Genomic DNA, 144179 nt, shown 5'->3' with positions numbered 1-144179 from the left:
CGATCCCTCGACAGCCTCCGGATGCTTTCTCATCCCTACCAGAGGCCGGAGCTCCTGTGCGCCCTCAGACACCCGTCCCTGTATCCTCCCGGTCCTCCTCATGGGCTCGGTCCAGGGGGGTCCCCGTGCTCCTGCCTGGCCTGTCACTCCAGCCCGTCCAGAACCACCATGTCAGATTTCTCTTGTTCGCCGAGCAGCAGGACTGATGCTTTTGTCACGTTCACACCTTCCGTGCTCAGCAAACCCTCACCTGTGACTCTGGACCAGAGGGAGGAGGTCCCCCTCACCAGATAGACCCCCAGAACTACTAATGCTGCATGAAGCCTGGCAGTGACAGTCGCCCTAAAAAAACTGGGGATGTGACACTTTATAATAAGAGTCGTTCCTCCAGGACTCTGCGAGCCTTTTATTATTATATTTGCGGGACTTTCCCTTCAAAGATTGCGTTTATTCTTGAAATGGCATTAAAAAAGAAAAACAGAACGAGGAAGAAATGTCGTATTTTCTGATTTTGATTTCTCAACAATGATAAGAAATTAAATTATTTATGATCCGAAAGACGTTCATTTTTACGCGTTCTTGTTCATTTGGTTTTATTCGAGTTATTTGGCAACAACATGGTTCTCTTTGTGACAAAAACGACCTTTATTCCTACTTAAAATGATATGTATATATATTTCCTAAATTAGGTATGAAATTACTCTTTTATCCATGAGAACACTTTATTTAAACAATCTAATATTTACCAGCTTGAAATATATTTAACAACCAACTTTAATCAATTATTATTTGAGTAAAACGTTCAAAGTACACATATTTTCCCTGTATTCATGCAATTTATCCATACTTGTTTTGCTTTTTTACAAAATACATTGAATTCTACCCAAGATAAAAAAAGATGTGGCTTTAAATAATGATAATAATTCATCAAAAAAGGATTTAAAAAGAAATTAGAAATATTACAGGGCACTAGCCGGAGCAGCTCTCTAGCTGCTCATTCTAATTATTATTATTTATTGTAATTATAATGAATATAATATTAAAAAAAACAAAAACAAATTAAATCGTTTACAAATGTGCAACATATTCTGCCCCAAAAACACAGTTTTATGAATAATGTAAGATAAATGTCAGAAAGGGTTTTACATTGTTCCTAGGGAAATAAATAGTATCTAACTTTACAAATCTACTATATCGTAATTCAATCTATTTTCTATATCCTAATAATTAATTTTTTTAAACTGTCAATCAACATAGCGTTTTTTTTCCTTGTTTAAATTTTCTGCCGTCCCAAAAGTGATTTTAAATATATTTTTTGTTTTCTTTACATCTTTATTATAAACCAAGTTAATCTTAGCAGCTAAACGTTCTGTCTATACTTGTACGATTAAGAGAATGTTTGTGGGACTCGTAACAGAAATAATCCTGAAATTAAATTATTTTCAAGGATAACAATCTGGCAAAAAAGACGACGAGTGATCATGTTTTTTTTCCTCCTCTAGCTACAGATCCCTGTAAACAGGAAGTGGGTGGTGAGCGGCGCATGACAGCTGTGCTTTATAGAAAGAGTGAAAACTGCTCCCTGTATCAATATCAAATACAATCTAGACCAAGCTGGGAGAACCAGACTTGGTTTCTCTGTGACCTCGGAACAGAAACTCAGATTGATCACCAACACGACGTTGCATCTGCTGCTCCAGGATTGGAACTATTAAAACATAATTAATATAAATGAAGAATATTTTCTTGTCAGCCGTAATAACGCTGTGATCTCCACAAACACCTACTGTATCATGATTATGAGTCTCAGCCCAAAACAAGAGGTTTTGTCAGATGATTCCGAAGCGTCATCCTGCTTATTATAATTTATAGTCTCCACGCCAAAAACGACCTTCATGTACTGCTACGTGGACTGATGCCGCCCATCTCTCTTTTTAACAAGGCGCTTTGTTAACGTCTCATTATAAGCAGCCCACCACTCTGGGACCCTCACACCGCCTCCAAAATGTGCAGATGCCGGTGAAATTAGTATGTGATGTATATGTACGACCCTGGATCTTCCTTTTTTTTTCCCTGAGTGTTGAATTAATGATAATACCATACAGAGATCGGTGCTGCCAAAAGGTAACAAGGCGCCCGGGGAGCGGATTACATCCCACACCATTTGTGGAGAAGGAGGAGGAGGAGAGAGAGGGGGGGGACTCTTGAGATGAAGGCAGGACAATCAGAATAAGAAAGAAACATTTTTCACATCCAACAAACACAAAGAGACGAGGACTTCTTTGAGGATATATATTTGAAATATTTCAATTTTCTGCTATTTATTTTCCATTTGCTTGTATTGAAGAACAATACATATGTGAATTAGATATAGTTGCTAAACATCTCAAAGGATTAAATATTATAAAATGTAATATAACTGAGAATGTTTTTTATTATTGTGTTATCTAAGTAAGCCACTTGAATTTTTTGAAGTCAATAAATTGGGATTAAAATGAGGAAATAGCATTAAATGAAGAAATGTTTTAGATAATTTTGATATTACAACTACTTTCTAGTTTTTGTAGCATATATACAACCTTGGACTTCACTTCTATTTATACACCAGTTATAGAATCATTTTAATCTGTTAATGACCTTATCAACAACAATCTCTTCAACAGTTTGTTTCATTAAGTGACGTTCTTTGCTAGCAACCAAAATATTACGTTCATTAACTTATATTTCCTCTCACCGACTGTTTAGCAGTGCAGACTTTCTCGAAGAAAGGAAATAATGAATAAAAAACATGAGAAAATATAAACTGGACACAGATTTAGTCCAAGTACTCGTGCGTACATTGGAACTCGCATGATGTTTTCAAGTGAACAGCAAGATGGTTGGATGTAGGATGAATGCTGGCAAATGGAAAACACACTTCATATGGACCTCACAGTCACCATCTTCACTATCGATCAGCCTGTTCCACACCTCAGTCCTCCTCGGATAAATGGGCTAATCGTGATCTAAAGTGGTTGACGTCCAAACAAATGTCCCCCCCCCCGCCTCCTGATGTGACCGCTAGATTGACCGTGACTCCTAAGTGGTCCCAGGGCTCCGTTAACGCCACTCATATTTTCCCTCGGACCGCTTAATAGACACGAGAGCGTCCGTCGTCGTGGGAAGATATTGGGGATGCAAAGAGATCGACAGCCGGCGCCACCAATCAGCCGGAAACCTAATTGGCTGCGTTTGACTGGCTGGGAGCGAAAATAGTTTTTGGCGTGTGATGGGGTCACGGGAGGAGGTTGATGTTTAGAGAATAGACCTGAATGACTGGAAATGCTACACTTCGTTATGGCGAGCATCGTCTGGAGGAAAACAAAATGGCGGCTTTTGGTCTACGACAACAATTGGTGGAGGGAGAAACCTGAATTCTTAATAGTATATATATATATATAAACATTAAAAATGAAGAATAAGATTACTTACAGGAGTTGAATCACATATCTAAATCATAAGAAGAAAAAACGATTACTTAAATAAAGAAGATAAATAGAATTAAAAATAGAAAAGTAACAAAAAGCGTTAAAGATTGACAACAAATTGAATACATATTGTATAAATAAATATACTTAACAATGTTTATTTGTACATTTACTCAAACCAGTTTAAGCTATTAGATTTTCGATTTTAAAATGGTTTCAAATAACCTTTGACGCATCGTCTCATGGAGGAAAATGACAAGTGTAACAATCACATCAGATGCTTTTTCAGGGGTAAAAAGGTTCATCGTCAGACATGACTGCACCAGCACACCTCCTCCTCCTCCTCCTCCTCCTCCTCCTCCTCCTGCGCCTGCATCTTGATTGATGGCCTTATTAACTGCAGTTCTTGTAAGTGTGACCGAGCTGATTAAAATGCATATGTTTGGAATAATACACCGTTTAAGTCGCCGGGCTCGCCGTAGATTTATGTGGACTGTCTTTGGCTGTGATAGCCACTCAGGTCCGGCAGCAAAATGGATCTCGTGCATATAGTAAGATGGGAAATATATGAACAGTTCAACTGAATGATTGTTTTCATACGACATGCTTTAGACGGAGGTTTAACCGTTTATTCAGGTTCAAGCAGTGACGTTTTTTTACAACACACGTTGAGATATAGTCGTTAAATATTATAGAATTCAAGTGCATCACAAAAAGGAGTGAAGGAAGCAACAACATGGTCTAATGAAGACGCCGACAGGTAAAGGATTAAGGATGGAGAGAAGAAAATATTAGTGAATAAATATATATTTTTAAAAATAAAATGAATTTAATAGAGTTATGGATAAATCAAAACGTTTATATATGAAATAGCTGAAGAGAAAAAATGGGAATGAATACATATCTTTCAACTATTTTTTTTTTAAATAAAATAAAATGTGCTTCTACTAGTATTTTTCAGGTTGACATTCAACATATACAGTGAAGTTTTGCATCAGGTTTTATTTAGCAAGAACATTTTAAACAGTTTAATTTGTATTTTTCTCAGACCCCCATCTGATAAAATTCTATTAAAGAATAAATATAAATTCTAATAACCCATACATGTAAATAAATGTAACACTTCAACTCCAAAATAAGCAATGTATCCACTTGGTCACAATTTAACATGTAAATGTAATTTATTTGTAATGTAATAATGTTTTCATCAACGTATCGCCCTTTGTGTTGTGGCTGTATGAAAAATGGTAGATAACTGGTTTGAAGATAGATCAAGGATGTCAAACTCACATGGCACAAGGGGCCGAAATCTTGTATTATTAACCAATATTAACCAATCTGTCCGTACCAGTAGGTTTGAGTCTGATTGCAATATTATTTGTTGATTCTTGGAGGTTAAATAAAGCCTAAAAATCTAATTTTATCAAACACCCACCAAGAAAAATGTATTTTACTTAAACATTATCTCATACTGTTATTGGAAGTATCTGTGTAATTGTAGTAATTGGGCAGTTATGTTACTTAGTTTCTATTAATCCCTAGCATCTTTATGGGTCACATATGAAAATGAATCTACCACCCCATGACATGACTTGGTGGGATGGATTTTGACACATGTGATACATCTGGATTCTAGATGGATGGACAAATAGATGATAAATAAATAGAAGTATATTTAAGTTTCTCTCATGAAGAAAGCGCAAGGAAAAAACTCAAAAGACATTAACACTCGATGATGGCTCGCATTCCAGCATTAACAAAAGTCTATGACGCATTGAGGGAGACTTGCCTCTCACCACTTAAACAGCACAAAGCTCTTCCATTCGGGGAGGAGCTGCATCTGTCCACCAGAACCAGCACATGGATCTTCTCCTGCTGCCTCTATATTTAAATACGATTACGTCCTAATTTACAGGCGCTTGTCGAGGGGGCGTGGCCTGAGCGATCACCGCTAACGATGATGAATGTGAGTTTAATGCAACATATTGAGACACAATTGAGACCCGCGTCTGTTTAAAGGCTCGTCCGATATCGCTGGAGCAGCGAGGGTCACGTTAAATCAATTGGCTGCAAAGTGGTTTTCTCTTTATCAACATTATTTACGGTAGAGCGGAGAGTGAGGATGGGCCTGTCGGGAGCAGGGAGACCAGGGGGAAGATTTAATGTGGATTGGAAAACGAAATACACATCGTTGCGAGGAGAAGAGGATTAAATATAAAAATATATATTTTTAAATAACGCGAGCTATCTGCGACTTTTAGGCCACGAAATATAAACGTCTGTTACAAGTCAGAACGAGAAAACGTGCCAAAGATTCCACTGAAGAAAACCTGACGTAAATATCAGTTATTTTCTGTTATTTAGATAATACAAAACCATTAATATGAAAGCATTAATACCAGAAACTCTCTATAAATAATGTTTCGTGTTTTTGTTTTCATATATGATTGATTGATTGTTTTCATTATAATAAATATATTTGGTTTTATCAAATTAAAAAAAATAAAGCAATACCTAACATGTGTTCTCCTATCGAGTTATCTACACCTATGCCATGACCGATAACATGGCATTTTTACCATCTTTCAATCACCAGATGTTTAGAAAAAGGCCATATCAAGGATTGAAAATAATTGACCACCTTTATGAGGGAAATGTACTAACAGAAAATAGTCATGCACTACGCGTTACTAGCACATTAAAACACACTCTTTGCAAGCTCTCTGATGGATCTACTGACTCCTTCAAGAAACATCTTAAGACATTTTTATTCGTGCAGGCATTTCCTTGATTTTCTGGAACTCCTGTGTTGTTCTCATTGTTATCTTGACCTTTTAAGTATATATTTTATTGAGTATTGTTTTGATTGTTTAAGTGCTTTGTGACCCTGGTCCTGAAAAGCGCTCTATAAATATAAATTACTTACTTACTTACAAAGAACTGGATAGTATCAGGAGGATAAAACGACCAAAATTGTACATTACTTCTCTTTGGTATTATAACAAACAATGATGGATACAACAGAAAACACTTCATATCAAAGAGCATGAAACATGATATTTGGTAAAAAAAAAAAAAAAAAAGGTTTACAGCCGTTATAAAGGTACCAGGAGTAAACTGTGGAAAGAGTAGTGAAAGATGAAACTAAGATTATTTTGGACTGTTAACAGCTAGGAGTAAAGATGGCGCATATACCGTAGTTAACTGCAAAAGAATATACATCAAAATTCACTGCACACAGAAACTTACAAGGTAGAGAAAATGACTGCCCAACTGGAACTAAAAGTTCATTTGTTAAAGAGAAGATGGTTCTGTGTCATTAAATATTGTGGAACTGGTTGGTTTATGAGCAATTGACATCAAAAAGTTAAAATCATCACCTTTTTGGATTTCTGTCCCTTCTCTTCTTTTTCCCTCTCAGGTCTGAATGTGTGACATTATTCACATATCCAACATTTAAAAGCAACCATTGTCAAAGTGTGTGTCTTCATCTTACATGTTTTCTATGTGTATCTTGTTTTATAATCTAAGGATGAGGTTTAATGGTAATTAACAGTAGTAAAAAAAAGAAACGCGAGTTAATTCATTTCATTTATGCTGTATGTCTTTATACATGCATATTTGACAATAAAATAACTTGACTTGACTTAATTGTGCCACACTCGGCTAAGGGTATCACATGCATACTAAATGTAAAATGCTTAAGCATAAGAAAATATATTTAGGTCTTCAGAGTAAAGATTTTATTGTAAGGAGTGAGTGAATTATGAACTTTAAAACAAGATTAATTTCCATCTGGATCAGTTTGCATCCTTCACAATATTGATCGAATAGAAGCTCTGGCAGAAGAGAAAATAAAGTTGTTTTTTTAATTAAATTGATTCTTACTCTGATGAGTGATGATGAAATGAAGATATAAGTGAGTGAGGGAGGAGGCTGGAGTTTACATTCAAGATATTGTCAGTGCTAACTATACTATCAAGTTAAGGGTTGTTTGAGTGAGGTGTCATGATAGTGAGACCGATTTCATTAAAGATTTGACTGTCTTACCTGGTACGTTACAACAAATAAGTCCAGCAAATAAAATCTCTAAGCAATGCTTGGCCAGGACAAAATATAAATCTCTTTAAAAAGTGAGAAAATGAACACTAAAAAAATGTTTTATCCAGAGTTTTGTTTTAGTTCACTAGTTTTTCATAGACGGTGGTAGCGTGTATACGTTGTCCATCATTTAAAAATATTTATAAGCCTTTTCGTTTGGCAGCAATGTTCTCTGCAGATGAGTCCACTTTTTGACATATCCAATTTAGTTTCACTGCACGCTGGCTGCTTAACTGCTCTGCAACAGTGGTGGCCTCAGAAAGTCATCCAGCATTTTTTTTTTAAAGTACATTTTCTTGCTGCCAGGATGAACCCTTATGTAAAGTAAGACCAGGGGTCTCAAACTCAACTGGTCAGGGAGGCCACTACAGGTCAATTCTTGTCGAGTCTGGGTCATAGACTTTGGGGTCTTTTCAACTGTCTTTTCTGCACGTCATTGTATCCAAATAAAAATCTTTAAACTTATGTTCTTAACTATAAAACCAAAGTTAATATACATAATATTTGATGCAACATTTATTTCTTAACCATCCAAACATTGTTCAAAGATGGAGTCTCCTGGTCATCAAAAATCTATACCATATATCAAATATATTCAAAGCAGGATGCCAGTAATGAAAAAAAACAACCTTCAGAAACAAAATGACTGCCAACTAAAAGCATCTAAACAAAATAAGATTAATATTTCATGAATTCAATAAAGATTTTTCATTACATTTCACTACATTTAATTTATGGGGTTTGTTTTATAATCAACTGATATTTTGTGTGTATAAAGCATATAAATCACTTACAACCCGGTCGATACACAAAACTGTTGTGTGTGTGTGTGTGACAGAAAACCTCTGTGCTTCAGTGATGTATCCTCATTATGTCCGTGTCTTGAGACTGTCAAACTTAACCCACTGGTCCTTTTCTCTGGTAATAGGGATGTCTGGGCTTCACACTACGCAACATCTCACCTCTTGTCCTTTTGACTTCACCCCTCCCCCACAACTCTGCACTTGCCGAGTGGTTCTTTGACCTCTGACTGTCGCTGACCAACGCTCATATATCTGCTTTGACCTCTTCATATTGAGCATGAATAGAAACGTGATAATTGAACACGTGTATTGACCTGATGATAAATTATAGGTATCAAAAACAGTGTTGGGTGTCATAGAGTGTTTTCGCTTGTATCAAATAAAAGTGAAATCTTCTGTTCAATAGGGGCTTGACTGTTGCACCATGGGAAAGAGGGTGGTGGAGATATCTGTACCAGATAGCGAGAGCATCAGAAACTGAGCTAAGAGCGTGTGCTTAGTGGCTTAATGGATGTTTTGAAAGTACACTCACTGTTGGGCTGAGAGCAGACCTCCCTAAAACTATAAAAGTGCCGTGATTGACAGCTCAGACGTGGGGTCAGATGGGGAGTACAGGTATTACTCATGTTTTCTTCACACAGAAACTTCAGATAGAGAAGGGCTAATGTGGACCTCGTTTCAAGTCATTTATCTTGATGGCCCAAACACATTTGAAAGCGATTGTAATCGGTCGTCAGTTAATTCCAAACATATTGTGCTACACAAGCCAAATAATGACGATATAGTTGTTTTTTTAAAACGAGAAAAAAAGACCAATTGCTCTGGCTTATAATAACAGGACATTAAGTATAATACTCAAACAAGAACCTCTGTCAAAGAAAAAACATGGAAAACCATCAACAAAAAGATAGAAATCTACTTTTAGATTTTGGATATTGAGTATTTTATGAAACATTATTTATATAGAGCTCTACTGGGATCCAAAACATTTTAACCATAATGAACATATGATGGGCCTTATTACACCATGCTAACAAAAGTGGATTAGACATAAATATTTTATGATTTGGGATGCAAATAAGAAAAAAGTGTGTATTTATTTACAACATAATTGGGTTTATTGAACCTTAACTGTCTCTTGAGTCACTGTTTTGCTGGGCATAAATATTTTTACTTGATTCCTATTGAATGGGATGATAATACAAAATATTTTAGTTATAATTCTTCATAATACAAACGTACATACATTGAAGTCAAAAACTAAAAGTGGCCAAACAATTACATCATACCAAGTATTGTCTAACACAAGCTCCTGTGTTAAACCAGTTCAACACAAAATTTACAGACAGACAGGAAAAATAAGTCAGTATTTTGGAATTAGCATTGACTCCACACAGTTTAGAACAGGGACACACTTTCGACATTCCTGATTTAAAGTTTCATTTCCTTCCCCATGTTTAATTGCCGGAACCCTTACAACAGGAATTCCCAACCTTTTTTTGCCCCATGTCATGTTTATTATCCACGTTATTTTTATGGACGACGTTCAGAATAAAATACGATAATTGCCAATAGAACAAAAACATGTGCATGAAAATGGAATTTTTACCATAATGTTTAATCGGGTACGGTTTCTTCACACCAAGATACAAGGTTTATTTAAGTTAAGTGCCTCAAAATATTGTAGTTTTTTTAAACAAACAACCTTACAGACAATAAGAATCAACAGAACAGAAATAAATAAAACAAAGACATTTTTTATGAGCAGCTCGTAACAAACGCCTCAGGGATAGTAACCAGACCCTCGTCCGCCTTAGAAGATCCAAAATGTTTTTCATTGCAGGGGTACAAACATTGGCACAAGTAGTCCAATCAAAAGTCTAGCTTTCAGATCAAAATCTACGATTGGATTTTATACAGATTTGGATGAAAAACAAGTCAATGGAAGTGAAGAATTTCTAAAACATCTATTGAATTGTTAATTTATTAGATAGAAATAGTTATTCTTAATGGATAAGTATGTTTTATTTTAAGTTTATTACTGGTCTATTGAACAATCAATGGAAACTTTTGATTTTGTTTAAGGAAGCAGACCTTTTTGGCGTCCGATCTTGTCGATGGACATCAAAGCTGAAGCGGAGCGGGCGACGAGACGGTTTTAATAAGACAGACAAAGTGACGCTAACGGATTGACCGGTGGCGTCTTCAGGTCGTGACTCAGCGAACAGGAACCCAGGTTTAAGGGAAGGGGGGGCTAGTGAGCGGTTCCTGTCGGGGCCGATTGAAGAAAGAAAAGAATGATTGTGATCTAATGTAGGTCAATCTAAAATGCACGGTTGGTGAGAAAGAGAGAAGGATGGAGCGAGGAGAGTGATGGAAAAACAAGACGGGCTCTGAGGGGTCTAGAGATCAAGGGGAAGGAAGGAGGATATGCTTTATGGTGATGCTCTGTTTGTGACAACTGTCTGCTGGATGAAAACAGGACCTCTTTAACTCCTCGTGGGTTAATGGAACTTTTATGAGTTTGTCCTGCAATCATGTAACCCCTGGCGTCTCCTTTCCTCCCTGCAACTCCACTTCTCCTTCCCTCTGTTCTCGGGCTGTATCGCGGTGCAGATCAGAGGTGAGCCACTCCTGACGTTCTGTAAACACTGCTCTCTCTGCGCCGGGTTTATGAGGACGGGCAGGTTAGGAGGAGGCCTGAGAGAGTGTGCCAGACTCTGGGCTGACTTGAGTTTACGTTGTGTAACGACTTGTTCAGTGCAGTGCTTAGTAGAGTCCGTTTGGAGCGGAACCAGATTTATAGTGAGGTTCGGGGGCCGGCACAGGATAACCTCTCGTCATTTTAAATTAAACGTGCACTGTGGACATTTTTCACTAGTTGCTCTTGTGTTCTTTGCATTCTTTGTACAGAATAATTGAGATGTGAAAACCTTAAACATGGACAACATGTTTATAAATCAACTTAACTATCTTTAGATACACAACTACAGTAATTTAAATAAAAAACAGTTTTGACAAAACATATGCATGTGGTCTAACTACTGATGACCCCAAAACAACCCTCCACTCATTCCTAGCTAGAAAATTAGCTTTGAAAGAGTTCTAGGTGTGTCTGTCTGTTTGTGTATGTGTGTAAACTGATCTTGACTAACTGAAGACTCCAAAACCGCTCAAAAGATTTGCTTGTAAATTAGCATGTAGACTTCAGTGAAGTTTTTAGGGGGGTGTAGGGGGGGTAGACCAGGTCAAATGAAGGGTGCACATGTCAGGCAGAAAGAAGCATATGCATATGCTTAATAAATCATGATTATTTTGTTGACATAATAGCACTCACGGATATAGAAACATTTTTTGGCTTCTGAACAAAGCATTGAATACACAACTTAATACATTTTAATTTTGATTAAGCATGAAAAGTTTTTTGTATATTTAGAACTAAATATTTCAAACAAACGTTTTCTGGATGATACTGAGCTTAACTTACAAACTTAAATGGGATATATACTTTTTAATTTGACATAGACATACAATAGAACTCTCTATGCATTCCATGATCAACTACAGATATGGACATCATATTTAATAGCAATGACATAACAGGTCATTGCAAGAAGCAGAGATGTACAGTACAAACGTGCCTGATGCTAAACTGAATTCACTCATCGAAGAGTAACAACTACATGATGCTGTCTCTGATGAGCAGATACACAATCGAAGCATGGGCTGCTGGTGATATTGAAACAGCTTAAACAACTGTTATACAGTATAAAAAGCCACCAAAGAGTTGTTTGCTTCAAAGAGAAGTCGGACATTGACATTAGATCTAAATTAGTCGTTTCTCTCTTCTTTCCTGTCAAGTAAAGCTTCTGTGACTCTGTACCATGTCTGATTTGTGTTTTCTGTTTCAGTGTCTAACTAAAGACAGATTCCTAACCTGACATATTTGGTCCTTCAAGTCGGATCTGACAGTAAACTTCCTCCGTGTCTGGAATAGATGCACAGATGAGATACACCGATTCTGGTTTTGAAATGAACAATGGATACAGTCCATATGTCTGCGGTGTGGACGTGTTCCAATACATCTGTGAAAGACACTATTATATTTCAGATTTCAGACCGACAGGAGCTTTATAGAAGAGTTTAAAACAAACACTATTCTTTATTCACTCATTAATATATATGAAATTCCGATCCCATAGTTCAAGTGATGCTAGTGCACAATCACATTTGCATAATGACTTATTTCGGTGTTTCCGTTTTCAGCCTTGTTTAACTCATTTTTGGTTTGGTCCAAAGATCTTTTTCTTTGATGTATTCCTAATGCACAGTATTTTCAAGTCTTTAGTAAAATCTTTAGGATTGTGAAATTGATTTGACGAAGGTCCCATGTTAGACACTTGTGTTGGTTAAACTATGACTAAAATGAGATCAATTGTTCAGATTTTAAGATGATTGAAGCTGGACCACGCCAAAATGTGTATGAACGTGCCTGAAATGAAAACACTTAATTAAAAATACTGACACAAAGACTATACTCTACCACTACAACACCTTATATACTGTACATATGGATTATTAATTAAAGGAAATAATAGCCTTTTTCCACAAAGACAAAGCCTCATCAAGGACACAAAGCAGCAAATGTTCCTTCTTCTAGCAGCAGAAGAAGCAGGACGAGGATCACTCCTAAGGTGTGCAATGATGGAAAATAGGCGACATGGATCTTAGCCAGATCTCCCATCATAAAGCACAGCTGAAGGATGATGGGTAAAGATCCAGACGCAACTTTTAATGTGGGGTCATGATTCACGCTGACCGTCCGCAATGATTTTTATTCACTTCAATCATTCGAGTGTCGATTGTAATCATGGGCCTATCAGAGAGGCGTGATTGACGGGCTGGAAGACGACTTGGATGGGCAAGTGGGAGAAAAGATCGAAAGAGGCCAGACACTGATGCTGAAGTCTGCACTATTCATCTAATGGTTTGGGAGCAAATTCAGAAGAATTGTGCAGCGATATGAGATTGAGGTCCAGCTACCAATTTTCATAATTACAACTGAAACACCCACGAAACGATGTTTCCATAAATATTTCACAGGATCTTTGAGTTCAAGAATACACTTGTGGTCCCAGGATTCTCATTATGTGGCTGCCATTTTCCTATAGTTATTGTTGTTGTTATGCATTTATCCAAAACACCTTTCATGATTCATTCTTCAATAAAGAAGTGTCATCTGGGGTGCTATAGGAAACATCATTGGCTGGTGCATGTGTACGTTTGGTGGATGACTGAGGATGCGAGGACTCCGTCTCCACTGGACAGTATTGATCTGGGAGCAATAAGACGGTAATCTTCAGAGAGTTAACAGTGTAGCATCGACGTGTACACCCAGTTCATTTTTATTATAGATTTATATCCAACATGATACACCATCTATGAACTGCTTACTCATGTAGACACAACACATTTCATACATGTTACAGAAGAAACCTCTATCCGACTATGAAGAAATATGAAGCGATAATCTAGAATATATTGCAAAATAACTTACAACATTCCCTGTCCTTTCAGATGACTTAATAAGGCACTCAATTAAAAACAATCAAAATAGCAATTAACTTAATTTATATAATTAAAGTTTGAACTTTATTTTAGGTGTTTGTTGAGTACCTGCACTGTTTCAAAAGATGTTTTCGAAATTAACTTATATAATACCAATCTCTAATTATTATGTACCTACTAGCTTGTTGAGAATGCAGTAGAAACCTCTGTCTGGTAGGGGGGAAAAGGAAACATTGGGACCTGCGCTTAAACAATAGCGGATTTAGTTGGACTTTAAGTTTAAAGTTCAGCGGAAACAGAAACGACAATCGCATCAAATAAAGGATAGAAGTGGACGAGTGCACCACTGTGGGTTGAAGTCCAGTATACAGTCTATGGCAGTGATGAAGCTGTTTCTGCTATGATGGAGACTCTTGGTACTATTTTTACCTGCACAGTCACGGTGACCTCTGTGTGTTGGTGTTAGGAATAAGGAAAGAAGGGAGAAAGATATAAGGATGTGACACCTAAACAATGTGTCGATTCAGCATCGTGGCATGATTCAGCATTCCAACTGGCAGTAAAAGTGGAAATATTTAGGTGCGTGTTTGTAACAGATGAAGATTCAGTCGTGTGGGACTGGTAGATGGATTAAAGATGACAGCTAGGAGCGAGGAATCCCATCATTCCAAGTCCAGGAAGCCCTGAAGTCAGTCAATGGTACGACCCTGCAGGGTAGGGCTGCCAGTTACGCCTTGTCACGTACTCTTGGTACTTGATGGATGAGTTGAGCTGGGACACGGGTAAAGCCCTAAATAATTCTCAGACCAGTACTATCAAAGTACAAAAGAGAGAATCTGACATTAAGATCCAAATGATCTTAATAGATAAACACAATGATTGTCCCTCGTAAAGAAAAGTCGACAGTTTCTTACTTTTGACATCCAGAGCAAATTGAGTAGCAACATAGTCGAGTGATAATCTGTCACAGTCAGCAGCGTTCCTCCCATTTTCAGCCTCTCCCTAAAGTGAGTGTTATTGTCATTCCGAGTCTCTGAGGATGTTTTTATCATTCCTGCTTAGTGCAGCATCAGGGACTGCATTCTCAAGCATCCGCCCACACCAGCCACTCTGCAAATAAAACACTTGAAATGCATTTAATTTCACTGCCGCACCTCTCATACACTGAGTGTGTGTGTGTTTCCTTTTACTCGGCTCTAAATGAAGCAATTATGGGTGTTTATGTAGCTTTAATGCTTGTAAGTGTCAGGAGAGAAACAATGCAGCGCTCAACAACTAATCAATGAGGCCTAGCGAGCTACAGCACTTCTCCTCTTACTTCTCTAATCACATCAGCCTCTTTCTCTCCGCCGCTCTACAACAACTCATCTGCTCGCCTTTCAATTAGCTGCAGATGAAAATGAGCTTTCGGGTCAATTGGCCATGAAGAGAAGTTTAAATAGAGCAGGATAAGGCTATCACACATTAGAAACAAAGTACAGTGCAGTAATGCAACACTGCAGTTTAATGTATTCAGATCTCATTAAGACCCCGTATAGCTGACAGGAAAACATTTTCGCAACTTAGACCCAGAAGTTTGGAGGTAATTTCTACTTCTACAGCAAACTAAAAAGTAAAGCAAATACTAAAAGTAAAGTGCATTTAGAAAGCCATCATATTCATATGAACCATTATTTACTTGAGTTTCTGCCCTTTCTTAGGGTAACTATAGACCAGGGCAATGTCTCCAAGTGCACTGCTTTACAGTACACTGTAAGACAGTGCACTTCTACAGGGTAGTACTGCCTCAAATCAAACACTGTCGCTACACACTTACCGGAAATGACTTGACAGCTTCTTCTTCTACTACTTTTTAACGCTGATTGCAACCAGCTGTTGGAACTGTATCGCAGACACTTGACAGCGCTTTTCGCAAAATTGAAACTAGTTATTAAGTTGTTTCATTGTGTTATAATTGTTGTTGTGTTTTCTCAAGATATTTACCCCGTTATCTGCTCCGAAGATGCATCATAAGTAACCTATCTTCCGTTTAGCGTCGTCTATGTCACTAAAATGGCGGCCGTTAAGGGTGGAATGTGTCCTTCAATCCACACTCAATTTTCTCAAGGTTTGGGTGCGGCAATGAAGTGTGCTTTTCAAATCCTATTCTAATAATCTCTAATGTTCATATTAAAGCTAAATCACGGATCTCACTATGAGTCAGGATAACAACTAGATTATTTACCTACATAGATTTTGTCGAAACCATCTAGCGTGCCAAGTAATAAGGACTTGGCACGCCGGATTTGGCACCCATGCCCCAAGTTTGATACACATATTTATGGTTTTTACGTAGGATAGTCAGTGTTTTAATAACTTTAGCGCATTTTAGATTCTTGTTAATGTGAGTGAACACATCTCCTGAATAATAGAAGTTGTATTTGTCCCACCACTTTATTTAAATGCCTTTAAACACATGTTTAGTAAACACATTTATGGGCCATCTTTATTAAGTTTAATAAAAAACAAATAAAGTGACCAACAGTGACTCAATCTATTCAAAATATCTATTCTATATTATTGTAATGTTATTAATCGTCCATTTATCAGTTTTTTGTTTAAAAAACAAAACAAAAGGTGCATTAATCTCTAGACTGGGCTAACTTGACTGAAAAGCACCATGGCTCTGGCCTGAAAGCTTCAAATATAATTTCAGACATAGCCTTGATGTGCAGCTGATGCTCACTTGCTCCATTTCTTTAAGTCAAGCACGGAAATGTAGGCGATGTCGGGAAACCCTCCCATGTGGTCCCTACACGATCTGCCAGCGGAATTCTCCTACACGTAATATATTTGTTGGGATTCAAGAATCCATTTTTCATTGCAAACCAGCCGAGACCAAAGACTGTCAGATTCTTCCTCCAGGGTTTGTGTTGTTCTCCACGACTACCTGACCTCTCAGCCGCCATTACAATTAGAAAACAGCACAATCATCACCTGCATCCGCCCTCCCTGTTACTTCCAGCAAAATCGCTTGGCAAAGATTTATGTGTTTGGGTGTCTATTGTGCCTCTTCTGTGTATTTGGGCGCCCACCCTGGTGGGTTCTGCAAAAACAGAGTGCTGGAGACAGCGGTTATTAGTTACGAGGACTGTGGGAACCTGCTGGTGATAGATTCTGACAGTGGCGATGATCAGTCTTCCAATGAAAGTAATTAATACAATGAATACCTACTGAGCATGTGCAACAGGGTGTGATTAATAAGGGAAGTGTTTCTGTTACTCACTGGGGACGGAGGTGGTGGGTGGCTCTTAGGGAAGTAGATTGTACTCGGGGTGATGGTGACACTGATCAAGTCCAACACCTGGTTGTAAAAGTGGACCAATCAAATACATATCTTTGTCCACAAGGCACTTTTCTAGACCTTCAACAAGGCTACAACTTGTGGCTGGAAAATGCTGTTCAGAAAGAAGGTGGCTCATATACTGTAGCCTCTTTTATTGCCATCGAGTGTGTTACAACCTTTTAAAAAGGTTTGATATTCTAATACAGATTCATATAACGAGCTGCTATCGAGACTCCTTATTTGCTGACTTGCCGTCTGCGGTGGAATTATCTTCACTAATGAAACTAAGAGCAGTCCATGACTCAAGATGAGGGAATGTTGTCTCAAAAAACAGGATGAAGACTTACGCGGGTGTAGTGGGTGTGGAGCTGGGCGAGTGTTCATAAAGAGCGGGATTATTATTGGCGGCTTTTTGGAAAAAGCTATCAACATCAACACAGCGAGATGTGGGCGAGTTACGTACTGGCGGGCGGTGTACGCTGGTATACCTGCCAAATTCCAGCCACTAATTAAGCCACATGTGACTTAGCAAACATTTTAAATGGATCACAGCAGGCTTAGCGAAGCCGGTGCCCCCCATCTTCCTTCCCCTCAACCCGCGCTGCACTATGACCCCTCCACACTCACTTCCTTAAATATGGAGTCGTTAAACAGTTGAGAGGATCCACCGGCACTTATAATGGGAAAATAATGATTGTAGTTGCCCGAGGTATTCATCATAGCAGCAACTAGAGATTTGCGCTAAATGTTGAGGGGTGGGAGGCAAAGGTGGGTCAAGACCAGCTGGTTAACTAGCTGGATATAAGGGGGCTAAGGGGGGGACAATTCCCCTGGCAGTGTTAAAGAGTTAGATTTAAAATGGATTGATGGATTAAAGAAAAAAACAAAGCGTAGATTAAGTTGAATAAACTCGTGATCTTTTTATAATCCATGTGTTTGTGTCTAAACAAGAAGGATCTGTCTCGCCTGCAGTTAATACAAAACTCTGCAGCGAGAATTCTGACCTGCTCTAGTAGAAGAACTCATTTCCCTGATCCTTAAAACTCTTCAGGATCAATTTTGAAATTCATGGTCAGAGTTCCTCCTTACATTAGTGATCTGATCCAGCCTTACACCCCAACTCGGGCTCTAAGGTCTGTGGATCAGAATCTACTGATGGTTCCAAGCTCCTGAGCTTCAGAACGATCTTCTGCGTTCGATCGAGTTTACTGACTCCTTCAAGAAACATCTCAAGACCTTTTTATTTCTGCAGGCTTGCTTTTAATTTTCTTGGGGCTGCTGTGTTTGTCTCTATGTTATTTGGCCTTTAAAAGTATGTATTTTAACTGTGTATTGTTTGTTATTGTTAAAGCGCTTTGTGACCCTGGTCTGAGAAAGGCACTTTACAAATAATGACTTACTTACTTACTTATCTTAAAGTTCTTCTTTAGTTTTTCAGTATTCAATGTATTAAAATTACATTTGCTTCTTCATCACGATACTTTTGTAATGGTCAAAAAACTCCATCTGCTTTTCTATCCAATTTATTATCAACTGGAGATTTGGAATTACTGGAAATTATTCTGAATATGATTTCGGTACTTGAAAATTGAAAAAAAACAAACATTATCAATGTCAATTTGTTTTGGGGCTACATTTCGTCAGTTCTTAATGATGTAATCTTGGTTGGATTGTGTTATTAATGAAATGCATGACTCTTTCCTGTCATCTACTTACAGTGACTTAATTATTTACTGATAAAAAAAATAAAAAGAAGCAGTTTATATAATTATATATGTATCAAGGGTAAAAAGTTAAAAAAAAAAAAAAAAAATCAGATTATATTGATTTAAAGCGTATGGTGAGAAAATGCGGGATGTGAGGTGACAAACAGCTAACTCAAAATCATATAAAATCGTTATATTAAAAGGGGATATAAAAAAGATAAATTAATTTCTAATATTGGTAAATTTGGTTAGGGTTTAAAAAAAGATTAAAATAAAGCTGCATTGTATAATTTAGATATTCAGGATAAATTATTACCAGTTATTATTCTGCTTCCCATACTTTTCTAAACTCTTTCAGGGTCATTTGATCATAGTGTGGGTCATGTTATCAATGTTACAAGTTGTCAATGCCTTTTGATCAAATATGCAGTTATTAATTATCATTTTTATCCGAAACCATATGTGTTGTGCATAAAGTTATGATGTTGTTTTGTTCCACAACTATTTATTTTGGGATTGGTGCCATTTGTGTTAGTTTTGTCCTCACTATCAAAGACTGTGTGTTGATTTAAAGTAGATAAGGGATGTTTAAGTTTACCTGTATTAAATTCTAAGCTGAATATGGTAGTGGTACGTTCAAGCACTCAAAAAGTGAACTCTTGCTGACACATCAGGCCACTAAGATCACAATCCAGTGCGGTGTGCCTTGTGTCCCGCCACTAGCTGGGAGGGTGAGGCCCTCTGGTTCAAACCGACTGGCTGGAGGCTCAGTCTGCCCCTCAGTCTCCCGCGTCCCCTTCAGACGTCAGTACAAGCCGGTCTCACCACGGCTCCTTTACAGACTGCTTTCATGTGTCCTTTAATGAGGAAACCGCCGGCTCAGCAGCCTGCTATAAAACGCGAGCAAATTAAAACACCCAAATATGAATCAGCTTAGCCGCCTAATTCAGCAGGTCTGACCAGAGGCAGACGTTGACCTCGGAGAGATTCTATTGTCTTCTCCACACATGCTGGTGATGCTGGTGAGATGATGGCCAATCTGATTTAATCTTCATCTGGATAAACTTTTTTTTGACTCTTTGTAGTCAGAAGAAGATAAGAGTGTCACACAAGACAAGTGCATGCTCCTCACAAAACAACACATAACTCCTGCCACAAAGAACTCACCACAGTCTGCTACAAATGCAGCGACCGCTTAGACGACAGCAGCTCCATAAAATGCAGCGAAAACTCCAAACGCCCCAAAGAAAGAAGTGTTGAATAAAACAGAAACCGCATTCGTTTTTTCCTCCTTGCTTTCATTGTAATGGTGGAAATAAGGGCATCATTCTGAGATTAGTGCAGCTATTGACAATAAGTATTTTTGCTGCTAAATAGCTTGGGTGAAACAATGGGGGAATGGGAATTCTCTCCAATTGTCTGCTCAGAATATTGATGACAAAGCAAATATAGGCTTCGAAAGTCGGTGGAAATGAAGAAAGTTTGTACAACAATAAGCAATATTTTTCAGATAATTTGAACTGGGTATACTTTTAAACCATTATGGTTTTCCATAATCGCACAGTTCTTTAACCGATCGCACTTGGCACAGCGACACAGAAGGTTTGGAGATTAACAATTTATGATCATTTTGCTACAAATACCTTAGAATTATGGGCTGTCTTCATGTATCAGTAGCAACAGGTTATGTCACATCACTTCCAGTCTCCTGCAGGTAGTAGTTGAGTAATTAACAGTCAAATCTGTAATACAGAACAGTTGAAGTCTTAAATATTCTGTTGCCCACCCTTGTGTATTTCTCATATGCTTATATAGGGCATGGTCTACTTTGACAATTGCCATCTATTTTTGGAGTGAGAACACACTTGAGACAACAGCATCCTCGCCTTTAAATAAAAACAGTTTTTGCTCTGAAAACATTTCTGACTTTGTAAATGAAAAGCATTTTTTCAGAAAATCTTTTGCTGTGATTAAAGCAGAGATAAGTATTAAAATGGCTCTGACGTAGTTGGAGTTGATCCTTTAAAGACAGCGAAAACGACACATCGATAACATGATACATCGATAACAGATACAATCCATTGACAAACCAATTACTATGTCAAATTGGGAAATTTTATTTAAAAGCCAAAAGTGACACAGAATCTGCGTAAGAAAGGGCTACTACAAAATAAACAAATATTTTTTCAAATATAATCTTCAACACATTTCCTATACTCCAACACTATTAACAGAAGTGCACTGTCAAATAGTACAGGTCAGAATCCTACATTGTGCTACATAATATATGCTAGCAAAAATTTACAGAACTATCTGGAGAAAAATAGACGGATGTATTTCGTTTATGAAGATTTCTTGTGCTATAGAAATCATATATAAATAAAAATAACCAGCTAAAATCTATACAACTAGTATACAAACCTATACAATATGAACATACAACCATATGGCTACCAAAGGAACATGCAGGTGGACACCAATCATTAAAAACAATATACTTATACAGACATGAGTGCTTGACTTACATGTGATCACACACAATCAATAAAATAAGTTACGTAAGAATAAACCTTGTCTATAAAATCACCTGGATCACTAGCACAGGTTAATTACAGCACAGCTTAATGTATTTTTGGTCTGTGTGTCCCAGTCAACCCGGCCTCCCCTTCGCTCACTGTCCCTCCTCCTCGCGGAGGAATTGGAAAACAGCCGAGAAGTCCTTGTTGGCATAGTCGCTAGAGGCCATGACTTGGTAGATCTGGTGTGCGAAGGACCCGAGTGGGATGGCCGTCTTAGTGTGAGTGGCGCTGTTTTGGGCCAAACCAAGATCCTAAGAGGAGACATTATAAAGTATGACGGTAGACATTTTTGCTAAATAAAAAAAAACAAAACAAACTTTGAATGCCTTCTTTATGTACAATACCTTCTTACCAAACAAATGGAATAATAAATGAAGCCAAAACATATAGTTTATTGTCAAAAAGTATTGGCTTTACTGTGATCATGTCGTCCTGTTATAAGCACCGTGACAAGTAAAAAATCTGGCTATATGTTGAAGCTCAAATACTTTAGAACAACATTTTCTGATTAAAACTACTTAAAACATATGTCAACAACGAATATACTGTACATGTAGTCAAAATATGGACAAATGTTAGTAAATCGAATTTAAACGTATCATAAAATTAAAGGAGATAAAAAAATCAGTACATCAACCGTATAGCTTCACTCTTTAAGAAATACATGTTCGGAACTTTGACAGAAGTACACAATGACAAGACCAGAAAGTATACATTTTCTTAACTACTTAACAAAAAGTTGGTTGCTGTTTTATCAAGACATGTATAAGTAAACAAGAGACACATTTTGTAAAAGACAAACATGACAAAAGACACATATAACTAATACCTTGGCCATAAGAGTTGTTCCAAACCCATTTTGGTAGTTGTTGGCAGAGGGAACTCCTTCCATGACACCCGGAACTGGATTGTATGAATCACTGGACCAGCAGCGACCAGACGACATATTAAGTATCTTTGTCAACAGCTTTGGGTCCAAACCCAGTCTAGGAAAAGAAAAGATTGAATGTCTGAATCATCATTGTTATCCTCCATCAACTTGTTACGTATTACAATTGTTACAATTTAATTACAATTCTTACTTTCAGAGCTATTTATGGTCAGGCTCTACCATCAGTGATCTGATCCAGACTTACACCCCAGCTCGGGCTCTGAGGTCTGTGGATCAGAATCTACTGTCTTTATGGACAAAGACAACTGAGCACTAGTTGCTACATTAAAAGGAACAAACCTTTTTGCCTTTAACTCTAAAAAAGAAAAGATTACTCCAACCCTTAGTCGACATGAGGTCGAGTAGAAAACGAGTCATTTTGTTTGAACTGACCCTTTAAGAAGTGACACATTGTGGTACAAATGTAGATGGACACAACTGGAAAATAGATGTGTGTGGTGGGGGAAGGGGGGGTTTAACTGGTGACCCCAGTTGAACCCCATGCGCGACTATGACCATTTCTCAGTGTTAATGGCTAAAGGCTTTGTAATGCTGGCTAATGTAGTATTGATGTCTACTAGCATATCTATCCTTCATCATCCTTGTATCATGAAAAACAGAAATTGAAGGAGGAGGAGGCGGTGGTGGTGTTGCGGCTCAGCACGGGGGAGCAATAAACATCGCGGTCACTTATAGCAGCAGGCTTTCACCTCCGTTGCCCCATTTTAGGGAAAACCCACTTTTATATGATAAAGGAAAAATCTTTGTGAAACGGGATGGAGACGTATTAAAAGACAAGTAAGCAGGAGAGCGCCAAAGCCTCAGAGAGGGATGGGTGTGGGTGTCACTCCCTCAGTTTCCCTGCGTCGTGTAGCTTTTGTGTATTAACATTTTAACCACCGATGCAAGTCTGACCACATCAAGCCTCAGTTCAGTGTTTCTAACAGGCCCGCAACTCTATTCTCTATTAGACTATTAAACCATCATGGGTCCTTAAGGCCAAAATAGCCCTCCCTTCCACTCCTCCACCTGGCTCTCATTCTGACATTACTACCACAGTTTTATTAGCTGTCTATGAACTAATTAAGAATGAGAATTGCATTAACATGCGCTCCACGTTTCTCCCTGATGTGTTTCCCTCCGATTCTGTTGTCTCTAGTTTAAAAGGACTCTTTTGGAAATGTGGCATAAGTGAATAAGTGCATGTATACGGTTATAAACATGTGTTTTCACTCTCAATTCTTTAGTGGCTGTCTTGTTCATGATGGCTTTTTTTTTTTTTTGGATTATCTCTCTGAGCATCCCCCACTATGCTGCTGCCTCCACTTTCCTCTGCCTCCATTTGATCTGCTCTCCTCTTCCTCCCCCTCATCTCGCTTGCTGACACCTCCCTGTCTGAGGACTCTGGGGGACATATGTTTGACATCGCACACAAGCCACCAGTTTCAACACACACACACACACACACACACACACACACACACAACAGCCGGTAGCCCCTCCCAGCGTTCTGGGTCAGCAGCTGAAAAGGTTACTGGCGGAGGTACAATAAAGCGCGTCCGAGCGCACAGATCGTTTGTTATAGCGACCAGAGACGCTGACGGGGAGCTGTTGTCCTCTGTTAACGATAAATCAATGAATTTCCCCTCCTGGTTCCATCACCCGCACACACAAAACCACTCATGCCGCTGTTGTTATTAGCTGACGCAGTGGTGATTCTTGCTCATTGTAATCTGCGTGAAGCGGACATGTCACACTTTAACAGGATTGACACGGATAAACATACATGGTCACAAATGGCAGGAGAGACATGTGGCGCTGTGGAGCGGATTAAAGAGATGGGAGAACAGAGAATATGGAGGGTGTTTATGTGCTTGCAGGTGGAGTTAATTTGCAGTGCAGTCAAACTGTTTCACTGCGATTAGCTCCTCATCCTCGTAAGACGCCACAAGAGAGAAAGCCCCGTCGGTTTCCCCTTTATTATTACATTAAAGACATAACAAGCTCGCGCACAGACAAAGCATTTACTGTCTTCTTTTACAATGGCAACAAACATTTTTACCAACAAACTTTCATCTCACCATACGATATGCATGAATTAATTTGAACAACAATTGAAGAATGAGGTGTGCGTGCAGATATAAAGGCAATTTTTACCCAACAAAAATACAGATATGTGTGTGTGTTGGCAGGTATTGCAGGATTTCATTAATAGGTTTGGTGCACAGTTGAGGTGTGTATTGATAATAATATGGCTAAAGTTTTATCTTATACGATACGTATCACGATACCAGGTCAACGATACAATAAATTGCGATATATTGCTATACTGAAGGAATAAGAATACATTTGTAGTATTGTCCGAATTTGACTTTGGCGTTGCAGGACTCACAGACCACATGACTCTTGACAAAGTCGCAAATGCTTTCATTTGTTTAGGTACCAAAATATTTCTAAACATCAGCTTTAAAAGCGGTTTTCTTGTTCTTTTAGCTGCAGAGAATGTAATGTATGCAAAAAATCTTGTTAATTGTACATTAAAAAGATAAATTAAATTGTTTTATTTTAAACACACTTTTGGAAACTAAACCTTTAAAAAAAGTAAAAGTGAAATACAATTTGTAAGCCAAAAAGTAAAAATAAATAAACAAATTGATACAGTGCTGTTGAATATCAACAGGATATCCTTGATATTTTCTTACAGCCCTCGTGCACAGGTGTATCTAAGATGTAAAATGTAATACACCCTCATATCATTACTTCCATTTCATCATTAAAATCACTGCTGCCACACATGTCCTCTCATTTTCACTGACTGCTTGACTGCATGCAGAAATGACTCCGGGCAGAAGAAAAAGTAGGGATTAAAAGGAGAGAATAAAATATGAAAAAGCTGAATAAGAAATAGGAGGTAAAGGGTGTGTGTGTGTTCATAATTGTCACGCGTGACCACTCTCTGCTCCAAGAGAAGGTTTCGCTCTGTTGGACATGGTCTCCATCTAAGAACAAATGAGCTGCTAGAGAACAGAGTGTATAAAAAGTGTTGTGTGCATATACGGTAACCTGCCTTCACGCACTTTTGGGAAGGCCTGACTATCAATCCAGCCTTAAAAACTTGCCTCTCCCTATAAATTAGCTGCGACTTCTCAGTCCAAGTGTGGCGGCGTGTTAGCGACGAGGAGATTCCTGTCTGCATAAGCAGCGAGGCTGCAATGCAGCACAGGAGATTTACGGGTGTTAGGCTCTCTCTAAATGATGACAGTGTGTGTCGAAGGCTCTAATAAAGCTTCAGAGATCGACTGCTAACAACTAGGGGAACGCGGAAGCACACATAAAGCATTCATGTATTCAAAAGGTTAAAAGTAAAGATGGATCAGTCTCACAAAAGTATAAACAATCATTCAGGACGGGGGGAATAGAAAGTGTGAAATACACCGGGAAAAGGACGACAGTTGTTCCAATCAAAATAAAAAGCATCTATTGGATATTTTATGTATAAGCAGTCAGTTGGTCTTTTGGTAATAAATAGCCATGATAAAAAGATGCAGTTTCAAAGGACAAACAGGCCATTAACTGAATGACAAACTAATATTAAAATTCATAAAGTCATCCATGACATCAACCACTGATTCAATATCAAATGATGAAACAGCAAAATTAAACTCAGTAAAAATGACTCGATACTGCCTGGGGGTAGTTTCCCAACATTGATATGAACTGCGCTTCACAGTGAAGAGACAAAATGATTTCTCATGGTGAGTATTTACAGACTGTGACAAAGGTCAATTATAAAATTCACATTTAGTGACAACCAATACAAGAGCAAGTAAAGTGACTCAACATCTAACCCATGATGTTGTGGTTTAATGCTGGCTAGTCTAGTGAGCTGTTTGTTTAGGAGGAAGGTTTTGAGTTTTAATGAGTTCATTGAAGAAAACTTGACAAAACTAGCCATGTCTCTGGAACATGGTTTCAACAATTGGTATTTAACTACACGTTTTCTGATGATCAAAACACAAAAACTACTTAAGTATATAATCAATTCATTGTACTTACCTTTTAAAAAGGAACTTTTTCATATTAATCATGCACGTTGTGTGTTTAACAGAAACTCTAAATATTCATTAAGATGATTATTATAACACTGATACAAAAATATATATAATATTTAGGTGGAAATCTTGTGTGTGTGTGTATGTGCAAGTGTTTGTGTCAATGTGTAAATCTGTGTCGCATCTTAACGCCTCCGTAAGTCAGAGGCCTAGCGAAGATTCATGTCTGACTGTTCATGCCAATTTTGCCTCTCGAGCTCAGTCGAGATATATCAGCCCTCAAACACAGCTTTACTCTGGAAAGTCCACTTCAGACACACGCACCTGGACATGCATACACAATTAGAAAGACACAAACATTTTAAAACACACAACAGTCAATTTGTGTTATTACACATTTAATAGGATCAATTAAAACATTTGACACATTCCAAGCTTACCATGTTCAGGTAACTTATTGGTTCTATATTTGTTGATTGGTGCGCAATAATGTAGCATGTTGAAGGTGTGATGAGAGATTTTTTTCTTTGCCACCTTCACAACCCGATTATATAACCAAAATATTGGATGTTCAGCAAGGGCTGATCATTAATTGGATCTCCACATATTTCCTTTTATTTTTTATATAGTTTTTTTACTTACAGTTTCTAACAGTGTTCCAAACTCACCTGATACCGAGATTCATGGTCTCTGCTGTTCCAATCATTCCTATTGCCAGAAGCATGTTGTTGCAAATCTTAGCAGCCTAGAGAGGACCAGACCAAGTTACAGCAGGTAAGACATTGTCAGTATTAGGGAATGGAAGTAGACATTCATAGTCTGACGCAACACACTCGATTCCGAATCTTTAAATATGACATTACAATGAAATTTAAATTTTGAACTCATGACTTATGACAACAACTGGACAGGAATGGACTTGAATGCGATGTTGACAGTACAAGTTGGACTGAATATGTTATGATATATAGGACGGTGAATTATCTTTTACCTGACCAGTTCCAATCTGTCCACAATAGATGACGTTGTCTCCCATGCAAGTGAGCAACTCTTGTGCAGCCTTGTACTCCTCCTCCACTCCTCCAACCATGAAGGTGAGTTTAGCCATGCTGGCGGCACCAACACCTTAAAACAAATGCCAGAAGAATGTGGAGGTTAACAAAACTTTTTTTCGTGCGTTGTCTCTAAAACAATACATGCCGAGTGTATTCCCAGAACGTCATCAAAGTTTAATATCATGTTAAAGACTCATTATAAAATGGACAGAAGTCATATATACCATAAAACAAGCAGAGTCAAGATGTGAATGTTTCCACTGTGAACCTGCAGATCATTGTGTGTTAGTGCGTGGTTGTGGGACAGGCGTGTTAAGTAGCGGCGCTGCAGTGGGACAGAAGTGTCTTTAAAAGACGATTGTGGCCATCATCCACTGCACAGCTCTCCCGGGAACCCCTTTGCCTTTTGTCCTGTCACCCCAACCCTCTCTGAAGCAGACACACACACACACATGTAGACATACACACATCAGACATACACCAACAGCTGTGCCCAGGGCTGCCCCTCCTCATGGGGGTATCAGTGACAGGCGTGAGGGGTAATTAACTTTACACTTTATCATGTTCAATTAGGTGTCCCTCCCCGTGGCTGATGGCTTAAGGAGCATAGCATGTCCTAGGAAGCAAGGCACCCCTGTGGTCTGCTCCGTGGGGAATTTAATGCAAAGCAACTTATTTTCATAGTGGGCTGAACCCCATCCGTCTCAGGGTCTTCAATGAAACTTTTCCTTTAAACGCTTGACTTTAGCAACCATTAACAGAACGTGTCATCAGCGTGAGGCACTTGCCAATGACGGAGCGAGGGGAGAGGAGAGCAGAAGTCAGAGACGGTCCTGAGGGTGTCGTCCGGCTGTAATGAAATGGCCTTTAATACTGAGAGCCTAATAATGTCAGTGTTAATAATTAAAAGGGAATTAGCTCAGACCAAACAGCTGAAGTCACATTATTGGACGACTTAAGTGCCACAAACATATTTATATATATCCTCTTATCCCTTTTTCCTGTATTGATCACTCCCTGTCCAGATGCAAGATTTGTTCACGGACTTCTTCTAATAGTGAAGAGTTGTCATCGGGTCATTAGAACCACATAATGAAGCCCAAAGCCCACGCTGTGGCAGCTGCCTGTGATCCACAGCGAACACAAACTCCACATACGGCCGCCACACACACCCATCATGCACACATATGGTGCGCAGACCGCAGACATGACGGACTTCTTTCATGTTTCTTCATGGCATGCTTTTTTTTATTTCTCTGACATATTTTCGTGTTGTCTAATTGACAGAGGCCCGGGGATCAATCTACGGTCCGAGCTTGGCTAATATTATAAAGATGAAGCATTATCGATTCTGCTAAGAGGACATGTCAAACACGACAACAGTAAATTAACCCTTTTATCCCTTTTTTTTTATAATGTGAAAAAGTCATGATATACCTTAAAGCCATCTTTCGCTCCATCATACAACAGATGCCTGTGAGAATAATATTTATCATTTAAGTAGCGTTATACTTTAAAATTACACTAACAATTTACATTAGGGAATGTTTTCTATTAATAAACATGGTAGTAGCAGCAGCAAGAAGAAGCCAAGTGAATGGCAAAACAACAAAATGCAGATTAAACTTTAGAACAGCAGCAAATCTTGGCCATATGTTCCTTGTTATATTATCTCAGTACGTAAAAATAACCTTAAATTAGATTTTGTTCAAAGACAGATAGAAAAAAAACATATACTCTTTTCTGGAGGTAGTATTAGTGGATGTAATTCTTTATTCTCTGTCAGTACTTATCTTTACTAATTGTAAATCTCATATGTTTAGGCCTACTAGCATTGGGTTGAATTGGGTTAGCGAGAAGCAAGACCAACTTATGGACCAGTCTGATCCAAAATGTGAAGAGAGTGTTTTTGATATATACTGACCTTAAAGGGGTAACGTGAATGCCTGCCATACACAGTCTTACTGGTAAAGCAGGGTTACGGTCCGACCTTACAGGGCATAACCTACACTTGAGTGTAGCTTGTATCTGACTAGTATTCACACATAAGAAATAAAAGAGCCACAGAAGAAGAGAGAGAAGAGAGAGGAGAGAGAAGAGAGAAAAGAGAGAGAAGAGAGAGAAGAGAGAGAAGAGGTGCGACAACATGGCCAGTTCATTAGTGGCGATCACTGCACGACTAAAGAGGAGATTATTGATAGTACAGTCAATGATTTGATCAATATATCTCAGTGAAGAGAGAGGAAGTGAAAAGATGATAAAGAGAGAATGCAGAGCGAGGAAGATGTAGAGAGACAGCTGAGAATAACGATTTTTTTTCTCTCCCAACCACCTTCCAAAGTGTCCCGCCCTCAAATTAACTAATCACCCATAATAAGCCCTTATGATCTGTAGAGGATTTCTATGAGCAGTGACAGAGGGATGATGGAAGATCCTTGCTGCTGGAAGAATAACACATCATTACCATAACAATGTGTCCGCATGTGTATATGGCCAGTCTGCTCATTGTGCATGAAGAAAGTGCATTTGTCTGGGCGTGTGTGAGGTGTAATGGTCTCAACACAGTGTCAACGCGGGGTGTGTGCATGTGTGTGTGTGCTTGTGTGTGTGTGCATGTGTGTGTTTGCATGTGTGCGTGTGTGTGTGTGTGTGTGTGTGTGTGTGTGTGGGGACATCCCAGTCTTGGGCCAGTCCTGTCAGAGACGGATTAAAAAGGAATCCTAATGAGGCTTCCTGAGTGCAGGTTTGGCCGGCTCATCCATCCCAGCGGGAGTGACAGTCCTGGATCGTTAGCACTGCACACAACTGTACGACGCCCTCTATGGGGTGAAGAGTTAGGCTTTCTCTTAGTCCTGTATGGTAAACATATGAGGAGAATGCATAATAAAGTATAGCAAAAACACTGCTGTGGTGTTTAATCAAAGTGCAAGAACACAGAAACTAACTTGTGTCCTCACACTGCATCCTGAAGTTGGCTTTTAGATCTTTTGCAGTTTACAGGCTTGAAGCTGTACACTGTGTGACGTCTGTACACCTAGTTAAGTTGGCATCCGCTGAATTAACACACACATTGAGACAGCTGATCCATTTGATCTCCACTGAAAATAAAGATCATGTTAAAAAGCAGTCAATGGAGCATCAGTAGAACATATGCTGAGCAGCAGCCTCCTGACCCTGGAACAAGATGTTTACAACAAAAATCTCTCATGGCGAAGGAAGATCAGACAACTTTTGGTTTGGCCTGTTCGCAATGAGCACTGCATTCATTAGCACTTCTTTCACTACACGAGACAAAACTGCTTGAAGTGGTTGGTGTACAAAGTAAGTGAGAATGTTTGTTTACACACACGTGCAGTGTCACTGCAGGTGCAAATCCAAAAGCCTGCTGCCATTAAGACGTCATTTGGCGCTTCTGAGGTTGTGTCTTCGAGTTACGAGTCGCATGTAAACCAGTGTGCGTTTTTTTTATGGGTGTCGGCTTCAAATCAAACTACATTAGACGATATAAGGCCACACAAACAACACAGGCGCAGCAGCTCGCTCAAAGGGAATGTTCCCAGGGATCGTTAATGAATGACGCATTTGACAACATGCCACAAACCTACATCCCGACTTCAAGATTCAGTGGAAAAACACTTCAAGCGAAACAGATAGCTTTATTTCCTCATATGATAATGTTATCTTTATACTGTAGGATCATGTGGAGGTATAAAACTCAGCAGACCTTGCGTCACAACGTTCATTACCAACATTAAGGCCAGGCCACAGTCTGCGTCGTTAACAAAGACCTTTCTTTGAAAGAATATTGAAAAAAAAAAAGCTAAAAACTTGATAAGTTTGCATTTGTTCGTCAGAAAGTTTAGGACATTTTTTTAAACTATATTTACATATGTAATTATTGCTGCGTTATAAATTCATAATTACAATTTTGAAGATTTTGCAAAGTACTAAATAAAAAACATGAATCACCTGAAATGGTCTTTTTTACCTAAATTACAAAAATTGGTATTAACTAATGTTCGAGAATGAATTAATCTCTAAATACCAAGACTACTTCATCTTAATGATAGAAATGATCACCAAGGGGTAACTTAACTAGACTAGACTGGTTTTACAGAGAATCGTTGCATTTTATGAGGGTTATTTCAACTTTAACTAAAGCAAGAAACAACTTAACTGACACTACATCATCACAATCAATCATTAAAATCATGAGCAAGCAACAAACTCTTATTGTGACTCTTAATCATTGTTATAGAAATAATTCATATTTATTATTATGTTGATTTGTCTTGAATTGTGTTGATGTCCCCTTAGCTGTCACAATTCAGTAAAATGCATCACAAGTACTTAGTAAATAGAAAATAGAAAATAGGGCTGCACGATATTGGAAATATGTGCGATATTCGATACTGGTGTCTTGAATTGTGATATCGAGGTTATTGCACGAGCAGTCGAGCACAGGAGCAAGTACTGTAGGGGAGGTCCAGGGGTTTAAATGAGGAAAAAAATGCGATATTTCCCTTTTGTTTATTTCCTCGTTTCGGTGCCGACATATCACTTTTAACGCTCAGTTTCGCGGGACTTGCATTGGTTTCCTGCGAAACTGAGCGACATCAGAGAGGCGCCGCTGGCAGTTTAAAATGACCTGACGCTAACAACTTAGCTCATTAGCTTTCGGCGAAGACGGCCAGGTTGACATTTGTTTGGAAGTCTCACGATCTTATAAGAAAACAACTGAGACGAGATGAAAAGTTCTTACAATATGTTAGGTTGAAAGAGTTGAGTAACTGGATCACTTGGGTTCAAGTAGCGTTCATAAGTTAGTCTTACTCTCATGTATATACTGAGCCGCGCTAAGTCGGCGTGTCGCCACGGCAACCGAGCCTAGCAAGCTGACAGACAGACCAAGATGTAAACAACAATGAGACATAGAAGTACAAATTGACAACTTTACAGAACATGAACGTGCAAATTTAATAAATGCTTGATTTGACTGACTGACTGATTGATCAATTTAATTTAGCGCACGTGTTTTCGATATGCATATCGCACGGAATAATGACCATACAAATGATCATTGAACCATTATGATTATTTTCTCTTACAATCAATCCTGTGTCCTTGGTCCAACGAACAACTCGAGACAATTGTTAAAGTTAGCTTGTTAATGCAGATTTCTTTCCTGGAAAACATTTAAATAAATTGCTATAAACGCACCTGGATCGCAAGTAATGAAACAATTGTCTTAAGGACTTTAAAAAAAATGTAATATCTGGTGTAAATAAATACTTGAAAGCAATAGCGAGTTGTGTGTTTTTCATTTGTTTTGTGAAATAAAACATGTAACATGAAATCAGTTGCTGATCATTATTAATTGCAATGTCATATATTTTTGGGAATATGATTCATTGCTTCTAAATTCACTAAAATGTACAATATTCAATACCAAAATATTCTATTGCTTTAGAACCGATACAGACAAATCTATCTTGGCATGTTCTAAAGCGAGTAAAAAAACAACCAACTGCTGCATACATATACTGAAGCCACCCAGCCGGGTAAATTAGCAAAATCAGGATAACAACAGGAAAACAATTGAGATATAATCTACAATTCATGGAACAAAATTGGACATTTTAGGACTACAGGAGTCACCATTGAGCTTGTATCCTAAATAAGTGAGCATAAAGTGCCAAAGGTGTTAAGATGTTTACAGGCCAGCACATAGCTTCATGTGGTTTAACAATATAAGTACACACAGACGCAGATCTCAACCAAATTAAATAGGCAAAAAAGTAGATATCAAGGGAGCGATTGAAAAAGAACAGGGTCTTGTGACAACTGAAATCACTTACTCACACACAAGAAACAGCTTTTCCAACCGTTTATCTGCCAACTTTGCTAATGGTGTTCACTTGTGTCAAAACACACTCTTAATCCAGATAATGAGTCCAGTGCTCGGAGAACTAAATCCCTCCTACAGACGCTGTGTGAGAAACTCCTGCGATGATTCTGTCGTAATGAGTTTTAAAAAGAATACCGTACTTTTAAATCTCAGTGAGAATGACCGTCCATTGACCACCAGAAGGAGCTTAAACGCAATCATCATTATCATCATCACCATCAGTAAGTGTTGTATTCCGTGGGGGGGGGGGGGGGGAACGCAGGTCAATGGTAGGTGACAGAGATTCACAATCAATCCTTTCCCAAGTCCAATGAGACTCGTCTAGGAAAGAGCAAGCAATAATGATCCCCAATTAGGGTTGTTAGGAAGCCTGCACACCAGCATTACACATTACTGCTGCCTAAACGGCACCGGGAAATATACGCAAAAGTAAAGATGAGTGACATTTTGCATGACATTTGCACGACCAAGTGATGTAGGCCCATATACCAGCTGACAGACACATACACAATAGGTGACACAGCAAGAGTAGTAGAGTCAGTCCCCAGCTGCTGTGGGTCTAACTCCATCTGGAGGTACCCCTGAATCACCCCCCCCCCCCACCCTTCACTCCCTCCACCATCCCTATCCTTGGTCAACTTTACCAACCTCCCTACGGATAATGCTCCCACCCTCCTCCCTCAGTGTCGAGAGGAACCTGTCAGTAGATGGCTTGTTATGCTAATCCAGTCTTCGGGCCACTCGCTCTTGTCTCGGTTTAGCCATCAAAGTGTCAAACTGCGTCAGCAACATCCACTGCCTGTCCCACCCATTATTTTAAACACAAGAAAGAGAATTAGTCCATCTATTAATTAATTAATGCACCCAATATTGCAATTATATTTTTTTACATTAACAACGTCATATATTTAGAGTTTAAATATTAGGGCTGTGTATTGGCAAGAATCTGGCGATACAATAAGTATCATGATTACATGTGTGACAATACAATATATTGCAATATATTGCGATACTGTAGTAACAACAATACAGTGGTCCCTTGTTTATTGCGGGTTATTTTTAAAACATATCGAGGTAACCAGCTTTATTTTTTACAATAATTATACACGTTTTAAGGCCGTAAAAATCCCTTACCACACATTTCTTTACACTTTTCTCAGACAGGCATTAACTTTTTCTCACAGTTGTTTCTTATTTAAACATACTCATACTCAAATTCCTCGTTCTAACGTGAAACGAGAAATGTGTTTCTCCCTTAGCCAAATAGGACGCCGGACACAATCGTGTTCATACTGTATGCTGTTAAAAAAAAGCATGTAAAATACACAAAAAAATCTGCAAGTCCGCTATTGGCGAACCTCCATTTAACGAGGAATGACTGTATATTGTTTGTTTTTTCTAAATATACAACACTTTTTCTGGCTTTTACAGCAAAGCAATGAGTATATACTTTCTCAAATCAAATGTACTGTAGAGTACTTTTAGGAAAGTGCTTCTCAAAATATTAACAAAAATATACACATACATTGACAATAAACCATGAAGTGCAATAACACCTCCAACAACCTGGAGCAACATGCAATATCCAGTATCTGTCAGTGCTTAATTTTTAACTCTGTTTTGAAGGCGAAATGAATTCAAACATACATATAAATATATGATATATATTTTACCTTTGAAATAACATTTTAATTAATTTCAAACGTTTTTTTTTAATCTTTTTAAAATAAATATATAATTCGATCTGGTTTGACACGATTTAAAGTAAGTTAAATTAAGCGCTGATGTAACACACGAAACTCAGTGCTGTCAGCGTTTAGATAACCAGTATTAAACAAAAACTCTCCATTTATTGGATCGTGGCAGAATCCAATGATAAGGTTAACATTAACACCTGAACAACTGACTGAGGTTATAGTCTATTAAAAAAAAATGCTTTGTGACCCTGGTCTAGAAAGACGCTTTACAAATAACTGTTACTTACTTGTTTTGTTTTCTTCTCAAAACAGCCGCACACAGCAACATAGTTATTTTTTTAAATATCGATACAGCGCTATTGAATATCGATACAGTATCGTGAATTAAAATATTGCGATATATCGTTATATCGACATTTTGTTACACCCCTATTTAATACTGTAGAGTCATATCTGATTTGTTCAAACTAATTCTTTCTTTTCATTCTTGTAGGTATAATTGTTGGATATAGATGTTATATAAATTAAGAGAGTACTTAAAAAGTATTTTTCAAACATCATCAGATTTAGTAATCAATATTAAAAGTCCTAGTGAGGTAGAATGACTATTATCGATTCTGAAAGTTGTTTTATTAATTTGTTTCTTATGAATGCAACGTGTTCTGTATAAAGCAATGAAGAATTAGCTCCTCACCCCCAATATTTTAGTTCCAACTTAATAGGCTGATTTTGCAAAATGTAGTACAAGGCATTTTTTGTGAGCTTACCTGAAAATCCTTTCTGAGTGACATAAAAAAAGCATTAAGGAGAACAGAATATCTTAGTTTATTTTACTATTTCATTACTAAATAGGACTGGTGAATTTACAAAATAAAACAGTATTTGCAAGCCAGTTCTCTAAAATGTTGTGGGATTAAGTTAAGCTTCCTGCTTAACTTTTCCCTCAACATTTCATTAGTCAATCAAGCAATATTCAAATATCAGAATCAGATGTTTTATTTCACAGCTGGCAGATCCAAAGAAATCTTAAAATGCGGCGACGGGTTGATCTTATGATGAAGAAAATGGGCCCATTGGTTCATTTTTTACTTTTTGGAGGGGGGTGGCCCAATCAGCTGGACACTCACGAACATTGTTTCTGTGAATGTTTACTGTCAATAAAGTTGTCAGTGTACTTACATTTAAACAATAAACAACCAAAGTCAAGGTAGAATGGATGAAATAAGTACATTTTACATGAATATGATCATGTACAAACCTCCAATGAGGTTGGTGAGTTACGTAAAGTGTAAATGAACAAGAATACAATCTCAAAGAACAACTGTTGAAAACATGCCAAAGTTTGTTAACAGGTTGTGATTGGGTTGAAAGGAGTATCACAAAAGACCTTGCAGTTCAAAAGAGTTTAAGAGTTTACGAACAATGTTTCTCAATGTTCAATTGCGTTTAGGGGATTTCATAATCTCCAGTCCATAATACATCAATAAGATTCATCTTATCTCTAACCCTTCAGGGAAACCTTTGCAAGTGAACACACTCCGTTGCTAAATCTACAAGTTCAAGTTAAGGGACATTCCTGCTTAGTTCAACAACACAGTGCCAAGCCACATTCTGCATTACAATTGTTTGGCCTCGTAGTAAAAGTAGTGCAGGTACTAAAATAGCCTGCCTGCAGTCCAGACCTGTAGCCCTTGAAAATGTGTGCTGCATAATGAATTGCAAAATGCGACAATGGAGACACCACACAGTAAACAAGTCGAACATAAGGTAAGAATGGGAAATAATTTTGCTTAGCAATTAGTATCCTGAGTTCCCAAACACTTATTGAGTACACAGGTAATGTAACACTGTGGTAAACATACACCAGCTTTATTGGAACGTGTGGCTGGAATCTAATTCAATAAGAGTTAAAATGTAATAATTAAACTTAAAGTGTAAAAGTAAATATATTGTCTTTGTAGTTTATTAAATGTGTATATACATTGAAGAGGATTTGCAAATGAGTGTATTACCAGCTAAATTACCTGACGTTTCCCAAATGAAAAATGCATTAGTATTAGTACCATTTGCAGTAGTTGATGCACTGCTTTTTTTCTGCCTTTTGGCCTAAAATGTTGTGTTTACAACACTGGCAATACAAGTTTCTGATTCTGATAACAATATAAATCAAAATTAATGTGCTAATAATTTTGACCAACGCAATGAAGGCCTATATAGCATGTTATGAATATCATCCTGAGATTTAAAATCAACAAATTTGCAAGCAAGTAAAAAAAAAAGCCTTAGCCACATTTGGGAGATAAATAGAGAATAAATTGGACTTAAAGTTTAGGAAGACAGAAGAATAATTACTCGAATGTTTAACTTGAACATGAGAAACACCCCACCAGTATGGATATAATAGTAAAAAATGTTCACTCGTGGTGTTCACTGACTAAGATGTGTGAGAAGAAAGCTGGAGTGGCGCTGAACCAACTCAACCAGCTTCTACAGGCTGGAGGATGACGTTCAAACTGCCGACAAATGACACACTGCAGCCGTCAGGCTTTAGTTGATGTGGTGCTGATATGATGAGCGTGGTGCTGAGACCCAACCGAAATAGCCCGTTTGCTCAACATTTAAGACCTCGCAAACAAGCAACATTAGCTCCCTCGCCATGTCCCACAACAGCTAGACTGCTGTTTTCCTTTTTGTGACGTCCGAGTCTCTAAGCGCTGGGAAAAAACACAATGAAATGGCTTTTAGGGGTTTTCGAAAAGCTACACTACTTTAGCAATGTGGCGGCCCACCGTGGGCACAGACACAAACACAAGGATTCTGGGTAATTACTGCTAACGAGCTCGCCACTTGTTGGCTAGACCTCTTATTTATGCCACTGGTGCGCCAGCATCCTGGTTTTGTGACATCAGAGTTGGTTTTGTTGTGGGTCCACTTCACATGCGGACGCTTTTAACCGCCGCAAACTGTGTATGTGTTTGTCCTTAATACAGAACTAAATCCGGAAAAGTATTGACGCTGCAGAAATTGAATCCAGTATGTCTCGGACAGACGTTCATTGGTGAGAAAAGTTCTTTTTGACTGATCTTTTTCAATATGGGCTTTGACTGTTCAGAACACACGGTTGCCTGCCAAACCTCCAGTGACGCACACAACATACAAACACATTTGTGTAAAACACACCACTCTGCACACTTAAGTACTCATTATGTATCAAAGGAGAAATCAAAAGAGCAAGAAAAAGATCAATCCTGTTGAAAATACCTCCAAAAGTCCACTCTTCTATAAACAGTTTTGATTATAATGTATTCATGTTTAAAATTGAGGGTATGTACAGGTACGATATTTTGTATTACAATTTTCCCACCTTTCATTAATTAAATGCCTAAAACAACAACAAAACACTAAGGAAATGAAATAAAAAACAAACATTATAATTAGAAGGTGCTCAACTTACAATCACTTTTTTGGTTTAAGTTATCCAAACATTCAAGAGAGGTATGGCTGGTAAAGGTTTAAACATATGTTGGTTTGATGCAAGACCATAGAGAGCTTTATAGTCCAATGCCCAGATCTTGAACTCTTTCTAATGACTGGTATCTAACATCCTAACCACAAAAATAACTTTGATTGTTTATGAAATTGAAACTTAGGTGGAACAACTACCCATTTCAATTCAAACCACTGTGGAAGTTCAGAGAACAAGGCTGCCCTGTTCGTAGACACCTACTATGTTTTAGAAACCAGAACAAAACCAAAAAACAGCCAAGACAGGAACCTTTTTTTTAAATGATATATTGCAAACAAGTTGAGTGTGTGTGTGTAAGTAAGTAAGGGAGTGTGTGAGGGGGGCTTCAGTTTTCAAGACAGTTAGCAATTGCAATGACATAGCAGTGAAAGGGGCTTTAACTCACAACAGAACTGCTTGCAAGGATAATCGTGCACAGAAGGATTATTCACCTAAATATCCTAGTTAGTCAATAATAACAGTGATAATTGTTACTATGTTAATATTAAGGGACATAACATGTTTTATGGTCACGTTGAAGTTGCTATGAGTACAGATATGATTTAATAATTGTTTTTAAGAGGCGATAAAATCTATTTTATATGAAACAGTATTTACGATATCGATGAACATTTATTAGTTTTCCTCTAAAGACATCATCTGTGATCCCTGATAAACTTAATTCTGATGTTTTTAGTCTCTACCAATGAAAATTTGGCATCGTTAAAACGTACGTTTGAATCACTATAAGAACTATAAGGGGGTCTGTTATGGCCACAAAATATTTTCTGGTAAGTATAGCAGGTCTGTTATTTATAGCTAGTGGAGGAACAGGTTAAAAGGAACAGACCAGCAGGTAAATCATTGATCACCTGAGGGTTAGTTGGAAGACATGAGAGAAAGATCCTTCACAGAAAACACAAAAACTGTTCACTGTCTATAGTAAAGATATTGAATCTATAGCAGGGATGGGTAATCCTCTGGGGCCACATTACGTATATACTATAAACAATTACAACAACAACTTAAACAATTTCCCGAAGGAGACCTCCGGAGGGATCAATAAAGTTTTATCTATCTATAACTTATATACAAGGATGTCAAGCCAAAAGAAGGAAGCCACAAATAACACATTTAATATGATGAGCAAACTTAAGATAAATAAAACCACATATTTTTAGTCTTGATTAAATTGTATATTATTACATTTTTTAGAGTGATTTAAACCTTTTAATTAAAAAAACATTGCATACTTCTTAAATATTTTACAATCTTAAATAAAAAAACATCACATGCAAAACAAAAAATGTTTTTATGCCATAAAATAAAGTGTGTAATATTTAATTTTATATACATTTTATTTAGAAATGTGGTATAAAAGCACTAAGTAAAATATAAAATCAATACCCATAAAAAGGAAGATCAAAAGGAAAAAAAGGGGAGTAAAAAGATTTTTGAACAACGATCTTAGAGTTAAATGTGGACTGAAATATTCAACATTTTCGTAGGGAAAAATTAAGTACGTTTTATAGTAATATTTTGACATCATGGGGGCCGCATAGATGGAGTCAAAGAGCTGCGTGTGGCCCCTGGGCTATACTTTACCCAGGTCTGATGTATGTAAACAATGTGTTCTGCATGTGTACTCCATCCACACATATCTGATAACTATCATTAGGCATTAGTGTTAAAAATTAAACAGTCTTTGATCTGGATTCCTTTTTTCATTCATTTTGATGCAGGTCAAGCAACCTATATTTTACATGCAGAGTGCATCAAAACAATATGGACAATATAAAAATGAACAAGAAAATATATCAGCGTCTACTGATGCATAATTAATTTACTCCCATTACAAAAAGCTAAATTATTGTAAGTGTTTATATTTCTCATGTAGCTTATTTCTTTCTTGCTTATGCATTGATTTATTTTCTTAAACCTTTTCATGATTTTTGATGTCACAATGTCATTGATAGACATTATAAAGACTTCCTTGTCAGTCTATGACTCTTAACCTGCGCTATTTGGGTAGGGTGCCATCTCCTGGTGGTGAGAAAACATGCTCACGCAGAGATGTGTGTTGGTGCTACAGAGTGAAGTGTTCACTCTCCTCGCAGCCTCGGTGTGGTTTGTGTTCTCCTCTTGACAAACGCAAGTACAATTACACCAGCATGTTCAATGTTAGTAACTTATCCACATACTACAGACTGAAGTTGACCATGAATTGCATCATAACGATTTCAAAATAACGTCAAAAAATCAAAAGCTAATTGATTGATTTTGACCAATAAATTATCACTTTTATAAGAGGAAATGGTTATTAGAGTTTTGTCATTTCTTAGGAACAAAATGTGAGACACGACTCACAACTTTAAGTTATCTCATGTTTAAATTTGTCAGCTGAAAATATATTTACATCTATACAATGCTGACCTAATTATTTAAGTTCCAATTGGAAATTTAGAAAACTGAAATTAGAAATGTATCTTATAGCTGCTGCCTATCAGAACAGCTGTGTAAGAAACTGGTAGAATAGTAGAAAAATAGATTTATTTTAAATAAGAAAAGAACCTATGATCTAATGACTGAAACAAATAATTTTCCATACAACTCTACAGACAGGATGTGCTTTTGGTACTTGCTGGTGAAAGTTGGTTATTGTTAAGTTAAGTTGTTAAAGCTTTATAACTCTGGCTTGCCACTGACCTGGTTGTCTGGTGGTTCAGACACCCAGGCTACACTAGGTTTTTGCTGTGAGCATGATTCTTAAATCATGGAATCTTACTGTGTTTTTTATTTTGTGCCATTTGGAAGATTGAGGAAAAGCTCCTTGGCAGATGTCAAAAAGCTTTTGGTTCCTAAAAGTGTTACATTATTGTTAAAATAATATACTCTAAGTCTGACCTTGAACTCAGGGATCACTGACACTTCCTGTTAGATAACGATCCAGGCGAGGGACACCCTGGAGAGGTCGCAAGTATGTCACAGGGCAGACAGAGACACACAACTATTCATACATACTGTCACCTATGGGTAATTTAGAGTTCTCAATCAATCTCTGTATGTTTATGGAATGTAGTAAGAAACTCGAGTACACTAAATGAAAGCAAATTGGACATAAGAAAACAACACATAAATGTATAAAATAAACAGCTTGTGTATGTATATTTTGGTCGAAGAAAATAAAGTACTAAGTAAACAAAGCAGTCTAGTAAAGTCTGTGTGTTATTGATACCTAATGGAAGAACAAGTTACATGGAACAGACCAGCAGGTAAATCATTGGTCATCTGAGGCTTAGTTTGGAGACATGAGAGGGAGAACCTTCACAGAGGACTGCACACACAAACTGTTCACTGTCTATAGTATGTAAACAGAGTGTGTTAGGGGAGAGTAATAGGGTTAACACTCTGATCTCACTGGCTGCAGACGCCAGCTGGTAAACATGCCAATGTGGAGTCTGTGTTTGTAAGGGGGGAGGCAGGATCTACAGTGTGCATCCAGCATGAATTTAGGACTGTGTAATAGAGCAAATAGTCTATGATCAGAGTTAAAAGACATGAATGAGTCACCCTAAGTGCATATTTGAATCAGGAGAGCCGTGTTTGAGGGTGAGACGGAGAAGGGAGAAAGCCACAAAGACAGCGCGATGGACAGTTTTACTGTGATATGTCTTATCTCTCTCCTCCTCTCCATGTGAGGGCAGTTTCCCTTCTCTTTATGACTCTTTATCTGACATGAAAGGCACTAACATGGGATACCCGCCATTACGGCTCCATCAACATGAAAAGCTCTGACACGGTCTTCTCCACTGTGACTCGGCCCATTAAGAACCACTGATGCTCCTGTGCTCTGTCAGGAAGCCGTCAGAAGGAGACAGCACCGACATAATGAGGACTTAAAACCTTAACCTTGCCTTTAAGACCTCTGGTCAAATGCAGCAATAAAACCTCAAGAGGGCACCTACTTTCTGGCCTGCTCAGTAATTACAATCCATGTCCTTGCACTTACCCAAAAGGTCCAATAGTTTAGATATACATAAGAGTGTGAGACACTTGGGAGAAGGGTCCGGGTTATAACCAGGACCCCGCTTGGGATGAATGGTTTTGGTACTTGACTAATCAATTCCTTATTTATAAATTGATTTACAGCATTGCTTTTTCTTAAACTGAAATAAAAAGTTTAAGTCAAAAATAGCAATAACAACATAAAACAACATCTTAATTGTATTTATGCGTCTATTGGAGATAAAAATGGTCATGATATTGTCAAAATAAAGATTTCCACATTTCATCAACATATCATTGCACATCTCTTCGTTGTTTCCAAATACCAAAACAGATTGTTATTATAAGGGTTTTCATCACACCTTGCTTAATTATTCTGTTTTATTTTATTTTATAAAATATATTTTATATCCTGGTAATTCGATCTTGTATTAGCATTGGTTGTAGTATGATGAAAAAAAAGAAAAAAGAAATGAAAAACCTGAACCAAATTCCAGTAAGATTTTAATGTAAGTTACTCCTTCCACCAGTATTCTGTGTTATTCAATATGCCCCTGCTTATTCTGCTGGTATTTTTGCTTCATATGTTCTGCTGTCCAAGTGGTTGACTGTAAATAATTAGCCAAAAAGTATGACATAATGGAATTATTTTGAGAGGATAGTAATCAGGAATACCTTAAATGTGGCTTTTAGCACATCTCTAGATGTTTAGACAGTGTGTTTTCAAATAAATGACAATGTCAGCTCTAAATATATCACCATTGAGGAGTAAATATATATTCCATTTTCTTTTTCATTTAAAATAAGAATTTGAAGCACAAACCTCCTGACACAGGGGCATCCATGAACACAGCACCCATTTTCTCGGCAGCAGCAGCCATTTCTTTAGAGACAGAGGGGTCAATAGTAGAGGAGTCGATCAAAAGTGTACCCTTCTTCACCTTTCTAGGAAACATAATTCAAATATATGCTTTTAATATAAAGGGTAACAGCATAAAAAGAATAAATTCAAGAACCTACTTGAGGATTCCATTTGGGCCTTTATACACTTCCATTACGTTGGGACTTGAAGGTAACATGGTGATAATGCGATCTGCTTTATCGGCCACATCTGCAGGAAATTCCACTACCTGTGAGAAAAACATTGATTTAGTATTAATGTATGATTTACCAATTCAATTTACACAAATAAGCTTTAAGACTAAACACAGTGTAGTCACAAAAACCCAACACAATAAGCACCTGTTCTTTGTTTTAATAGAAAAAAATGGATTATACATTAATTTGTTTACTAGTTTAAAAGCAGGCTGGCTATTAGTCCTCATCAACAAAATTGAATACATAATTAAAAAAAAAGAATGTAGTTACCTGAGCACCCATGTCATGCAGCTCTTTGCAGGAATTTGAAAAGACATCTGTGACAATAACAGGGTAACCATTCTTTAGGAGGTTTTTGGCCATCGGGCTACCCATGTTTCCCACCCCGATGAATCCAACGGGTGTTTTTGAGGCCAGGGACCGCATGGATACTGAATAAGAAAAACACAGAGAAATAGAGGGGAAATCTAAAGAATACGTTTTATTTTGAAACTTCTTAATGTCTGTATGACGAGATTGGTTGCAAACACATTTTCTGATTCTGGTATTCACTCTGCCTTCATGAGAGTGAACATATCTTTTTGTATATCCATTTATAACAGACACATGTGACAGGGCACATTCTGGGAGTGAAGTGAACGCAAATACGACAGTTAAAGGTGTATAGTTTACTGGTGGGCAAATTAAACAGGAACAACCATATATAGGCCAGTATAAGAAAACGTCAATTAATGGGATAATATTGTTATTCGTTTAAAAACAATGCATTTAATGTATCAACAATAAAAACGATTTAAACGTAATAAAAATGTATCTTTCTTAAACTGTACTTGTGGCTAACAAGCTACAATTAGCATATAAATCCAAATACTGCTCTATGTAGCGGTTAAAAATGCTCGAGCTATTCGAACTCTAAGTAGATTACGTTACCGAAGTCAGTCTTCTTATTCCATAATAGCAATGCATTTCGAGACTTTCTAAATATTGCTGCCATGCTCTCCCTTTTGACCTAGGATACCGGTGACAGATGCAACTAGCTAAACTAGATTGATTGTCATGCCGCTCAACCAATCACAACGCTCTACATCTCACTGGGCCAATAGAACCAGCCTAAAGGCGGGGCCTAAAGTGTTTTCATTATAACTTTATCAGTCATTTGATAGATTCACATACATTTGAAGGTTAAAATAGTTTTAGGCACAAATTATCTAAAATTAAGGGATAGATATGTTTGTATATATATTTTTTTTAAATTATTTCCAACTGTATTTAATGTAATTTGTACATAGCGTATATATAAAATAATTTATTTTACCGTCTTAAAACATTTATATATTTCCATTGATTCATCTTCTTTACTTTATATTGTTTACACTTTTCCTAACCAATAAACACACGAAATGAATAATGTCGCTAACTTAAAGATAATTGTTTTGGTTTTTAAATCGATGTTAAACCCCATCAGCACCACTGCTGCTGCTCTGCATCCGGGCAAGTGTGCGCATCACTCCAGGAAGCAGCGCAGCTCCAGCTCAGCTTTCACAACAACAGCGCAGGGAGACATGAACGCCGCCTTCTGAGACGACTCATCCCATTGCGACGCCAACACACCTCACGGGTACTGCTCCTTGTTCGCCATAGCATATTTGTCCTGTCATTGTTGTCTTACGGGCGTGTCGGTGTTGTCACGCCGGTCATGACGAGGCATGACATGGCCTGCTTACATGCTAAGTTAGCTTAGCCGCCGACAATACGATTAGTGAGCCAGGAGGTGAGCTTCAGTCATGTCTCACACACATCTGTGACGTGTGTCACAATCTTGTTCTGATTATTAATATTTGATTCAATTGCTCAATTGATTTGGTTTTATATCTATATTGTACATTACATTGGATGTTGGTGCAATGTCTGTTTAATAATGATATTAATGCTGCGTTGCAATGTGACATGATGTCTGATGCTTCACACACACCAGGAGCCTCGCCCGTCTGGAGCTTCTGTAGGGATTATACAACTTTACTACCTTTTTAAATCTACACTTTGTACTCTTACTGCAAAAACAACTTTTAGGTGGATAACCTTAGACGTGCAGAATTATTCAACCCTTAGTAAATAGAAGTATATTTAAGTGTTCTACGAGTATAATTATTTTATAGTATACTTGAGGGTTACTTTTGACCTTTCTTATCAAAAAGAAGTACATTAAAGTGTACTATGAGTATACCTTTTAATAAAGTTGAAGTAGTATTTACAAATATAAGTTTAGTATACATAGTACTTCAAAATAGTATACTAATGTATACTTATACTCAAGTATACTTAGTGAAATGTTCGTCAAGTACTACTTTTTATCTTTGGGCAACTTTATTACTGTGGTGATGCATAAGTAAACGGTGCAAAGGTTTATGGGAGTGGTTGATAGATGGAAGAAGACAGACTTTTGGTGTTATTGTTAGATGATCACAATTAAGTTGGGCAAATGGTATGGTGTATGGTATGGTATAGTATAGTATGTTTGCTCATTTGTAAAACCTTTATGTATCTTAAAGACATGCACACAAAAAAGAGAAACATTTAGAGTTCTAGTACCATTCATAAAAGGTTTGGCAATACGAATAAGAGAGATGACCACGTCCATGTCTGTCTTGCCTTTGATGCTTCATCTATTGTGACAAATGATATTTAAGTCAAAACGCCATAAATTACAGGTAAGATACAGCGGCGTAGTAGTCAGAGCATATTACAGGGAAACTTAAGTTTGGCGGTTAGTATTCAGCATGAGGCTTTTAAATGTAGTGCATTTTATCAAAATACATTAATATGTTACCTTGTACGTTGGTAGTATATAGAATTGTCTGATCCCTATGTCAGCTCAGATACAGAAAGGCCGCGGGAAACCTCAAACTAGAAGCAAGCCTGCAAAAACCGTTCGCTAACGGCTGCTGTATTTATTGTTAAGAAACATTTGACACCCAAAGTAGTCTGTCTAAGGGCCAGGGTGGTGCAGGTTTTTGTTCCAACTGATCAAGCATGCACAGTTTAACCAATGAGGTTTCAGCTTAAACAAGCAACACCAGACTGACCATAGACATATACTGTATATATGTAATAGACACCGCATTGACTGCAGACGGATGTGTATAACGCGCCGCCATCTTGGTACAGTCTCATCAGAGGCAGCTGCGCATTAAGAGCTGCAAGGAAAGAGGTACTTCACAATCTTAAAATACAATTTTTCGCTGAATTCTGGACCGTTTTCCAATTGGTTTGGTCCGTTCAAATCGTCATACATGTAGCAATGATACAGGGTGCTTGGATATTTAAAAATGCTGGTTTTACTACTAATTTTGTCAGCAGACGAGCAAATGTCAGAAGATGCTGGACTTCTGTGCCGCTTATGGATGATCTAATGAGCGGAGTATATACAAACTAGATCTCGTGGGATCACTATTCACAGGTAAAATGTAATTAAGGTATAACATAGTATGGGCAGGTTGTTATTAAATTATTGATTATCATTAATGTTTAGCTCTTTTGTAATAAATTGTTTTTTGTAAATCTATTGTCCCAAGTCCGGTTGCATCAGAAGTAACTTCTGTCAAATTAGTTTAATTTCTAAGAGGGTTTTATTTAAAATCTATTACTGACATAGTATCAACAATCAACTGTCATTTGTACGCTGCACTTCTTATTGCATTGCAGTGATCCTAATCATAATTTTATCCCACTTTTTCTCAATAGAATATTTCATTTGAAAACATTATGTTATATTGTGACATTATCCTAAGCATACCTTTCATCAATGAGCGATTTATGATCACTTTTATAGTGTAAACACATCTTTCCTCTATAGACGTAATGCACTGTAGGAGCAAGTGGCACTGTACCAAGATGGCCGCCCTGTATTGATTTTTTTCATTAAAAGTGTAGGACATATTATATATACAAGTCAACATTTTAATGAAAATGTGTTCAATTTTGTCATGAAATTTGAGAACCAGAACATGTATGTAAGAAGTTTTACTTCTTATCCATACCTGCTCACGTAACCAATGATTTGGAACTTAAGTAGCATCTTGGATGGTGAAACATCTTCCCAAACTCTTATCTTACTGCCATGCTTTCCCTTTGACCTAGTATACCGGTGACAGATGCAACTAGCTAAACTAGATTGATTGTCATGCCGCTCAACCAATCACAACGCTCTACAGCTCACTCGGCCAATAAAAAAGACACTAAAGACGGCACCTGCAGTATTTCATTATAACTTTATCAGTCATTTGATAGATCCAAATGCATTTAAGGTTGAAAATTGTTTAAGGCACACATTCTGTGAAATATACATATAAAATGTTACGATTGTATATTTTTCATTCTTTCCAATTGTATTAAATGCAGCTTATATATACTGTATACCACATATGTCAAACTCAAGGCCGGGGTGCCAAATCCCAAAGCAAACTCATTTGATGTGACAGCGTTAAAATAGGAAGTCCAAGACTAACTAATTGTAAAGCTAGCATTGTAATATACACTAATTAAAACTTCAACTTGTTTTATAGAAAGCAGAAATAACTAATTTAAATGGGAAGTTTCAAAAAAAACAAAACGATGACAATTAAATTGAAGAGTCTGAAGTAAACCTCATAGATGTTGAAATTATGAAAATAAATAACAATAAATTGAGCCTCAAATGATTTAAAATCAGACTGATATGATTTCTCTTTTTTTGAGGAAGCCTGGTTATTGACTGGTCCACAAATATATAGTCAATTTTTTTTGGCCTATGATGCACATGGTGATTAACGCTTGGGCCTGTGGTGATGTCTTTTAGGCACAGAACAAACATGATGGTGAAAGATTTTACAGTCAATTAATAGTTATTTATTAACTTAATGGTGTTTAATAGTTTTGTTTTCTTCTATTTGCTCCAATCACAGACAAATGAAGTGACCTCCAGAGCAACATGTCGTCGTTCCAGGTGGTGGACTACTCGCCTGGCAGTAGTGTCAGTATCATGGAGAAGTCCAACTACGCCCACGTCATCTTCCAGAATGTGGGGAAAAGTTTCCCTCCTCAGGCAGCCCTGGAGTGTCATTACACATTGACCTCCTATATTACTCCCAACCCCAAAGACTGGGTGGGGATATTCAAGGTAAGTTTCTTACCATTGAAAAACTAACATTCATTTAATTCTTTGTTTTAATGTTTTGAAGTATTACTTTTTTGTCATCTGGAAATATGTGTAAATGCAAACTCTGATGATACATTTGAACTAGATATTCATAATAACAAATGTTGCCCTTTTGAATAGACCTTCTGAACTCAAACTGAATTTTGATGTGGGAGAGATTATTAATGTGTATTAATGCGGAAAAGATTATACCCAGAGAACAAAAAATATATATATTTTTGAACAGTCAACTTTTGCTCCAGTCAAGTCACATAAGAAATGCATTTGATGCAGCAAGTAAAATGTGATTGATCCGGCTGTTGAAAAATAAATGCTACACATATGGTGGACATCAATACAACATTTGAGACGGCAGCGTAAAGAACTGCTTCAATTTCAGAAGAATTTAGAGTACATGGCCCAAACTTGTCAATGACTATTTTGGGAGGCTCGTTATTTACTTTATCTTGACTGTTTTACTGCCATTTCACAAGCACTGCTTTAAGAAAAAAACACATTTCTTATTAAGAACAAAAAATCTTTCCGGTTGTGTTAATGTCTCGGTTACAATATAACAGTACCTGAAGTTTATAATCTGGCTTAGTGAGGCTTGTATTCAGTAGGGTGTGTATTGTAAAGAATCTGGTGAGACAATACATATCACAATACAAAATATTGCAATAAATTGTGATACTGTAGAAGCAATGACGATTAGTAGTATCATATGGTGCTTCAGAATGTACAGACGACATGACTCTTGACAAAGTTTTAACCCCCTTTATTGTTCTAAAACCTAAACATGTCCAAACACCAACTATAAAACCTGCTGGAGTCGACCGTATCCTCTCGTCCTCTGTCATCGCTGGAATCTGGTGTGACTGTATTTTTCCATCAGATGCTGAGGACGTAAAGATCTAGTTACCAGAAGTGTAATTGCTACACAAAAATGAACAAACGGCATGCATATTTGGATGCCTAGTGTAGATTAAAAGAATTAAGAATTGATCATTTTATACACATTGAAATATAAACCATATAATAACTACGATAAAATATAAATATGGTTTAGAAGCACAAAAAACAATGAATACGAAACGTTGATACATTGATGTTGAATATCATCTAATAGTATTGCGAATATATATATATATATATTTCTATTATCTAATTCTGTAATAAGTCTATTGTGCACTGTGTATCTCCTGCAAATGCTCTATTGTATTCGTAAAAATCGATGCAACAAAAAATCTTGCTTATATCTTCTGCTGCTCAAACTTTGAGATGAATCGGTTGTTTTTATTAATTGCTCGTAGGTTTACGGTCGGCCCATTAACAAGTACATCTGTACCTTCCCTAATGGTACAACTCTTCACTACATTCCTGCGAGCTCACCGCACGCTTTATTGTGGTCGCTGCGCCGCCAGAAGAAGGAAGCCTAGAACACGGTGGGCTGGCTTTAGTCGCTTCCTGCTGGGGGGCAAACATTTGGTGCTCTTTATGAACCACTCTGACTCTTATTAGAACCTGCTCTCCCCACACACTTGTACAATTGGCTCTGTCTTTCCACCAGCGATTCCTCTGCTTCCTGCTAACCGCCCTCTGCTCCGCTCTTTTATCCGGGCCATCAAATCTCACACGTAATTAACAGGAAATGCGAACTAGGAAACTTAATGTGTCGTTAAAGTCCAAGGACAAACACTTTATCATTTGTCTAAGAAGCTACTTCAAATCCACCAGCTCAATTAAAAAGTAGTAAAGCTGTTGGTTTTATTTGGAAAAAAGTCGATTGGAAAATGTAATTGTCGTAATCCACGCTAATGAAACCTGTTTGATGGTTGGTGCTTTATGTTGAGAAACAAGCTGCTGCTTTGCTTCAGATCCTCACTATACATCTGTTTCTATAGGAGGGTGTTCACATTTGAGCTGTTATTGTTGCCTCGTGTGACCTCTTGTTTTAGCCTCGAGAGATAAATCAAAGCTTATTCTAGCTTATATTTATTTTTTACTCTTTTATCCTAACATTTCTTCTATGAACTGACTTTGAATTACTTTTGTTTCACATTGCTTATACTGGTTTTACCTATAGTGTTTGTATAAACATATAGATTGTGAATGTATATTTTTGACTTTTAAATTTAATTTATGTCGGTAGAAAAACATGTTTTTCATGTTTGTCTAGTTTGTAAAGTCCATGGATAGAAAAATCTTTCAAAATATATTTGTCAACAATTCACATTTAGTTTAGTACTTTTTCACATTTGTATGTTTATATAAACTCAAAATATAGATAATATGTATGTTAATATAGGTATCTATAATATGTGTACCTATATAACCATACAATTAACATACAATATAAAATTACAATTATGTAAAGACATGAAACATTATGTGCAATCCTGTGGCATGTAGAACACTTTTAGATATTTTAAAATATTTTTAAAAGACAAAATAAATAAACAAAATGTAAGTCTTTTTTCTATAATAGCTAGTCAAAAATGACAACTAAAAATTTCACCAGATTAAATGAACACGTAATTAACACAGTTGCATTTATTAGAGTTTGTGACAATATTTGTGTATCATTTAAATTAAAAGATTTAAGTAATACGTCTATGTAATATGTAATATGTTTTGAGAGGCGCTATTTGGCAGCAATATTATAACTTTTTCTTATTTTTGTTGATTTCAAATACGTTTTTCAAGATACATTTTCCTTTTTAGCCTCTGTTGGTCAGTCATTTTAAAAGCATTGGCAGAGATAAATGCATAATCACATATTCTTCAGAGTCTTGATGTACTTTGAGAGTGTTTCTCTAATGTTTCTCTCAATTTTACATAAATATTTTAATGTGGGTCCGTTTATACACTTTTTTAAACTGCCACTCCTTGTGACTTCTTATTTTATGACCACGTGACTGGGTTTGTGTAGGTCTTGTGTTGGCTTCATTATCTCAGGATATAATAATCTAATATCTAATATTTTTGCATTCTGCTCACAACGGTGTATCAACATGTAAAGAATATATGACTTGGTGCTGACTATCCCTCTAAATATGGTTATTAGTATGTATTTTGTCATTTCCATTGTATTTGTCTTATGTGTATTTTTAAACTACTGTTTTGTTGGTTGCTGTATTGATATTTGATTGTATTCTTTTGTCATTGCTTCTCTGAATTGAATCATAAACCGACAATTAAAAAATATATACTGTATATATATATATATATATATATATATATTTTTTTAATTTATTTTCACGTCATGGAGGTACAGCTTAGATTTCCTTCTGCCGTAAGATGTTGCAACAGATCTCTCCCACAGGCTTAAATGCACTTTTAATTGTTGAATTATTTATTTAAATATTTGTATGTGTTATTGCTCCTCCGGGGATCAATCAGGTATCTATCTATCTATCTAAGCGCTTAAACTGACAGCAGAACAAAGTCGACTGGGTTTCATTTAAGTTGTGCACAGACTCCCCCTAGTGGATGTTCCTGTTAACAATCAGTAAACTTGGACAAGCCTGCACGTGTGTGTTGGTGTTAAAAAATTATTTACACTCGTTCTGCAGGAGTAATCAAGCTTGTTACAGCTGAAAAGTCATTTAATATTGCATTTATTGATCGGGTGTCATGCAGTAAACACGTTCGGATGCCCTGTGGAAGCTTTTGGTCGTGGCATGTTTGTCGGGTCGTCGGGGAGAAACCCGCTGTCTGTGTGTGTAATTACAGTGTCATCACCCTGTTCCCTCACACCTTGGCTAAATGATTGATAGGTGCTTCGCCTGTGATTATTTTATAACATCACTCCTGTGTAGGAATGCCTCTCTGTACCGGACCAACTGTCAGTCAAGTTCACTCTGCAATTAGCTGGATTATTTATGTCTCCTGTGCGCTGGAGTGCAGCACACGTGAGCGAGAACACAAGCAGAGAGCGACAGGGAGTCTGTCACGGAGTTGCTGACTCTCTCGGTCAGAAGTGGAAAGAATGTTCTCGCCCCTCGTTTCCATGTTCACCTATTACCGTTGTAATTGCGTAATAAACCAAAACAGGTCATTACGACTCGCACAGGAGCATCATCTCACCTAAAGTTTGACAAATGTTCCAGCGTTGATTTAAAGCTACCTCACATTTGTTACATCCTAAAATTCTACAGTGTATTAGCATGCACAGATAATGCTCGGCATGTCATTAAGAGAATTCTTTGTGTCGCTGTTATCGTCATTATTTTCAGTATCATGTCACAGGCTGACAGTCCTAATAATTTAAATCATGAAGGATTCCTTGAGTGCCACAGGTAGCACGACATGAAGTGTGACGTCATGAAAGTGTTTGCCACATGCTTGCTGAAACCCAGTATGTGTGTGTGTATATGTGTGAGTAGCCCTGACAGCGAGAGTGTGTTTTTTTTTTTTTTAGAGAGAGGGGGGTCGACAGATTTACGACTCAAGCCCTAAGTTATGATCTTCTACGAATTCCCTTTCATCAGCTGTCAGCTACCAACACCAGAAATCCCAGGAATTGCATCTCTCCGGTCATTTAGTGTCAAATTCTCACCTTTTTCTTTCTCCTCTGTGTACATTTTTTTTTGTTTCAAGCGCACAGCAGGTTGTTTTGGTGTCGCGCTGTAATTCGTAGCATGTGTGCGAAGGTACACACCCTCGTGCTCCTGTCTCACACCTTTAATGGTGCTCTGTTTTGGGCCCAGAATATGCAGAACCCTAGTGGGGGAAAAAGGTGGAGTCAAGAGGGAACTTTTGGAAGTCTTTCTTGAAGGTTCATTTTTTTTAATGTATTTTGAATTTTAACATTTTTTCTAATTATTTGCATCCTCAGGTTGGTTGGAGCACAGCTAGAGATTACTACACCTTCCTCTGGTCTCCTATGCCTGAGAACCATCAACCAGGAAGTGCCGTGCACAGGACCGTCATTTTTCAAGGTTCGACACAAACTCACACACACACACTCTTCTCTCACTTCCCTAACTAAGGCAATCCCAAAGCAACTCCTCAATTTAACAGCACATATAAAAACCAGCGCTTTTATTTAATAAGGGAACACAACCACAAACGGCGGCCTGGGACCTGAGCACCTCTACAACCACACACACAAACACACACACACACACACGTTGGAAGCTGCTAAATTCTTTTACTGGGCCTGGAATGGTCAGATATTAAGCAATGAAAACATGCTGGGTTACGTCTGCAGACAGTAAAAAAGGTCGACTCCTAAATCCCAGGTTCAATACGTGTCGACAGTTAAGAGTAAAAGGTGCTTACAACACTTATTAAGGAAGTTTAATCAAATATGAATCCAGCACATTTACTTTTGAGATGGAATTATTGCAAATTATTTTTTTACAAACTTTAATAAATACTTTTGCCTTAGGTAAATATCAAGAATTTTATTATTATTTATCCTTTTATGTGTATTTAAAATGTTTAAATATATTATAAAAACGAATATATTATTCAAAATCTACAGAAATACAATTTTATTTTATTTTAATTAAAATTGACTCCTTTTTTAGGACGTTTTATCCTTGTTGTCTCTGGGTCAACGTGACCTGAAGGCCTGAAAACAAATGTGTTTGTGGTATCCCTTGTGTTGTCTTTGGGTCAAGATGAACGACCTCCACCACTGCATATGTATTAATGGAAGCCAGGGAGGTCGTTCACCTTGAAACAGAGACAACACAAGGCTTAACCAGGATTACTTTGTGTTAGACACAGATAGCATGTTATAACAACTCATGTTTCTAACAAGAGTTCCCCTGACAACTATCGGTTATTTTGTCATCACCATGAACATTGTAAAATGTCAACCTTTGGTATGAAATTAAAATGTCCTCTCGCTTCAGGTTATTATGTTCCTAAATCGGATGGAGAGTTCTACCAGTTTTGTTATGTGACACACTCCGGTGATATCAGAGGAGCCAGCACACCCTTCCAGTTTCGATCTGCCACGCCCACCGACGACCTGCTGACTGTGACGGAGGACGAGGGGAACTCTGACATACTGGTGGTCACCACTAAGACTGGCTTGCTGGAGGTGGGACATGTCACTTTACTTTTTCTTCTTTTTTGCAATCACCATTTCTGTAGCAAAGATTTACGGAGGGCTGTTTGATTGACAGCAGCTGTGTGCTCACTTGTTGCCTGACTTACATCTAGCCCTGCAGAAACAGAGAGACAAAAGTGTTACTTGAAACTGATCCAACAATCCAGATTTTTTTAAACGCTGCTGTGTACTCTTGAGAGATTGACATTTTCTTTCCTGTGTCACTTCTTTATTGACAGCTCTGACAGAAAATTTGTTGAAACGATACCAATACTTATCTGTGGATATCCGGTGGAAAAAGAATACAAATTATATATTATCCCATTAAAAACAAATACTTAAAAGACATTTGTGCTGTGTAGTACATTTTTATTTGTCCTTTTTTTTTTCTCCTATGAAGTCTTCTATGTCTCATTTGGATACAACAAACCCACTTGTTTCCTAATCTGTCATTTTTATCAATCTTCTCAGTGTTTCCGTAATAATGTTCTACTGTTTCTCGGGTCAGAGAGTGGAGGAGGCTCAGCAGGAGCGTCAGGAGCTGCTGCAGACGATGCGCCTCCTTCAGGAAGAGAAGCAGCAGCTGCAGGAGGAGCAGAAGCGTCTGGCCAGAGAGAGGGAGCAGGAGAGAGAGACATGCTGCCTGCTCCGCACACACAACCAGGTTGGACCAGGAGTTTGAGTTTAAATGTGATAATCATACAATTTATTACATGTTTGGACTTTTGTAACAGATGCTGTATTATGCCTCAAAGTAAGACGAGTATTGTATCAATTAATTATATTTAAAATCTTCTTTTTAATTTAAACATTGTCATGTTTATTGGCATAAGCAGAACAGCTATTTTTTCAACAGTTGTCTACAATTGATTTATTAAAATCTATAGATTAATTTATCAATAATACAAAATATAGAATATTGTTTCATTTAGAGTTTGATAATGGATTATTTAGATATATGTTGTTGTTTTTTTAAGTGTAATTAATACACCCAAACTTCGATTATATTGTCTAATTTGCCAAAAATATTTATGGGGCATAATTTTTTTACATGGATACATTTACTTTATTATTCCCAGAGTGGAAAAGTATAGAGAAGCAGCATTATCGTAGTGAGTGTGTGTGTGTCTGTGTGCGTCTGCCTGATCTTATTGTTTAAATACACACAACATCTCAACAAAATGGCTTGGAAATGAGTCTTCTGACAGCTCAAATGAAGGGAGGGGAGAAGGGGGAGAGGAAGACCCCCATGAAAATTAATATTTGTCCAATTTTTACAATTGTAAGATCCTTGTAAGACACATCTATCCTCTTCTCTCTCTCACTAAGGAAACGCTTAGTATTTTAGCCGGTACATTACATAGAAAGACAAAGGAAATCAGAAAATAAATAATAGAAGAGATTAAAACAAATTAAGAAAGAACACTCTTAGGGCTACAGTTCATTTGCAATTTAGATGATAAACTCTGCTTCTCCATTTTATGTCCAAATTTGTTGTCTAAATGCAGCCTGAGTTACCATTTATATATTTCTGATTGTGTAGTTAAGATGGAACAGTCATTAAGAAGGAAACGACACACAACACTAAATCCCCCAAATTCACAGTAAACCACACAAACCAAAAATGTGTTGAAAAACAGAGTTCGCAGAGGTTTAAACAGCCTTCCGACACCAGTCTTGACAAGAATTGAGATCTCTTTTACAGAGTATTAGGCTTCTGTTGTCTTTGATTTCTACACTGGAGTTGTAACAGAAGAACCTACTCTCTTTGTTTTAAACTTGATAAAATCATGTTTTTGCCTGTAGGATATCTAGTTTCTGGGTGGGTGCATAGAGACGGAGCAGTAGGAGCCAGTTACACGTCACTGATCACAGGTCTGACAAACATCAAAGGAAGGGATGTATGAATAATAATCTGTGTATGTGCTTGAGGGACTCAACAATGAGCTGTAGCGTGTGTGTGTGTGTGTGTGTGTGTGTTTGTGTGCACCAGCGTGTCACTGCTTTCTCTGGCTCTTTTAACGACATGACTCAGTTGGTTGAGAACAGAATTCGGGACTTGATGGAGAATTCTCGGGCATCTGGCGTCAGGGCCGGTGCCATCTTAACCGCACAGTGAACAAACATGACGTCAAACAACATACACACTCACACACCAGCAGCCCCCCTCCGCCCCCCTACTCGCCCTCACAGTCAGGTTCTACACCACAGGGCCCCTCTAATGTGCATTCACACATGCGCCGGCGTGCACACGCTCACAAACACAAACACACTCATTATGCCACCCGCTTGCAAACGCTTTTAGTCTGTGTGTGGAATGAGAGGAGGGTAGTCCGCAAAACCGCTTTTCTGAAAAAAGAGCCCTGCCCAGCCTCAGGGACAAAACACCACTCAGTCACGCGATCCAGTGGCCGCTGTTTTCTCACTCGCTGCTTCCTCCGTCTTCCTGTCTGGAGTCTCTCACTTGACTTGGACGGGATCCACACTTCATTTGACACATCAAGTATCATTAAAAAAACACTCGAGCAATCCGATCACTGAAACTCTTCTTTGTTTAAACATCTCCATCTGTTATGATTCGTTTGGCACAACATCATGAAAAAAGTGCAGCCAGAGCAAATCTCCGCTCTGTCTAGTCTCTTATCGCCCTCTAGTGCAGCTTCAAGGTTAAGACCCGAACCTGCTTTGAGTTAGTCCTCGGCTCTTTTTATGGACAAAATAAATTACATGGAAGTCCACGCACACACACACACACTGGTATAACCACGCTGCTTTCCACTCACCGAGCATGTCCATCTGCAGATATACGACTTGTTGAGTAGGTGTGTGTTTGTGCACCAGTCCTACTCTTTTACAGTAGCCGCATTAGCTCATGCCGGTGCTTGATCAACGTTTCCTTTCACTTTAACATGAAAACTTAAGTACATATTTGGTGGCTGCTAATTTTATGACGCCAATTTTTATAAGGTCTTTACGCACTGCTAAAGTGCTTCCCAACCATAAAATCATACAGCGATCGGCACAAAGTCGAGGCCAGAGGGAGACGTGCCCCGAGCGCCGACGCCTGCCCTGCCACTCACTGTTCTGGATTGATCGGCATGAAATGTTCCTCCTCAAGGTGTAACTGCCTGTCTTCTGCTGTGTGTGTGTCACCCTACACGTAGACCAGAGGGTGTGTGTGTGTCGGAAAGGTTTTTCTTTTATGTGAACAAAAGCTGATTGAATGTGAACTTGATTGTGATCAATGGCAAGTTTAAACTTGAGGGCGTCCTTAAAAGCCACAACACAGGTATTTCTTATGCTTGGCTGGATCAACTGACATGTTTATAACCTGCTTTAAGAACATTAAAGTCCATTAAAATTATCTGATTATTAGAAAAACTTAAGGAGACCGTTTCCTATTTGCAGATGGACTTCCATTTTCTTTTTATTGCAAATAATATTTAATTTTATCCTATTTATTTATATGGTTTATATATGATATAATATGAAATTTAATTATATTTCAAATCCAATTTACATGTAAATATTCATAGCGTTTGTTCATGTTTGTTTTTCAATTAAACCTCTGAATGCTAGATGGCAACATTCATTACATCCTCTGCAGCTTGAGGAACAATGAAACCATGCATGATCCCTGCGATGACTAAGGACGAGAGGATGCAGTCATCTCCGGCAGCTTTTCAAACTGATGTGTGGACATAGTTTGGTTATAAAACAAATGAAAGTAGTTAAGACTTGAGATGACTTAAGAGCCACACTGACATATATCTGGTGACATTATCTACCAACACTACCTTTGCAATCAAAGGACTGAGATGTTACTTAGCCAGAGTTGCAATCTTTTTTGGATTAACAGTGACGATACATTTCTGAAGTGATTTAACCTCAAATATAGAAACATTAAAAATAAACTTATTTGTCTTCTGACTTCACACATTTATATAAGAATGCATGAATTTCATTTTCCTCACTGACCCTTTTACCGTCTTTTATTTTTTTTCTAAAAATATATGTTATCAAGAGTAAATGGACTGTGAGTCTATCTCTACTTGAATGGCAAACATAAATACAGATTAGTCTTCCTCCTCCCTTTTTCAGCACATTACAGTATTACAGGCGTCTAAAAATGTGCTTGCATGTGCACCGAGCGCTGACATTTTTACAGCTGGGATACCAACGTGTGCCAAAAATACTGTTGACAGCTATGTTGATTAATTGATGCATAATTTGATATAAGACTGCAGAGAAAAACAGATTCTTTGCATAGTACTTGTTAGAATATTTTACATATAATGAAATAAAATTATGATTAAAATGTCATCTGCATGGCCATTTGTCATCTAGTTTAGTGGCTCATGTTGAAACTGAGTTTGTGTCTCATGGATGTTTCTCTCAGTTGGGAACATTCCTATTTGCGTGATTATCATATTTAGGCTTCACATATGACGTTTTGGAATGATGAGTAAGCACAGAAAACTCCAGCCAATCTATCAGCAGCTGTTCATAACTTCTTCATCATCGCTGGCGCTAATCTCTGTCAGTTTCTGGACGGAAATCATTAGAAATTCGAGAGAACCTGTCACAAAACAAAGGAGTAAAAGTGGAGTGTTGATTTACTATTTGTTTAATTTGTCATGTTCCAATCAAAAGGTTCAGTTTGATCCTAATTCAGCTAGTATCATTGTGTTCTCTCCAGCGCTATAAACAACCTATAAACTGATGAGTGTTTGCTGACAGATTTAATACGTTCATTTTATTTAGAAAGTGACAAACAACATGATGGTAATAAAAGATAAACTTTTACAGGACTTTAAAACCACAGCTTTATGTCAAGGATGAAACTGTCTAGAAGTGACAGTCGCTGTCATTCATCTTGAATGTTGCGCAAGCACTCATCTCTGCTCTCATGACTCGGCTAGTTCAGTCTGTGTGATCTCCAGCTGTCGCCCTGTGCCCGCAGGAGCTGCTGCGCTCATCACAGGGCCTGTCGGAGGAGAGGGAGGAGGTGAGGAGGAGGCTGGCGGAGGCCTCGGACCGCGTCCGTCAGCTGGAGGAGGACCTGCTGGGAGTGACTCAGAGAGGCCTGCACAAGGAGACAGAGCTGGATCGGTGAGCGGAGGATGTGTCAATCAGCAGCACTTCTTCATAGTTGCACGAACATGGGGGTTTGGAAAGCAGTGTTTGAGGGTTTGATTTCTCAGCCGCTGTCTTTTTTACCTTCACTGCTCATTTTGATTATCCAAGACATATATTCTTATTTTCACATTCACTACAAGATTGTTGACGGAATTTCTTAATCATGATTTACTATATTTGTATTGTACCTCACTATTTGTATCGGTTTACTTTTCTACTTCTGTGAAACAAGAAGATCACTATGCATCACTATGCCACAATTTATATATAATTCTATCCTTTACTGCCATTCATTGACTTATTTGTTAATACTTCTATATATTTTTATATATATTGATGCATGAACAGTTGTTCAATCCAACCTTCCGTCCATCCATCCATCCTCCCATCAATCTTTCCGGCGATCAATCTATCCATTTTTCCATTCATCTGTCCGTCTGTCCATCCATCTGTCAGTCTATCCAACCGTCTATCCATCTATCCATCCAAGAATACAACTCATTCATCCAACAGTCAATCCTTTTATCCGTCCAACCAGCTGTCTGTCCATCCAACCGCCTGTCTTTCCATCATTAGAAGTATGAAAACACTGTCTCTGACCCAATGCTGTAAAGCAGTTTATTGGTCACATCACAGAGTGTCCTGGCGGCTCGTCCAGACAAAGTGAAATAGTGAAGAATATTGTCAAATAATACTATCTCTACTACATAATTCAAGACTGTTCAACATCAAAGAATCTACAGAAAATATGAAAAAAGTAAAATTAAGTTAAAATTACGTATAGTACATATTGTTTTCTTTAATGAGACAATGTAAATATATCGTGATAGTGCCATTAAATATGAGTAACACACATTTGATTTTATATCTAAACTCTTAGATTTCGTATTTTGAGTATACATTTGTAAACATTGTCTATTTAGGTGATAAAGATCTGGATAAAAGAGTCCGATTGAAACATGCAAATATGATATTAAGTCACTTTGTAATCAAATGTTTTCTTATTATATCTTGTTTGATCATTTGATTCGAAGTGTACCATTGTATAGCATTTAAACAGCTGCTGCTTCATATCACATAGTGATGGAGAAGATGAGGATTGACTCACACATTATGGTGTAGACTTCTGCTGTTCATTTGTTTTCTAAATAGTTTATCTTCTGGCTTGTAGTCTGCGTGACCGTCTGAAAAAGCTGACAGTGGAGAGAGACAGTCTGGAGAGCCAGCTGAAGAACGAGAAAGACGAGAGAGACCACTACAAGGTATAGATGTTTACTTCTCAGGATGCTTCTCTTGCTAGCGACTGACGTTGTTGTCCACGTCGCACACAGGCTCACCTCAGGACCACCGAGCTGGAGAACACTAAGCTCAGTGCTGAGCTGCAGATGCTGAAGGCGGTGGAGCTGAACCGAGAGGTGACCATCGCTCAGTTCCAAGAAGAGCTGGAGAGACTTCGGGCCTGTGTGGTGCAGCGGGAAAACCTGGAGAAAGAGTTGCTGACTCTCAAAGCAGACAAGGTGGAGAATAAATGAGAAAAGAGTAAAAGTTTAAGTGTGTAACTGTGGCTTTAACTCTCCAGGCAGAGCTGGCTCGTGTGCGCGAGCAGCTCCGCCAGGCTGAGGAGCAGCTGCAGGCGTCCAGACAACAAGCCTCCATGTTGGCGTCGGAGCTCCGAGACTCCTCCAGCGCCAGAGATCAGACGATGAGCGAGCTCTACCTGGCCCGTCTGGAGGCTGACAAGCTCCAGCAGAGTCTAGCCGACGCTCAGGCCGAGTGTCAGCGCATGGAGAGCCAGCTGGACCAGTTGAGAAGCTCCGCCCAGAAGGAAGTGGTCAGTGACAAGTTAGCTCTGCAGACACTTTTAAAGAGTTAGTTCTTCAAACAAGCAAGCATGCAACACCATTAATAAAAGAACATGTCAAGTTATGGAAGTGCATCAAAGCTTACGATGCTGCTCTGTGTCTCAGGGGGTCTGCACCAGCGAAGAGCTGTGCACCAGCATCGTGGCAGCGTCTGAGGCTGAAGCCGAGCTGCAGAGGGAGGTGGAGGAGCTGAAGCTGCGCCTCCACATGGCTGCAGAACACTACAAAGAAAAGTACCGTGAGTGCCAGCGACTCCGCAAGCAGGTGGCCAAACTCAACACCCCTGAGTCCCAAGTGGTAAGAGACGACTAAATCATGAAGGAGATCATTAGTTCTTTAAATCTGCCATTCAGTGTTTTTTTTGTCTAGTAAAATTTCACCAACTTATTATAGTTTCTTTAGAAAATAAATTGAAATAAAACTGATATTTTCAATAAATAAATACTACTCTTTCTTCCCCTCATAATATCGCAAGTCAGATAATTATTTTTTACGTATCTGACTATTTCTTATTCTCAAATTACCTTTTCCTCATTAAAGTTTTTCATTCGTTACATTTTTTAAAATACCATTTGTTTACTGTGCTCCCAAGGAAGACATAATTCCATAGGCTGCCATTACTTTGCTTTGAATTTGTGTTGCAATTTAGATTTCTCTATTAAGTGATTTATTTTTTGATTATAAAATAATTTTTGTTATAAATAATTAAAGATGTGTTTACTACTCTTGAAAAAGTATTTTGTTTCATGCTTTTTTCGTTCATATATAAGTCTATTATTTCGTACATCGTTGATGTTCTTGAAATTACTGGGAAGACTTGCTTGAAATGTCAAGGGTTGATTAATTAGATACATAAGTTACTGATCGTGATTAAATAATCTTAATTTTTGTCTCTTAATATCACTAGATTTTATAGTTCTGCCCATTTCACATGCGACTAAAATGTATCATTCTTGTACATGAAGGTTATTTTGGACCTCATAAGAAACCATAAAGTAGTTAGTAATAGAAGTTTAATTTAAAGTTCAATTTTCAGGAATTAAAGAGAAATGCATGGACTGAGACAACAGTGGAGCCTCTCACTTCCAGTCCAGACTCTCCCACTGCAGGTGAGACAATAAAACAATTCAAGAAATCAATTCATGTTGACTAACTACAGATGACTATGTAGTTCATGTATTTCCCCTCACAGAAAACATGGCAGTTCTACAAGAAGCCTCTCAAATGACGCTGCCCCTGGAGCTCAGCATTAGCGACAGCTCAGTCAGAAACATGAGCAGAGATGCAGAGAAGGAACAGACAGTGAGTGTCACTGTGAAGGAAGAGAAGGTGATGAGCAAAAGTCTTCCGGAGGAGAGTCTGAGGATGTCCAGCTGGGTGGAGGTGGAGAGCCAGAGGTCAAGTGCAGGAGAGAGCAGCCATGACGGGCAGCAGGCCGGGGAGCTGCCGCAGGATGACACCAAGTCTGTGGTGGAGGAGCTGGTCATGATGGAGGAGAAGTGGAAGGAACAGTGCGCCATCAACGAGACGCTCAAGCAGCGTCTGGCGGACGAGGAGGACAGATTCAGAGTGAGACTTTTTCTTTAAAAACATCTCGTATGACTGAAGTGTTTCTTTAGTTTCATCTGATCAGATAAGGGTTTATTAGTCGAATTATAAGATCATATCATACAAAGATAGTTGGCTTAAAAGATTTCAAAGTCAATGTTTGAGGGACACAAATACAACGCCTCTCAGTGGTAGGAATGTGTAATGAACCAAACATTTTTTCCACGTGAAAGTCACCTGTCTTAATTAGATTAGATACATGGGTTTATTTATATCTAAAAGCACCAATATGTAAGATTGAAACTATAGTTTATGGCTCCTACTAGAGTTGGAATGCTGTAACTGCAATGCTGCAACATCCATATTTGTTTACAAAGCAGGAGAAATAATGTGAAATATAGAAAATTATTCCTTATATTCTTTAAAAATTGACATTTTCTTGTTTTTGTAATTAAAGCAAAACTACAGAACAGAAAGAATATATATATGTATGTATTTTTATATATTTTAAATCTTTATTTATTAAATAATTTTCTCAAATGGGTGTTATTTATTTATCATGTTTGGTAGATATGAAAATAATTGCGTGCTTAAGTAACCATTAGCCTGAACTAGCAGCTTGAAGTGTTGAGTGGCATTTATCTGAGAGCGTTTAAATAAAGTTGGGGCTTTGATAGTCTTCTGGTCCGGAGCTGCTGCTAATGGTGCGGCGCTCCAGCAGCAGCCGTGCAGCCTCACTCTTTACGACTGTTTACCTCCAGCACCCGGAGGACGGAGCAGGCCGGCGAGGAGAGGGGGAGCAGACGCCCCACCTGAACTTAACCCTCTAATGCCGAGCCGTAAATCCTGGAGGGGGAGAGAGGAGGGGGAGGCGGACAGGGGGGGAGATGAAAGGGAAGCCGAGAGGGAGGTGGGAGGGCACGGAGAGGCAATTTAGGAGGGAAGAAAGTTACATGGACAGACAAGAAGCAGAAATGTGGAATCTTTAAAGGAAAAGAAGTGCGAGACAAGAAGGGAACAAGGAAACTCCTTCTACAGATTTACTGCCTGTAACTCTCTGTCCCTCAATCCGGCCGGCTGCCCTTCTTTGAGTGGCTGTCACGGCTGTCAATCACATTTAAGATGCATTGTGGGCTCTCGCCAATGACGTTCAGACGACTGCCTAGACAAAGCTGATTCTTCGGTGTGAGGGAGACACAGAGACAGTTATGACCGTCACGCTGGTATTGAGTAGTTTGCTGCCACACACTGCTTAAGAGCTGGAATCATCCTATTTACTCTTACAAACTTGTTTTCTTTCTTCCTTCCTGTTGATTTGACCAAACCCTTGTACACGTGTGCAGGGTTGCAGCGGACTGTCCCAGCTAGTCGGAGCAACAGCTAGAGGACGGAGCTCACAAATATAAAAACCACTGCTCACACAGCCACATACAAACAGAGATCATTAACCAGAGAAAAAACCCACATTGCCATGAAGCAGAATTTACAGTCTTAGAGGACTTTATAAAGTTGAGGAAACTGAGGATTTGGAACACTAGGGGGAGCCAGAAACGCTTTTTTAAATGTCTACAGATTGTGTCTTTTTAAAGAGCCACTTCAAAATTTGAGTTAACTCAAACCAACAAGCATCGCAATTCAAACATACCTCTGCCAAGGAGGTCATTATTATGATTTGTGTATCATTGCCGGGATTTTGCGGGATTCAATTGTTACTACAGCTGCAGAGAATGTAATGACTGCTGCCATCTAGTGGTCGGAAGTTTAACTGCAAGACAATTGTGTGACTCTTTGCATGTTAATCTGAATAATTTGTTTCACGTGCACTTTATTGAAATATAAAGCATAAAAAACTATAATAAGTATAAAACATGGCAACCCTGTGTTAGAAAAAAAAACAAAAAAACTTACTACAGTTTTCGGAAACGTTAATAGTGGTAAAGATGATTGTATATTTCCTTTGTCTGTCCTAGTAACTCGTACTGCCACCTTGTGTCTGAATGAGCTCATTGCCATTTCAAATGCTTAAAAATGTGAACATGATGTAGTTAAAATGAAAGCAATCATGTTGTTGTTGTTTCTGGAGGTGCACATGGCGGAGCGAGCCACTGAGGTCATGGAGCTGAAACACAACCTGGCTCAAGCCCTGAAGGACAAGGAGCGCCTGCAGGAGGTAACGTTCATGTCCTGGTCTAGTTAGTTAGTCTTATGTCCTGGTGAAGTTAGTTAGTCTTATGTCCTGGTGAAGTTAGTTAGTCTTATGTCCTGGTGAAGTTAGTTAGTCTTATGTCCTGGTGAAGTTAGTTAGTCTTATGTCCTGGTGAAGTTAGTTAGTCTTATGTCCTGGTGTAGTTAGTTAGTCTTATGTCCTGGTGAAGTTAGTTAGTCTTATGTCCTGGTGAAGTTAGTTAGTCTTATGTCCTGGTGTAGTTAGTTAGTCTTATGTCCTGGTGAAGTTAGTTAGTCTTATGTCCTGGTGAAGTTAGTTAGTCTTATGTCCTGGTGAAGTTAGTTAGTCTTATGTCCTGGTGAAGTTAGTTAGTCTTATGTCCTGGTGAAGTTAGTTAGTCTTATGTCCTGGTGAAGTTAGTTAGTCTTATGTCCTGGTGTAGTTAGTTAGTCTTATGTCCTGGTGAAGTTAGTTAGTCTTATGTCCTGGTGAAGTTAGTTAGTCTTATGTCCTGGTGTAGTTAGTTAGTCTTATGTCCTGGTGAAGTTAGTTAGTCTTATGTCCTGGTGAAGTTAGTTAGTCTTATGTCCTGGTGAAGTTAGTTAGTCTTATGTCCTGGTGAAGTTAGTTAGTCTTATGTCCTGGTGAAGTTAGTTAGTCTTATGTCCTGGTGAAGTTAGTTAGTCTTATGTCCTGGTGAAGTTAGTTAGTCTTATGTCCTGGTGAAGTTAGTTAGTCTTATGTCCTGGTGAAGTTAGTTAGTCTTATGTCCTGGTGTAGTTAGTTAGTCTTATGTCCTGGTGAAGTTAGTTAGTCTTATGTCCTGGTGAAGTTAGTTAGTCTTATGTCCTGGTGTAGTTAGTTAGTCTTATGTCCTGGTGAAGTTAGTTAGTCTTATGTCCTGGTGAAGTTAGTTAGTCTTATGTCCTGGTGAAGTTAGTTAGTCTTATGTCCTGGTGTAGTTAGTTAGTCTTATGTCCTGGTGAAGTTAGTTAGTCTTATGTCCTGGTGAAGTTGGTTAGTCTTATGTCCTGGTGAAGTTAGTTAGTCTTATGTCCTGGTGAAGTTAGTTAGTCTTATGTCCTGGTGAAGTTAGTTAGTCTTATGTCCTGGTGAAGTTAGTTAGTCTTATGTCCTGGTGAAGTTAGTTAGTCTTATGTCCTGGTGTAGTTGGTTAGTCTTATGTCCTGGTGAAGTTAGTTAGTCTTATGTCCTGGTGAAGTTAGTTAGTCTTATGTCCTGGTGAAGTTAGTTAGTCTTATGTCCTGGTGTAGTTAGTTAGTCTTATGTCCTGGTGAAGTTAGTTAGTCTTATGTCCTGGTGAAGTTGGTTAGTCTTATGTCCTGGTGAAGTTAGTTAGTCTTATGTCCTGGTGAAGTTAGTTAGTCTTATGTCCTGGTGAAGTTAGTTAGTCTTATGTCCTGGTGAAGTTAGTTAGTCTTATGTCCTGGTGAAGTTAGTTAGTCTTATGTCCTGGTGAAGTTAGTTAGTCTTATGTCCTGGTGTAGTTGGTTAGTCTTATGTCCTGGTGTAGTTAGTTAGTCTTATGTCCTGGTGTAGTTGGTTAGTCTTCAACTCATCAATGCTAACTCTGATTTATTACTTTAATCTGGACGAACAGAGGAGCTGAAGTTGTCCTCCTGAAACTGCCCCTGAACTTCTCCCTGATGTGGCCAATTATTGGAACCTTCTATTGACGAGCGCTCATGTTCAGCATTTTAACTCTTCCATCTCCCCCCCCTCTCCCTCTGTTCTTCCCCTCTAATGAATACATCCACAGCCGGCCACTACAGCGCCATTATACAGTGCAAATGCCACAGCACGTGTCTGTTTCACCTCCACAACCCTGGTTTAAATGTTAAACCTGATAGCAGCGCGCTAATGAAGTCATCACAGCAGGAGGGAGGGGGGAGTCTGCAGTCTGACACCCATTACAGTGATGAGTAGATACTAATGCTGCTGCTGCAGGAGCCATCGCTGAGGCCAGTGGAGGAGCTCAGAGCTCATGATGAAACTTATCATTTAGTCCTATTGAATTAAGTTTAACATTTAATGTTTGATTGAAAATGTTGTTGTTTTTATTTTTTAATAATTTAATTAGTTTGAATATTTTCAAAATGAATTGTTTTTTTTACACAGAGTTTGATATTCTATTCTTCAAATAATACATTTTCTAAATTCAATATTTTTTTATTTGTAGCCTTTTAAATTCAATGTAAAATAGTTTGTATAATAGTGACACAATTCAATATCAAACTTTATGTGTAAAAAAATATTCATTCAATTGAATTATTCTTTTTAAATCACCCTTTCAATATAAAAAATATTTAATTCAATTATTTAAACAACATTTTTGGAAATGCTTGTAAATAAAAACAACATTTCAATCAATTAATTTAAATTAACTTTAAATTCATTGACCGTGAATATTCTGATGGCACTTCATACATTTTTTGCTCAGGAATTCTCTATGAAGTCAAACTCAGAGGTTGAAATAGAATAAAATAATCAATCTTTTTTTTTACAGAAGCACTAAAAAAATCAATTAAAGTCAAAATACATTTGAAAAAAAAGCTTTGTCTATGTTTTATGAGTTCTGTAAATAAAAACGCTTTAATCTGTTGATGTGTTTAATTAATTGACAATTTAGGTAAAATTATGCTTATTCTTTTCTCTAGCATATTTTAAATTTAAACTTTTTTCACAGAATAAGTGTTCTTGAAGAGGAAAATGCAGTTTGATGATTTTTAACTCATTTAGTAATTGAGTCAGATATGCAGCGTTATTTTCAAAATGAAAATTAATTTTGTTATCTAAACCCATGTGTTATCTCAGGGTCAAAGTGACCTGGTGTCCAAAAAAAAATGTGTGGCTTCCATAAATACATAATCTGTGGTGGAGGTCGTTCACCTTGACCCAGTGACAACACAAGGGATACTGCAAACACTTTTATTATCAGGTCTTCATGTCACCTTGACCCTGAGTTAACGAAAGGGTTAAGGATGGATATCCTTTATGTTTTAGCAGATACTGGTGGTGCTGACACCTACATTTTGCCTAAATTATAATTTTTTCCTGTATATGTATTCTTTTTATTTTTTTATTTTATTCTTGTGGGATCTCAACTGTTTTTTGTTATCTTGAGTTCAGTCCATCACAACGATAGTTGCACCTCCAGGACTGAAGTTTCTTTTGTGTCTTAGGAGCTGCAGCGTTTGGTGTCCAGGCAGAACCAGGAGGCGGGTATCGAGTCCAAGAAGCTGCTGGTTCTGCGTTATCCTCTTCCGTACCATCAGCAGCCCTCTCCTCCACCGCTGGTTCCCCAGAGACCTGCCGAGCTGCAGTTTGGCAATCCTTACTCCGTTGATCCACTAGGAGGTGCTCATCTTACTCCTCTATTAGTGATGGACTGATGAAGCTTCATGAAACAGCATTATTTTCAGTCCACTAGATGTCACTCTCTGCTCTAGTATGTATTTGCCTTGAAATCGATTCTATTTAAACATCATTTTTCAAAGTAAGGGCGCCACCTACTGAGCTCTCAGCAACATGACACTGCTTCATGAAGCTTCATCAGTTCGTCACTTCTATGGACTCACCAGTCTTCTCCTCCACAGATGAAACCGATGTGTCGCTGAGTCCTGAACAAATGGTCCGCCCTCCCCCCGAGGCGCCGGCGTGCGCTGCGCCGTGCGCGCCCCCAGTCACGCCCACGAACCCTGCCGCTCCTGGCTGGAGCGCGGTGGTTTGCATCCAACCTTCTCGCAACACCAGCCCGCTGGAGAACAACGACAAGCCAGCAGAGGAGGCCATCAAGGTAGTTGCCATGACGACCTTTTTAAAGTAGTCATGTGTTGATGAAGCTTCATGAAACTGTGTCTTGGTTCTAGAGCTCAGTAGGGGGCGCCATCAGCTTATAAATGATGTGAGGTTTCAATAGAATTGAAGTGATTACAGAAGAGAGTGACAGCTAGTGGACTCAAAGAGTAAAGACAGTGTTTCATGAAGCTTCATCAACACATCACTAGAAGGAAGGCTGCAGAGTTATGGGATGTTGACTCACTCGGAGGATCTCCTGTTGCTCAGGTGGGGGAAGCAGCTGTGCCGTGTTGCGAGTACCAACCCAGCCGCCCCCGTGACACCGGGAGGAGCTTCTGTTTCGACTCCAGGTGAAGAAATGAAACACTCTTGACATTTCCTTTATATATTTTTTACCTGTGAAGTTGGGTTTAATTGAATTAATTATGGTAGGTTTTTGCAGATAATTGTTATTTTAGTGTAAAATGTGTTAAGATATGAAGAATTTGAATATTATTTTTCACTAACATATTGCAATTGTATTGTATTGTACGACAATAATAGATTAAATTAAACCCTACTTTGTATTTTGTGTGTGTCGTAAGGGCCTTTTGAGCACAAAATGAAGAGAAAAGCCTCAATAAAATGGTTTAACAAAACAACTAAAAACCTAATTTAAATTAAGCTACCGTATTTGCCGCACTATAAGGCGCCCATAAAAGCCTTTAATTTTCTCAAAAATGAACCTGGTGGGTGACTTGTTTACAAACACTTTCATGATTCTGTGTCGACTGAGCCGACACGCCATGGGCGGGATTACGTCATTGCGTCATCACGGGGTAAGATAAACGACTCGCGTCACATCATGGCGGACGGCTATGGAGCGATAATACTGCCGCCGGTTTGAGCAAGTGAGTCTTGGTTGTTGTACACTCAAAATCACTCTGCTGCTCGCTCAACCAGTCATACACACGTGTTCAACATGTCATACACGTGCGCTCTAGCTGTCATACATGCGCTCAACTTCACTGCTGCTCACAACACCAGTCTCACGCGCTGCTTGAAGCCTTTTAAACATCAGTTGAACATCGTTACCATGGAAGTGAACATAGTTGTCAGAACGCTTAATAAAGTTTGACTTTATCTGACTGTTTTGTTGACATTCCCTTTAGCACAGCTTTATCTAGTGGATGTATAACGCAACCGCAGTCAAACGTTTGACTTTATTTTTTATTCTATGCGCCTAATAGTGCGGAAAATACGGTAATATCATATAAAATATTCAAATAATACGTTGGATTTGATATAACTTGTTAAAAAATCTGATGTAAAAGTCCTTGAGCAAAAAGCTAATGTCATATTTAGAATAATAATAATAAATAGTTATGAAATAAAACGATCAGTTTGGAGTTGATCTTTGACCTCATGAGGGCCACATAAATACAGTCAAATACAGTCTGACCCGGACCACACTTTGCCCAGGTCTAATCTCACTTGTCCTCTCTGTCTGTCTGTCTGTCTGTCTGTCTGTCTGTCTGTCTGTCTGTCTGTCTGTCTGTCTGCAGCGGCGACGCCCACAAGCGCTGCCCGCTGTGCTCGGTCATCTTCCCGCCGCACTTCGAGCAGCGCAGCTTCGAGCAGCACGTGGAGAGTCACTGGAAGATCTGCCCGGTGTGCTCGCAGCAGTTCCCCCTCAACTGTCCTCAGCAGACCTTCGAGCGACACGTCCTCACGCACTTCGACGGCCACGTGCTCAACTTCGACCAGATCGAGTGAGGCCGTCGCTCCCGACGCGCTTCAAACGACGCGCCCGCCGGCTAACAAGTCATTTCTGTTGTTTTACTGTCGACATCAGCACTTTTTACTGCTTGTTTTGCACTTCCTGTTCATCTCACGCAGGTGATGAAGACGGAAAGAGATTTTTTTAAGTGTAAATCAGAGTCTCAAAGAGTCGATATCTATGATGGAGATATTTTTTAACTGCTGTGTGACGGCGATGTGAATCAGCACTTTGTGAACGAAGGCTTTACTCTGAATGTAATGTACATAAACAACAATCAGCGGAGGAACTCGCACTTCTGCCCCCATTATTTATGTCCTGGTTCTTCAGTACGTGCTGCTCCGTGTGCAGGTTCATCTCCCAGTCGTGTATCGCTGACGTGACACCTGGTGTTACTGTGTCTCCATGTGAGGATGTCAGGAGTGAATAAACATCATGCGTCTCAACCGCTGCTCGCCTGGTTCTGTTTTTACTGCTTTTTATTTTCATCATGCGATCAATTATCTACTTTATTTTAGAAGCTTTTAAGTGGATAGTTTGATGAAAAAGGTTTTGACATACAAACAAAGATAGAAATATATATATATATATATATATATATATTATAAATGTAGAATGTTTGTACTATTTATATCTGGCATTAAAACTCAAAGATGAGGATATTTTGCACAGAATTTATTATTGTATTGTAATAACTTGTCAGCCATGTTTAAAGATAAAACTGTAATATTTTTGTGACGCATTAGAGAATAGGGTCAAATAAAAGGAAAATTATTTTAAGAGGTACATTTCATTTTAACATGATTAAATTAAACTAAAGATGATTATGGTAATTTAATATTGTTAAATGCATTACAGTATTTTGCTTTCAATGTTTAAATAGAAAACTATATTTTTTTATACGTGTATCTTGAAGAATAAAACAAATAAAACAACAAAATATGTATTATGATGAAGGATGCTTTAACCCTTATCTTGTCTCTGGGTCAAGGTGACCCGCTGTGGTGGAGGTCGTTCACCTTTACCCTGAGATAACGCAAGGGTTAACGACAGAATAGGGAAATGTTAAGTTCTTTTTAAATAATGTAAGTGAAATGAGTTGAACATAATTTAAATAATAATTAGATAAAAATAAGGTTTTCTTATTGTAAAAATGAGTGTTAAACATGTTTTTATTCATTCTATATATCAACATAAGAAACAAATATCAACATTTGTTCAAAACATTTTGTGCAAACTACACTCCAGAAAATAGTCTTTGAGTTGTATTATTTGAATATTTATAGAAAAAAGTAAGAATTAGCTAAAAACTTCATGTCTGTTGCTAAGAGTATAAAAAAAAGACTCAAGTTTTGGAGCAAAAGAGTTTTTTTATTCACTTATATCAGATGTTTACATTGAAGGAGCTTCTCTTCAGTGCGACATCATCATCGTCGTCTCTGCTCACAACTTGTCGTACAAAAAAACGGAAACACTGGTCTCCACGTTACATATGAAAATATAATTTAAAGAACAACGGACACGGTACGATACATTCACTGTACATGGTTGACTCGCGGCACACGGCCATCCCCTAATACTGCCTCCTCCGTCTGCTGCTGTTGCCACGGCGACGCTGGTGTCCATCCGTACAAGGATGGCTTCTTTACGAGTGTTTGACAGAGAGTCGGAGACGCTGTGTCTCCGTCCGTCTCCTGCCTGTCTCTTCTCAGATCCTCGCCCGGGAAACTCATGCACTCAGACAGTAAAGCCGGGGTTACTCCCGGGTAACCTGATCCCGACCTGCTTATCTGGGCTCAAACTACTTTGTGCTTTTGAAGGTTCTGAGGCACCGACAATCGTGACGTGTTGGATAATTTTTTGCGGGTAGGAGGAGAAATTAAACAACTGGTCCCTCCACAGATAAAAGCTGGACTTGTTGACTCGAATGTACGATAATACGACGAGATAAGAGCGAACATGGAATTATCGTTGATGCCAAATTAGTTACAACTACATACAGGCATGGAATACAACTTGTTGCACTTTTCTTTGAGGAATTTAACGTTCAATTAAGAACTCTGATTATATCATTTAAAAAGGTACAATTTAGAAATGACATTTTTGGTCATTTTGTGTCTCAGTTGCAGGACATAAAAAGACCAAAATCATTAAGTGATATCTTGAAAAGATTGATTTTGAACTAAACTATCCATTAAAATGTCACTACGGAATAAAAAAAAATGTTATGTCAAACTGAAGGCTGGGGGGCCAGATGTGGCCCATAGTAATTTTATGTGGCCCAGACAAAAAGTTTGCCCGAAATTTTCTATTAACTTCAATTATTTTTTTAACCTAATGAAATAAAAAAGGAAATGTATTGAAATGGCAAGGTAGTTCTAGCTATGCTAACTTAGCCTTCAAATAGTAAACAAGACAGTGTTTATGATTCTGCTTTGACAATAAATCCATATTTCAAGAAACAAAATACTTTAGTTTGCCTGCGACTAAAACTACATTTACCATGTTTGGCCCCCTTGTGTTTTTGAGTTTGACACACGTGATCTAGGGGTCTCTCTTTGGCCATAACTAACGTTGAGTAACATCATTGATGTTAAAGTGAATTCTGGGGCAACAAAAAAAAAAGGAAAAATGGACATGTTGTATTTTGAATGCAAACTAAATGGCTGCTTGTTGTGTTTGTATTGATCAAGATGGCGGGACATGGTGGAGGTTTGTGGGGCGGGCAACAACAAGAGACTGTAGGTAGGAGGATGTGTGCGAGTCAGAGGATTCATCAAACGTGTGCATCATGGAATGATATGATTGAATGAACGATGAGTGATTGAATGAACGACGATTGAACGAATGCATGAATGAATGGCACGAGGGTGAAGCCGCTCGGGGCTCCATGAAGGCAATGAAGGATGAACTGGGCACAGACAGCAGAAAACACGACACTTCCGTACAGTACTGGACACTTGGAACGTCACTGGAACACTTTGGTCTACACCTAACAAACGGGAAAAACATCTGTAGACGATAATCTCTTTCAGTTTCATGCATGAAAAACATTCAATGTAAAAACACTTGTTTCGTAGGCGAACGTATGAAGCCACAAGTTTGGCGATGTCGAGGCAGCGGTCGGTACGGACCCTCCTCGCCGTCAGGCACATGGTATGGTGGATGTTTGGCAGTGGAGAGCTCTTGGCAACAATCATGGAGAAGCACAGCTCTCGGAAAAATACAAACATGTGATGCGTCAGCTCTGGCACGTCAGGACAAAACACGGATCTGGATCGGGAGTGGATCAGTGCGGAGAGCCCTCTTCCTGCTCAACTTCTCAACAGAACCTCCACCCTAGAATGCTGAGAGTGGCCACTGGGGGCGACAGAGTCTGTGTTGGACTGGTTCGACCCACTTTTGAGGATAAAAATATATTTTTACCAAGCATTAAGAAAAGCCAGCGATCTGAACTTCTTTTCCAGACCAAACCAATCGAACACAGACTCGTCTGTGACAAGTAAGGAATGGCAACACTTTTTCGATACAAAAACAAAAACACTGAGGAAAAAAAATAAAAGGATATATAAAATAAAGCTTCAAAATAAATGTAACTATTCATGAATACTTTTCTCATATATTTTATATACATCTTCTTTCTATGGTCATATATCAATAGAGCTATTTAAGTATAAATTAAAAGGCTGAGGGAGGGAGGAGCTTAAATTCCTTTCTCTATATCTTCCCTCTGGTCTTTTGTTGTTGTTGTTTTAACGTCGTACTCTTGCTAAAAGTTAGCCCCTTATGCGAACAGAACCATAATAAACGGACATATATACGAGTGTGCAAATGTACAACGACGAATCCCTACAAAGATTTAAAAAAATACAAGTGATATAAGGAGTATAAAAAAAGAGGATGTAACACAAAAATAAAGCATGCACTTGATCCTTAAGTGTGTGAAGAGGAGTGACTCGGGGCTCTAGCCTTGAATCTTGCGCAGGATTTCGGTGGAGACGGGCGGGTGGAAGTTGATGGTGTGGTGTCTCAGGCCTTGCGAGGTCTTGTAGCTCTTCCCACAGCGGCACTTGAACGGCTTCCTCACACGGATCTGCGTGCGGTGGCCGTTCTTGGCGTGGTATTTGATACCGTTCACATTCTACGGAGAAGAAAAAACACAAATTAAAATCATCACACACAGTGTCAGGCGGCTGATGACCAGGAAATTACACAATGTTGACAAATGTTTCACACAGAAATTTTTGGGGGGGGCTAGGAGCAGAAGTCAAGACTGGTGGTTGCATCTTTTTTTTTAATTTCAAACCCACATTATGAGAACTTTTTAAAAAAGAAAAAATGTAACTTATTCCTATCTTGTAGACTCAAAAATGCCGTTTTTAAATGATTTTTAATCAGTAAAAATATGTCCTACACTATTGAACACACCGCAGTTGGCCGTTAAAAATAACATGATTGTTAAGTCAATTGCTCTAGTAGGAGGACTCACGTTTCACGTTTGTTTTATTTGTCGCCACAATCTTTTAAGTTGCCTTTTATTTTCATCATTTTCATTTCATAATCTTTAGTCGTTTGTATGATGCTAAAGTAGCTAAAAAAAGATGCTAACATAGCAACATTTTATTTACATTAAACGTGCCCACTAAAGGGACCTTAAAAGTCAACAATTATATGTTTATGAAATGTGGGAGGAAACCAGAGTTGCTGATTCCAGATAGAATTGAACCTTAAAGGGCACCTAATGTGCTGATTTAAGTGTCTCTTCAATTGTTTTATTATACTCTATTATACTCATCAGTATGTTTATTTTTGCACAAAACTCACACTTAATAAAGATATTTACATCAGAAAATACGTTTAAACCCCGCCCACTTAAAATGCGCTGTGTTGGCTGAGGAGAAGTCTCGTCCCTGACTCAGACTCTGCTCTGATTGGTCACAAAAACACGACTTGCATTCAAGGACTCATGTCAATTTCAAACTCACCCCTAAAACTCCCGTTTGGTACTTTAAAAACAAATAATAAAAGTAAGGTTTTGCTGCTTAATGTACACATTACAAAAACACCTAAAGGCAGAAGTAACTCTTACCATGTTTACATTAGTATTTATTTTGTTTTACGATTAACATGTACGTACTTAACTGATTTAGGGCTTATAGAAGAGGACTTTTGACCAGAGTGACGCCAGAATGTATAATTTAAACCTTTATCTCGTTTGGCCAGATTTCAGACGGGAGAGAACTTTATTAAGTAATAACTTCAAAACAGAGCAACGTCATGAGGAATGAGCTACTGCATTTTGAAGAGGACGACTTCAACATTTAGAACATGTGAATAAGTCAGGAGAGTTGGGTTTTCACATGAGGTGCTCTTTAAAGTTTGGCAGCAGCCCTAAACCACAATGCCTGCATGTTGCCAGAGTTCTAATGCTAGCGGCTAACAGCTAGCCTGGACTAATAAACTGATAAACGACTCTGTCAATCAAATATGTGGCAACAAGAGTTTGTATGTAACAGCAGACGTGTCGGCGTCAATATCATCAACAAGCTACAAAAGTACTCGAAGAACCTTCAGACGTGCCAACACTTATTAGCGTGTTACAGCACAATGAAGGGCCTCTTCTTTAAATCAACATTGAATTCTTTTTTCTATTGCCACATGTCACAACCTGCAGCATTCAACCACCCGACACAAGCAGGACCTTCAGGATTCATTAATTTAATCTCTTCATTTCTGGTTAATGAAATGTATTATTACAATTATAATTAACAGCTTTATTTAATATATCATAGTAAGTAAGTAAGTTATAGTTATTTGTAAAGTGCATTTCTAGACCAGGGTCACAAAGCACTTAAAAATCAAACGTCACAGTTAAAAATACCTAAAAAGTTAAAAACTCTAAAAAGACCAAGAAACATAAGACAAACACAGGAGTCCCAGTAAATCAGGAAAAAGTCTGCACAAATAAGAAGATCTTAAGATGTTTCTTGAAGGAGTCAGTAGATCCATCAAACACAGAGGGAGAAGAAGATCGTTCCAAAGCTTAGGAGCAACAGCCTGGAAGGATTTCTCTCCTCTGGTCCTGAACCGTGTGCGAGGAACCATCAGTAGATTCTGATCCACAGACCTCAGAGCCCGAGCTGGGTTGTAAGGCTGGATCAGATCACTGATGTAAGGAGGAGTCTGACCATGAATAGATCTGAAAGTAAGAACTAGATTTTTAAAATTGATCCTGAAAGAAACTGGCAGCCAGTGAAGAGTTTTAATGATCGGAGAAATGTGAGTTCTTCTACTAGAGCTGGTCCGAATTCTCGCTGCATAGTTTTGTATTAACTGCAGGCGAGACAGAACCTTCTTGTTTTAACACAAAAATATCCTGATGAGAAAAACAATAGGAATCAACTATGTTCGATTGAGGTGTTCATCTAAAATACAAAAAAGGGTTTGTAAAATTTAATAATAACACACAAAAAATTGTAAAACAATCATGGGTTTAAGTAATTTCAATTTTTTTTGATTCATAATAAGGTTGTTTATTATTATTAAATTGGTTTACATGATAGAAACAAAGTACAATTAGTAATAATTAACGTGCTATTATCAACAAGTTATGAATTGCATTTTATAATTTGTATGGATATCTAATATCTAAAAAACATTTACATCTTTTAAAGTTACTATCCTTGTCCATTTGGTCATAAGAAAATATATAGTCATCATGTTTTTAATTTCAAAAATATTATAAGACATTTTCTATTATTAAACCAAAATGTGTCTGTGTATATATATAAAAACAAGGGGTGACAAAAGCAGATCTGATCTACCAAGCAATTAAAATAATTATTATATTGTCTTAACCCTTGTGTTATCTCAGGGTCATGGTGACCCGAAGGCCCCGAAAACAAATGTGTATCCCTCCCCACCAAAGCATATGTATTTATTATAGTAGTCAAGTCAATACAAACAGGCAATAAATAAGAAATGAGTGTTAAATCAAAAGTTCCATATTTAAATATCTTCCTAAATTAGACAAAAGAATAAATAAATGAAGAGCAAGACCTCAACACTTCATTTGAAGAAAAAATGAATGAATGGAGCGTCTGTTTCTCTTCGAAATGAAAGCAAACCAAAACAAATACATAATGATGAATTTATAACCCGTAATGGTCGTGCCATTTAGGACGCATTTACTGAACTACTCACAGGACATGTGAGGAGACGAAGACAAAAGCTCTAGTGTGGCCCCGATTAGAAACCACAGGACCTCGTGCTCTGTGGCCCTCTCACTGTTTGCAGCCCTCACCTTGTATCTCTTCTTGCAGCCGGGGACGGGGCAGGCGAATGGCTTCTCCTCGCCGCCGTTCATGCACATGGAGCTGAGGATGGACTCGGAGCTGATGGCGCTTTCTGTGGTCCACGACTCATCGCTGTCCGACTCCTCGTAGTCTACCTCCTCCTCGTCATACTCGCTGCCTGCGGGGGTTCGCAGAGAAGGGAAATTCTAGTCAGTGATGTGATGAAATGCAGTCGGGAGCAAGACCAAAAGAACGTCACGCAGCCGGCGCTCACTCGATTGAGATGATAAGTGAGTCTGTATTAATAGTGCGCTCAGAACGCAGCCTCCACGCTGCATTGATCCAACCATGAAAGACTTCACTTGCTGATTGTTGTGGGGAAAAGGTCATTTATCACCGATTTAGCCATAAAAGATGGCATTTCTAAAATAATATATTTATTTCTTTTAAATAATTTTCTTTGCTAGTAGCAAGAGAAAGACATTCAAGAACAAGAGGTGCCGTTGTGTTGCTGAAAAAGCTGGAAAAAGGATGAATAATGCTGGTGCTAATGTAGCGGCATGAATGCTAAAGCCACATGCTAATGCTAAAGTGTCCCACAAGTGAAAAAGATGGTGTTCTTCAACAGGACTAAATGTCACACAGTTAAACCAGTCAAAGTAAAGCAACAACATGACAAACATCAGAGCAATTAATATTATTATGATTTGTTTTGGTCGATATAATCAATTTGATTATTATTTATTATCAAAGGTACATAATTCGTATTTATAATCTTTTGTAGTACGTATCAATTATTAGATGAACAGCTTGTTGTGTCATTTCCCATTATAGTCGTGCTTTTATTTTGTTATTTTTCCCTTCTTCCTCTCTTGCCCCTAACAGATTAATGACACCCAGCTGAACCACTGAGCCCCTGCTGCTGCTTCTTAAGCTAGGCTCGTTCCAGTCCGTGGTGTCTGATCGTCCTCGTCGCTTTGCTGGGGAAGTATCTCTCTTGACAGCTAGCTTACATTTAGTTATTCTTTATACTTCCTGTGCGAATGTCTCATACTTATTAAGATTTTTATTTCCTGTCCGTTTTTGATTTACTTTCCCGCTGTTTGTTTTGTGTGTTTTCCTTCTGGTTCTGCTTCTGGTTTCCTTCAAAAGCTCTTTTCCTTGTGTTTTCAAAGTGGTTTGTTTGTACTGTATTTTATATTTATTAAGTTTATTAACTGTTAAATCTAGCTTTATTCTTAATCATTTGTTTAGTGACAAGTTGTCTGTTACCGCAGGGCAGCACAACTTCATTATGGTTCACAACATTTAATAATATCACTTGCGTGGCTTAATTTTTGACATTTTTTTTCTGATTATAATATCAGTTTGTATAACAATATTAAGGCTGTTTTTTTGTACAACTTACCTTCTACTTCACATATCTACAGGGCCTGAAATAAAATATGATTGAAAGTGTTTTAAATCCTGACCTGGAGCTCAATAATTAAACTGTCAACAATTAATCTGTAAAGATATTTTTTTTTGGAAAACCAAATGGTTTGAGTTATGAGTTGGTCGCAATGGAGGACAATTGATTCTACTTTTAAATGATGTCACTGCATCAAGACGAGGTGTCTTGATGCAGTGACATCATTCAAGAGCATAAAAAAATATTGAAGACAGTGGAAACGTTATCAATGTCTGTGAAACGCCTCCATTTACAAATAGCGACTGAACGAAGTGATGAGCAGTAAATGACAGCAACACCTCAAGAACACACAGATGAAAGCCGTGGGAAATTTGGGGGATTCTGCCCAAAAAAAAATTGCAATACGAGAATTCCTGTAATCAAGTCCTCCAGGAGCTGATTAAAAGGTCACGTCTCTGAAAGCACTCAAACTTCACACAAGCGTGTGTGCATGTTTGTCTTTGGAGTCAAGAATCAGGGGTTGGCACCGAGAAAGAGATAATTAAGTGGGAGTGATCCCCGTTGCTTAGCTTGGAAAGTACTTTGCTAAGTGGAGAATATTTTTCCACTCGCATGCCTGTGCACACACACACACACACACACTTCACCGAGAACACACACACGCACCTAACATAAAGACCCGCTGACCCCCCACCATCTCACAGGAAACGGTGCGCCTCAGCATGAGGAAATGGATGGTACACTGGCATATGTTGAAAGAGTGTGTGTGTGCGTGTGTGTGTGTGTGTGTGTCAGCCGTGTACCGGGCCAGACCTAACACTACGTTTGGAACCATTTGGGCTGGAATTGGACATCTGCTTCTGAGCTGTGCAACACACGGCCCCATGCGAACACACAGCGTGACAGCTGCTATGTAATTAGCAGAGTGTTGACTGGTCTGTGCGCTGCAGGAGTCACACAATCTTACGCACAAACAAGTCACACATACGCACACACCCCGACACGGGCGGCAGACAGTGGTTGAACCTCCTTTCCACGGCGGAAGGCAGATTTTTCCCCTCATGATTGGCATGAGAAGCCAAATATCCAGCAGGATTTTTTTTATAGGCGAGCGGTTTAGAGCCGACACCGGATTGTCGACCCGGGCCGCATTCCATTTGTGTTGCAACGCTCGCATCACTCTACAGTCTACATTTGATCGATTCTCTCCAGGTGGAGGGGACAGTATTTGCTCTTCTTCTTTCCACAGCCAGTGGGGGTAGAGGAGCCCATTTGCATCACCGTCTCTCAACACTCGTCTCTCACTCCACACATCCATTTCCCCCTCTCACGCGCTCAACCCTCGACACACACCTGTCGTACCTGTGGGCGTGCTGCTGCGGAAGGACGAGGAGGGGGTGATGGGGGGCGTGACGGGGGGCGTCAAGTTGCCGCTGGTGTGGCGAGGGGGCGTGGCCGTGCTATTCCTGGACGCGCCGCCGGAGATGGACAGGGACAGCTTGGGCGTGGCCTTCTTCTTCATGGTCTCCTGCTCCCGCCGGGCCGCGTCCGTCATGAACCTGCCGGCACAGACCAGGGTCGTGCGTCATCGATAAATGCTGTGACGGATGCCATTCTCCCCGCTAACCAAACAGCTATCTCACAGCCGAGGCCGGTGCCAGCAGCAGACGGCGAGCTCTTCTGCATAAAGCTGTTTCATTTTAAGTGTCAGTTTGATGGATTTTACTATCTGTGGCCGGAGAAGAAACATGGTCTTAAATCAGACCGACACCGCAGACAGATTTATGTCACCGTCCGAAAATCAACAAAGACTTCAATTCATCATCATATTTATTGAAGTGAATGTTGTCAAACGCTTTGTGTGTGAGAATCTATCAAGAATCAGACACGTGTGATATTTACGCTAATGGCTCTAGTACTTTCTTTTAATCATTGGTCACGTTTTTATTGAACTAAATTATACAAGGTGGCCCCAAACCAGTTAGAAGTGTTCAAGATATCTCATCACCTAATGTTTTTTTAAGTAATAAAAACAAGTTAGTGTTTTAGGACTATCATAGTGTTCTTTAGTGCCACAGAAAATGTATTCTGTGTATTAACAAAAAGCTGAAACTCAGTCAAATGTGAATGTGTAAAAATGAACTTGTAATTTCGTAAACACAGCAAATTCTTAGAATAAAACACTGGTCCTGACCTGCAACTAATGACAATTTAATTAGAACATTTTAGTAAAATTAATTTATTTTCAATCAATTAAAGAAAGAAATCATAACTTCAGCGTTTATTTTTATTATTATTATGATTATATCTATACTTCATTTATTTTTGGTAATTTCTGCATCATTTTTATAATTTATTACATTTTTACATTGAATTATTCACATAATTTATTAGGTGTTTTTTTTAGGTTAAATCAGTCATGAATACATCAATTCATTAAAATGTCTTTATTTATATTAATATCTAAATAATGGGCATTAAACATACATTTTTATTAAATAAATAATAGAAGCAATATAAAAGTTAGCAAAGAAATCTTATAATTATTATGATTATGATTATTATATTTCATTGCTCTGTGTTGTCGCTAATAGAGGTCTTTCTGAGAAGGAAGTGACACGTTGGTTTCACCAGATCCGTCAAAAGAATACACACATCCCATAATCAGGAATTTCTGGCCAGTGGCGTTGTTGTGCGCAGCTCTGAGGAGTCACGGATGATTGTGTGGTTTTTAAGCCTGCAAATGAGTCAGTGCTTTGTCAGGGAGAAACCATAAGTCATCCCATCTCTGTTCACCCCAAACCACATGAAAGCAAAGCTCCTGAGCGGTGGAGCGAGGGTGCCCTCTACAGCCGGACCAACACTCTACCTGTTGATGTAGCTGAGGGCCAGGTAGGTGGGCTGCTGCTGCTCCTGCTTCTCCAGGACTCTGGGGTCTGTGTCTGGAGAAGGAAAGACAAGAGAATAGAAGCATATTTAGAAGTCAATACACCCAGTGTAAAGTACCAAATACAACTATTCTACAGCCAAACCGCAGACTCACACTTATCAACATGATGGACGACTGTAGGATCCACACACTGCTCTCTCTGTTACGACACATACTTCTGGAATACTTTCATAAATGGCACATTATTAGTGTCTCTTCTACGCCGATGATGTTCGATTGTCGCCCGATGTGACGGCGGCGATTGGATGAATGTACACAGTGTGTTGCATCAGCACACAAACACACACAAGCCTTCTCGGTACTTCCACTGCCTGAGGAGAATAGTGGGAACTTCAAAGCCCCACCTTCCATTCCATGAAACAGCTGGAGCGAGAGCGTGAAGTTGGAGCGCCACCTAGTGTGGGACTCAGGAAGAGTCATTGCAATTGTTATTTTTTAACTACAAATGACAAAAATCACTTATCTGAATTTAATGTTGTAAATCCATAGAGCTATCAGATGAATTGATCAACTGGCCCAACAAAAAAAATATTAAAATAAACCTTCTGATCTCAAGTGTGTGTTGTTTCCTTTTTCAGTTCTTGAGTTTTCAAGCGTTCACACCTCATAATTAGCAATGATTGAGGACTTCCCACCGCGCAGGAGAACACGTCAGGAAACACACATATGTGCAGAAAAGTCTATGAAGAAACTAGGACAGCAGCTGAAACTGAAAACACACACAAGAGGTGGTCCACAGAGGTGGTCTTTGACAGTGTTTTATTGCTGAGCCTTAATAATCCTACCTGCTGCTCAGATCAGGAGACCGGAGCTCAATGTGCAACACATGCATGGTCAGACAACAGCAGTGTGATTCTCTAGGGAATGTATTAGACTATGGAAATAATAATAATAATAATAAAGTACATTTTAAGTTGTTAAGTTTATTTTTCTAAAGAAGGTGGCCAGTACTTGATCACTAACACTCTATATAGCTCTTCTATAATGAAACAAAACCTACTTTTGGGGACTACTATCATACTGATCCATGTTTTTACACATGTTTTGATTGTTGGGCTGTTATATTACCGTCATTACGGGTCCTTAGAAATGTAAGAAAATATCGATACACTTCAATATCGCAATATTCTTTCAACGACACTGTAACGATTTATTTTTTAATTGATTTTGGTGTTTTGGCCTTCCAATTAAATTTTATTTTTATCATAGTTATATTATAATTTATATTTCAATAATTAATAATAATATATATTTTTCTTTTTTACTTTACAATTAACATTAGAATAGCCACAGCTTTTTCTGATTTTTTGTTCCTTTTTTATTCTTCCGGCTTCTACATGGCAGGAATTATTAGGTCCTCAACAGCAACAATGAAATTCCAGCGAGATCCCAGCAATGACTGAGGACGAGAGGATACAGTCGACTCCATTAGTTTTTAAAGCTGATGTTTTGACATATTTTTGTTTCAAAACAAATGAAAAAGATAATAAGTTACAACTTTGTCAAGAGTCATGTGGTCTGTAAATTTTGAAACGCCAGAGTCAAGTACTTTTACAATACTACAAATATATCCTTGTTCCTACAGTGTTGCAATATATCGTAACTTTGCCCCTGTATCGTGATACGTAAAGTATTGTGTGACCAGGATCTTACCAATACACACCTCTTATTCTTATTGACCGGAATGTAAGGCAGTCAGACAGAAAGTGAGCCATTAAAAAAAAACAGCAATTAAACCAGGAATTGTTCACACATTCTGCCCGTATATTTCATTACAATTCTATTCAAGACAGATGTTGACAAACACATAAAAACTGTTTTTTAAATGAGAATCTTTCTTCAGATAACTTGCCAAAAAGATTCGAAGTGAACACGTTTTAACAGAAAAGGCAAAAACAGAACTCTCATCACCAACAAAAGTACCTCGAATTGTTCAGAAACCTGGTTCCAGTCACACTGGCAATCTCACACAGACCCCATAAAGTTTACCCACTTAAGTTGATCCCCACAGCAACAAATGTGCACTTAGATAATAAAGCGACCCACTCATGGACGGGTCATAACGCTGGGGCTGAATACATGAACAAGTACGGCCCCTGAAGCGGCAGCCGGGACGAGAGACGAGTGTTTGATAAGTTTACGTCTCAACACAGTTGTCATGTGTTTGCAAGGTGCAGAGAGAAACAGTGCAGTAAATGGTCCCTGGCTTTATGACTTCCACTCACCTAGCAGGACAGGAAGCTCTCACACTGCTGATCCTTCTGCCAGTTCACAGGGAACACATACTAACATTTAGGCTTTTTCAATACACCTCCTGGCTGTGACCTAATTGTCTCCATGTTGAACCGCCGATCCATTAGATTCGACGGATTCATCTACAACGGTTCAATATGAAGAGGAATTGTTTGGGTAGTTTCAAGTAAAAGTAAGCGAAGTAGTAGTAAGAATCCAACACTCTTTAGAGGAGCATTGGCGCCCCCTGCTGACCAAGCGGCGCACATGCGTCGTTCATACACATGTGAAAGGTGTTCCTTCATGCATGTGTACGTGTTAAAAATCCACCAAGAATGCACGGCTTGTTTTGCAGGCTTCTAATTAAGCCGCAGAGAGCATTTTAACGCGTTTGTGAGCAGCAGGCAGCCGGATGAAGGGTGAGAAGAGGAGAGGAGGAGGACATGCAAAAGGGAGGTCGCTTGCAGAAAGTCTCTGTAATTACACTTCCCAGAGTGTTGTGGGGCGCTCGGGCCCTGCGACTTCCGCCGGGCGACGATGTGTGACTGTGAGTGAAAAGAGAGCGTCTACAGTTTCCACTCGGAGATGCCAGTCCACTAATTGCTCCGCTACACCCTGACAGGTCATTTGGGAAGTATGGTGAAAATGTTGCTCTCACGCCAACACACGTTCCTGTGTCAACCCCTGAAACGGCCAAGAGATGACGACTGCGTCTCCCACGGCAACACCAGCCGAGTGTGCAGTTCCTGCTCGCCTTTATTTCAGCGAGACGGCGGGAGCAGAAAGACCTACTTGTCGAGCTCCTGCACTGGAAAAGCTAGTCCTGTAGCTCAACTAGAAATGTGTGTCAAGGTTATCCAAGTTCATTTACTGGACTAGTCCATGTTCAATGAGTTAGATACTCATCATTCCAAAGTGTCAGCAGCTTTTATCAGAGTTGCATCAGCGTTTCAGTTTTGCTTGCAGATACTGGCGGTAACTCTCATGTTGCTTTCACCGACACATTCTTCAAGCGCACTTGTCGGTTCTGTAATATTTAACACATCTGTACAATGATGCAAGCAAACCGTCTGTGCTGCTGCAACTAGATCAAGGATGGGCAACTACATTTACGCAGGGGCCACAGTGATCGCTAACAGTTATTAACCTTTCATTAAAAAAATATATATATCAAAATTCACTCATAATTAATTTGACGGGCAAGAAATATTCACAAAAAGGATAAAAAACGAAATGAATGGAAACAACTTAAGAAAGTTGTATTTAGCATTTATACAATAGACACAAAATATAGATTCATTTTAATTGTGTTACCTTTAGGAAACGGGAAGGGAAATACCAATCAAAGAATGGGAATATATATGCAAAAACTAAGTGCTATAACTCTAAAAAATAAAACGCACATTCGACAAACCTGATGATACATGTTGGATGTTGCTCATCATACTTACATTTTTTTGGCAACGTAAGTAAGTAAGTAAGTAATTTTTATTTGTATAGCGCTTTTCCAGACCTGGGTCACAAAGCGCTTAAACAATCAAAACAATATTCAATAAAGTATATACTTTAAAGATCAAGATAAAACTGATAACACAACAGGAGTTCCAGAAAATCAAGGAAATGCCTGAACAAATAGAAACGTCTTAAGATGTTTCTTAGAGCAGTCAGTAAACTCCATCAAGCACAAAGAGAGAGGAATGTACAAATATAACAGTATTCTGGGAAAAAGTAAATAAAACAATTGGAACTATTCAGGGCTACTAAACTAATCTAAAACAATGTACCTGGGAAAGTGATTGTGTTAATGTATGTGATGAGTATCTCATGAAAATAATGTTGGGTGCATGTAAAAAAAAACATAACCAGAAACTGGTATAAATCAGATTATCCTAATTTGGAGAGATAGATAAACATTGTCAGGGAAATCCGAAACATGTAGCAATTGACCTTCAAATTGAACTTTATTTGACACCATCTCTCCTGTATAACTTCTGTACTGACTGGTAGAAATTGGCAAACTGTATATGTAACCTATATATGTTTATTTATTATTATTATTATTCATTTTATCTGATTATTTTTTGTTTGTTTATCCCTATCTTTTTGAGTTGCAGACGCTTACAATAAAAGGAATAAAAGGAATGGATTTTTTTTAGGAAATGTGTGACCTATAAAAATATGTTTCAGATAAAGAACAGATATTATGGATGTTTACAATTATACAAAGACTTCCAATAACAGTACAACTGATGTCGAAGAAAAAACATTTGTTTAGGAGAAGATAACAAGCATGAAAATATTTAGGATAAATCGCGCCTCCAAAAATAAAAAGACAACATAATCGGAGTAATACTTTCTGTTAAGGTACATTTCTTCGTGACTTATGTTTTGGTCCATTGAGTGATTACGTTGACATCATTGCTTTGAATGACATTTATCATTCATTTTAGAGCCAAATTCTCTTCTTTGAGCAGCACTCTTAGGTCCAAGAAAAATGCTTTAATTGACTATGAATAGACCACTTTACTTACTAACTAGGTTTTTGTGACAGTAAAATTAAATCCAAGTTGCCATTCAGATACCAAACGTACATGAAAGTGTTTGAGATGAACCTCAACTCTCTTTGAATGCCTTCATTAATCCGTCTTCCTCCTATAATCTGTGCTCTTTGTTCAGGGGAGCAGGCAGGTATGTGCTTGTGCAGGTGAGAACACAACAGCAGGTCTGATCCACTGAGATCACTACATTCCTTAAGGCTTACCTCAAGCCAGCGCACAAAGGCGGCATCAACCAAACGCCACAGTAAACACGGCTCATCTAACCCACTTCCTCTCACAGCCAGCTGTGATCTCAGCAGTGGGCTTTTCTTTTTCTTTTTTTTTTTTTTATCTCGTTTGGCATGTATGAGATCACCGCAAAAATTAAACCACTTTTTAATGACAGATTCATCGGGCGTCTACTTCTGTTTGCTGGCACCTTTGTTGTATCAGAGAGGTTATACTACAGGCCTGAGACGTGTCACAGGCTTCACTGCGCCACAAGAGAGCAGTGTTGTCATGACAGACACAGGCTCCTGATTTATAAGCTTCCATTTGATTCATTCCACAGACAACAGGAAGCACGGCTATCTTGATGAACTGCAGACACTTCTTTCTTTATCTCCATCACGTGACCTCGGAGAACCACAGCGAAAAATAGGAGAAGTGAAAGCCGGAGATCACCACAAACACACTTTTACTCGCCTCAACCCTTCACAGCAACCACACGTGCACTCTTGAAGATTTATAAATACTACGGATGAGAGGAGTCGCTTGCAAGAGGTGCTGCTGATGAGGATGATGATGATGATGAGGATGATGCAGCTACATGGGGCCCACTGAGGGTCTTTTCATTACTCAAAGTAATTTTCCTGGTTAACTGTCTTTCTCCTCGGCTGGGGGTGAGGGTCAAAGGTCAAAGAGCCAGATGGGTCATATATCAATGTGAGCGTGATTAGGGGAGTCGGAGAGAACGAGGAAGAAAAATGGTTCAGTATGTGCTTCTTGTTTGGACAACACATGTGCGTTCATTTATTTATCTTGTTAAACTGCTATTCAAGAAATAAAACGTGTATTACTCAATTTATCACACGCACACATATTATTAAATACTAATCATTTGGATGCATTTTTTTTTATTTATATAAACAAAATCATTTTGTTTCTGTTTCTGTATCAGCAAATTAAAAAAATGAATGAATTGTCAAATTTCTGGTGCAATTTTGTCATGGGTTGATGCCATTGTAGAAGTTTGATGTCTTTCTTTCTTTCTTTTTCTTGTATTTTATAACATACTTAGATTTAAAGACATTATTTATTGTGTTTATGGTATGGCATTTCCTGCATATATTCAACATTTTATGTCATTTTATATTGAAAATTTTGGATGTTACTAGGGAGGTGATGAAGCATCTTGAAGTAGTGTATTTATTTTTAGAACCCACTAGATGGCGGTCCCTGCTCTGCAATCAATTATTTTAAAAGCTATTCTATTGAAACCATTAAAAAAAACATTCTTAAACTGAGGGCGCCGCCCACTGAGTACACTGTTTCGTGAAGCTTCATTAGCCCATCACTGGACTTTACACATGTCTTTATACACTCACTATACTATACTTACTATGCATAAAATCATAAAAACACAACCAAATTAGACAAGCACTTTGACAGCGCATACCTCAGCCGAGGAGCTCATCCAACATTTGTTTATAAAAACACAGCATACAATCAAATCAAACCAAGAACTCTTGTGACCTAAACAGCAGCATTAAACTTCTAAATACATTCAAACATTTAAGAGTTAGGGTTAGGGTTAGTTAGGTTTTTTTTTTGAAAGACAGACCAATGAACGCTTCCATGGCAGCTCTAAAAATCAACTTTAAATATTTCCAATGTATATTTTTCAACTGGTTATAATCCAACTATTATTTTTACCTTTCTAACTGTCATCAAATCATTATAAGTAGGAAAGCAACAACTACTGCATTTGCAGATATTGAACCAACTAATTTAGAATTAACATGAGTTCAATATGTACAGAAAATACAGTAATAAATTACAAAAATGGTTGAAAACAGTGAAGAAGTATGTAATGCATGTGTATATTTGCGTTCTGCTGCAAACAATGTTGCAAAAATAGTGCTATTTCAAGCAGACAAAGGTTGACCAGTTGCATCATAGCAACAGAGAACCGCATCACGTGTGACATCACGGGAGCAGCTCGTGTTGCTATGATGGCAGGTGTGCAATAAATAAACCCGTGTACTGACCCCCGCCCCCACTACCTCGCTACAGACAGTTGCCATGGCAACCAACTCAATTAAGAACCCGCTCATCATTCTCATCACATTGTCTCCAGAGGATGATGCTGCTGGACTGACGTCATGACCGCCTATTACACGTGAATAACTCATGCTTGTTATTGCATGAGGAGGGGATTCTAGAGGGTTTTAGAGTCAAATTGTCTGCACAAAACGAGTACCTTGACATCTTGGTGTCCTTTTATTCCTGGCAAAAATATCTATTTTAATAAATAAAGTAAAAGGCGCAACAAGTTGACGCTTGTGGATGAATCTGCAGCGAAGCAAACGCGTGAAAGTGTCAAATGGTAATGTGAGTGACACCCCTCCTTATTGGGGCTCAATGGAAAAAACGTTGCTTCCAGTGCCCGGGGTGTGAAAAACGTCAGCTTTTTTGGGGTCTGAGGCAGAGATGCCAGACGGAGCCACATCAGGCCCTGGAAGTAAACAGTGTTAGCTCAGGAACCGCTGTCTGCTCGGGATGCTAGTAACACCTACGCGGCCTCTCGGACTCGCTGCAAATAGGTAACTTGTGGAGAAAAAAATGGGGGCGACATTCCATAAAACGTCGTATCGCAGACTTCATGACTCGTCTCGGAGAAACACGGGTCAGAAGTCGCGGGGAGACGCTACATATCCGACGAGCCCGGGCGGAGAGGGCGAGCTGCAGGAATAGCGGAATGCGATCCTATTTGCTAACAAGCTAGGCGGCTAGCTAACCGTTAGCCACCTAGCCTGCGCGACTCACCGATGTGATTGTCCTCGATGTGGACGATGAGCTCGGCCAGCGACTCGAACTGGAGCCCGCAGCCCCCGAACCTGCAGGAGTTGGAGAAGAAGGAAGCGGCGGCGATGCCCGTCATGTTTCCGGCGGTGGTGCATACACCGGTGGTGGAGGGTTCCTGGAAGGGGGCGGTGAGCGAAGGGAAAAAGGCGAAGGCTTCGGGGGTCCAGGGGGTTTGGAAGCAGGGGCAGAGCTCGGAGCAGACACCGGGGCTGCCAGACAGGACAGCGGCGGACGCAGCTGGGAGGAGAGCGAGACACGGTGGGGGGAGGGCTGGCTGCTGGTCCCTACGTCACGACCCGCTTACCTGCGGCTCAAGACACCTATTCTGGTATATTAAGAAATCACAGACAAATACATAATGCAGGTATATTTTATAAAACCAATGAATACTTACCTAATTCAAAATATGTTTCATTGAAGTATTGTAATTAAAATCAAGCTGCATTTTTCTTTCAGCAACTAAGACTTTAAAATCGTTTATTCTCAGTAAGATACGTTTCAACTTTGTCCTGGGTTGGTTTATGGCCGTCTTATAAAATTGCCATTGACAATTTGTTTGCAAATTATCTTAATATTTTGTATCACTTGCCCATCCCTCAAAACTTTGAATTTTTATCTGTGGTACAACTTGAGAACCAAACACCTGCAGATGCAAATCTTTGAGAACTCTACTACATCATTTCTTAACTATCATTATATTTGGAAACGTTTAGGTCTAGTATAATAAATAGAAAATGAAATAAAATAAAATAAAAATTCCAAACGAATCACCATCTGCCGATCTTTTTTTTTCAAGATTATTGGTCATTTTTATTGGATTTCTGTGGTTAAATAAAGGAATCAAATCCTGTTAATAAAAAATGTTTGTTTTTGTTTGTTTATAAAACAAAATCTTCAATCATGTGAAGTGAACTGGCAGAGGTATGTCCTATCATCAGATCAGTTTTATCTTGATCTTTAAAGTATATACTTTTTTGAATATTGTTCTGATTGTTTAAGAGCTTTGTGACCCTGGTCTAGAAAAGCGCTATACAAATAAAAATTACTTACTTACTTACTTACTTATGGCAAACCATCACAAGGTTCAGAATGTCAACCGTAATTCCCTGATGTTTTTTTTTTCAAAGAAAATATGTATAATGTTGTCCAGAATTCAGGACAACAAGAATCAACATGATTAGTCGGACTAAAGACAAAATACCTATATCATCTATCACTTGCTCACTCTAGTTACTTGCTCTTATACTTACACTTGTTAAATATTTAATATACATAAATCCTAACTTCTGTGTATTCATCACTTTTGTAAACAATGTAAGAACGACTTTGTTTGTGGTAATTTCCTTTTGTGAACTGAATGAAGCTTGCACAATGATTTTTTTTTTTAAATATTCATGATACTGCTTGAATGTTAAAAAATATATTGTTTTTTTAATTTTAAGTGTCAACTTTGTCCTGGGTTGGTTTATGGCCGTCTTATGGCAAACCATCACAAGGCTCAGAATGTCAACCGTAATTCCCTGATGTTTTTTTTCAGAGAAAATATGTGTAATGTTGTCTAGAATTCATGACAACAAGAATCAACTGCAATGGTTTTTATGAGCCCGGGCAAAGCCAGGGACCCAATTTCTGTTCAACGTTAAATGGCTTTTGAATAAAGTGTATCACATTGAATCATAGAATTTAAATAGTTTTGATCATATTGCTAAGAAGGTGCAGCAAACTAACAACTTAAACAAAGGTAATTAAACTACCATAGTCTATTAGTAAAAATAATTCACAGGTTTATACCATGTAATTATCAACAATTGCAACATCTAAAAATCAAAAGACTGTAGATAGTTTTAAAGTTAAATTGAGGGCTAATAAAAACAGAATAAATGTTTAAAACATTCCAAAACTGACCATGTTTAACCTTGTTTGACATTTGAATTTGACAACTGTTCTATTCCTAAACGTCTCTTTGTTTTTCACCACTGAGCCTAAACCTTGTCTACATGTCAGGATAACTTCAAGCTGGCTTCACCGTCACGTGTGTGGATCCAAGAGAAAGGAGAATGTCTGAGGTCACCGGTGTCAAATTAACCAGGACCGTCTGTTCTGTGTTGAACCTGTTAACGGAGCATTAAAAATAGCCCCGTTATAAACTGGGCGGCGACTTCGGGCAAACACACCTGGACGGCGCAAAAAAGTAGATGTTTTTCTGACTCAAAAACCCAAACATAAATATGAAATGAAGCGATTAGCGACTGCAAAATTAAAGCCAGAAGGACAAACAAATGACATCACCATTACTCACAAACTCACACATGCAGAATCAGAGTCGGTGACATCACCGGCTCCGTCAGGTGCTCTATCTTCCACAGTCGCACAGCATAAACACACTCATTAGACACAGACATTGACACAAGTAGGCTCAGGACATTGACGCAGTGTGCTATACCCTTGCTCCAATGAAAAGTGGAAGCATGTGTGGCGAGAGCAGCAGGGGAAACATCTATGCTACAGTGGCAGGAGTTGAAGGAGGGTCGATGCCACGGCATCGTAGTTCTGATGATGACTGCGGCCTCAGTGCTTGTGCATTGTTGCATAGAGGTATTTGAATATGCGGTTTGACTGCGATGAATACAGAGAAGTTCTGGTCACGCGCCGGTTGGACCTCTGCCCTGAAATGCCTGTATTATTTTCTTACAAACGAGGTGACATCAAGCTCTGAGCATGCAACTCTCTCGAGCTCCTCGTCTGGCCGTTGAAGCCACGCTGGTGTAAGTATGCCAGATGTAATGGCTGGTACAACCACAGAGTTGCTTCTAATCCTCAATGTAATTCGCTCCAGGGCACCAACTAAAGACTTCCTGGCAAATGTAGTTCGTACTCTTCACTGTGCGCTACACTGCACGCACACACACACACACCTACACACACACATGTGCCAAACCAGCTTTAATCTTTCCCAAACACACAGCTCTGATTCACATTGGAGGAAGAACTCACAACATACGGTGACATCATCGCAACTTCCTATTTCTCCGAGTTACCACGGCTACCAGAACCAGCCGACTTGAGCCATTGGTGGAAGATGAGTCAGTAGGGCTCGGCCCAATTTTACTCTTGAACTACAACAAAAGCAGACCCCTCTCTGTTCAAGCCTGGCGAGCGCACCGGACGTTCTGACCATACAAGGAGGAGAGATTATCTCAATGGGAAATAGAGAGAGTCGAATATCTGTGTCTTGTTTCAATGAGGGCATGTGATGAGTTCATTGTTGATATGTAACACGCACACGTGTTGAACATGATTTATGGCACTAAAGACAAAATACCTAATATCATCTATTACTTGCTCACTCTAGTTACTTGCTCTTATACTTACATTTGTTAAATATTTAATATACATAAATCATAAATCCTAACTTCTGTGTATTCATCACTTTTGTAAACAATGTGAGAACGACTTTGTTTGTGGTAATTACCTTTTGTGTACTGAATGAAGCTTGCACAATGAATTTATTTTTTTTAAATTTTCATTATAATGCTTGACTGTTAAAAAATATATTTTTTTATTTTATTTTTATGATGAGGAATTTTATATACTGTATTTTTTTATATATATATGTTGGAAATTGAGGCATACATATGTGTACATACTAATATTTTCCCCATAATATTTGTTCATTTACAATATTTGGTTTTGTGGAATTGTTCATTTTGCTATAGCTAATACATATAAAAGTAACTAAAACTATATTTACATACTGTATATATATATATACATACATAAAATATATATATATATATATATACATAAAATATAAAAACATGTATATTAGTATATCATTATTATAATAATATTATTACTTATTATTATATATAGTATTAATATAAGTATTTTTGATTTAAAAAGGGTTGTTGAAAAGTAATGAATAATATTTGGCCGGAGGAGAAAAATTAAATAAATGAATTATGTTAAAGAAGAATACCATTGTGTTCTTTCAGAAATACCAACTATTTAAGAAAAACAAATGATGCAAGTGGGTTAACTTTTATATTAGTTATTTTATCAGTCTCTGATAGCTAACCAACAATTGTATTTTGTACTCATCATTATAATTTAGTTCAACATAGAGCAACTATAGCCTGTTTTACTTTTGTTTTATTTATCTTTTCTTGAAAGAGTTTTGAATTAAATTGATGAAATGTTTAGAAAATAAAATATTATTTTACTTTATATTTAAAAATCTGTAGCTTATTAAGCTATGTAATAAAAGGTCATGGCATAATGACGTTAATTTTATATTATTTAGGTTTTGTTCCTTCTTTCTATAGACGTCATGACCCCCTACAACAGTCACAGTGTGTATAGGAGACCACTATGGGAAAAAAAATAAAATATATATTTTTTATTATTAAAAAAATTCAAACATTTTTTTTAAATAATTACTTTTTAATCCGGGCTACAGTATTTCAATATTGTGTAAGCGTAAAACAGTATGAAAAACAATACGATATTATTATTTAAAATCCGCCAAATAAACAAAACATCGTGGAAAATATATTTTATTAAGATTCAACGACATATTTAATATGTATTATAAAATGTTTTCATTCATCTGAAAAGCTAGAGAATATACTAACTTTTACAGACAAACATTTTACTTCACTTTTAACTTGTATTAGATTAGAATAAGATTGACATCTGATAGGAGTCCGATCACAGGTGTTTTTATTGTCAAGTTCGTTCGTGTTCCTCGGCCAGGTAGCGTCCCTGAGCATGATGTCATGGTCACGTGGTTGGTAATGGACCACTTTTCAATGGAGTCAGTCGTGCAGACGTCAGTCGTGAGGCTGTAGACACACATTAAAAGAAAAAAAAAAAAAAAAAGTTCTGCCGAAGTTTGAAGTCATCCTGGCACGACTTCTCTCACACCCACGCGCTCCGTGTTCCATCACGTCGCTGACTGACTCCAGGACCAGCATGCAGTGCCGACCCACTTTTTCGCCCGGCCGGTTCTGTGAGCCCGCCCCCCCTCCGGCAGCCCCTCTCTCTCTCTCTCTCTCTTTCCCCTTCCCTCCCTCTCTCCCTCTCTCTCTCTCTCTCTCCGCAATGATTTAGAAGTTCAGGAATCCCACGTGACGTCACCGCAGCGGTGATGTAATGCTTCTGTAAATAGATCGTATTGTAATCTCGCTCCAGTCCAACGTGGTTCCTCTCTGGAGCAGCTCTCCTCTCCACCAGGAGGTACGGCTATTTTACATTCATTCACAAACTCCACCGCTCAGCTAAAGGCAAGTAGTCTCTCTCTCTCTCTCTTTCCTCTTCTTTCTTTCTTTTATTCCCTTCGTTCTCTCCGGTCACTTCGGAGGAAGTTGCGGGAGCCATCATGTGTTTTTGAGGGGGGAGTGACAGGCGGACATGTCCGACTTGTTGATGTGTGGAACAGGTTCTATTTACTCACCCGTCGTAAGAGACGCATCTTTTGGGGTTCGGGTCGGAACCTTCTCCAGAAGTTGCAAAAGTCCGAACCGCCGCTACACGCGTGCACAACTTTTGTCAAACTCTTTTTTATTTTTTTATTTTTAATTTTCCGAGGGGAAGTGGCGGGAAAATCTCTGTCGTTAATTCCTTATTTGAGACACGTTTTCATGAGATATTAATCCGGGGAATTATAGCAACATGTTGTCGGATTTAAGATTTGAGGTGACGTCACCCCGGGTTGACGTAATCAATGCTGGAAATGTGCTGAGTCTGCTCATATTCGCGAGCACGACAGACGGCAGCGGTTTCTGTGTCTGCGCGTCGAACCGTCTGTCGCTCGCGCTCCTCTGTTTGTTGACACTTTTCCCATTTAAAGAAAGCCATGAAGTCACCCCTGGTTCGTGAAAGGAGGGCAGAGGCAGGTCCGAGCCTGTCAGGAGCCGCACCGCCCTCCCTCTGCCGGCTCCCATTCCTGCTCTCTCCTTCCATTCATTGTTTTCATCGCTCTTTATCTCTCTTTCCATCCCTACTTTCCACTCTGCCCACGACACGAGAACGTTTCCTCTTTTTTAATCTCCACCTTGACAGCAAAATCATGTTTGTCCGTGTCTTTCTCCACAATAGCAACGAAGCTCCATCACATCAATTTTAAATGGATTATTGAGATTTCTGTGGACACTGGCTAAAATGTAGTTTTAAAAAAAGTTTCTATCAATTAATATAGTTGAACAATAATGATCCATCTGCTTTTTTTAAGTGATATTTTTCCCTTAATTCAAACTTCCTTAATTTTCTACTCATCCTCATGTTTTGGGATTATTTTCAGAGTAATCTGTATATTTTTTGTTTCATAGGCAAACATGATTATTCATTCAACTGTATAGGGTCTTGAGATAACTTTGTTATAATAAGACACTTTAAATGAAATGTAATTTAATTTAATTGATTATCCATTTTAATAAAGGGATTGAAGCTCAGTTTTCTTCGAGCACCACAGAGGTATTCGGATGATTTTAAGTGCTTTATTTTGGACGAAGATAAAGACAACTGAGCTCCAGTCGCTACGTTAAAATGAACAAACATTTTTGCCTATAACTCTAAAAAAGAAAAGACTATTCGGAGAATAATCCCAACTCTTAGTCGACACGAGGGTGAGTAGAAAATGAAGTTTTTATTTTGCGTGATCTATCACTTTAACTATTCTGTGTCCCTGGTTCTAATTCTGCAACTATAAATAGATGATGCTGACACAGAACTGAGGGACATATATGTGCTTGCGTATTCTAATACATTTTTATCTTTGATTTACTATTACAAAAATACATTCAAAAGTGTTGTAGTCGATTCTATGTTTCATTTAGAGAGTTCATGCTTTAGTGTTTGCAACATAATAATGAAATAATGATCTTATTTGCATTTGAAGCATAGAGTATTCTTAGTTGTGTATGTGTTTAATAGACACATCATTTATATATTGTTCAGGCCTTAACCAAAGATGGTGTATTTTAATGATAGAAGTGCAGAGATTTAAAATATTTTTAAATCATTAAAGAGTTTTTTTTTTCAATATCTCAAGTTATTTCGTCCATGTGCTTTAAAGGATCTATTTAAATAATGTGTTTTCCCAAAACCAATTGGTTGAAATTGTGTGCAAAACAATTATTTTGTCAAATAAAAATATCAGATACACACGTTCCACAAACTAAAACTAGACATATGAGTGAAACTGGCTGAATAAAACTATTATTTAAATAGATATTTGAAACACTTATCTTTGATATCCAATCCTAAAACATTTATTTTATAAGTAAACTTCAAAACTAACATTAAATAAACATCATTAATAAGAAATGAACCAGGAGTTTAAAGAAGCTGTTAATGTCTGATAATGAATTGAAATATTATATGATTTTTATATTGATATGCATTCATGCCTTGTCTGTAACTCAAGTGTAGTGGAGAGATTGGCGAGATAAAAGAGGAGTTACAAGCACAAAGTAAAAGAAAATACTCCCTGATATTGTCATTCCATCATGATAACAAGCCTGCAGAGGACCCTCAGACACAGCCGGCTCTGTACGCATCAGCCCCTGGTAGGGGGTAATTATGGCCAATTATTTGAAGAGTTCTCCACCATTCTTTCTTTTTTCCACTCAAAGAAATGAAGTAATCAGTTAACTGACCTCCGGCTGCCTTCTGACCGCTCCATGAATGAGACCCAGAGACGCTAGTGGAAAAGTATAGTGGTTAAAGCACCGATATGTAACATTCACACATTTACTTTTTATATTTTCTGCAATGATTGGTCATTTAATTTTTTACAAAATACGTATTGTTGCTTTAATAGGGGCGAAAATGCCACAAAATTGAAGATGTTTAACGTAATTTCTGTACTTCTGTGTGTAATTTATACTGTAAAATTTGCCTTTAATAGACAGAATCGTTGTGTATTTCTCTCTTATAAGTTGTGTTTAAATGAATGTATGTCACCACAAAATACTATAAATTGGCAACTGAATGCTTTTAAGATTTATTTTTGTAAAGGTTATTTGTCTACAAAGCCAAGATGGCATCCATTACTTTGAAAAATATGGACGTTTAATAATAATAATAATTATTGTTTTTTATTTTATTTAAAAAAGAAAACAGTTTAAATTGTCTTTTTTTCTTTCGTCAAAGCTTAATTTTGTTTGGTTCTTGCTTTGTTAAGCTCTAACATAAATGAACCCAAGTTCAAAATGCTCTTTTATTGAACACTTGAGCTCCATCAGATCCTAATAGTTGTTTGTGCAGCAGCTTCTAATGGTGAGTCTTCAGCTCATGACAAGCCCGGCTCGTAAATCCTGAATAATAAGAGGACAAGTGGATCGGCTGACCTTGAATAAGTGATATATGTGAGTGTTTGTTTCTGCGAGTGAAGATACGTAGAAGCCACCTGGGTGACCTCATCGTGTTGTAATTGTGGTCTGGAAGTCCTTCACTGCTTCACGTGTTGCTCTTATTGTGCGTTTGTTTAGGCCTGTGTGGGACATGAATGACAAACAGGAAAAGCCATACATGTGCCAGGCTGCAGGCTGCTCTCAGGTCAGTTCATGTTTCCTTCACAGAGAGCTTGAGATTGTCGGCTAAATGAGTTGTAAAGAAGACCCCTGAGAAAAATGTCAATATATTTGAAAATTGACCAAAAGTATGTGTTTGTCATTAAGCAATAATTAAAATAAGATCAAATAAATGAATTCAATAATTGATATATATCATAAGACATTACTAACAATATACTGTATATACATACTACAAAGTTCTCAGCTGTAAAAAAAAATAACTTCCATGATTCACAATACACAATTATCATTTCATTGTTTAAAGTTACATTATTAAAACATCATATGATGTGAACAAAATAGTGCATATTTTATGGAATTATTCAAGCGAGAAAAAAGAGGATCATCAGAAAATTCAATAGAAATCTGTTCTATACCTTTATATGTGAGAATTAAACATTGTTATTGTATTAATAAATATAAAATAAATCATAATTGAGGCATGCTAAATATTGTGAGTGAATTTGTATTAATCATATTTCTTACTTGATTCTTGAAACTCAACTCAAACTTGTAATTTATGTGGGTAAAATCTAAAATAATTACACTTTCATGAATTTTTTTTTTTTTAATACAACGTTATAGCTTTATTTTACATTACTATGTTTACAGACACAACACTGAGATAGCTCCAAATGTTGTTTCTCAAGGCTAGTTTGTCGTATTGTTGCAAATAAATTTGCTTCTTTTGTCACAGCGTTTCCAGTTAGAGGAGCATCTGCTCATCCACAGACACAAACATGAGATGACCCTCAAGTTCCCCTCCATCAAGACGGACACGCCTTTTTCAGGTGACATGTGGCTTTTATTTATTCCTCCCTCTTTATTGACTTCATGTTTGAGTGTGTCTTTGAAGAGTGCTTGGAAGTATGAGGAAGTCAAGGTTGACCACTCTGTGAAACTTGATGGATTCTTTGTTGAGAAGGTTTAAAGAAAAGCAAGTCAAGGAGCTCATCAGAGAAAGTCTCAAAGCAGTAAAGTTGTATAACTGGTCAAGATGTTTCCTCTAAAAGACGTGCTGAAGAGCTTATAACACTCAGTTAATCTGGGACAGATCACGTCTCCACCAGAAGAGACAGAGGAAAGATATGATCTCTTTCCTTCAACTCCTACCTTCATGAAATAAAGTTCCTTCAATTCAACCAGACTCCATTTTTTACAGGATAATTAACAATATTTTTAAACTTTTGTTCGATTTGAGGGTTTTGTCAGATCCTACCTCAGAGAATATGACCCAGAATCTTACGTTTCTTGTTTGACATGATAACAAACCAATAGCTGAGACTAATGATGTTTTTTGTGACACTATTTTTCAGACCAGACACCTACGCCGACCCATTTTTTACAGAACTGTGAAGAAGTCGGCCTCTTCAAGGAGATAGAGGAAGAGTTCCTGCAGGCACAGGAGGAGGAAAAGAAGAAGCAGGTATATTGATATCTTCACTTCAAATGATTCTAAGGTACAGATTAAATGAGATTAGTGTTTAGAGGTACAAGACTAATAGTCAAGGCTGCCTTAGCTGAGATCAACCCCTGAACGTTTTGAGTCCATAACAGGACAAAGACAAAGGCAGACATAGTCAATAAATACCTTTTTTAATGGAGGTTCTGAACAAGGGCGAAAAAAAAATGACATAATGTTTACAATAATGGTATGATGGGTATCATTGAATAAGTGGGAAAATAATCAAAGTCCATTATGCTTAATATGCTCTGTTATAGCTCGAGACTGGGCGAGACAGAGAGAATCTCAGACCAAGACAGACCAAGACCTTACACCAAGACAACATGACCACGAACTGTAGAGACCAAGAAAAAAACAAATCATGATCAAGACAAAACCAACACCAAGAACGAGATCATACAACATAGAGACAACGACAACGACAACGACAACGACAACGACAACGACAACGACAACGACAACGACAACGACAACGACAACGACAACGACAACGACAACGACAACGACAACGACAACAACAACGATGACGACAACGACAACGACCCTTAGCCTGTACAGACCAAGACCAGACACACCTTCATTAAGTCTGTAATACACATCAACTTAAAAAGGAAAAATAAGTATACGTGTTTAGAAATGGTGAACTAAATTAGGAAACAGATATTCTGTAGGTATTGAATGGCAGGTCAAAATATGAGTTTGTGTTTGGTAAGTGTTTCTAGAACTGAACTCTTGCTAAGATGTCATCTTTTACCTTGTTTTCACTTCATGGAATGTGGCCCTCATCTAATTTAAGTTTGGGCCCCACTGAGATGACTTAATAATAATAATAAAACAATGTTTCTGGATTGCAGACTCTTTCTCACAATGGACCGTCGTGTATGAACCAGCAGCAGCTCAAAGCTCAGCTCCAGCTCCAGCACCCCCCCCAACACCAGCCACATCTCCATCACCCACAGAGCCATGGCTCCGTGATGGGCCTGTACTGCAGCCTGGCCTCCCAGCAAACCTCGTCCTCCTCTCACTCCGGATCAGTCATCACTCAGGCGCCGTCTACTCTCTCACACTCAGGGTGAGTTCAAGTGTGACTTTGATGAGTGTTGTTGAGCAACAATTGTCTGGTGTTGGAGTGAGACACAACATATGCTGCTACACTCATGCTAACCATTGAGCACTGAGACAGAGTGTACCTTTAACAAGGAGATCATTTCACACCTCATTATGAAAAACACTTTATAAAATCAAAAAACATACCACGTGTCAAAATCAGTCTCTTAACCACTAGACCAACAGGTATTATATAAAGCATCTTTGGTTTGTGAGAACCAAGAGTCAATAGGTTAGTTACAGGACAGTTACATGTTAATATGTGTTTGTTCAAGATCTTGGTATAACTTATTGTAACCTTATTTGTATTACGCGTGACAGTTATTCTAACACCTTGTTGTTTTTTGTTTACGTCAATGCACCTATTTTTTAGGTTGATAAATAAACACTTCGAATTTGGCTTGGAAATTGGATTGAACACACACACAAAACATTTTTCTTAAATTTATATAGCACTTTTTTAACAGTGGTTACAAAGTTCTTTACATAAAAGCAAACATATTCAGTTAAAAATGACACAACAGCACAGTAGTAAAACAAGATAAAACAAAACACATTCCATTCAAAGGAAAACGGTATTAAATAAAATGATAAAACACTGCAAATAAGAGAGAGTAAAAGCCCATTGATGAAACCAGTTAAGGGTTAAGGGGTGACATCATATCAAAGCCAATCTGTAAAAGTGGGTTTTTAAAAGAGATTTAAAGACACACAAACTTTCCGACACACCTTTCTGACTTATCCATAGATAATGTCAACATTGACAACCCAAAACATCTCTGCAAATTATTTTCTGGAGAAGACAGGTCCAGAGTCCAGCCATGTTTCCATCACTACCAACCTTCCTGACGAATTATTTTCCTCGTGATGATGTCAATTTAGATTCCAGCCGCATACATGAACCCGAGCTCCCACATTCATCCTCCTCATCTCTTCCACGCCTCTGATTCTTATGATATGGACTAGTGTGTCCCGGCAAACCTCCACATACGCTCCTCAAAGTCGTTCGTCCTTCAAGAAGGACCTGTTTAAGTGATTTTCTCGACAGATAGCTGTCGTTTTGACATCATTTAACAACGAAACAGATCAGATCTAGGATGTAAACAAGGAGAATGAACCGGCCTCCTCCAAAAATGTAATCAATGGGATGTAAACATGTATTCGAAGTGATTGTTGTTTACACTCACATGTCCGTATGGTGCATGACATATGACTTATACTATAAATAAAACATGCATGAAAGCAAACACAAAAATCTGAAGATTTGACAGTATTTGCCAGAAAACCTTCTTAATGAGAATATCTCTCTCATCATGTCCTTCCATCGACGTGGAGCACTTTGCCTTCTAGCTTGTAGACAGACAAATGCTGTTTCTAATTCCGTACGAATCAAGGTACCGGAAGTTAGTCATCGGCACTAAAAAGTCCAAACATCTGTCCAGGACCAGACGGAACTATGGGGAGCGATTTATACTCCCTTTTAGTGGCTTCAGTACGTCGGTGCCAAGTGAATCGAGACAGCCTGTTAGTCAGGGCAACCAGCTAAGTTCTTCCAAATGAACGACGGATAAAGTGTCTGACTGTTTCTCCTGGTGTTTACCCTGCGTTTCCATGGCGACCTGACTTTCTGGCTGTCAGCCCGGGAGAGCTGTTGTGGTTACATTACGAAAATCTGTTTTGGTTTGTCTCTACTTTGTTGTACACTCAATGAGTTGCATACCGAGGGGAGGGGGGAGGGTTGCCGATGACATCATTGCTGGTGACCTCAGCTCAGCCACGCTGTCCGATTGGCCGAGAGCCGGAGCGGTTAGGTCAGCACATGGCACCGGGGTCCGCTGTTTCCCCCCGCTGTGATCTCTCGGCTCCTCCCCTCCCTCCCAAGCTGTCACTTTCTTTTCCCATGTTTGTTTTCATTCCCTTGTTTTCATATCGTCATACTTTCCATTGTCACGGCTTCACCTCCAACCTCAGCTTGCACTTCTCAACTGTTTGTTTTACCTCAGCGGAGAAGAGTGTGTATCATAACACACTTATCTTATCGTACCGCACCATCTTATAACAAATTGAGAAACTTAAGTGATATTTATTGATATGACTTCCTTTAGACTTCCTGTCGTTGTCGGTTAATAAAACAAATGGATTCAATGAAATTTGCAGATTGAAGTTTATTTCCCAGAAGACTATTGAAATGTAGCAAAAATATTAAATCAGATTTGGATTGAAAGGGCCGACGACAGTTCCTGTAACGTTTTTATTTCACCTTTTCAAGTGTTATATTTGATGGAAGTCTTAAACCCAACTGGCTGTGGGTACATTTCTTTATACGGGTGGTTGGCTATGAGGTTTTTAATTTGTTTTTGTTTTTGCATGTCTTGGATGCATATTTGAATTCTATTTTGATTTTAATGATTTTCTGTGTTTTCTGTGGTTTCACTGTGAATTTGGACATTTGGTGTTTTGTTGTTTGCGCCAACCACAACTATATAATCAAAGCCATATCAAATTGGACATTAATTTTGTTCCCTAACCATTTGCCAATCTAGAGAGCCACAGAATATCTACTCATAGGCTGCAAATGGCCCACAGGCTAGTTTGAGACCCCTAGTATCAAACTTTCAAGGCCCAAGATTAGTCATTGTTTGTCTTTGTATTTGGTCTTTTTATTTACAAGTTTTATGGGTCAAGCTAGTTTGTCAATGTATTCTCCTACATAAATCTAAATAAGATAAGATAATAGATTTGTTCTTCATTTTCTAACCTAAGTCAATATTGTCTTTGGTCATGTGTTTTTTCCGTAGAGCACGAGCAGTTCTCCAAACTTACAATTACAATTCCAGTTATTACCTCAACAATACTCCAAGGATTCCTAAACTACAAAGCAACACTTAAAAACCTTGTAGTGTCCATTTATGAATGCATCAATTACGCCTCTTCAAGAGTAGAGAGTGCCAAAACATTACCAGACCAGAGTAATGGATCCTGTCTTCCCAAAGCGAGCACAAGCCAACTACTGCGTCATCCTATTGCTCAGCCCTTTAGACAATGTTTACAGCAAACGTGAGGCAGAGGAGCCTCCAGCCTGAACCAAGACAACAACAAAGAATATTTTTCTTCAAAAAGCTCTTGAAGGTTCATTTTTTAAAGAGTTTTCATCGTCAATATGTCAGTGTAGACATTGTCAAAGTGACAAATGTCATGGGTGTTTGGTTATGTTGAGGGGGAGTTAAGTACTTTTACTAAATATCGCTAAACCATTTCTCCAATTATTGTTTTTCCTTTTTTTACTAATTTGGCAAATGACCTGGCTAAACTCGTGACCAACCAACCTTAGTGTCTATTAGCATGAACGCTTTAAGTATATATTTCTCCATACTGAAATATTTATGAGCCAAAAATAATAACAATTAAATTCTATACATCTTTAAAATCTGGGAATAGGTGATCGCTTACCACCTGGCAAAATACTTTATCCAGGGAAAATACTGACGTCTCACAAAGTCTCTTAAAACACATTTGTGAAATTCTATTTGTCCACATTTTTTTAAAAATACTGTTAAAAGCAGAGGTTTTTGTACAAAAGCTCACAATAACAATATCTGTCATCTTCAAGAGTTCCTTAAACAATACAGTCATTTTTCTATTTTTGACCAATCACAGGTCATTGTCTGGACCTCTGTCCTCCCTCCTTTACATGCGAAACAGACATCGACAACCACTGGCAGCCTCCTTACCTGGACCCCTGCCTGATCCCGCCATGCAAGGGGCATCTGCTCAGCACCTGCCAGTAAGTATCAGGATTAATTCTCACATCTGCTCGCTAATTCAAGAAAGGTGTTCGTTGGAAACTTTACCTGAGAGAATGAACAATAGTTAAGTCAAGCTAATGTCATCATAGGAAAACTATTAATATGAACCATTTTTCTTTCTTCCTCCGGAGGATATTTATCAACGTTTCTTTTTCTTCAGCTGGAGAAGCAGATGTCCTGTATTATGGGTGGACCTGGTCCCGTCCACAACCCTTCTTGTTCCTCGCCTCAGGTAACTCAATTTTTAAATCAATCTTGTGTGTAGATAATGTTGCTCAAGATCTGGATTTATAAGAATATCAGAATACAGCATTTACCCTCTCATTGATTTCATTGTCTAAAAATATGCAAGAGTTTTTAGATTGTTTTCTTGAGCCATGATTCGCAGTTCAAGGTCATAGATTAGACTAGGTCCAAACATTAGGCAGAACAAGCATTACCATCTGGAAGCTTTGCAGTAAAGCCTTCTAGCTAACACTTCCCAGATTTTAAAATCACATACTAGCAAGAGCTGTTGATCTGACGCCGTGTCTTACACCAGCTACAAATCCTCAACACCTTTGTTGACTTTAACCGGTTTTCCATAGTGTCCAGTAGCACAGTTTAATATACTTAATATATACAGGGAACTTCAAATAAAATGCATTTTCATTATTATTAAAGATACTCAAAAAATATGTAACATTTACATATGATTTTGTTTTTCACATTCACTGTAATGGTTTCATTTCAACAGTCATGACTCATGTGGTAGAAGTCTCTAGGTATTATTTTAACATGTTCTTCACTAAGTTACTTTGTCTGGACGACCCGTCCAGAGAGTCTGTGGGTGTCATGTGACCATCAAACTGCTTTACAACAGTTGGTCAGAGACAGTGTTTTTTATTTGAAGTACTGGGAGCTAGTTTTCTAGAGTGGGCTGGAGCTTCATGAAGCAGTGTCTTATTCTTTTGAGCTCAGTCGGTGGCGCCCTCTGACATGAGGTTAGCTCAGACCTAGGGCTCCATATATGCGGCCAGCAAGAAAATAACACTATAAAACTGAATTAGTTATTCCATTCCAAAAATTGTATTTCTAGTTCAACTCTACATATACTGTAACTTGTAAAAAATCTTTATTTTAAGACCTTTTATTATCTTCATTTATTCCTTTTATTGGTCCTATTAATGGACAAATTCACATTCATTTTTCTTAGCGCTTTTATATAATATTTATAATAATAAATTGTGAAAGGTATTCAACCCTATAAAATTTTTTTTTTTTAAGTATTTTTTTTTTAAATGAAACGACCAACAATCAAATGTTTATTGTAATTCTATTAATTGTAATTAAATATTAAATTAATATTAACATTTAAATATTCCTCTGGGGCCACATGATATAGCCCTGGAATTGCTAAACCAAACAATTAAAGAGAATATAGAGCAGAGAGTGACATCAAGTGCACTGTGAAAATAATGCTACTGCTTCATGAAGCTTCAACAACCAATCAGGACTGCTCTCCGGTGGGTCTAGTATTGCGTTGGAGTTTAAAGATGTTGTGAATCTGACCCTCTTCCTTCTCTGTTTTCTCTGAGCTTTAATATTCCAAACACGGGTTACAACTGGCCAAGCATTTTATACAAGCATTTTAAAGCTACGGTTAAATTCCCGTCCAGCTATTTGATTCTTCAAACATCTCAAATGTGTTTTTACAAGGCGTTTTATATGAGAGTAAGAATTTGGCTGTTCTGGTTTCTAAAACTGCAGACGCACAAAGTCCCTCAATAGATTGTCATTTAATGAGAAATGGTGTCTGGCTCGACACCCATCTTACGCACGATGTGTTTGGTTTCATAAATTATGTGTCGTCTTCCTGAAGAATCTGACGCGACGCCACGACTGGTGCGTGAAGACGTCGTACAGTACGAGCGGAAAGTCAATGTTTGACGGTGTTTGGTCTGCAGTTCTCAATTCACTGATCCCTCCAGACAGACATATCAATGTGGTGTGTCATCCAGGCCCGGCAGATTCATGATGTAATCACAGGCCACAGTGTCAGGGTGTTTCTATGTAGTAAACACAACTCAAATAGTGAGTGTGTGTGTGTGTGCGTGTGGCAGCAGGGCTGGCACAGACAGTAGTTGACCTCATCCTTGGCAGACGCTCAATGTGCTCCCTTTTTTGTCTGTGATGGGTCGAGGGCGGGTGTGTGTTCTTCACTTAAAGAAATGTTGTGTAACAGGGAGTATGGCCGTGGAGGGGGGGTGGGGGTGATGTCATGCTCCAAACATGACCCCCTGCTCTCGCTCCACTCTGCTGATGGTGGGAGAAAGGTGAGCCGAGGTTGGATTTAGCTGCTCGGGCAGCAGGTCTGCTGTTGCAGTCATACGGCGTGAAGGTGTGAAGGCCGACATTATCCCGCTTGTTGTGGATGATTGGAAGTGTTGCTGAGGTGGAAGAGATGTCCGCCATGTGCTACACATGAATACGCTGTCAGATATGGAAGTATATCAGTGCCATCAGAATATTGAATGGTTAAATTTAATATTTCAAATATTAAAAGGTTGAATTTGTTATAATTTAATTTCAATTATTCAATATATATATATTTTTAATTCAATATTAAAAAAAAAACACCAGACAAATCCAAACGAGTACCGAGTGACTTGATCATACTTGCGTGCAATAACACGATCAGGTGACGTCATCGAAGCGCTGTCTCATCGGTTTAGATATTTTTATTAACGTCTGGAGTTTAAACATCTTACACTACATCTCACGAACAATCAGTAGATTCTGATGTCAAAGGATTTAAGCAGGAAGGATGTTTGACTCTAACGGTCTCATCCTTCTCTATAAGACCGTTTGTTGAAGCCCCGCCCACAACGTCTGTTTAGTGTGACGTCACGTTTGTCTTTTGGAGTCGCGCGTTAGAAACCTGCTCTCGAACTTTTGTCAAGTGACGTCATGTTTTAGAATGATCTCATATCTGGTAAGGGAGACGCTCTTGATAACACTTGTTATGTGAAAAAAATACTTCAAATTGTTTATATTGAATTTAAAAGGCTTCGATTTTTTTATTATTGAATTTCAAAGGCTTCGATTTTTTTTATTATTGAATTTCAAAGGCTACGAATAAAAACATATTGAATCGTAATTAAACTACAACAAATCCAACCTTTCAATATTTGAAATATTAAATTCAACCATTCAGTATTCTGATGGCACTGATATACTTCCATAGTCAGAAGGCCACAAATTCAACACTTGGGTTCAAAAGAAAGTATTTACTGACCGCTCCGTAGTGACATCTAGTGGTGCGCGTTGGGAACGCAGTCATGATCGTGTCTCTCACCTACTCTAAATCTATTTAACTATACAGATTTGCATTCTTTATCTCATATTATGTTATTCATTTTCCCACATATATTTCTCCTACTTTAGATTATTACTAGCTAAAATACTCAACAGTGTAAGTTACATAAGTACATAGGTTTGTTATAATGAGGGTCTGGAGAAAAATTATTTAATGGATTAACTTGAATAGAAATGACAAACAGGCCAAACAATGTCAAACTAATGACCACAACAGAGAGAATAAATAGTGCCCTGGAAAGTAACTGAAATTATGGAAATTATCAATTTAATATGCATGAAATATGGTTAATATGTATTTTAATTTTCTTCATCCCTTTGCGCTTCCATTAAAAGTAACATTGAAATGTTGGATTCTTCCTTTTTAGTATATTATGGTTTAAATTCCATCATATACCACATCTATATATATGTCCAGTACAATAGTATACAATTATTCATTCTATTAAAACATGTAATTTTGTTAATTTTGCTATTATTATTTTTCAATGTTCTTAATATAATTTAAATGTATGTTTCAGCTTTATTTCTACTAAATTTTCCAACAAAGCGTCCATAATAACAAACACAACTGAAAACCTAATTTAAAGCAGCATTCCAATTTCCATGGGTGAAGACCGTTGTTTAATTGTTGAGACAATAGTTTGTGTATGTTTGCTGCTTTTACCTAAAGCAGAATAAATATTGGAAACAACATACATTTAAAAAAGAACTATCACTATATCAGGTAATTCAGTTCAGTTCAGTTTATTTAAAAGGAACATTTGCATCATGCTAGTATCGTTTGCAAACAACGCCAATTTTCATCTAAATTATTAAGTAGTTTTAAATATACCTTATTAATGTTTCATTTTACATCAACATAATTATTCTCAGGATATAAAGATGTTCTAAAAAGGGTCAAAAAAGTCCCTCAAACAAACTCGTGTTCTTCTATGTCGACACAGAGATGCAAACAAACGGTGGGCCATCACTACCAACAGCATCATCCTGGAATGCTTCCCGTTAACAACTCAACTATGGGTCACATGATGGAGATGATGTCACAGCGTCAACAGGCTCCTCCACTACAGCACCATCAAGCCCATCATCCTCATCATCATCATCAACATCATCATCATCCGTCTCTCACCTACCAGCAGCAATGTCACGCGTCGCCACCCCCGCATCACGGGAACTCCCAGAATCACCATCAGAGTGCATCTCACATCCAGGCCCACCCGTCCCCCCCGCCTCACCTGCACCCCTGTTCCCCACCCTCACTCTCCGCACAGGTACGACGCCTTCACTGAACCTCTGCTCAACCATGAACCTGCTCATGACCTGGACTCTTCTCCTCCACAGGTGTCACCAATTGCTCAGCACATGCAGCACTCCCAGCATGCAATGCGGTCAGGGAGCAGCAGCTGCAGCAGCAGTGGTGGTGGAGGTGGAGGTGGAGGAGTCAGTCGACGGAGGAGAACCTCGGACCAGGACCCCGACGAGCGCCGGCAGAAGTTCTTGGAACGCAACAGAGCTGCAGCCACGAGGTGTCGTCAGAAGAGGAAGCTGTGGGTGTCGTCGCTGGAGAAGAAGGCCGAAGAACTGACGCACACCAACCTGCAGCTGCAGGTGAGACTCGCACACCTTCACGAGACTGTCTGACCATGATGGTGAAGGTCGTCTCCTGGTCCTCTGTGCAGAACGAGGTGACGTCGCTCAAGTCGGAGGTGGGTCAACTGAAGCAGATCCTGCTGACTCACAAAGACTGTCCGGTAACTGCTCGGCAGAGAGAAGCTCACGGATACCCCAGTGAGTAGTCCCTGACCTCTGCTCCACGGCGCCCCCTTCATCACCAGCATCTTCAGACGAGTGTGACTCAACCAGAGGAAAATGACTTTTTTTTATTAAATTGACATATTTTGGACAATTCGCTGCATTTACAAAATATAACACATATACAATGTCATTATTTTTCTATTTATATATGTCTGTTCTTAAAAAAATATGGCCTCCAGTTTTTAAAAAAATGAGTTTGATTCCAAAAATATATATTTAATTTTTTTTTTAAAATAAAGTCATCGTTAATGTTAAGTTAAGTAAAACAGAAACTCTATTTTGCTGCAAATAATTAATTGATAAAAAAATCTTAAAATATGTTATTACATAACTTCTCATATAATAAATAATATATGTTCAGGTTTTTTTTTTGCAAAACTAATATTCAATTTTTTTTTTACTAAAGAGACAAGAAAATAGTTCAAATTCATACTTTTAAACATGCAGCAAATGAAAGTCGGTTTGATTTACATTTGGTCATAATGTTGTTTTTTTAGTGTATTATGACGCAGGTACAAAGCACTTAAATCCATTAAATGCACTTTCTTCCTTTTCAGAGAGGCACTAAAACTGTATGATGATATATATGACATATATCTATTTTTAAATATTTCAAATTCAATCAAAGCAACCAAAAAACAACAGGGAAAGTAATTGCGTCTTTCGGTCACTTATCTGCGGGGAAAGGATCCAAAGAAGACCTTTGATAAGAGTCTCTGTTCAGCTGCAGGAGGAAGTCCCGCCTCGATAGACACTTACGTCCTCCACCACTAGGGGGCGGCAGTCAAGATTGTAGAGCGAAAAAGTGTATCGTTAATGTAACCAGGAGAGAATTACACTGAACTTCTGTTGTGTACGACTCATTATTGAAAAATATTTTCCTAAAAAGTGACCTAACTTTTCTAACTGGATCCTCTGGGTTTATTTAAGTTTCTCATTCACAATTGTTTTTTTTCTGCACATGCTCAGTCCATCTTGCTTTTGTATCCTGCACTTTGATGCACTGAGGACAAACTGTATTAGTTAACATTTGTAACTAATATAAAAGCGCACCTTTTGCCTTCTCTTGCGAATAAAAACACAATCAATGTATTTTTCTAATTCCTAAAGTTGTGCTTTTGTATATACGCGTGCCAAGCCATTAAATTGTACAGTATTTTATCAGTATTTCTGTTGACTTTTAACACACAAAGAGAGAGTGAATGAACTACGGGCTGCTTTTTTTGTACTGTGTGGACGTTGACAATCTTTGGCAAGTCTCATACTGAAATAAAAATACTTATTCTCGTATTTTGTGTTCTTTTTAATTGAAAAAGCTGATGTTTACAGACGCATTTCATTCTTTCTTTTTTTATTAGATAAAATGTATATTTAAAATATTTCCAAAAAGATTAGACATTTTTATTTGACAAATTTAATTTGATTTGAAAAGTTATCCTGTGATGCACTGCTGGGTAATAACATTTTCACAAATGGCCAAATTCCTTTCTGTATCTGTTGTGAGGGGAAACAGTTCAAGAGGTCAAAAGATTCATAATTTCATGAAAAAACAATGAATGAATGAAATAATAAATACTTTTTATTTTATTTACAAGTATTTATAAAAAAAACATAACATTTTACGTAAAATTACTTTTTCTTACAAATACTTGAGGGGACAAAAAATGTCTTTCTAAAAACAGACAAATAAAAATGCATGTATTTCCTTGAGAAAAAACACAGCCACGTTATATTTAGATTCAAAATTAATTGATTAATCATAAGTGGCATTGCCCTGGTCTGAAAAGTAAGTGTAAAAAAATGGAAGAAAGACACATTATGGGAAGTTTACTTGTCACTGTGATGCAAAGTTTCATACAAACAAGCAGCAATATTCCTGAATCACAACAATACAACACACACAATCTCAATGAGAGAATATAAACTGCAAATTAGCACCATAGGTGAAATCAGTGATCCATCTGGATGGATTAGAAAAAACACCAGCAGGTGCGAGGAAATAAAAGAGGAAGGAAAAGAAGAGGGTAGGGACCGAGAGTTCCTGTCCAGCCTGATTAAAGTTCTGCTGACCTTAGTGATTCAGTTTCAAACAGATCCCTGACGATATAGAAAAATACATCTTATCTAGGACTATCAGTCAGTCCATGAGCAAAACTGTTATTTTCAATATGCTCAAGAGGAGATACACAGTTCTAGTCGGAGAACCTCTGCATGTCACTGTCTCTGCGAGCACAGCTGTTCTCTTGAAAGCGCTCACACGGGAACTCGATGAGGTCTTCCTCCAGTGGTCCAAGTCGAGACGGGCGACTGCTCTGGTAACTGGTGAAGTCTGAGGAAAGGGCCGCCGTCGCCACGTTGGCACGGAAGGGTCTCCTGGTGGAGTACATGTGGCGCACGTGTACGGCCGACTTCCTCCTCTGCATCCTCTTCCTTAAAGTCCGCGCCAGCCACACCCCGCCGATGACCAGCAGCAGCAGGGCGTTACAGGCCAGTGTGATGACAGTCACGAGCTGTAGGTCAGAGGTCAGAGTGCGTCTGCCTTTTGGTAGGGTCACCAGTCCGGAGCAGTGGTCACGCGGCGCAACATGACACACGGATCCTCCTACGACTCCCTCCACACACACCATGTAGGTCACGTCCGAGCTGAGTTCTTGTAGGGTGACGGAGCGAGCCGAGCCCACGGCATACACGTATCGAGGGAAGCGGTCCTGTGTACCGAACCGGTCGTAGAGAATCCGGTATTGGACTTCATTCTCAGTTGTCCCGGGTGTGTGGCGGTGGTGATCCCTGGTGGTCCAGTACACGGTCACAGTGCTGGACGTGACTTGGTCTACCGTGACATTGGTGATGAACAGGCGGTTGAACACACATGGATCTGTGACCACTGGAAGGTTCTGCTCACGTTCTGACCTCAAGAGGTCAAACTTTTCTCCAGAACGGAGTGCGGGTGATGTTGTGGGGTCAGACTTTGGGTGAGCGGGGGATCTGTTAAGGTCTTCGGCGTGACTTGGGGTGGAAAATACCAGGGAGTCGGGTCGAGAAGTGACATTTGACCTCCCCTTGATTTTTTTCCCAGATGTCTCTTTGGTAAATCGTGACTTTGGCCTTGATGACTCTGTTATTAGCTTAGCTTTCTCAAGTAAGGGTATTACTCTGCCTTGGTCCCCCTGGAGTTCTTGGTAACCCCCCTCTGCCGAAGGGTCCTCTTGATCTTTTTGGCACAAATCGGCCGCGGTCCCGAGGGGCTGAAGCAAAGAGCTATTGACATAGTCCAGATATTTCCCTCTCAGCGTCGCCGGCTGATGACACTGTACGGACACGCTCAGCAATTTCCCCTGAGAGTGAACATCCGTCATCCATCTTTTCAGCCGCTCCATCTGACAGTCACATGTCCAGTTGTTGCCATGGAGCTCAACATCGTAAAGCAAGTCATTCAGTGCAAAGATGTCCCCCGACAAGCTAGTTAGCAAGTTGCTTTTTAGCTTCAGCACCTTCAGATGTGGCAGCTGTTTGAAAGCCAAAGGGTCAACGTTGGAAATTTGGTTTCGACTAAAGTCCAGAACCTCCAAGCGCTCCAGCGGGTCCAGAAGTTTGGCAGGAATCTCCTCCAGCTGGTTCCCATCTATATGAAACTCCCGGAGGCTGCTGAGACCGATCAGCGCCTCGCTGGTGAGGCGGGAGAGTTTGTTGTTGCTCAGGGTCAGTTTGGTCAAGCGCCTCAGACCTTTGAAGACGTTGTTCCCGACGTGGTGGATCTGGTTGTCGGACAGCAGTAGAGTAGTCAGGGACGTGAGATGTGAGAACATGAGGACACCTCGAAGTGTTCGCTGCCGGTTGTGGTCCAGGTTGAGATATCGCAGGTGGTCGAGCTTTGAGAAAGCATTTCTGTGAATGTGTTGGAGGTGGTTGGATTCCAGATGGAGATAAAGAAGACCTTCCAATCCCCTGAAAACAGAGTCCTGAAGTACCTCTATCGCATTGCCATCCAGACGAAGTTTAACCAGGTGATCCAGACTGCCGAAAACCTCAGGTACAATCTTCTTTATGTTGTTATTGTTGGTATAAAGAGTAGTCAATTTCCTTAACGCCTTCAAAGTACCAGGATGGAACGCCGACAGCAGATTATGACCTAAATACAGCTCCTCCAACTTAGACACATTCTGGAACGCTTCAGGGTCAATCCATTCTATCTGGTTGTACTGCAAATTCAACCGGACGAGGTCGCTGTATCCAACAAGGTCCGGTTCAGATATATTTCCAATGAAGTTCCCGCCGAGGCTGAGGACCAGAACCTCCTCGGATGCTGCAGAGGGCTCCGGCACCATCTGCAGCCCGCGGTTGCTGCACAGCACGTGACGTGGTTCCTGACAGTCGCACTGTTCCGGACAAAAGCCGGAGATGAAGCAACGAAGCGACGCGAGGAGAAGGACGAGTCCCGCCAGGAGGTTGCTGGTATCCATTCCCACGGACGCTGATGATCTGATGGTCGCTGCTGCTGCTGGAGGTCTACCATGCTCCACTTGTTGTCACCAACAGTGACCAGAGAGAGGAAAACAAGGCAGCGACTGTGAGAGACATTGTTCTACATTTATCTGGCTGTTCTCTGATGAGGTTTGAGGAAACACTTACCTCCCCTGTAAACGTCCATCCCCCAAGTGGTCATCTGCTGTGAATTACACACACACACACTCACACACACACACAAAGATCCCTCCCACGCAACTCTCTGACCTTGCTATAGCCAGATGTGTGTAAATCTAGAGTTAATATGTGTAAAACAAAATCAGTTAAAAGCTTTTTATCTCAGATGTTAACATGCATTCATTTTTGATACAAAAACATTTCTTGCCAACTAGTAAACACAAACCTTATGCACGCTGAATCTTTCTCATGTAGTTGCATAGCTGATTATGAGCGTGTTATTCATTTATATTCTTTTTACCAGACTTTTTTTTGTTTAGTTTGGGTTCAAACATGGAGAAAGGAGTATTGATTTGGACTGGAAGACTTTACTAAAAGTTCTAAAAGCTAATGCTTCCTAGCTGCTAGTTTTAACTAAATTATAAACTGAACCAAATTTGAGCGGAAAACATCTGTAAACATGGGTGGGCTATGACACTTTCATTCTGGGCCACATTACACAAGAATAAAACATATTGCATTCACTTGACAAAAAAATGCAACACATTTTCTGTTTTTCGTTTTCGGCTTGTTTTTCACCTCGTTTTAACACACTGTGAATATATGCACTAAACCAAGTAAAAAATGTAATGTATGTTTAAAATGTAAACAATCAAATGTTGTTAGTATAGATAATTATGCCAAATAAAATGTTATTTAACTACCTAAAGATTCTCGCACATAAATCTTACAGAACAACAGACAGTCACAATTAAAGGAACTTTTCTAAAAATATAACAAAAATGATAACATAAAGTAAATTACCAGTAGGTTGATTGAAACATATCTACATGATCAAGTTTATAGAATCAGTCTGATTTCACGAGGCCTTTCAAAATACAGTCCACACTTTGTCAAGGACTGTGAGATGAACTTTAAACAAGATTAAATAATTCTATACTTTATTATATCGTTTGAAAAATAACATTTTAAAGCTTTAATATTTTATTTATATGGAAAAGTTATCGTTAAACACCTCATTTTTAATTGCAATATAATTAACTCACATGTTCTCTTAATGTCCTTTCTATTGTGAGTTCGATATAGCAAATAATATAAAATGTTCATAGTTAATGATTATAACAAACACAGAAACTTGTGAGACATAGATTGCTTAAATTATTCTGAAAGAATTGGAACGTAAATAAAAGTAAATACTTAATCTTAAGACAAATTCAGAGCAGCATTTGGACCATTTTCTTGGCCAAAGTTCCGGTCTGGGATCTAAATCAGATTACTGGCACAGACTCAAGAAGAAATAAGATTTCCTACCCCCCACCCTCCCAAAAAAGACTTGGGAAAAATTCAAATTCCATATTTCTATGAATGTGAGAAGAATGCAAAAGACAGCTGTGGTCTAGATAACACTCATGTAAACATGTTTCTAATATGTATATACACTTCAGTGTCAGAGAGTCTGTTTGTTGCTTTTACTTCCTGCATTTAACAATGGCTCACTTAACCGATACACAACTGTGTTTGAAGGTAGGTACCGTCAGCTCATTATCATGCCTCACGCACACATGGTTCACATCTGCAGACGAGTAAAGTTGAGTTTGTCACAAGAGGGACCGAAAGTGCCAAATCTCATCTTGAAAATGAGACTTGAAAATGAAGGTACAATTGCTTTGTAGTATCATCTTACTGTGACTGTGAACGGGTTCAGACACACATGTGTCTACACACACACACACACACACACACACACACACACACACACACACACACACACACACACACACACACACACACACACACACACACACACACACACACACACACACACACACACATACACACGCAAAGACAGATGCATCCTGTTTTCTCCTTGCCAGGATTTCAACTGTAGATGGAGATTCAAGATGGATGGTCATAACTCATGTGCGCCGACAACGGTCCTTGACAGCTAATAGATGAGCAGCTCTGTCACACTTTTCTCTGGGTCACACTGCGACTCTGAGAGAGCCTCGGTATGTGAGAACAGGGGAAGGGACTGAGAAATGCAACCCTTGGGGGAAGACCCCACCGTGGGAGGTCACTTCCTGACGGCCTGTTTCTCCATACGAACCCCTTCGCATTTCTCTGAGGAACACACACGTCGGAATAGCATACAAATCCACCACCAGAGGAATCATATAACATCATCATCCATTATACACATCGACAATTGTGTTTTTATTTGGAGCAGTAGACTCAGGTTTGACCCAGATTCACAAAAATGTAAGCAACATGAGTCCAGGAACCGGAGAAAGCTTCTCTCTTCGCAGCCTTGAATTTTGTAAAACCAAACAAGGCCTTAAGATGATATTATGGAGGTCGTGCTGGTGATGGTGGAAGTTTAAAATCAGGCCATGTGGTAAGACGGAAAGAGAAAACTATCAAAACAGATTGACAGAATTATGACCTATCCCAGGGTTACCAGCTACAATTTGGGAAACTCCAGTTTTAGCTTATTGCTACTATGTTTTTATTTTCAATGATCTTCCTTTTCAAAGATTATTCACCTCTTTCTGGATTGTCTTTGTACCGTTTTTAAGTTATATAGATATTTATTAGAGAAAAATAACTCATTGGTTATTGCAGCTAATGCTAGTTTAGCAATGCCACTAGTAATCATCGTTTATTTCTCGGTCTGCAGTCTCGAAAATATGTACATGTATTGAACAGTATCTAAAAGTGATTAGGAGCTCAAAAATTCTGCAACATCCTGAGGCTAAATTGTCATAATAAATTGAGTACTCTCTGAGGCTCAGCAAGATAAAACTAGACATATATTATACTATTTCTTCACAATACAGACTTTGTTGTTCTCTATGAACATCCCATTGTTTTAAACAAACTTCCCCTCCACCTGCATTTTCCAGAAGCTGTCGAGCTCTTCTGGTCGTGATCAACATCCAGTTGGTATCACCATAAAACTTGGTGAATATTAAAACAATATTTAATTTGGTCGCTCCGGCCACAGACTAACCAAGAGTCCAAAATGAATCTGCACTTTCATCTGATTCCATGTTTATCAAATAATTCTAAAATTATTGTTGAATATGTTTCTTTTTGGCTAATTTAGCACCGGAATTGTAAACTGCCTGCTGCATAAGACTACTTCTTCATCCCGAAACAACTGTGGAGAGGAAACCCTGTCATGATACCACCTGGGAGATATAGTCTTCTACATGTGCTAGCTTGCATGTTTCCTTACAGTTTGTACTGTAGTACTGATGGTCCGATGAAGCTTCATGAAGCAGTGTCATGTTGTGAAGAGGTCAGTAGGTGGCGCCATCAGTTAAAAAAATATGTGATGTTTCCTTAGAACAATTCTTCAAAACAAGGGAAATATCGCAGAGACCGCCATCTAGTGGGCTCTGAAAATAATGACACTGCTTCATGAAGCTTCATTAAACCACCACTAGTAGTGTTAATGGGCTGATGAAACTTCATGAAGCAGTATATTTCTTTTTAGAGCCCACTAGATGGCGGTCTCTGTCCTGCAATCAATTGCTTTAAAAGCTTTTTTATGGAACCATGAAAACATACTTAAACTGAGGGCCTCGCCCACTCAGCTCTAAAAATATTACACTGTTTCATGAAGCTTCATTAGCCCATCACTAGTATATAGTAGTAATACTGCTCATTAATCACTAAAACTATCTTTCTTTCGTAATAACTTATTGTTTTAATTAAATAAATTCAAATGTAAAATGTTAAAAGTATTTCAGATCTCAGCTTTAATATATGAGCAGAGATTCTAAAACACTCCATTTTAAATAGAGGTTCAGAGAACGATAATAAATCCAACAGAGGTTCAAGACTCTTTACATCTCCAGCATCATGTTTAATACATGGCTGTGATCATTTGTCATGTCCTCGGTGCATTCCCAGGACTGACAGTGTGCGACTAATGAGCCTACAAAACACAGCCGTGACACGACGCCTCCTTACATGTAGAGGATGACAAATGTGCGTGTCCTGCATAAAGCAGATTCAGGGTTTTTCATAATCTTGCTGAATAATTTCATCATTTCCCACAACTGCAGTTGACCGGGAAACATCATCAGGGTGTTGGAGGGTGTGTGGAACAAGAATGACATGAGAAAAAGCTGCTGGAATCATTAACTGTCTTTGAATTTATGTGTCCAGGGGTGTGTGTGTCTGTGTGAGGGTGTGTATGTACAGTAAGTCAGTGTGTTTGTAAGTGTTAGTTGTATTTTTTATTTTATTTTATTTTTGTATCTGTAAGTTGTATGTTAGTTCTATCATTTGTGAGTGTGTTCTTGTGTGTGTTGTTTTGTGTGTGTGACAGAGAAAGAGAACTGTATGGAAGATTATCTGTGCCATAAGAATATTGAATGGTTGAATTAAACAATTTAAATGTTGAAATAGTTTTTTAAATAATTTAATTTTTAAAAATCGAACATTTTCAAAATGAATGCATGTCAAAGAATGTATCCAGTCATAATATATTTCTCAATGGGTTGCCTTAAAATTCAGTATCATCTGGTGACTATTATACCACCATCTATGTAATTTAAAATAAAAATAGAATTAAAACTATTGGAATTCAAATATGAAACTCTATGTGTTAAAAAACAACAACCTTTAAAGATACAAATTGTTCAAGTAATTAATAAAGTAAAAACAAATGCGAAATGTATTGAATTAAATTATTATAAAATATTATGCAATGCTTAAAAACAACATTTCATTCATTCATTTTCATGAATCACTTGTGGGAGTTTGCGGGAGGCTCGAGCCTGTCCCAGTTTTATTAGGCAAGGGCGGGGGACACCAAGGTTTTAACATTAAAAATGTTAAATTAAATAATTCAATTTTTTAAATACTGATATAGTTATAGAGTTGTGATGTGTTGGGTTTGTTCGAGTGTCCGTCTGTCTTTGTGTTTCTATTTTTGTCTGTGCTTCATTAAACTTCCCAAGCCCATTACTACATTTTATTTATATTGTATGTATTGTTTTTTTCAATACTACATTTGTTAAGAAATATATATATTTGTAATTTGTAAGTCAATATTTCAAACAAGATCTAACAAGCTGATAATGAAAAATACTTTATTCACAACTTCATTGTTACGAACACAATCATATCAGTGATTTTTAGCAAGGTAGTCATATTTGTACATTTTAAATACATATAATTGATTAATACTCACATTTAATGTTGTTTTAAAGTGAAGACACTTGTGTATGAGATTAGAATACAAGAATATGACACAGATACAAAATTTCACAAAGTGTTATCATCTTTTTTAAATGGGTTTTTATTTGAATTCAGTTAAAGTAACGGCACATGTATCTCACACTGACACATATCTGGACGGATGAAAAAAGAAAACATGACTTCTTTTGATCCTAAAGCAGACACCTGGTTTTGATCACAGGGGACAAATGATGAAAAAAGGACAGCCTGGGAGTCAAGTTTCACCTTAAAGAAACTGTGACACATATGTGTGAGAAGCTTCCTCTTCCCTCCCTTCTCTTAAGTACACGTGGAAATGTTTCATGTGTGGAATCTATTCACTTTGAGCATTCCTTACTGCCGTCTTCCTTTTTTACTTGACCTCTGCGGGGTCACACTCGGGCGCAGAAGTCTGTACGAGTGGGATAGGAAAAGGAAAGAAGGTGGGAATAAAAGAGACTGGGAATATCTGAGGGAGGAGGGGAAAGTGTGCACTTCGACATCTGGAAAAACTTTGTGAACATGCTACAGCTTTGTTGAAGGAGAGTGGATCAGGTCGGAGACGCTTTGAAACTGATTACATATAATCAGACTTAAGCACATAATGACCGATGAGACTGATTCAAGATCTGTTGATGAGTAAACTGATCGAGCTCAAAGGAATAGAAAAGAGGCTCACTTATTTGTCAGGCATGTAGCTCCAAGCAGGCACATGAAACTTGGATTAATATTTCTTCCCACAGTACAAAACCATGTGTTTGGAAAACAAGCATCTGTCCTGCAGCTGTCACAGGTTAGAATCTGCGTCTGTGCAACGCTGACCTCTGCTGGCAAAGATTAGTAACGCACTTTGGAGTCACCATTGTCAAAAAGAAGCTTTTCCTGGAACGCAAAAAAAAAAAATCACTTAAAATGAGCGAAAAACTATTGTGAAAAAACAAGGGAATGTAGATGAACGTATAATTCGAAACACGTATTTTCTCTAATGTGTAAAGATAAAATACTTTTTTTTTTTTTTTACAAATAAAACAAATTTAATTGCCAAAGGGAAGTTATAATTAAGTATCTGTGTATAATATATATGTTAAATGTAAGAAATATTGCTGTAAACAAATAATTCAAATGACTTTAAAGTTAATTTAATTGAATAGATCCAGCGTAAAGAAATTTGTAAAATATTTTTCACCACATTAATCGTGCCTAACAGAGTATGTTAGTGTATTTGTATTGTGGAAAATTACAGGTTAAGGTAATTATTGTAAGTATTTACAGAGCACAAATAATATATAACAATATTCATTGGATTATATGATTTAAGAACACATACGGGGAATTCACACAACAAACTGTTGTTAATATTTGTTACATTTATTGAGCTCATTAGAGGGTTTCAAGTGGTATGCATAGTTACAATTCTGCTTTTACATCTTTGGTACTTTTGTTTTCTGATATTATTATGGTCTCTCCTGTAACTTTACTTTCAATGGGAAAATTTGGATAATGCTTCCTCTTTTTTTGGTCTTGTACTGTCGCCCTTACACTCCTGTTGGTTATGGCATCATTTGGAGGGGAATTTTCGAAACACTTTCCTATCAGCTATTCTTCCATCAATGTTCTTTCTGAGAGATGTTCACTCTTCTTTTATTGATTAATTTATATAATGTATATTCTAAGTTTGCTTAATAAATACTAAAAGTGATGGGTTGCTATAAAACCCTGTTCAATAATAAGAATCCTTTACTATGTGAGCAGTATGGACTCAAGAAATCCAGAGTACTGTGCACAAAGGCTAATGAGTTCCCAAAATAGAAGCAATAGAAATAAAAATACAGTTGTGTGAACGTCAACATGAGAGCAGAGGGTGTGTTCAGGAATGACGCTCTATTGTGTGTTGATGTAGGTAAAAGGGAAAAGCTCTTTCCTTTCCATAAAACCACAAATTACCCTTAACTTTTTCCTGAAACACACATTGTGTTGACTTTTAATTATTATTTAAGAGCCGGAAAGTTACACAGACACACCCAACACTGACTCTCCTCAAAGATATTTCAACTGAGGGAAGGAGATGGTTGTTTTTTTTGTGAGAGTTATAATAAGGTATGGATTTGGCACATGGACGTTTGTGTAGATCACAAAAGGACGTTTGTTCAGAACTATTTCGAGCTGTGTGACAAAAGACAACCATTTCACAGACAAAGACACATGCTGACTTGTTCACCCACTCACTCTTTCTGGCTCACTGACTCATTATTACAAGACACCTTCAGAAGTTGGTGGATTATCACCATTAGGGACAAAAACATTTATCCATAAATCAGTAAAAAAAAAATCCAGAAACTATTTGGTAATCGAACGGATCCTCATTAAGCAGTCTTTAGATTGGAATTCATTGAATTTGAAGAATATAATCATAATAAAGGTAAGGTAAGGTAAGGTAAAACTTTATTGAAATAGTTTTTTTCCTATAGCCACAGAAAATACAGCAATTTTTCATAAAAAATAAATCAAAATAAGAACATAAATAATAATAAAAAATATTTTTGGTCATGACAGTACGATTAAAAAAATAAAAGCAAAGCAGATTTTCTATTTATTAATGAATTAGGACACAATTCACAATAAACAAAGGTTATTTTAAAATGTAAACATACATATACAACATGACACCTCACATAAGCGGAAGAAAGGGGGTCGTTGATAAATAGAAGATGAATAGTTGGGGTGGTGAGTGTTTCTGTCAAGTTTTAATTCGTCTCCAAACATAATATATCTTATATTAGATGTTTAAAGTGTAAATAAGGAAACAAAATCAGAACACGTCACAGATACCTGACACCCGTTTCAAACCAATCGTCTCCGCCTATCCTGTGTCACGTGTTATTCGATCCGCTGTATGATTGGCCAGTGGCGAGCCCCGCCCCCTCGCTCTTCTGTGGTGGGAAGACTTCACTCGACTTGTGGATCTGCCTGTCAGGACATGACTTCACGGAACCGTAAGCACGTTTCTTCATTTTCTTACCAAATGTTTCATTTCATCCACTTGTCGGACGGCATGTCTACGATTGAATGAGCAAAGCTTGAAGCTGTTTTCTTTGGCATTTCAAACGCAAATCTGCTGAATTTGCGTTTTCTAGGTCCACGTTTACGCTGTTTTGGTGACCGGTCCTAGTTTCTCACTTCTGAACCTGACTTGTGGCACTTGTTTAAAGTTTTAAAAACTCCGGTTGCTAACAGCAACGTATAACTTTATTCCATGTTAGACAGTTGGCTTTACACACCAGTGCTTCTGGTGATTGATTGACGTCGATGTTGCTCACGTCATTACAGGTTATTACTCTAATAAATGTTTCTTAACGTGTGACTGAAGCTCACCTGAGCTGCTCCCATGTGTCACAGATACAGGTGTCTTCATACTGAGGTGACACAGGTCCTATGATGTTGATATCTGTGCCAGACTGGGAAGAAAGCTGGAGTAGAGCCAGACTAAGTGTTAAACTAGTTTGTGTCCCACAATTTGGAACTTTTATTCATAATGGAATTTAATATAACAAAGGCCTGTGTTTGTTTTAACCACTATGCAAAATATACAAATCTAGTTATTCTGCTTTAACTCTTGTATGTACTCTCCTGTAAACAATGAAATAGTTATTATGTTTGCTTGCTTGTACTGGCAGATCAGGATGTAAGTTATATTTCACCGAAATTTTCAAATTTCACTATGTTGACTAAGAGTTGCTATTATTTTCAGAGTAAAGAACATCCAAATACCTCAGTGGTGCTCACCTGTAAAGTCCATCTTCTATTGAAGCCTCGACATGAAGAATTGTTCTGAAAAAACTTAAACAAGTCTATATATGAAGCATGATTGTTGCAGAAGCTTAAAGGCTAACATGCTACACAGACAGGAAGTACTGCGGGCAAATATTGCGAGTCCTGTCTACTGTCTTCACTGGAAGTGCTCGCAATATTTACCCGGAGGTACTTTCCGTTAACGAAGACAGTTGCTACATTAAAATGAATAAACCTTTTATATATTCTATAACTCGGATAATCCCAACCCTTAGTCTACATGACAGGGAAATGAGTTTGAATGTTTTGGTGAATTGTCCCATTAAGTGTTTTTGATCTTAGGAGACTGCAAAGTTTGGTATGATGGCTTCACTTTTTGGGTGATAGAAGAAAAAAAATGGATATCAAGATGAATACGTTTTTACCCAATATGGCACATCAAATATTGGATCATACAATAACATGAATTGTAAATATACCTAACAAAAATGGTTGTTTTTCATGACAAAACAGTTAATAATATTGACATTTCTGTTTAATTTTGGTTGGATTTGCAATGCTTTTTGCATATTAACCGTATTTTATACAACAGAGTGCATTACAGTAAATATGAGTCATTGTAAAACACCAGATGACACATCATCAGTAGGATTAAACTAACCTTCTACCTGTGTGTGTGAGAGAGAACGGGTCTCTGCGTTAAAAGAAAATGTGATTCATCACATCCTTAGTTCTCATGCAAGCACGTCTATTATCAACACTGTCATGCTCGGGAAATGTTACGACACCCTGTTTTCTTTTATCTGGACCATCTTTTGACTAAAGTGAATAGTGGTTCATTTGTTTGACAAGACCACACAGGCTTGGATCCCCCATGTAAATAATTTGAACTTAATCCTCCCATTTCCCTGTCTGTGTCGAATCTTTGAAGCACTTTTCATATGTACTAAGCAAAGTATTCAAAGTATACAACCAGTCCCTCCCACACTGCGTGTGGTTCCCACCAAACCAGAGTAATCCTCTCTATTTATACAGTTGCTGAAATCAAATGTTTATAAAAAATCCCATGTCTGGGTGATGGTATCCAGCAAACATGAGTCATTGAGCCGTATCTCTGTGTCACTCTCTCCCATGTGTACAGCACCCACTTAAAAGCTGGTAAACATGGATCACTTAGGGATTGCTACCTCTCCCAGTGGCCACTCTTGACTCCAGATGCATGTGTTTTGTGCCCCACTTTCTTGAAAAGGAGACCCTGCCGGTGAAAAAAAATGTGTGGTCATTGCATCATCTTCTATAAATATCATTCATTCTTTCCGTTTAAGAGAGAGGAAATTGAGAATGTCATTCATACTCGCAGTTGCTTGTATCCATAGCAACACGTCTTGGGGCAATAACACAAAGTGCCTCTTGTGTCAAAAAAACTAGGACAGACAAGAATGCCATTGATCAAGAATTCCAATCCAAACTTTTCCCGTTGAACTAGTGACTTTAAGCTGAAATACTGAAGTATGTCTCCTCGTATTTTTGATCCTTTAATGGACCAAAATTACTTTAATTTGCTGTTTTATATAATGAGCCTTAGATGAAGAAATGAAATATTGAGGGATATGATATGTAATGAATCAAACTAAATCATCTAGTGAATGGTATTGAGGAAAGCGTGCAACTTGTATAGATTTAATTATTACTTTATAAAGTAATTGTTTTAACAGACTTGAACGTAGAAAGTTGTAGTCGTTTACATTCTGCTGCAACCTTTAGTTTCCACCAACAGGTCTGAATGTTGCTGTGTAGATTTGAAAATGGTATAAAAAGTATATATAAAGTGCCATAAGTAAAAACGTATAACAAGTAATATACAGTTCACCTTGACAATCAATTTCCCTTATTTCTATTTAATGAGGTTAGCATTCTAATATATCTAGCAACCCACTTTTGATGCCTGTACAGACTAGGTGATCTTATTTTTTATTAATAAAGACAATTTTAGTGGCATAGAATTTAAAAAAATATATATAAATAGCATTACTTGGGGTTGTGTATTGGATTGTCTGACTTATCGTTTCTTTCTATGGAGTACTTGACTATGGAGTCAAGTTTTTCTGTCAGCTTGTATAGAGTAGCATGTTATATTGAAATTATTTCTACCAACATTAAACAAGTGCACTCCGCTAGTAAAAGTATCTGCTAAGGTAATCTCTAGTACATCAAACAACTTAAAAAGCGGATGTTTTTCATATCTGACATATTTGTGTGTAAAAATGGATGTGAGACCATTTTAAGTATTTCATCCTGGAATTATGTCTGATAACCAGTTACATGGGCAGATTACTCTGAGAAGATGAGAAGACCCAGATGGTCCATCTGTGAGGACCTTTTTACCGTCCAGCGAGCAAGGCATGGTGTGAGTGCAGTTACACAACTCGGAGCACTGTTGCTGTGATGGCAGCTCTGCTGGAGCAGGAATGCATTCAACTCCAGGATTGGCTCGAAAGTCAACATTTGTGTGTATGTCATGCCGTCACATTTTTTCAGGGCAATATTCTCTGAATAGTGTTTTGTGACAAAACAACACTGTTTAGTGAAGGTTGCATTATAAGTTATTAAACTAAATAGTTGCCATTTTCACTCTTCACAGCAACTAAAACATTCAGTTAACATTTAAAAAAGAAATATAATTTACATTAAAAAAAACAATGTTTTTTAAAGTTTTCCTATCGTTTTTGCCTATGTGCTAATCTTTAGCTTTACAAATGTTATCTAGCTAACCTGAAAAACAGTCCACCAAAAATGCTGGCAAGTTGTGTTGAATCTTGCCTGCTTGAGACCCTGGCTCCTCCAACATTTTAATGACGTCTGCTAGTTGTTTCACTTTAAGAAAAGGTGTTATCTAGAAATGCAAAATGACAGATTTTAAGTTCTATACAAACTTTCACTTTAGAATAGCACTTAAGAGTTGGAACTAATGAATAAGAGTTGAGACAAATGATGTCAACAAATAGACTGAAACATGTAAATAAAGAGTCAATATCAGGATTCAATGCTCATGACCGTCAATAATGCAGTTGTATCAGCAATGTATATTGTTTAATGCTAGTTTTTAAAGACTGATCTGACCATCGGGGCCATTGTGAGAGAGAACCAGTTGGTACTTGTGACCAACTTTATATTTCATTTAAAATATCTTTCTCAACCTTTCCTGTCAATCTGAATCATCCAAGAATACAAGACTTTTTGACCGGTGTATTAGACGAACTATGAACATTCAGGACTCTTATTGAAGGATCTGTTTTACACAAATATATTTCATATTAAATATTGGATATATTATTTGATGGATAACATCCTTAAAATTCCTTTTATATAAATGATGAATTTGAGAACAAGATTATTGTAAAATTCTGTGATGACTTCAAAACAGCATTGTTTGACTTGATTCATAATCAATACGTATATTATTCACAAGGTTATCTATTAATTCATGCAAAAAAATATGATTTTCTCACTGCTTAACAGCCAAACAAATCCCTTTTTGCTCCTTGTTCACTTTTCATGCAATACAACACATTTGAAAGTCTGATTTATGAGTTTTGTCCATCAATGATTGACTCTCGTTACACAATCTCAAGGTGAAATGCCACACTTGAGTGCGCACAACTATAATAATTGCTCCATGAGATAAGCAAAGCGCTGCAGTGTTTTTGGGGACTTTATCAGTCTCAGTTACAGATTTGAAATCTCCGGCACGCCAAAGCTGTCAGACTAATACTCAGATCTTAAGCCAGTAAAGTGACCAACACGCTAATCTTCACATATGTCAGAGAGTGCTGTGATCCAGGGATTTTATTCATCATTTCCTGGGTTTGAAGCAGTGATGAGATTATGACCAGATGAGCAGGTCCACGATTTCCTGTTGCATGCATCAGAGTATTAAAATTACACAGACTAGCTTGCTGAAAACCCTTTTCTTTTTCCTTCTCGTTTAGACTAATGTAACAGTTTATTTTCATGTCTAAACATGAAGGAGCTGTCTCACCTGCAGTTAATACAAAACTCTGCAGCGATAATTCTAACCCGCTCTAGTAGAAGAACTCACATTTCTCCGATCCTTAAAACTCTTCACTGGCTCTTTCAGGATCAATTTTAAAATTCTGGTTCTTGCTTTCAGATCTATTCATGGTCAGGTTCCTCCTTACATCACTGATCTGATCCAGCCTTACACCCCAGCTCGGGCTCTGAGGTCTGTGAATCAGAATCTACTGATGGTTCTTGAACACGCTTCCGGACCAGAGGACTGTTTCTTGATCTTTTAAAGCATGTTTTTTAGCTGTGTGTTGTTTTTGATTGCGCTTTGTGACTCTGGCCTAGTAAAGTGCTTTACAAGTAACCATTACTTGCTTACTTACTTTTTCCAGTGCTGATAACATTTATTTATCTATCGTCATAAACGATAATCAACCATCATTATATATGATAATGTACATGTACGCTGACGCCATCTTTATTTAAGACAAAACAAACTCCTTAGCTTTTTTTTAAATTAACATAACACTTATTTTGTTATTATTAATATATCAAAATACGAGTCCTTTATTGTCAGTTTTGTAAACGCAGCATAGGATTTTCTTTGTGGGTTTAGTCTAGAAAAAACACAAGATACACCCAAAATAAGCCATAGAAAAACAGAACCAAGCACAATAGCAGCCTTAGCTTTGTTGTATATAATATATTTATGATATTATTATATTTAATGATCTTTAAGAGTGTGTTAAATACAATAAACATTGGCTTTATCAAATAAGTGATACAGCAAAATAGTTTTAAGTTCTTACTCATGCTTAAATACTGTTTAAAAAACTGACATTTCGAGGTCTGATCTTTTGAGTTTTGAAGGGGAAAAACAGCTTTCCCGGTGCCTGCGTCTGCTCTTGTGTTGACTGTTGCGAGCGGTGTGTTTTGGTGTGTCAGGGGTATCGAGGCGGTGAGCACATTCTTTCCCGCGGATGACTCATGAGCCGGGCTCGGTGCCGCCTGTGGGCACAGACTTTGGGGAAAATACAGGAAGCGCACACCACAGTAGAAACCATCACTGCAGGATTAAAATGAATGTATTCTGGCTAAATAACATTTACATTACGACAAAGAGACATTTTATGGGTGGGTTTCTAAACCTGGATCGAAAGAACAGTTTTGCATCATGAAGGGAGTGGCACGGTAAAGCATGTGCACAACCAGGTTGCAGCATGTGTGTTGTGTCTGGATGTTGCATAAGAAGCTGCAATTCCGAGACGATCACGACGCATCACTTATTTCTTATTTAGAAAATAGTAATGCAACACAAGTTCTCTTCTCTTGTAGCTTTTTGATGTCGAACATTATTTTAGTTTTTAATATGTCTTTCTTGTATCTATCTTATATTTATCTTGTTTTTACTCTTTACAACTTTTTGATTTGTTGTTCTAATGTTAAAAAATAAAATATATTTTCATTATGAGCAGATCATTTGTGATGCTCGTCTAAATGCTAACTTGCTTCATTGGTGCTTATGATTTGTTTTCAAGGGTTTTTTTTGTGTGATTTTTTTTAATGGATTATATTGTGCAGTTGGTGTTTTGTGGTGTTTCCCCTGGATTTCTCTCCATTTAAAAAAAAGAAAAAAAAAAAAATCCAAGGTCGTCTAGCATTACTAGTTTTTCTGGAAATTACATGATGTCCCCAAAGTTAAATGGAAATGTACTGCGACAGATAAGTTGTTCTGTGTATTAATGTACACACAAACCATTGAAATGTCAAAAGTGCAAGGATTAGATGAGCATGCACATTTTTGGGGGAATTTCAAAAGTGTAAAATATTTTATGTTCAAAATACTTATTTAAAATGTTATATGCAAATAGCAACCATTAAAAGATTGTGGAGACTGTACACCTGCTCTTGCACACGCTATTAAGCCACTCGCACATTCCTGTGCTATCATTTACAACTAACTTCTTGAAGGAGGAATTTTCAAAGATGCATTTCTGGCGTGCTCAACATTTTTTTTTCAAGTGTGGCTTGCATTTGTTGGCCAAAGACAAACAAACTCTAAAGTAGAGTCATGAGTGACTAGTGATATGTTGATGAGGTTACAAGAAACAGTGTCACCAATTTTCAGAGCTTGGTTGAAGTTTCGTTGAATTAGTGGTTTAGGGCCAAACAATATAAAGAATAATGCCATCTGGATCATGAAACCTCATTATCCGTTTACTTGTTTCTATAATTTTTGAACAAAAACTGAAATTAAATCCTCACTCACTCCTAATATATCGCTTGTTTGTGCTTCTCTCCAGGGCTCTACTCAGGCCTCCAAATGTCGTTGTGACAGAACTCTCCAGCTCTCTCAAGGAAAAACGTCACAAACTAGTTGAAAATGTCTTCATCACTTTCGCCAACTTTCAGCGACAGCAGCAGCTCTTCAAAGCAGGAGAGCCACAAGGTTTGTGGTCAAACAATACTCATTGTTAACCAAACATTTGAAGGAGACGGTCATGTTGACCACTCTAAGTACCGGCTTTTATGTCTCCTTCCAGGACAGCTGGGAGATCGTGGAGGGCCTGAAGGGAATTCCTGCCAGCATACATGAGCCTGAGAGACAAGAGGGGTTCCTGCTGAAGAGGAGGAAGTGGCCCATGAAGGGATGGCACAAGGTAGGACCGAGCACTTTTTGATCTGTTGATGGAAATTCCCCTGCACAGTTTTTAATCACATCTCGGCTAAAGCTTTCAACGACTACATATTCAGTTTATCTCTAAGTATATCTGTATCACATCATTGTGCACCAGGGGAATTTAACCAGCACCCGTTTATTTCCTGTAGAAATTCTCAGCATCTTCCTTCTCCTTTTTTATGTAGATCGTCTGACTTTTTGTCCACGTCATCTTTCATTTTGGGAACTGTTTGTGCTCGACTGAAGTTCAGCCAATAAATGATCTGTCACAGAGGACTAAAGTACCTTTTATATGTAGCTTTCCTTTTGGTCAGCAGGACTTTTGTTTGTAAACCTTTATCATCCGTGCTTTTGCAACATGACGAGGGGTGGAAAGTGGATTTACTGGGGTAAAAACTGCAGAAGGTCAGCACTGTGTTTCATAAGTGCTTGTTTTACTGACCTGCAGATGCAACATTTATCTAACAGCACAGGCTGAGCGTGCTCTGCAGATGAACAAATTACATGGAAACGAGTAAAACAGCGAAAGATTTGTATATAATGAATAGTCATTTGAAAGAAAGAGTGCAGTGTGGAAGTATCAGATAATGCCCATCAAAGTAGCACTTGACCATTGCTTCATCTACAGAAAAGGGGTCTATGAAAATAAAAGGGGGTCTCAAAGCGCAGAATATATTCTCACGTGGAACAAATATTCTGCAGGCCACAAGTTTAAAAAAAATACAGAGTACTGTAAATGTCCGTTATGTTGCTTATGTACAATAGCAGAAATGGATCATATCAAAGACTACTTGAACCAACACCTCATGAAGAGGAACGTAGAATCAGAGAGAACTCTTTCCTAGCATCTGCCTCGACAACACTGAGAACATTAACTAACTCTTGGACTAAAATATGGGACACATTTGCAAAAGAAAATGACGACATGACTAAATCATGGGGTAGAAGAAAATGTATTTGAACTATGTTCTAGAAGTCTAATTCTGCTATTACTATCCTTTGAAATATTAATGATATACTCTATATTAATCAGAAACCTAGGTAACAAGTACATTTTAATTTGTTTTCAGCCATTTAATAATTTTGGTTTTATTCAAATAAGATGGTTGAATGCAAATGAATCACTATTTAACATTTTTGAATCTGCATAGAAGTCTTTTATCCTTCATTGGTTTTTGAATTGTCAATCTTTTTAAAAAAATGGTGGTCTATACTTCACCCTTGTATTGTCTCTGGTCACCTTGACCCATAGGCAACACAAGGGACACCTCAAACACATTTGTTTTCAGCCACCGGGTCACCTTGACCCAGAGATAACACAAGGGTTAAAATTGTAGGTTTATTTAAACAGTGAGAGACCAAAAATGTCAAAGAAAAATAACATTTTATTGTTTTCTTCACAGCGATTCTTTGCACTGGACAAAGGGATCCTGAAGTATGCAAAGTGCGGTGCGGATGTAGGTATCAACTTACGAGTGGAAGCATCAGTCGAACGTTGCTGCCAGAAATTACATTATTGTGTCCCTGTATTCTAGCTAAAGAAGGGAAAGCTTCATGGCTGCATCGATGTCGGTCTCTCTGTGATGTCCATCAAAAAGAAAGCCATGTGCATCGACCTGGACACTGAGGACAACATCTATCACTTAAAGGTAACTCATGACTCTGAGGCTTTACACACTGATCCGTGGATGAAAATATTCTTGACTAGTTATGAGGAATGAAAGTTGTTTGACATATTTGTACATATTTATATTTAGTTCTTTTGGATTTCTTGCTGTATCTATGATTTATTTTACTTAATAAAATCTAAATTCGGCTGAAAATTAAAAAGGTTTTGCCTAAAAATTTCGGTGGAAGATTTTCCATTAAATGCTTTATGTATGTTTTATAAATGGACCATATACTCTAGAAAAGTTTAATGCTCAGTAAAAAAACCTGGATCTGAGTTATCATATTTCAGATCATGTGTTTTATTCATAAACACCCCAACATTTGACAATAAAACTTAATTTAAAAGATGACAAGATCAGCAACTCCTCTTATGCAAGAGCCAGTCAAACAAAGTAATAAAAAAGCAAGTATCTATACATATTTAATCTACCTTTAACACAAGGATCTTTACTATCCTACTACTTATCCACCTTGAGCTAAATCATATACTTCAAGCTGGAAATGTTGTAGTTGTTTTTTAATTAATATGCTCTAAAGTTACATTTTAATAGATTAGAAAAGATTAGTGACACAAAACAGATTCAGAGTTTTAAACTCATGAACATGGAATATTAGTGTTTTTCCGGGTTACAATAAATCAAACTATTAAACGTGGGGGAAAATATAGAAGTAGGAAGCTACAAATTAACTTTTCATATCGACTTATTTTTTATATTCGTAGGGATTTCTTCAGTAATCTTCCTGCTGTGATTGGATCTTTTTAAGTACTTTGCTTCCTCATTATTTGAGAAATAATTAGACTTTTCTTGCCCACAGCTGAAGTCTCCGGAGCTGTTTGAGGAGTGGGTGTCACAGCTGCGTCACCACCGTCTCTTCCGGCAGAATGAGATTGCCATGTATCCCCATGAGAAGCACCTGTTCCCCCCACACGCCGCCTCCTCCCCGTTCCTCAACGAGTCCTTCAGTAGAGTGAGTTTGAAGTGCAGTTCTGCAGAAGGTGATGTTAGATCAAAAAACTCATTTATTTGCTCTTTTTTTGTTGTTGTAGAGGGCGACGCTTACCAAGCAGGCGTCGATCCACAAGGCTAAAGTTAGTTCATGGCTCCACTCATCTGAGGACATGGACAAGTGCAGCAAAGGTTTGACTTTATCATCAGAGAAACTGAGAATAAGCATGATGAGCCATGAAATATATTTATATTATAAAATTATGGATCAGAATGCTGAGAAGCTAAAGAAAATAAAAATGAAATTGTAAATCGTCGCTAATCGTAATATTTGATCGTGATGAATCAAATTTGCGTTTGTTTAGACTTGGGAGAGTGTGAATCCTACCTGCTGGAGTTGAACCTTCTGCTGAGGAGCATGGAGGTTCTACATCGCACGTGCTCGGCCCCTGCCATCAACGCACTTCAGGTGAACGACCTGATTTTATGGCAGAACTACCTGTAAAAGAAGTTACCATTTTAATGTTGAATGTTGTGATCACAGGGATCGGTGTATGACATTCCTAAAAAGGGGAAACGGCCGAGGAAATGGCGTCACAGGAACAGCAAGGAATCTAAAGAAAAACGACAGGTAACAACTAAGGAATCCTTGAAAGTATAAATATTCTATTTATTTCTATTGATCCAATTGCAAACATTACTTTTCTTTCCTTTAAAAAACATGTATGTTTTTATATTTACGTGTATTTTGTTATCTTTATTTTACTTGGTGCAGCACTTGGTAACATCTTAACAAATTAATTTTGCTTCACTATATTCAGTAATGATTTATTCAGAAATGATTTTGTTTCAGTTACACAAGACACAACCTGCCTGTTCCCTCATTAAGCTTAGAAGAAAAACAACAACCATTTGTTCGTAACAACATTGAAAGTTTAAAATGTCTGATGAGAAATGATAAAAATGATAGAAAATTGCTTGTCTGAAATTAATGTTATGGTAATGGGGCATGTTGACCAGTAAATGTTGGACAGCTGATAGTGATATTCAGGGGGCATAGTGGTGGACATTCATTTTGCTGGCCTAGCATGAGTGGTTGTGGTTGACACATGAATCCAAATTTAGATAATATCATTTTAGACTGCAAGTGTAAGAAGGTCAAAAGCCTGATATAACAATTTCATGGAGGAACAAGACAGAGAAACAGCAATTTCAGAATTAGAAACCAGTTTATTGCCAGTGTTGTAAACACGGCATAGGAATTCATGTGGTGGAAGTACAATATAAAAGAATGCAATCAGACGACATACACAATAAGCAATAGAAAAACAACAGAAGCAAGCACCATGGCAGCCATTCTTCACCTAACTAGTGATAAAGGAAATATATTTCTGTGATATTGAACAATCATTGTGGTGTGTAATTACAAAGTGTCAAATTAAAAGGCACTGATGTCACATGTTGCTGTATTGACGAGTTTTACCACAGTTGTGTTTATACTAATATTCCTAATCTAGAGGCTCTGAGCTCTTTAAAAACTTCAGGTGAAGTTTCTGCGTTATACATTTTAGATTTCAGGGTGGATATTTTAAAAGCTGCTGATTTATTACACAAAAGGATCATTATTTAAATGTTGGGTTGATGTAGTAGCATGTAAAGAACATATGTTGTCAATGTTTAGAGTATTTCTTGTTTTTTTAAGGTTTCTGGTTCGGCATCATCCGATGTGATCCGCCATCATGTCTCCAATCCAAATCTCTCCACCACTAACTCCAATGCTCCCGAGGTCTGCACCGAATCTCCAGACTCTCCCATCGATAGTTCTCGTCTGCAGCAGGACTTTTGCAGACTTGCGAGCAACAGTGAGTGATCCATGGGAGGAGTTGATGTGTTAACTTGTGTACGCTAAAAAACATTTTTATTTTTCAAGTTCACTCCACCCTAAAATCGGCCTTCAGTGCCTTGTCTGCGGAGAAAGAGCGCCTGAGGCAGACCATGGACATGCAGCCTGCTCAGTCGGCGCAGGTCATGGGTCTCAAGAACACTTATGCTTCGGTGAGTCACAGCCGGCAGTTCTGACAAGAATAGTAGATGTTAAGATTAAGTCTTCATCTCCACAGGAGTGTGGAGGTTCTCCTGTGCTCGTCCATCAGTCGTCGAACGAGAGCAAACTGTCCATGCAGGAGTCCATGTCAGAGTTCTTTGACGCTCAGGAGTATCTCCTCTCCTCATCCTCTTCAGAGAATGAGGTAAGACCACCAGTTTTTTTTCCCCCAAGAGATTTCATCGCCTTCGTGATTTACTCGGCCAGGACTTGTGGTAAACCCACAGCTGATGAGGCGTTCGTGTGTTTCAGATTTACAGAACTCAGACTAAATTCTTCTTCAGGGTAAATCAAGCAGATGTTTAGACTCTTCTTCTGTCTTCTTCTTGTCACAACAAACACAGGGTGTGTTTCTGTAAACAGGGTTTAGGTAAAGAAACGTGGTCCTTCTTTCGTCTGTTGACTTGTGACTCTGTCTCCAGGTGTCTGACGACGACTCGTACATCAGCGATGACAGCGTTTCCGCCGATACATACAGCAACGAGGAGGACAAGCCTGCGACTGGTAAATGAAGCTGTCAATCATCTGACTGTAATGTTTACATGACACACACGGAGATAAAGAAAATAGTTGTGGAACAGCGCTAATAAATAAACAACATAACCAATATTTTTACATGAATGAACTAATAAATAATATTTAAGTAAGTAGTAAATATTATTTTCAGGTAAATAGAAAAGTCTTAAAATAGGTTAGAAAGTATAAAAACATTTCCTTCTGTGTCTTTCTAAACGTCAAATTGTTTGATCATCTCAAATTGTTTAACTATAGTATAATACTCTATGTTCGTATAAATGCTAAATTGTGTCGACTCAAAGTGTATAACCGTTCAAAAACTATATTCAATCAAACTGATATGTAGCAGATGATTGAAACAAATAAACACCCTTCACCTCTCCTTCCTGTCACCTCCCTGCAGATGACGTCGACGCCCCTCTGGTTCGCCGGCGCTCCACCCTCCCCTCTCCCAGTCCCACCACCAACGTCAGCCTCTGGAACATCCTGAGGAACAACATCGGCAAAGACCTGTCCAAGGTGGCCATGCCGGTCCAGCTCAACGAGCCGCTCAACACCCTGCAGAGACTCTGTGAGGAGCTGGAGTACAGTGAGCTGCTGGACACGGCCAACCGGACTCAGGACCCTTATCAGCGCATGGTGAGTGTGAAGAGAGACCCTGCAGCTACTACAAGCTAAAACAAATATTCTATAATGTTTGTATTCTGAAACCACACAGGCGTATGTTGCCACCTTTGCCATTTCGGCGTATACTTCCACCTTCTTCCGCGCTGGGAGCAAACCCTTTAACCCGCTGCTGGGAGAGACGTACGAGTGTGACCGACCTGAGAAGGGATTCAAGTTCATAGCTGAACAGGTGAGGAATAATTCTGCTGACTTGGATCTCAAGCAGGTTTGAACTGAGCCTGGTGATGGTCTGATGAAGCTTCGTGAAGCATTTTCCCATTTATTTAAGTTTAGCTCAGTACGTAACGTTAAAAAAAATAAAAAATTAAAAGGTTAATTAAAGAGCAGAGAGTGACATCTAGTGGACTAGAAGATACTGCTCCTTGAAGCATTATTCTGTGCTAATGTAAACCAAGACACATAAGACAGATGTGTTTTCTTCATTAAGCTCCATTTCGTTTTTTAATGGCTAGACATATAAAATGAAGTTTGGGTATTAAAGTGTGCAATTTAATTTTTAGAATGTATTTGTGATGTCATCGTTTACTGCATCCACAAACCTCTTTGGTTGTCATTTGAAATGAAATACTAATCACATTAAAAAAGATTTCAAGTGAAATTTCATCCCAAATATCTCATTTTCTACTTTATTTTCGAAGTAATCTGTTAATTTTTAGAGTTACAGGCAACAATGTAGGTTTAATTTAATGTAGGACTGAAGCTGCCACTTAAAACATCCAAATACCTTTGTGGTGCTCGTCTGTAACACTACTTGTAATACTTTTGTTATATTATCGGAATTATATAAATGTTTGACATTTGTCTTTCTGTCCAACATTTTCTTACAATTTAACAGAAACAACACAGTTACCACAAATAAGTTTTTTCTAGCCTTTGGGTCACCTTGACCCTTGGATTACACAGGGGTTAGAGGGTTACATCATGAAGTGTTGACATTTAAACATTCAGATATCACAAACAGCAGCTAAACTTAGGTTCATCTGTTGCTCTTGTTTGTCTCTCAGGTGAGTCATCATCCTCCAGTTTCAGCATGTCACTCTGACTCCAAGAACTTCACCTTTTGGCAAGGTGAGCAGAAAGTCTGTTGATCTGTTCATCCTTTAACACATTGATGACTGGGTTGCACAGGATTCATCTGATGGGTGTACTTTTGTGAATGAATTAAGATGAATGATGGTGTAATAAATAGACAACATATGAAATAATAATGTATGGGTTCCAGATGTGCGTTGGAAAAACAAATTCTGGGGGAAATCGATGGAGATCGTTCCCATGGGAACAACTCATGTCACACTTCCTGCGTACGTTTGTTCTTTGTTTCCTTTGATTCAACTTCTCATTTGGGTTTCTATAATGCATTATATCAGCGTTGTTACATGGTTATTGAATTCTTTTTTGTGCGTTAACACAACATAATGGACACAAAATGGAGCACAAACGGTCATCAAGAAAGACATGGAGTAAGAAATATGAATGAAATGAAATAAAATACTAAAGCAAGGATTTTAAAAGATGTGCATTTAGTTATTTTAGAAATGTGTGCTGTTTATAACATAATAAAATATGTTTACACTGACAAATTCCAATATGTAGAAAAAAAACATTTAAATATTTATGCATGTAAAAAAGGTAAATCTCACTTTAATTATTTTTTGTATAAAAAATTGAACTTCCAAATGATTCATTTTACCTTTTAGATTCGGGGACCACTACGAGTGGAACAAAGTGACATCCTGCATCCACAACATCCTGAGCGGTCAGCGCTGGATCGAGCATTATGGAGAAATGACGATCCGAAATAAGAACAGCGAAGCCTGTCAGTGTGTGATCACGTTTGTTAAGGTAAGAAGAGCGTTGGAACACATGTTTATATTTGGCACTGGACAGGTGTTATTATCTTTCCTTTTGAAGCAGCACTATGCAACATTTTGATAATAATGTTTTCATATTTTCTGTAATCATTTTTAACAGTCATGACTTATGTAGTAGAACTCTTACCATTATTTTAAAAATGTTCTTCACTACACTACTTTATTTGGATGATCCTCCCCAAGAGTCATGTGACCACTGAACAACTTTACATCAGTCAGTCAGAGACAGTGTTTTCATAAGAAGTACTCTGAGGTTTTTTCTTACCAGAGGATAAAACCAGAAACAACAATCTTCACGTGGTGTCTGGCAATGGTGGTTCCACAACATTGCAGTTACACTGTTGTGACACTGGGGGAGCTAAAAACGTTTTTCTTTCATCGGAACCCGAAACTTTTATTTTTGGGAGTTGTGAACAAACCATATGTTTGTGTTGTCAGTCTAGAATTAAAGAATAAAATAATACAACACACATAATAAGCAATAGAAAAAAGAACCAAGCAACAAATCGGCCGTTGCGGCGCCAAATAAAACCATCGTTGCTGCTTTTAGAAATATTTTAGAAATATTGATACTACATTTTTATTTTTCTGCCCAAAAAAAAGCTCCTAATATTATATAAAATGTCGTTACTTTTTCATGATTCTAGTATTATTAAAATAACCCATTTTTGGTAATGAACATCTGTAGGTTAGAGTCGGAAAACTAAATGAAACGGACCATTTCTTAAATCTTCAAAGTAAACCAGTATTGTTATGACAGAAGAGCTGAGCACTGACCTCATAGGACGAGTCTAAGTGAAGCAGGGCAGACTTTAAAACCAAAAAAAAAAGATTTTCAACACATGCACTTTCTGAAAAGTAAATGCATTTAATATTACTATGTGATTAAACTAGTGAGTCCATATAAGTCTCACTTATGGACAGTGAAGAGTGAAATACGAGCAGTAAAATAAATGTTGCGCCTAATTTAGCTCAGAAAATATTTCTCTAGAAAAAGAAACAGCACCATCTACTGGCGAAAGACGTAATCAATTAAGGAAGAAAATATGCATGAAACTCAAGCAAACGTTGACATATTAACAACAAACTCAAGTTTATTTGAAGGTGAATCTTCTCCATTTATACGCTTGTATTGCAGGCGAACTCCTGGAGCTCCTCAGTGAACGAGATCGAGGGCACGGTCACTGACGCCAGTGGGAAGGTCGTGCACTCTCTTTTTGGCAAATGGCATGAGTCCGTGTTTCAAGGGGATCCCCCGTCTGCCATGTGTATTTGGAGGGCGAGTGAGTGATATTTAGCTGCGTATGTATTTATTGTTAGCAAGACGTGACTGTTTTGTGGTGCAGACCCGATGCCTGCAGACCACGAGCGCTACTACGGCTTCACCCAGTTTGCAGTGGAGTTAAACGAGCTGGACTCCGTCTTGAAAGCTCTGCTGCCCCCTACTGACACACGGTTCAGACCAGACCAAAGGTTAGTGCTGGATTCATCTGCTCTTCTTCGCCGACATCCTTGAGAACTTCTTCCTCGTCCAGGCTGTTGGAGGAGGGGGATGCCGATGCAGCAGAGGAGCAGAAGCAGCGGATCGAGCAGCTTCAGAGAGAGAGGAGGAAAGTCCTGCAGGATAAAAACAAGTCACACCAGCCCAAGTTTTTTAAGTAAGTTTATTTTTATTATGCCTGGGTAGCCTGGGGAGCTGCCCGTGTCATGTGGCCAACAAACTGCTATACATCAGTGTGTCAGAGAGTTTTTATATCAAGTACTCAGAGACTTTTTCAACCTACCATTAAGATGAAACCAGAAACTGACTCAACAAGAACCTTATCTTGTTTTGTGGACCAATTTACATTGACCATGAAATTTTTGTTGCATTGTTCTGACCCTGTCTAAACAATGTATTTATTCTTACTGCTTTAATCAAGAACAGAATTTTTAACTTAAAAAGACAAAACATTTTACATGTTTAAATGAACGAATATAAAACGTTAATCCAGTTTAAATTCATGTTTTATTTGTTTTTTCTGATCGCGGAGAGAAAAACAACAGACTGTGGTTCATTTAACTACGATTTAAATATGTAAATGAGGGCATGGAACAAGGCTGCGATGAATTCTACGTTGTTTGGGACGTACGGAGGACAAGTGCTTTTATTTTTGTGCAAACAAGATTCATACATTTTTGTATGTACATTTTTTGTGCCCGGTTTTCTAGATTTGAGTGTCCATATTTAGTAGAAGTTCAAACTTCTTTGTACATGAGGGTCCTGCTTTATATAGAAGCTTTATTATTTACATATGTGATCGACGTCAACAGTAAAGAATAAGCAGTGATAAAGCATTGGTTATTCATCATCTGTAATCATAATAAATGTGTATTTAGAAATAGTGCTTTAAGCACTAGTATAAAAGTAGCATCAGCATCTTAACATGCATGAATTCTTGGAACCAATTTAGAATTAACATTATATCATTAGAGTGTTAGCAATAATTCTAATGATATCAGAGGTCCATTTGTTTCGATAAGGAGCTGCGGGTTCTTTTAGCAGTTTTTTTTTCCTGAACCTAATGTTTTGTGGATTTTTCCTTTTCACCGCTGAAGTTTTAACTGCAGTTTCAAAGGTTTATGAAATTATTTCAAGTTTAAATGTGAACACATCATCACCAACCCTTAAAAAAAACCTGTGTTGTGCCACAGAAAGACAAATGTCATTAAAATATTTGCGATTATATAATAAATGTATCACGTAGAAAAAAAAGAAACATCGTAAAAGAGCATTTTGAGAAGTTAGTTGTTGAATGTTGATCAATTACAGCATATACTGATACTACATTATATAGTACTGTTGACGTTAACACTTTTGTCTAATTCTATTTGTTTCTTTAATTTTTGTTCCATTTTAATCGTGTAATCAAGGTAATCAATATTATAACATTACCACGTTTGACACTCATGATTTACTGTGTAAATTTTTTGAGAATCCTTAGTTTTTTTCTATCATTTTTGTTTTTTGAAGACAATAATTTAAAAAAATCCCGAGCACATCTGATTTTTGTCGATGTTTGTGTGGCAGGAAGTCGAAGGACGACGTGTGGGTCAGCAACAACACGTACTGGGAGCAGCGTAAGGAAGCTGCCTTCAGTCAAGTCGACTTCCCCGACTTGTGGTAATGTGAGCCCGACATCTGCACAGCTGGCAGACTCGGAGAGGGAAGTGGACTCAACCTGATGATGACGGTGGTCTCTGTGTCAACATAACCTTGGATTGACTTCTGCTTAGATTAGTCACTTCTCCTTCACGTTTGTAGTCAATGGTACGATTTCTCTCCTCCCTGTCACTCCAATGCTATGAGCATATCTCGTGTCCTCCGGTAAAAGTGCCTTTTATGAAACAAAAACTATTTATTCTAAAAAATAGACGTGCAAATGTATCTGATCCAATCAGAACTGATCATTACCGACCGCGCCGCTGCAAAGTCGGCATCACTCCAAAATTTTATTTTCCTCTTCAGTCATTTTTGGAGAACTTTTGTACGTGAAATGTTTATTTTAAAATAATGGTTGATTAGAAGTGTGTAAAAAAACAAACAAACAAAAAGGTGTAATAAATAAAATATTCTTTCTACATTTGTGTTGAGTTATTTCTAGATAATTGATTTAAACCTTGTCTGGTTCATATTTCACTGTTGCATTGTGGTTTAGTATTTTATTTGATGAAGGATCTGGTAGCAGTTTAATCACTGCTGTTAATTTATTTTTTTCTAAATGATTTCTGGAGGAACAGCCCACGTTAAAAAGCACATGTGTCGTGATGTTGATCCTGGACACGGGTCCGTTATCTCTGCCTCAGTGACCACACCTGCAGGTCTGCTACAGATGATATGAGCCTTAGACTATTAAAGTGCTTACAAACTTGATTAATTTAAAGTGAAGACAACAGAGGAAATTTGTGGAATCTTTTTTTTTTTTTTTTTTAAATCTTGTTTATCATAAAACCAATTTTAATTATTCCTCTTTTAATAAATGTTCAGTTAAAATAGAAATTATTTTATTTAAATGCTTGTGTCTCTAATAAATAGCATTATTTGCTTTGTAACAGTCATACAATCATTTAAATATAATTCTTAAACTCCACTTATAATTTTTCTTTTTTCTACTCCTGTCATATGCTCTCAACTTCCATAATATGTTCGATAGCATTTATTTACTTTTTTATTTTATTAAAATATCATGTCTTTTTGCTGATTTGGTTCGAATGTGTTATTGATTTTAATAAAAAAGAAATACAAGCAATAAAGCTCTGTTTTTATTTAACACCAATGCAAATGTCTAAACAAACTTATATTACTTTTTTAACTTCATTTTTATACTTTTATTTTCACAAGACTTCTAAAGTTCCTTCTTACAATAATGCCTTTGACTTCCCTGACTAATTTCTTGTGACGCACAATTCATAAAAAAAACAATATGAGAAAACTGAGGGACAAAAAAAAAGAAAAAAAAATGAGTGAAAAGGGATTCAGCAATAAAAAGGGGAAGTGAAAAAAGGAAGTTCGAGGAAACTCAAACTCAAAAGTGACAAACTTTGCCCTTTTCCAGGAAGATAAAAATGAATTTGATTGATATTTACCAGTAAATTTTCAATTTCATTTCTCTACATATACACTTGTTTGAGTAATAGACAGTAGAATTCACCCAAACTGCCCACATTGAGAAATCACTTGAGTTCATGATCCTGGTAGATCTCTGCATCTTATAACTTCCTTTTGTTCAAACTTCCAAAGTTGCACAACGTCAATGTAGGGATCCACATGTAAACACTCCAATGCATCCCAAAACTATGACATTATTGGTCATTTGAGACACGGTAACAATTTTTTTTTCGCAGTTTCTGTCATAGTTTTCAACAGTCATGTCTCATGTAATAGAAATCTCGAAGTTAAAAATGTTCTTCTCAAGTTTGACGGGATGACGCTCCCGGAGACACCACCACGTGCTTTACAGAGCTTCTGCAGTTACAATGTCCTAACAATAGGGGGAGCCA

General features: G+C 38.1%; 7 protein-coding genes across 9 annotated transcripts in view; 4 read left to right on the top strand and 3 right to left on the bottom strand.

Annotated features, from left to right (window-relative positions):
* The window catches only part of evx1 (even-skipped homeobox 1), a 1974-nt gene extending 1680 nt beyond the window's left edge, over positions 1 to 294 (top strand). Inside the window, exon 3 of the mRNA XM_087787592.1 lies at positions 1 to 294. This exon is cut by the window's left edge and continues 216 nt beyond it. Within this exon, the coding sequence (XP_087643718.1) occupies positions 1 to 294 (294 nt within the window).
* Positions 295 to 21166: 20872 nt separating this feature from the next.
* LOC148084508 (3-hydroxyisobutyrate dehydrogenase, mitochondrial-like) lies at positions 21167 to 44820 on the bottom strand. Its single transcript, XM_087787593.1, has 8 exons — positions 44731 to 44820; positions 44071 to 44231; positions 43723 to 43832; positions 43526 to 43647; positions 27524 to 27657; positions 27201 to 27277; positions 22379 to 22535; positions 21167 to 21800 (listed from the first exon to the last, which is right to left on the bottom strand). The coding sequence occupies exons 1-8, from the start codon at positions 44792 to 44794 to the stop codon at positions 21642 to 21644; spliced, it is 984 nt and encodes a 327-aa protein (XP_087643719.1). The 5' UTR covers positions 44795 to 44820; the 3' UTR covers positions 21167 to 21641.
* A 495-nt stretch (positions 44821 to 45315) lies between these two features.
* On the top strand, positions 45316 to 71785 carry tax1bp1a (Tax1 (human T-cell leukemia virus type I) binding protein 1a). Of its 2 annotated transcripts, none has more exons than XM_087787585.1 (17): positions 45316 to 45418; positions 48741 to 48955; positions 53814 to 53916; positions 54841 to 55031; positions 55549 to 55704; positions 60004 to 60152; positions 61351 to 61441; positions 61511 to 61696; positions 61759 to 62010; positions 62147 to 62338; positions 63078 to 63150; positions 63234 to 63610; positions 65673 to 65759; positions 68960 to 69134; positions 69374 to 69573; positions 69843 to 69925; positions 71120 to 71785. In XM_087787585.1, exons 2-17 carry the CDS (start codon positions 48767 to 48769, stop codon positions 71328 to 71330), a joined length of 2715 nt encoding a protein of 904 aa, XP_087643711.1. In that variant the 5' UTR covers positions 45316 to 45418; positions 48741 to 48766; the 3' UTR covers positions 71331 to 71785. The 2 variants fall into 2 exon arrangements, with proteins under 2 accessions (XP_087643711.1, XP_087643709.1); XM_087787583.1 differs by having other exon boundaries at positions 63213 to 63610.
* A 904-nt stretch (positions 71786 to 72689) lies between these two features.
* Positions 72690 to 91073, bottom strand: LOC148084506 (juxtaposed with another zinc finger protein 1). 2 transcript variants are annotated; one of them, XM_087787581.1, is made up of 5 exons: positions 90808 to 91073; positions 82910 to 82982; positions 81394 to 81599; positions 78638 to 78807; positions 72690 to 75475 (listed from the first exon to the last, which is right to left on the bottom strand). In XM_087787581.1, the coding sequence occupies exons 1-5, from the start codon at positions 90920 to 90922 to the stop codon at positions 75299 to 75301; spliced, it is 741 nt and encodes a 246-aa protein (XP_087643707.1). In that variant the 5' UTR covers positions 90923 to 91073; the 3' UTR covers positions 72690 to 75298. The 2 variants fall into 2 exon arrangements, with proteins under 2 accessions (XP_087643707.1, XP_087643708.1); XM_087787582.1 differs by having other exon boundaries at positions 81403 to 81599; positions 90808 to 91068.
* A 5027-nt stretch (positions 91074 to 96100) lies between these two features.
* LOC148084505 (cyclic AMP-responsive element-binding protein 5-like) lies at positions 96101 to 112265 on the top strand. The gene is made up of 11 exons (XM_087787580.1): positions 96101 to 96135; positions 99339 to 99405; positions 100120 to 100213; positions 100739 to 100848; positions 101742 to 101959; positions 105652 to 105778; positions 105961 to 106032; positions 110105 to 110431; positions 110502 to 110768; positions 110840 to 110948; positions 111700 to 112265. Exons 2-11 carry the CDS (start codon positions 99352 to 99354, stop codon positions 111747 to 111749), a joined length of 1428 nt encoding a protein of 475 aa, XP_087643706.1. The 5' UTR covers positions 96101 to 96135; positions 99339 to 99351; the 3' UTR covers positions 111750 to 112265.
* A 511-nt stretch (positions 112266 to 112776) lies between these two features.
* On the bottom strand, positions 112777 to 115480 carry tril (TLR4 interactor with leucine-rich repeats). The gene has a single exon (XM_087785947.1). The coding sequence runs from the start codon at positions 115433 to 115435 to the stop codon at positions 113168 to 113170; it is 2268 nt and encodes a 755-aa protein (XP_087642073.1). The 5' UTR covers positions 115436 to 115480; the 3' UTR covers positions 112777 to 113167.
* An 8307-nt stretch (positions 115481 to 123787) lies between these two features.
* Positions 123788 to 143185, top strand: LOC148084503 (oxysterol-binding protein-related protein 3-like). Its single transcript, XM_087787586.1, has 22 exons — positions 123788 to 123841; positions 130967 to 131112; positions 131207 to 131323; positions 132747 to 132800; positions 132879 to 132992; positions 133831 to 133983; positions 134063 to 134153; positions 134327 to 134430; positions 134506 to 134592; positions 135664 to 135823; positions 135892 to 136016; positions 136082 to 136210; positions 136488 to 136569; positions 136985 to 137220; positions 137300 to 137437; positions 138273 to 138336; positions 138491 to 138569; positions 138966 to 139110; positions 140278 to 140422; positions 140486 to 140612; positions 140675 to 140797; positions 142210 to 143185. The coding sequence occupies exons 2-22, from the start codon at positions 131047 to 131049 to the stop codon at positions 142304 to 142306; spliced, it is 2436 nt and encodes an 811-aa protein (XP_087643712.1). The 5' UTR covers positions 123788 to 123841; positions 130967 to 131046; the 3' UTR covers positions 142307 to 143185.
* The last annotated feature ends 994 nt before the right edge of the window (positions 143186 to 144179 follow it).

This window comes from Callionymus lyra, chromosome 3, assembly GCF_982586985.1.
Source record: "Callionymus lyra chromosome 3, fCalLyr1.hap1.1, whole genome shotgun sequence".
NCBI classification, from domain to species: domain Eukaryota; kingdom Metazoa; phylum Chordata; class Actinopteri; order Syngnathiformes; family Callionymidae; genus Callionymus; species Callionymus lyra.
The sequence above is the reverse complement of the archived record's forward strand: the minus strand, read 5'-3'. Positions and strand labels throughout refer to the sequence as shown.

Coding starts and splice junctions, on each gene's coding strand:
- tax1bp1a (XM_087787583.1), top strand. CDS start 48,767: ATGTCGTCGTTCCAGGTGGTGGACTACTCGCCTGGCAGTAGTGTCAGT. Junction 55,032..55,548: donor CTAAGACTGGCTTGCTGGAG/GTGGGACATGTC, acceptor TTCTCGGGTCAG/AGAGTGGAGGAGGCTCAGCA. Junction 63,611..65,672: donor ACGAGGAGGACAGATTCAGA/GTGAGACTTTTT, acceptor TTGTTTCTGGAG/GTGCACATGGCGGAGCGAGC.
- LOC148084505 (XM_087787580.1), top strand. CDS start 99,352: ATGAATGACAAACAGGAAAAGCCATACATGTGCCAGGCTGCAGGCTGC. Junction 99,406..100,119: donor AGGCTGCAGGCTGCTCTCAG/GTCAGTTCATGT, acceptor CTTTTGTCACAG/CGTTTCCAGTTAGAGGAGCA. Junction 101,960..105,651: donor TCTACTCTCTCACACTCAGG/GTGAGTTCAAGT, acceptor GACCAATCACAG/GTCATTGTCTGGACCTCTGT.
- LOC148084508 (XM_087787593.1), bottom strand. CDS start 44,794: ATGGCAGCAATATTTAGAAAGTCTCGAAATGCATTGCTATTATGGAAT. Junction 43,833..44,070: donor TGCATGACATGGGTGCTCAG/GTAACTACATTC, acceptor TTTTTCTCACAG/GTAGTGGAATTTCCTGCAGA. Junction 27,278..27,523: donor GACAGATTGGAACTGGTCAG/GTAAAAGATAAT, acceptor GGTCCTCTCTAG/GCTGCTAAGATTTGCAACAA.
- tril (XM_087785947.1), bottom strand. CDS start 115,435: ATGGATACCAGCAACCTCCTGGCGGGACTCGTCCTTCTCCTCGCGTCG.
- LOC148084506 (XM_087787581.1), bottom strand. CDS start 90,922: ATGACGGGCATCGCCGCCGCTTCCTTCTTCTCCAACTCCTGCAGGTTC. Junction 82,983..90,807: donor CATCGAGGACAATCACATCG/GTGAGTCGCGCA, acceptor TTCCTTCTCCAG/ACACAGACCCCAGAGTCCTG. Junction 75,476..78,637: donor GCTGCAAGAAGAGATACAAG/GTGAGGGCTGCA, acceptor TCTTCTCCGTAG/AATGTGAACGGTATCAAATA.
- LOC148084503 (XM_087787586.1), top strand. CDS start 131,047: ATGTCTTCATCACTTTCGCCAACTTTCAGCGACAGCAGCAGCTCTTCA. Junction 135,824..135,891: donor TTGCAGACTTGCGAGCAACA/GTGAGTGATCCA, acceptor TTATTTTTCAAG/TTCACTCCACCCTAAAATCG. Junction 136,017..136,081: donor TCAAGAACACTTATGCTTCG/GTGAGTCACAGC, acceptor TCATCTCCACAG/GAGTGTGGAGGTTCTCCTGT.